Below are 123004 nucleotides of genomic sequence, written 5' to 3'. Positions count from 1 at the left end.
ATTGAACTGTTCTACTTATGTAAGTGTACTGAAGTTCTCTTCCAGGCATATTTCCTTTATTTTTTAAGTACATTTGGAGAACAAAACTGAGACTAAAACGTGCTTCAAATGTATATTATTCTATGTAATATAAAGGCATATCTTAGAAGTGCATTATAACCCTCCAGTATTGGAATGTTTACGTATACATATGTTGCTGTTTTTTTAAACTCCAGATAAACCCCAACTGTGCCAGAGTTCCCTACCTGCTGTGTTTGTTTGGTAAGATGAAAATGTTCGCCAGAATCCAGCCTGGGGGCCAAGGGTGCCTTAAAGCTCTTAGGATCCGCAGCGGTGGCATGCCAGCCTTAACTCTTAACATGGCATCTTTCATTTTTATAGTTATTTTATATTCTTTGTGTGATGATTCACAGACTGCAAATTTCCACCTTTGTCCTGCCCTGTGCGCTTCACATCCCTCTCATATGCCAGAGCTGCCTGTGGGCCATGTCCGCAGCTCCCGAGACAGTAACACAGAACATCCCAGCATTCTAAGGAAAGACACGGCAGCGAGCAGCGTGGTCTTGGCGGCGTGCATGGGTAATGCATCTGTCCGATAGGCTAAGAGCCGAGGCTTGACAACCTCAGGTTTCCAGCTTCACAGGCTTGACGGCACGGGGTGTCCACACGTCCATGCCAGATCGTTAGTTTTTCTGGTTCAATTAAATGAGCAATGGTTTTTCCTACTGAATTTGTCTGTGATAGGCAGCATCCCAATGTAATGCCATGAAGTATTGTTTGTTTTCCAGACCTTCATGTGTAAACCGAAGGTGGGGTGGTTTGTTTTGTTTTTGTTTGTTTGTTTGTTTTTGACTAATTGAAGCTGTGTGGAGCCAGTAGCAACCTTGCCTTACACAGGCTTACTCAACTCCACTGAATTCTCTTGCCACCTACTTCCCTGCTGGTTCATTTTTAAAGTGTATCTATGTCTGCACACAGACACACACACACACACACACACACACACACACACAATCATGTATTAGTCTCGTGACAAAAGTGAGTGCCTTCAACTAAACATCAGTTATATACTAAGCTGGGTGTGGTCTACACAGAGAACTCTAGGACAACCAGGACTACACAGAGACCCTGCCTCAAAAAACAAAACTTATGGACTAGTAAAAACCTTTTTATTAATGAGGGTACTAACTGCAAATTCCATTAAGATCAAATAATGTGCTATGCCTTAATAAGTAATTCATACAATTATGTGTTTTGATGCTAGAATCCCTCTTGCCCAGCAATGAAAACATTCACTTTACCTATGGAAATATAAAATCTTGTTCTCACTAGCACAGCAACAGAAGTTATATAAAGCTGTAACGATCATATCAGATAATACAGCTGTGAATTGATTGCCAAGTAACAAAGGTATGTTTTTCCCATTTTTGTTAAACATTTAATTTGTATCTTGTATATGCTTTGATAGATTTTATTTATATACTCACACATATATAAATAATATCCAAAACATGTAATTTAGGTGTGAACAATTCATTCTAGTTAGGTCAGTATGCTTATAGAGAAATCAAAATATAAGATACTTCCTCCCAAGATTCCATTTTCCCATTGGGGGAATAAATGTGCATGCTTTAGCTTGCTCAGATGTGCATGCTTTTGCCTGCTCAAATGTGCATGCATTTGCTTGCTCAGATGTGCATGCTTTTGCTTGCTCAGATGTGCATGCTTTTGCTTGCTCATGCATATTCACTGTGCTTGTGCCTCTGGGGGCCAGAGAAGGAAGTTGATGACTTTCCTCATAATTTTTTTTCCTCCTCATAATTTTTTGGAAAAGGGTTTCTCACTGAACCTAGTCACTATTTAGACTAAGCTGGCGAGCCAGAAAGACCCCAAGAGCACCGGTTTCTGCCTGCCACCGCAGTGCTGAGGTTATAGTCTCCGCCACCACACCTATCTTTTTTTGTGGGTGCTGAGGACCTGAACTCAGATTCTCATGCTTAAGAAGCAAGCACTTTACCCCCGAGCATCTCCCCAGTCTGACTTTCTTAGCACATATAAAATGGGTTTTTGTTTTGTTTTGTTTTGTTTTTCAAGACAGGGTTTCTCAGTATAGCCCTGGCTGTCCTGGAACTTGCTCTGTACACCTGGCTGACCTCGAACTCAGAGATCCATCTGCCTCCCTACCTGGGATTAAAGGCATGCACCACTACCTCTCAGCTTATATAAAACAAGATTTTTATTGTTCATTATATTCTTATATTTTCCACATGCAACAGAATATTTAAAGGGCAAATGTTTTTTCCTTCCCTAACTGGAGTGTTACTAGAAGTTGGTAAGGCTAGGTTGGATCTTAGTAATGACCACAGTGATGCACCCAGACTCCTGTGCCAGCCAGGGTCAGCGCAGGGCTGTGGGCACGCTAGGCAGTGCTCTGCTGAGTTCACCTGCACTTCATACTGCTTCAGTTTGCTTTCTCTTCTGATGTCATTTTTTGGTCCCTCAATCCTTATGAGCTTGGAGTTTCAAGAGTCAGGAGAAATAGGATTTTCAGTGATACAGACTTTCTTTTCGTTAGTGCTTACTCTGTTTGTAACAACCTACAGCAATAAAGTTCTACTCGTTTAAGAAAAGGTGCCTCCTATGACTGCTTACAATGGAATCGAATCACCAGTAAGGGCAGGTCTGTGCTCAGTACAGGTGTCCCAGACGTTAGATGCGGGATGATCCACAGGGGCCCAAGCAGGTCATTCACTGTGGCACTTCTTGCCTTTGAATTTTAAAAATATGTGTATTTTACATTGAAAACTGTATCAAGCTATAGGCTGTCTTAATCTTGATATTCCAAACTTACAGAATGTGAGAGTGAGAGCCTCTGCAGCAACGTCTCTAGCACGCTGAGCATGTACTGGGCCTATCTGGGTTGTAACGTACCTAGTTTACCAGGAGAGCTCATCTACCCAGCAGACAGTGTTGCTGCTCCCAGGGCCTTACCCATTTCAGTTCTTACAGAAATGCATGCCTGACCTGTGTCCAGTGGCAGGGTCACCACTTTGTTCCTCTTAGAGTGAGCTGCTCACAGGCACAGATACTGAAAACGGTGTTCGTGGTCATGACATCCTTTGAGCTGACCCCAGCATGGGAGTATCAGAACAAGGGGAATTATAAAGTGGAAAACTGTTAAGTCTTGAATGTTTCCACTAGTTTTCTTTTGTCCTCACTTCAGTTTTATTAGACTTTAATAAAAGTCTAATAGACTTGCCCCACGGCAGGCAAGCTGTATTTGTCTCTTTTAATGTTTTAATATTTTTTATGTGAAGGTCCTTGTAATGGGGCCCCAGACCTTAGCACAACTGATGGAAGTGCCATTCAGACGGTAAAACTCAGCATGTAGATAGCACCTGTAAAATCTTTTCAAAGGCCTAACCCATCGGAGCCCACAGTTGTGGGAAATCTCTAAATGTACTAACCGTGCTTTTTGGCGTCTGTAGTTAGTTCTTTTGGCTAACTGTTCTTGTTAACTGAAGTATGACAACCCAGGGTATGGTTATTGTGCTGAAGAGCACACCCTAAGAAAGGCTCAGGATTGCATGGGGATCCCAGATAGCCAGTGTACCCGCCAGTCGGCTAATAGACTTTCTGTGGACTTAAGCCCATGTCTGAGCCGTCTTCTCTGGTGGATCCCCCGCAACAGTCTTCAGCCACAGAACCGCCTTTATTCGGAGTGGTAGCAAGGTAATTAGAACCCGAAGACACTAAATTCGACTTAGGTGCTCTATTCTACTGGCTAGTTTCGATACAGCGCTCCCTACTGGGTTATTGCAGCGTTGCTTGAGAGACAGCCACTTCATAGGCTTCATTCTAATGTGTAGGTGCCTTGGTGCTAAAGGAACAGAGCCACTCAGAAAACAGTAAAGTTTTAAAAGCTTTTAAAAATACTTATGTCATTTTGTAGAACAAAGGAAATCACTTCAAAATTATTTCTGTTTTATGTTTCAAGCTTGTTACAGTATATACAAAACAAAATACAACTTTTCAAGTCCAGATAGGTAAATACTGTTCATTTGACTTGATTTGAGGTATCTGTTTTTCACAGTGCTGGGGCTCAAACCCAAAGCCTTGCGTGTGCTACATAAGCACTCAACTTAAGAAAAGTGTCTTTTCTTTAAAACGATTTTAAAATGTTATATGTGGTGTAAGAGAGAGAATACGCACATATTGCAGGGTGCCCAAGTCGTCCAGAGGGCGCTGCAGTTACACGTGGCTGTAAGCTGCGTGGTCAGGATGGTCAGGATGTTGGGGACTGACCGCTGATTGTCTGAAAAAGTCTGAAGCCTTTTAACAGCTGAACCATCTCTGCAGCCCCAGAAGGACTCATGCATTCTCCCTCGCTGTCCCTCCTCGCCTCTCTCCTCTCCTACCCTATCCTATTCTCTACCCCGCCCTCATCCCTTCTTCTTTTTGGCAAGGTTTTGTCTCCAGCTCTTAACTCACTATCCAGGCCCTCTGGAGTGATGGGATTGCAGGCAGTCGCCAATGCCCCAGCCTAAGAAGCAGCTTCTGCATTGTTTGAAAAGAATCACTACTTGGCCCTGTGTCCCCAATTATCAGCAGTAAATTATAGGCATGTAGTGCTTTACCCTGGATCTCTACTGGGATCCAGGTGACAGCTGAGGACACATGACTAGGGACAGGAATGGAGGGAACAGTACAGAAGGGATCTCAGAAACCAACAAAGAATTTGTTTTAAGAATTTGGAGGAGGATTTGTTTTATTTTTCTGGCAAAATAACTGAAACTTAATGTCAACATCCAGGTGTCTCTGAGACCACAGAAGATTCCTGCAGAGCCCCTCCTGCAGCAGACACCCACACTGGAGGTGAACACTGAACTTGCCATTTGAAAATATACAGCCAAATTTTACGCTGGTATGTTTTCCTGTGGTTACCATTTACTGAAGATTATATAAAAAGCCAACTAAGGCAGACTTGGGGGAAACAGGAAGCCATTCAACTGACACACAAGAAACAGCTGGTCTATAAACGAATGGAATTAATCGAACCTAAAGTGACTTAACAGTGAGGAACCAGAAAGGGTCGAGCAAACATCTAACAGACAAGCTAAGGATTCATTGCTACTGAACAGTACCATCTCAATTATTTTGCTTAGCTTTTCCTTCATTAAAATATCCATGTGGAGAAAATGTTTTCACTGAGACCTGACTAAAACCAGCAGCTATTTGTCTGCCTTGAGAGGCTTTGTGTCCACTTTTGTTTGGGGCTTGCAGTGACATTTCCCAACATTTTAGGACTGAGGACTTAGCAGAATTTATTAACTGCTAGTCCTAATAATTTGCCAGTTTTAAACTTGTTGGTTTTGTTATTTTTAGCATGCCTGCATCCTCTAATTGGGAAGAATGGGAAGTTAGGATACCTTTATGCCAAGGCCAGCCTTGTATTGATGGTGCCATCATCTCAAGGCTGGGGCAGCATCTGAATTTTCAGTTCGAGGCCTCTGCATGCATGCATCTCCTCCCACCGCACATTTCCCAGGTGGCTCTGGTGTTACCAGCGACCACGACCCCAGTTAAAATCTTAGAGTGCATTCGCGTTTCCTAAACCATCAGTAAACCTCTTTAAAAATAAGAAAACCACTTATCATTCCTTTACTCTTAAATATTTCAAATGCAACATTTAACCACTTTGAGAAGTGCTCATTTAAGTCATTTATGGCAAAGAGTCTGTTGCTTTACCAGAGAAATCTACAACAGCACTTCCATAAGCACACATTGTGTGTCCAGGATGAGATTATCCATCGATTCCCAGAGTGGGGCTATGTACGTAAAATACCTTCCAGCAGACATGGAGCAAAGCATTTCCTAAATGATCCCAAGTTTAGTCTATCTCAGCAACAGAGGCCACCATATTCTCTGCCATTTTCCTGTGACTTGTGTCAGCAAAGTATTTTAAGAACTTATTGAATCCATTTTTATAGGAATAAGTAATACTTTGTGACTGCCCTTAATTTATGAATGAAAACTACATTTTTACTGGGATTTTGACTAGTGTTTTTGGCTATTTGTTATTTCTTCCTTTAGCAATAGTTACTTCAGAGCAACTGAACTACATAGCTGGAAAAATGACATTTCTTGTAGCTGAAGAAACCCGCTTCACACAGCAGCTCATGTTATGGATAGGTAGTGAGACTGGCAGTTGGCCTTCATGTGGCGTGTCCTGATCTACGCTACAGATACAGAAGTAGGCAGATCAACTCTCACGTTACCGTGTCAGTCTGTCCCGCGTGGGTTTCCGGAGGAGCACCTTCCCACGAGTTTATGCATAGCTAGAACGTTAAGAAATGTTTCGTCTCTAGATAGCAGTATCTGAGACCTGATCAGGCAAACAGGGAGTACAGGACTTGAGGGAGTAGAACCTACAGTCTGAAGAGTTCTGTGGGATTGTGAACCAATAAGAGGGAGGGACTATAGCTCAGTGCCAAGAGGAAAACAAACTCCAAGTGGAGTGTCTTTGATGCTCAACATTCTCTTGGGAATAGATCGGTGCTGCCAGAAGCAATCGTGTCTCACAGCAACTTTACCCTGAGTTATTTAAATGCCATATTCTATAGTTCTTTGAAGTGGCTGAAGATTACCTATCTATGCAGAATATAATATCTATGTATCTAAAGAACCTGATTAGTCTAAGTATGACAAACATGAATGAATATTGACCTGTAATACTTAATACCCATATAACTTAAAGACTAAGACTTAATATTAGAATATTAAACAATCTTTAAACAACTGCGCAACAATTGAGGACAGTGACCTCAAAATTTAAACAATGTATAAGTATCTTGATCAGAGGTAGAAATGTATAATGCAGTATAAGTATATTCTAACATCGTATCAAGATACAAAATATCTTAAACAGAGGTAGAAACATGCATGCATACAATCTGACAAAATAACTTTATGTAAGTACAAATATTGTAAACAGCAATAACAAATATATTTGAACCTGTATCACTGTACAAGAATCTATCCAAATGTAAATTGCTGATGAATAATAGCTCACAAGTATTCACTCTATTACTCACTATTATTATTAGTATGAGTAAGCTCACACTAATTATCCTATTATCCCATCTGATTTTCCTTTTTTTTTTTCAAAGAGATCCTTGATCCTACATAATTTCCACCCCAACCCCCAACCCTATACCAGTTATAATCAACCCCTAACTGATGTCCCTAACTCTGAGGACAAACTTTGTAGGGAGAGGGGACGTCATCTTCCAGAATTGCTTCCAGCTGTCATGGGGGCAATATTCTTTCTATGGGAAACTGTGAAAGTAAAATAATAGTTAAGATTCAGAGATTACTGTCTGGTATAATTGCAAATAGTCTCTGAGTAGTCAATAGGGTTTTTCTGAGGTTCCTATTTGGAGTTCTTGCCAGAACGTTATAAGAAGGTGCACCATTTCAGCTTACAAAATTGGAACCATCTTGAGCAGCTGGTACCCAAAACCAGTCTTAAAGTAGCACTATTAGCATCATGTCGTATCAACCACATGGAGTCGTTGTGGGGCCCTATCTTCTTCCTGAAAACTTCAATGATTACTGCAGGAAAATCTATTGTTCATCATGGAAAAACTTAAACATTATTCATATAGACATATGTTCAATGAAAGATACAATACAGATAAAATAGGTATGGAGAAAAGTAAAATTTTTTATAAGATCTTCTTTCTGTCCCATATCAGATGGCTCCTGACATGAGACAGAAACTCTAAACTTTTCTTAACAACATGCTTAGATTTAAAGAAGGATAGCCATTGTCCAACTCCAAAGCCAGCTTTGATATTTAAGTGAGTTTATATTTCTACTGGGTATTATACACACACACACACACACAGAAGATACATATGAAATTTTACCCTGCAGATGACCTGTCCTCATAAGTCATATTCCTCTGTTTGGTGATCCTTTGTGGATAGTTATCTTTTCCTCTTTAGGCATCCAAACATCCAGCTTCTCTTGACTTTCTGAAGATGAGTATTTTCCTGCAAAAACAAGAGCAGAACCCTACCCCAACCCTTATGAGGTTTTCTTACCACCTGTACGATTGTCACCTCTGTGGATGAGCTGTCATTTCTCTGTCTCAAGAGGGTTCTGGTTCTCTTTTTCAAATAGAATCTTTATTAATCTTGATGGTATCCATAGCTTTTCTTCTCCTGTGGAAATAAGAGTAAAGTGCCTTCCCCAAAGTAGCACATCTCCTGGTTTCCATTCTGAGGTCAACACATCCTTGAAATACACTGGCTGATTTAATTCAGAAGTCTTTTCTATTATCCAGTGTCTCTCTGCTGCTGTTGTTCCTTTCTCATTATCATTAAGGAAGCTATGAGGAGCAAGCCACTAAGCAACCCTCCTCCATAGCCTCTGCTTCAGCGTCTGCCTCCAGGTCCCTGCCCTGTTTCAGTTCCTGGCCTGGGCTCTAGTGATATGGAAGAGTAAGTCAAGTAACCCTTCCTCCCCAAGTTGTCTTGGTTATGGTGTTTCATCCCAGCAGCAGCAGCATCACTAGGCCAGTGCCCTACCCGGGGACCAGGCTTCAATCCCAGCACCACAAAGTGGCTCACAGTCACCTCTAACTTCAGTTCCTGGGAACCCAGTGCACTCTTCTGGGCTCTGCGGGCACAGCATGCATACAGTGTGCAGATATAGATGCAAGCAAAACACCTATATCCATGAAACTTTTTGTTTCTTAATTTAAATTTTTTTTTAATTTTTTTTAAAAAACCTGATACTTTTTATGCTCTGTGCACTGTTTTTTTTTTGTTTTGTTTTGTTTTGTTTTGTTTTGGAAGCAGGGTTTCTCTGTGTAGCTTTGGCTTTCCTAGAGCTTGTTCTGTAAACTATGCTGGCCTCAAACACAGATCGCCTCTGCTTCTTGAGTACTAAGGTTAAAGGCATGCAGCACCACTGCCCCACCTATGCACTGGTTTCTTACCCCCCCCACACACACACATCTTAGTCTTTTAACATTTTTTTTTTTTGGTTTTCATTTAGGCTGCTCTTGCATGCAAGGGGCTTCTTCAAATACATGCATATCTTAAAGTACTTACCTACATTTGAGAGTCAGTGATAGAAATCTCTGAGAGTGTAGATAGCTTCACTGTAAAAAAATTTTTTTTAAAAAAAGTCACAAACTTCCTATTTAGAGATCTCTTCACTTGGAATAGCTGGGTCCCAAACCAAACAGTCAGCTTTGCATTATGGTGGCAAGGACCTAACCAGACAACTTACAAAGGGAAGACTCATTCTGGCTCAGTTTTGGAGGGCCCTGGCTATGACTGACTGGCCCCATTGCATTTGGACAGGAGCACTTCGCAAGTAAAACTACTCATTTCATTACCGGGGATTAAATAAGGGAAGGTGTGGGGTTCTACCACCCTCTTCAGGAGCTGCCCCCACTGATCTTCCAGCGGGCCCCACCTCTTTAAGTTTCAAACACCTGCCAGTAGCACTGCCTTGGCAACCAAACCTTTAACATGGGCCTTTGGGGGAACAAAGAGGAGCTCTTTCATACAGACACATACGGATGGATGGGAGAGTCTCCTATTGTGTAACGACAGGGATGTGTTCTGAGAGCATATGGTGAGGTGATTTAGTCATTGTAAAGCACAGAGGACCACTTTCAGAGACCAACACAGATGTCATTAGGCAACATTACTTTAGTTGGTTGTTTGATTTGCTTTTATTTCTTTGAGATAGTGTTTTGCTTGCCTTGAACTCTCCTTGTAGCTTTGGCTGGAGCTCACATCTTCCTGCCTCCACCTCCCAAGTACTGGAATTGCAGCTCTGCAGCATCATGCACTTCAATCTCATGAGACCACTGCTATGTGTGGTGTGCTGTTAGCCAAGGCAACACATGACTACATATGAGCAATAAAACATGTGGATAGCCAAGGCAACGCATGACTACATATGAACAATAAAGCATGGATATTTGTTGTGGAATATTCCTTTACACTGTGTGAAGATGTGTCACTGTGATTGGTTTAGTAAGGAGCTGAATAGCCATTAGCTAGGCAGGAGGTATAGGCGGGACTTCTGGATAGAGAGAGAACAAAGAAAAAAGGAGGAGGCCCCAGCCAGGTGGAGAGAATGCAAGACATGCAGGAGGAGAGGTAAAAGCCATGAACCATGTGGCAACACATAGATGAGTAGAAATGGGCTAATTTAAGCTATGAGCTAGTTAGGAACAAACCTAAGCTATAAGCCAAGCTTTCATAATTAATATGTATCTGTGTCTTGACTTGGGGGCTGATGGTTAAAGAAAACCCTGCTACCAACTACACAACTTTCAAAACTCTCACCGTGTCTTGACTCTCGGACCCTTTCTTCAAAGGACCTTGGACCCTCTGGCCCTTCACTGTTAATCAGCTATTATGATAAAATACCTAATAACTTTTAAAGAGAAAAGATTAATGCTAGCTCACAGTTTTGTGTGCTCTAGTGCATGACTGATTGTTGCTTCAGAGTTTGTGGTAAGCATCACAGCAGGGAGCAAGTCCCTAAACTGCTTACTTCACAATCAGGAAGGAAAAAGAGACTGAAGTGGGGCCAGAGTTCACTGTATCATTTGAAAAATACTCCTCAGAGATTCTGGGCACCATGCCTTGATCAGGTAGCCCTTTGGGGAGCCCCCTAGGATCAGAAGTAGAACACTTGGTTACTTCTCACGCCCATCCCCTGCACCCTGATATTTACTAATAACTACGGTTCTGTTGCAGAATGTTTGTTTACACTGCAAAGATGTGTTTCTACTGAAGGTGCCATCTGATTGGTTTAATAAAGAGCTGAATAACCAATAACTAGACAGGAGAGAATAGGTGGGACTCCAGGGAGATAAAAGACTCTGGGAAGAAAAGAGGTAGGGAAACACCAGCGAGACTCAGACCAAGTCAGACATACAGAATGGAGAGTGGTAAGGAAAAAAAGTCAAGTATAAAAAGTAGATTAATAAACACAGGTTAATTTAAGTTGTAAGAGTTATTTAGGGACAAACCTAAGCTAAAGGCCAAGTTGTCACAATTAAGAAGAAATATCCATGCCATTATTCAGGAGATGGCAGCACAAAGATTCAGTACACAGATGCTCTTTTTACTTTAATTCATAGATTCTACTCAATTGTGTTGTTTTAAGGCCACTCCCCATAGGACCCAAATGTAGGCAGGGTTTTTCATCGGAACCACAATGGATTCTGTTCTGCTAGCCACTTCCCAAATAACCAGAGACTTATTATTAATTATAAATGCTCAGCCGATAGCTGAAGCTTATTACTAACTAGCTCTGACAACCTAAATTAACCTATTTCTATCTATGTGCTGCCCTGAGGCTCATGGCTTTTTCCTTTCTTGCATGTCCTGCTTTCTTTCTGTCTGTCTGGTGACTCCTCCGACTCTGCCCTCCTTCCCAGCGTTCTGCCCCAAAATCCTGCCTAGCCATCAGCCAATCAGATTTTTAATATTAACAATGAGAGCAATACATATTTATAGTGTACAAAGATTGTTTCATAGCATTTCCTCATTTTTGTCTAATTAAAAGGGAAGGTTTTAACTTTAACAACAAAAACAGCTATCAAGTACAGTTACAGTTCCAATATCCAGTCCATTTGTATTTGGCATAGAGAAAATAAATACTCCTTTATCTTAACTTGTGAGTCTAGTTTTATACCTAATTCTCATTTTATCATAACTAAGAAAAACTTTAACTATGACTATCTAGTCTTCAATTCTATCAAAGATCCCAGAAGGGTGAAATCTTACCTAACCACAGGGACATCTGGCTGCTGGACAGTCACCCAAGGTTCCTCCATAATGCTGGGGCATCCATCTTTAGCCTATAGGCCTCGTATATCTGACAGAGTTTTTTTAGAAGCAGGAAATTTTGAAGGACTGTCCTCCCATGTCTTGGCAAAGTTTGGCAGTCACTTTTTTCCATCTTGCTGGTCCAGTTTAAACAGCATACTTTTAGCAATTGGGGCAAGGGCAATTCTTTCCCCAAATGGCTAGCTTTTGCCATAAAGAAAGCAAATTCAGCTGGGTGGTGGTGGCACATGCCTTTAATTCCAGCACTTGGGAGGCAGAGACAGGCAGATCTCTGTGAGTTTGAGGCCAGCCTGGTCTGCAAAAGCTAGTTCTAGGACAGGCTCTAATGCTACAGAGAAACCCTGTCTCGAAAACAAAAAAAAAAAAAAAAAAAAAAAAAGAAAGGAAGGAAGAAAGAGAGAAAGAAAGAAAGAGAAGAAAGCAAACTCTATACAAAGGTTCTTCAATGTCCATCATCTTCTCTGAAGCAAATTGGTTCTGCCAGGAGCAGATATATTTCACTGTCAAGAAAAGACTTATGTCATTAAAACGTTTTTTGTTTTTGTTTTTGAGACAGGGTTTCTTTGTGTAACAGTTCTGTATTAGAACTATTTCTTGTAGATCAGGCTGGCCTTGGTCATTAAAACATTTTAAATGCCATATTCTTTATGTTTTTGAAGTGTCTGAAGACTATCTATCTATCTATCTATCTATCTATCTATCTAAATATATCTGTTTAGCCTTGAAAACATTCCTAATATGACTACAAGTTTGATTATTATAGATGACTACTAACCTGTATTTCTTAATTATACATTATATTTTAAATGAGCTGTATGAGCACAATAAGAGTAGAAAATATATAAGTATAAAAAATAACTAAATTTATATCAATAAAAATCCATACCAATGTAAAATATTTTTGCTATTAAGAGGTTTTGTGGATTAAAGAATGTCAGTAATCTATGCTTTTTCCTATCATTCCTATATCACATGCCCTTTTTTCCTTTAGAAAGTGATCTTTGAATTTAACTCTTTTGTTTAGTCTTGTTTTCCTTTTTACTAAAACTGATAACAATTTGTAACCAACCCCCCTTAAATGATGACAAACATCAATAAACCATCTTTTGGGAATGTGGGTGTCATTCTCCAGACTGCTTCCTGTTGTTTGTGGGCACAGGCATTTTGGGAAACCCCGAGAAAATTCAGGATAATTGTTAAGTCTTGACTGGAGTAGTTTGTTAAGCTGAACCATCTCAACCAGCATCCTTGAAGCTGTTCTGGATGCAGAACTCCGAGAAACTGCAACAGAGGTACTCTGAGATGTTGGATTACCTGGGTCATCCATTTTCATTGGTGTCTGGTCCCTTTGTTCTGAAAATACATAAACTTTTTAAAAAAAATATTTAGTTATTATGCAGGCATACATTCTGTCTACATGTATGCCTGCAGGCCAGAAGAGGGCCCCAAATCTTATTACTGATGGTTGTGAGCTATCATGTGGTTGCTGGGAATTGAACTTAGGACCTCTAGAAGAGAAGCCAGTGCTCTTAACGGCTAAGCCATCTCTCCAGTCCCATAAACTTTTAAAGAAAACATACATGTCTGTATTATTACAAGTATAGACTGTGTGTTTTACATAAGTTAAACAAAAATAATTTGTTTTCTGTTTTAGCAGGTTAAATATATGTTATGTTTTGTCGTTTTTTTAGGTTTATTTCTTTATATCCTTTCAGGTGGTCTTCCTTAATCAAACCTGATCATCTTTAACCTGGAATGAATCCACAGCCTCTAATTTCCTATGAAAATAAAAGCATAACCTCTCTCCCAGTGCAACATACTTTTTGACTTCCATTTTGAAATCATATTTTAAAAATATATAGGTTGGTCTAATCTAGCAGTTTCCATAATCCAGTGTTTCTTAGCAGTTATCACTCATTCATTGGCAGTCAAAAAATTGAAAAACAATACAATAACATTCAGGATCCAGACCCTTTGTGCACGTCCCAACTTTATCTGGATTTACTTCTTTTATATTACTTTACTCCATTTTAAAGGCTTTATTAATAATATAAATTTATAAATAATAGTATATATTATTTTCTATTATGGTCTATATTCGTTTTCTTTTTTCTCCCAAGCCTTTGTGCATTTTTTAACACACTGTACCCTGTTTAGGTTTTTTTCTGTCTAGATCTGTCTTTACTGAGCAGCTATAACCTTTTCAGACTGAATAAGCAAAACCCCTAACCCACCATGCACTACACTGGCAGAGCTCATGCTGGTACCTCAACCCATGGGCAGCAGATGGGAGACACCTCTCTGTACTATAGCCCATGTGAGACTGCTCATGGCATGCTGGCAGGGCAGCTGAGAGGAGATGTGCCTATGTACTGTGGCCGGCATCAGAGACATGAGACTAGGGAGGCAATGTTTGACATGTTTTTTTTGTGTGTGTTTAGAACCTTTTTAAAACAACTCTCAGATCTTATGTGGATGTAGGTGCCGGACATTTGAGTGCCATTTGTAGGATGAGTTTTTTGGCAGGACCAAAATCAGCTCTGTTCTACCAGCCACTTCCAAAATAACCACTCAGAGACTTATTATAAATGTGCAGCCAATAGCTCAGGCTTATTACCAATTAGCTCTTACAACCTAAATTAACCTATTTCTATCTATGGGCTGCTATGAGGCTCATGGCTTTTACCTCTCCTGCATGTCCTGCTTCCTTTCTGTCTGTCTGGAGACTCCTTCCACTCTGCCCTCCTTCCCAGCATTCTCTCTGCCCCAAAAATCCTACCTAGCCATTGACCAATCAACTTTTTAGTAACAATGAAAGAAATAAATATTTACAGTATACAAAGATTGTTCCATAGCACCTAAATCCTAAAAATTATTTAACCTGGTCAAATGTACCAATTTAGAAACCTTACCATATTTTATTTTTAAAAATGTTTTCAGATGTTTGCTTGCATGTATATTTGCGCACCACATTCATGCCTGGCACCTGTGGAGGCAGGCCAGATCATCTCCTGGGATTGGAGTTACAGATGTTTGTGAGCCACCATGTGGGTGCTGGGAATCAGACCCACCTAGGTTCTTTGAGAGAATAACAAATCTAGTGATGTTTTGTTTGAATCTAACAAATAAAGCTTGCCTGAAGATCAGAATTCTGAGCTAAGTCACTAGTTAGCCATAGAAGCCAAACAGCTGTGACACACACTTTTAATTCCAGCATTTGGGAGAGAGAGGCAGACAGATCTCTCTTAGTTCAAGGCCACCCTGGACTACATGAGATTGATTCAGTCTTAAAGAGGAAAAGAGCTCACACACAGTGATCCCAGCACTTGGGATCCCACACCTTTAATCCCAGCACTAGGGAGGTGGAGGCAGGAGTGATATGGCTGGGAGGAGAGAGGAATATAAAGTGGGAGGAGACAGGAGCTCATTGTAGTCTGAGGGTTCAGTCTGAGGATTCGTGGAGACAGGATCACCCCTTCAGTCCGAGCACAGCTAGAGGTAAGAACTCTTGTGGCTGCTCTGCTTCTCTGATCCTTCAGTTTTCACCCCGATAGCTGACTTCGAATTTTTATTTTTAAACCAATTAGAATTCGCTCCAGCCCCAACCTTACTGTATTTCTAGTGACTCCTTACCCTCTTAACTTCCCTCCTACCCCGCCTGTCATAACAATGCTTCCTTTGTTTCTACCTTCAAGTACCTTGTCCTTTATTATACTTCCTGTCCTGCTCAGTGCCCAAGCTGCCGCCCCAGTGCCTGCACATGGCTGGAGAAGCATGTGTGACTGGCTGACTAGGTTCACAACAGATTCTTGGTCCTGCCCTGGAGGGTTTAGCGGTGTCTGGGAAGCTCACTCTCAACGCTTGTCTTCACTCAGATGACATGCTGAGTTCTAGCCTTCATGAGTCTTAGTTAATACCATGTTAATTAGAGGAGGCCCAATGGCTACAGCAAATGGGCCCCAAAGTCTTGAGGCTCTAAATCAACCCAAATCCACACCCATTCACACATTTGGGTATTCTGGATCAGGAGTTGGAAGCCCTTCTTCATCCAGGCACTTTCTTGTGGCTCTGCGAGTTCTGGGTGCTTGTAGACGGCTAGATAACTGAGGCCGAGCTGCTGTGTCCAGGGTCCAGTTGGCAGAAAGAAGAAACACCTGGAGAAAGTACAGCACTCAAGGCTCTGACCTGACTGTGGCAGACACAGTCCTGCTCTAGGCATACTGAGAGAGGCTGAGAAAAGCGGCCTGTAGCAGGCACATGAACTGTGACAGACAAAAGATGACCTTGCTCCTCACTCTGCGGAGAAAGCAGAAGCAACCATAGAGACGTTCTCTTCTCCATCTCTCGGTCCCAAGTGTGCACACATGGCAAGGGCTGACTCTCGGAATCCCTAGTCAGAAAGTGAGAGTCTCTTAACTTCTATCGTGGTGCTCATAGATCTCAAACCATAAACACCGTCGTCCCTCGTCCTCCTCACTTGTACAGTTTATGACACTGACCCACACTCTTCTGTGCCCAGCTTTGAGATTGAAGTCTCCCCGCTTTGATGCTCTGATCCTACTCAGCTGCTCCTCTTCCTATTCTGCTGACTTCTCTCTTCTGTGTCCGAGCTTCCCACACACTGGTGTGGATCAACTCCTGCGGTTTCTTTCAAGCTGAGGATGTTAGTTGGCAGGTCTGCTTTGGGGCTGAGATCCCCATATCTCTAACAGACTTGCTGGTGAAAGAGATGTGGCCATACTTGGGGTAGCAAGACCCTAACAATGTATTTAAAGACTGAGTTTACCCCTTCTCTCTGAGCAATATACAGGTAGGCTGGGGAGTTTCCAACCAATTTCTTATGTGTCTGTGTGTGTCTGTGTGTGTGTGTGTGTGTGCTTATGTACATCCAGGTGGCTTGTGTGTACACGTGTATGGGGGTTGTTTATACGCATGCAGGTGGCTTGTGTGTACATGTGTATGGGGGTTGTTTATGTGCATGCAGGTGGCTTGTGTGTACATGTGTATGGGGGTTGTTTATGCGCATGCAGGTGGATTGTGTGTACATGTGTATGGGGGTTGTTTATGTGCATGCAGGTGGATTGTGTGTACATGTGTATGGGGGTTGTTTATGCGCATGCAGGTGGATTGTGTGTACATGTGTGGGGGTTGTTTATGCACATGCAGGTGGCTTGTGTGTACATGTGTATGGGGGAGGCTAGAAGGACAACTTTGTTATAATCCTCAAGTGCTGTCCACCTTGGTTTTTTGTTATTTATTTATTTATTTAGAGACAGGTTGCCTAGCAAGACCCAGAGATCCACCTGTCTCTGCCTGCTAATCACTGGGACAAGAACATGCTACCATGCTGGGAGATGTTGCATTCATTCAGAGGATAGAATTCAAACTATCCATTGAACTATTTCCCCAGCCCCCGGTGTACTTTCCAGTTAGGTTATTTTGCCTATTTCAGAACTTTCCTTTCCAACTTCTTAGTGACCACATCTATTTGGCCGCCTTCAGCCCCTCCAAAGGTCCAAATCTAAACTGTTCACCTTTTCTTTAAAAGCAGCTATCTGGGAGCTGGGGAGGTGGCTCAGCAGCTGAGAGTATTGTCTGCTCTTCCAGGGTCCCTGGGTTCAACTCCCAGCATCCACATGGCAGCTCACACCTGTCTGTTCCAGTTCCAGGGCTTCTGACACCCTCACACAGACACATGCAGGCAAAACACCAGTGCACATTTTTAAAAAGTAGCTGAAAAAAAAAAAAGAAAGAAAAGATTGGATATTGGTGGTGCACGACTTTAATTACAGCACTCAGGAGGCAGAGACAGATGAAATCTCTGTGAGTTCAAAGCCAGCCTGGTTTACAAAGCAAGTTCCAGGACAGCCAGGACTATACAGAGGAACCCTGTCTCTGAAAACGAACAAACAAAATACACAAAACAAAACCAAGTAGCTGACTGCAGGGGTTGTCTCTGACTTTTTTACTGGCTTTTTGGGCCCTACTTTGAATAGTGGGTCACCTTGCCCAGCCTTAATACATGGGGTATTCATCATTTTTCCTTGGTATATTAATAAATAAAGCTTGCCTGAAGATCAGAATGCAAAACAGCCACAATTAGTCAGCCATACAGGCCAGGCAGTGGTGGCACACACCTTTAATCCTAGCACTAGAGAGGAATATAAGATGGGAGGAGACAGAAACTAGCTTTATTATAAAATACTCAGCTTTAATAAAAAGAGGAAATATGGGTTAAAACAAGATGTAAAAATTAGACAATAAGAGGCCGAAATTAATGGGCCAGGCAATGTTTAAAAGAATACAATTTCCATATAATTATTTTGGATAAAGCTAGCCTGGTGGCGGGACAGAGCCCGCCGTTCCATCTACACTAGCTCTCTTTCAGTCTGAAGAGTTCATAGAGGTAAGAGCTTCAGGGTGAACTTCAATATCGATCTCTGGGTTTTTATTATTCGTGCTACACATGGGAAAGTGCATAGTCTTAGGGCAACTTGAAGCAATGTTTTGTTGATATTCATGGGGATATCATACCCTTTTCTGAACAGAAACAGAGGAGTGCATTGAGGGATGGAACAGAGGAGGTGGGGGGAGGGACTGGGAGGAGAGGAGGGAGGAGAAACTTCAGCCTGGAAGATAAATAATAAATAAATAAATAAATATTTTTAAATAGTAGCTATCTCCTTTCTAAGTATTATTTTCAAGCCCCTATTTTTCCTCTCTCTCTAACCCTAACTAATCAAGCTGCAACCTCTACATCATTTCTCAGTCATTTAAAGTTCTTCCTTGTCATCCCCCCTTTGGGTCCCTGATGTAGGATTTCCCTCTGTACGCTGGTGATTACCATTGACAAATAAAGGAACTGCTTTGGGCCTATAGCAGAGCCATAGGGGAACTGAGCTAGGTGGGGAAAACTAAGCTGAATGCTAGGAGAGAGAAGGCAGACTCAGAGAGAAGCCATGTAGCTCCACCAGAAACGATTGCCGGAAATTTAGCTAGTAAGCCACAGCCACGTGACGATACACAAATTAATAGAAATGGGTTAAATTAATATATAAAAGTTAACCAATAAGAAGCTAGAGCTAATAGTCCAAACAGTGATTTAATTAATACAGTTTCTGTGTGATTATTTCGGGTCTAGGCAGCGGGAACCAACAAGTGGCTCTCTCCTACAAATTGGTGCCCAATGTGGGGCAACTACACCCATATAAAAAACTAAAGATTTTCGGGTCTAACTGATGAGCAGCCCGGAACCAACAAGCAGTCTCCCTGCAACAGGTCCCCACATCAATCTTTCTGTGAGTCTGGCCTCAGACTCACTTTTTGGATCAGCTTCTCAAGTGCTGGGCTCACACCTCGACAGCTGTCACAGCCCGGTACTCCCTTCTACCTGGTCTACACAGGGCTGTCCATTTTCCACCTCTGACATTTGCTTCACTTAGAAAGCAACAGCCTTCTTTTCTTCCTCCAAACTTCTAAGCCTAAAAAAAATTAAATAAATAAATAACCAAAATAGTGCCTTAAATACCAACCCTTTCCCTTGTCAACATGCCTCAACCTCTGGCATCTTCGGTGTCCAAAGGCCCTCTACTTAAGGCCCCCATGTCTCCCTGCAAAACTCCACCTCTTCCCAGGCAAACTGCGAATGCCTCCTCCCCCCCATCACTGATGATGCTGCCCCACAGGTGCACGCACTCTCCGGATCCCGCGTAGTTCTCTGTGTTTTTCCACAAGGCCCCTCTCGTGGCTTGGCATTTTCTCTGATTTTTTTTTATCTCTGAGGGCGAGGGTAACTCCAACTCCTCTCTTTGCCTGCAGCATCCTCCCGAAGGAAGCGACTCGTGCGGGACGGCGTCAGGCAGGACCGCTGCAGCTCCGCCCTTAGCTGCGGGCTTTGGGTGAGCCGCTTAACTTTGCTTGCAAAACTAAACCGAGACCCGGTAGGTGCTCGGGGCGGCAGGACTGTGCGCTCCTCTTTCCCCTAGGGAATCCCAGGCCGCCCGGCACCGCCCTCCTCCACCGCCTGGAGGTCCTCCTCCGCCCCCGGGCCTCCCGAGAGCCCAGGGATCCCGCCGCGCAGCGCGAGCGGCGGCCTAAGCCTCGGTCCCGGAAGGCCTCCCACCTCGGCGGCCGCTCCGCGACCCCGACGACCGCGGAGCCGCAGCCAGACGCGAGCCGTTTGGACCCTGCGCGGCCCCCGTAGCGCGGCTCCTCCAGCAGGTGGTTCTGGTCCTCCGCGGTCCGTCACCCGCGGACCTCTCCTCAGCGCCGGCGTCCGCGTCCGCCGCGCAGCACCGCGACCCTCAGGAAAGAAGTCCCGCGCGCCGCTGAGGGCGCCAGGCCTGCCGGTCCGCTCGGCTCCGCCCGCCCGGCTGCCCGCCCGCCCACCGCGCGCTCGCCCGGCCGGCCGCGGGCCCGTTACTGCAGACGCCCCGCGCCCCGCGCCCAACGCCCGGGGCTGCGCGGGAGAGGCGGGAAGAGGAGAGCGGCCGCGCCGCGGCGAGGCCCGGTGAGTCCGTCCGCGGAGCCCCCGCCGCTCGCGGCTGAGGCGCCGCGGCCGAGTGCGGCCTGGGGCGGGGGACCGGGCCGGCCGGGGCGAGCGGGGCGAGCGGGCCGCGGAGGCTGCGGGAGAGTGCGGGCCGCAGGCCTCGTCCGCCGCGGGGCCGCGGGAGTGACAGGTGCGGCCGGCCGGGCGCCCACCTGACTCGGTGTCGCTTTGCAGGCTCGGACGCCGCGTCTCGGCTGCAGCTGCTGCGGCTCGCCCAGCCCGGCGCTCGCTCGGTCTCCGGGGACTTGGCGGAGAAGTTTTGGAGCAGCCGGAACCCGCTCGTGCGTGAGATTGGGCGTCGGTGCCCGAAGGAGGGAGAGCGAGGACGCGGACGGACGGCACACCGCCCTCCTCCCGGCGGCCAGAGGTAGACGCGCCCTCCCCGTCGACGCTTTCGGTCGCTAACGCCCCGCGCTGGGGTCGCCAGCTCCGGGCTGCTCGGACCTACCGCCGAACAGTTGGGACAAAAGTTTATTCCATTGTCTGCCCCGCCCCCTCTCGTTGCCATATTTCTCCATCGACGTCGGCGGAGAGTTCTAGCGAGAGCCGGGCTCTCCTAACGCCGAAAACGCAGTCTTCCGCACCCTGGTCCGTTTCTAAGAAAGTGCTGGCACCTGTAACCAGGATGAAGTTAAGCTGTAGCTCCCAAAATATTCTAGAAGCTCTCGGAAAATCGTAATGCTATATTGAAAATCTTTCTAGAAAGCTGAGGTTTCTCTACACTAGTTTATCCCACTAAAACTGTGTGAAAGCCTGTTTTGTGAGGTTATCATCAAAACACACTAACTTGCACTGACCCAAAGACTTCTAGGAGGGCTGCTGTGGAAATTACTTTCCTTCATGGCAGAATCCCTTAGTACATTGTTTGGATTTTTTTTTTTTTAAGAGTTTTCACCCCACAGAAATTGAGAGGTGCAGATCAGAGAAGGAAGGCTGTGCTTAACCATTAGTGGGGGGCGTGGAATTTGGGGGAGACCTTTAAGTTGATGTCATTTGCAATAAATGTGTTGGAAGCAAAGGTTCAGAATGCACTTGGCCCTTGATGCCCGTGAACCTTAAGTTTTAAGACGTCAAAATGACAGGCCCAAGGATTAGTGATGCTTAATGCTATTTCATTGTGTGCTCGTTTTTAATTTTGGGGCGAGGCGGTGCTTGGCATCAGGACCCTTCATAGTCTAATTCATCCGTGTGTTGTTTCTAACCTATGAGAGGTCACCGAGGCCTCTCTAGTGGATGTGGTGGTGGACACCCGTATTCCCAGGACTCGGGGCTGGAACAGGAGGGTGAGAGTCTAGATAACACTGATCCTCTGGCAAAGCATGCAGCCACGTTCACTGATGGTGTTTACAGTGTGAGTTTTCTTCTATCTGGATAATACTGGATGACAGTATTGATAGAGGGTAACTGCTGTTCGTTTTTCAGAGGGAGAAAATTGTTTGTTCTTCAGTGAAAATTATGTCACCGAGTTGCCCCAGACAAGTTCTTTTCTGACTCTAGTGAGATCAGAGAGGAAGGAGGTCAGGATGGCTGCAGCCCTTCCTAGAGACCAAGAAGGTAGATCCTGTATACTTCTTGTTGGTTGCAGCTCCACCCACTCTACTCCCTCACCCTTTAAAAACCAGCACTTGACACAAAATCAAAAGCTTCCTGCGACAAGAGTCCTAGAAAAAATTAGTTGTAGGAATAATTAGTTGTGATGGTACTTTTTTTTGGGGGGGGGGGGGGTGTTTCAAGACAGGGCTTCCCTGTGTAGCCCTGGCTATTCTGGGACTCACGCTGTAGACCAGGCTGGCCTTGAACTCACAGAGATTTGCCTGCCTCTGCCTCCTGAGTGCTGGGATTAAAGGCGTGCGCCACCATCACCTGTTGTGATGGTGCCTCTAGTGAAACAGTTTTGAATTGATGATTGTGCATTTACATGCATTTTGCGCCCTCATTTTTCTAGCTCAGAAGCACGCATTTCAGTACACACTTAGGTGTAGCACTTTGTACCTGGAAAATGTAACCAGGCCCCGCCAGTAAGTTTGATACCGTTATTAGTTTATTTGATGTTATTTCTTCTTATTTTTGCTGAGACAGTTTCCTAATGTGTAGCCCAGACTAGCCTTGAACATATTTATGTCCTTCCTGCCTTAGCCCTGCAGATATGCACATTACAACTGACTGATAAATCTGTTAATGTGTGTGCCAAGTCCTTTATGTTTTGGGGGACACAGGGAAGAGATCCATGTTCATTCTGAAATCGGGACATCAGGGAGCTAGATGGAGTGACAGCTACTTTAAGGAATCCATTGGCCAACGGGTAAATACAAGTGTGGGAGTATCAAAGACAGCAAACGGTTAGCTTGAGGGCAGCTCAGAGTTGACTGCAACAGCTAAATCTAGACCTCAGGGGCGGTGGAGGTAAAGACAGGAACAAGTAAACAAGTCGTTCGTCCATTTTCTTCAAGAACATGGACCATCTGAGGAGTCTAAGGAAATCTGACATAAACCGTAATGTGTAAGCAGCGTCTGGTCGGTTTTAGGGTACAGGTGAGGGGAGTTGGTCACTCTGTAGCTTCAGTGAAGAGGACAGTGAGACGGTTTGCATATGATAAATTACCTGCATGCTTTTTGTTTGTTTTGTTTTTTCTTTTTTTTTCTCTCTATAAATAATACCATTCACAATTTCCTCTTCCTCCCCTCCTCCCATTCCCTTCCCCCAACTTCCCCTCCCCCTCCCCCTCCAGTCCTAAGAGAGGACAGGGTACCCTGCCCTGTGGGAAGTTCAAGGCCCTCCCCATTCCCTCCAGGCTTAGGAAGGTGTGCATCCAAATAGACTAGGATCCCCAAAAGCCAGTACATGCAGTAGAGACAAATCCCAGTGCCATTATCATTGGCCCCTCAGTCTGTCCCAATTGTCAGCCACATTCAGAGGGTCCAGTTTGATCTCAGCTCCTTCAGTCCCATTCCAGCTGGCTTTGGTGAGCTTCCATTAGATTAGGCACAAACTGTCTCAGTGGGTGGACCAACCCCTCAAGGTCCTGACTTCCTTGGTCATATTCTCCCTCCTTCCGCTCTTCAGCTGGACCTTGGGAGCTCAGTTCAGTGCTCCGATGTGGGTCTCTGTCTCTATCTGTTGCTGGATGAAGGTTTTATGGTGATATTCAAGATAGTCATCAGTCTGACTACAGGACAAAGCCAGTTCAGGCACCCTCTCCTCCACTGCCCAGGGTTCTAGCTGGGGACATCCCCGTGGACACCTGGGAACCCCTCTAGAGCCAAGCCTCTTGCCAACCCCAAAATGGCTCCCTTGATGAAGTTATCTTCTTTTCTGCTCCCATGTCTTTCCTTCCTCCATCTCAACCGTCCCACTCCTCCAAGCTCTCCCCAACCCTCCCCTTCTTCCTTCTCTCTCCCTGTCTCCCCTTCCCCCACCCCACTCCACCCCACCCCACCCCTTACCTGCATGCTTTTATTGTACATATTCCTGCAACATTGGTTTTTTAAGTTACCTCATGAGCTCCTCTTGTCTTTCAATTTTATCTCACAGAGGAGACTTTACCTACCTTTGTCTTCAGTAGTGCTGGACAGTAGTGGTCCTAATTAAGCTATAAATGTCTATAAAACACCTTTTATAGACTGCCTTAGAGAAGGCCATTATTCTTCTTTGTAAATTGTGTGCCTTAATTATGTAAGTATGTGTAGATGAGTTGTAAGTATCTGGATTTAAAGAGGACGGGAGAGGAAGTGATGGCTGTATTACTCTAAGATGTGACTGGATGTGAGGATGCTGAAGCTGAGGATTCGAGAACAAAGGAGCACTAACCCCAGCCACATCCTACAGGAAGGACTTGAAAACCTGGGGTGTCTGTGTGAGCTGCAGGGACCTGGGGTGTCTGTGTGAGCTGCAGAGCTGTTGTTTTCTAAAGCTGCAAAGGAGATGGTGATTGTATGAAATAACCGTGGATGTCTTACAAGCTGATTGGTGAAGCTGATGGGCTCTTAGGACCATGCTTTCCTCTTTTGCTATCCTTAGGCATCACTGACATGAAAGAAAGCAGTCTGACTGCTGATGCTAACTTTCTTCATTCTTCTTTTTGATACATGGTAGCAAAAGCCATACTGTATTGGTTCAACTCTGCTTTTTCAGTTGAGGGTGGATAGTAATTTTCATGGTGTTTTGTTTTTTATAGGAGTCATTAGAAAACATGATGTAATCTCAAGCATTTTTCTTATTTTTTTCTTTTTTGTAAGTTCAAGGACCATTTTATTGGACCTTAAGATTAAAAATGGCAGGAAAGTTACACATTTTGGCAGGTGCTTGAAAGAAGGAGATAGTGTTGTGTCTTCTGAGATCAGGTCCAAGAAGTCAGGCTTGGAGTGGGATTCTGAGAGAGTGTCTTGGGATCTGAGGAGCATCTTGAGAGAAGTGTGGGAATGAGAGCACCCTGGGTGTTAGGACAGGACTGTCTAGGGATTTGCCAGCATCTGAAGAAAAGATGGAAATGGAGACAGAACATGCTACAGCTCGGAGAAGTGGAATGCCTGCTGTCATTTAATGTTTACATCTGTCACTTCAGAAGTACTGGTTACTCTGCCTTTGACATGGCTGCCGAGTGAGAGGATGTAGGGTCAGGGTTACGGTGCACACTACCCTCCCAGTGCCTGGAGGCCAGCCTGGGCCTCACAGTGACCTCTGAACGCTGCAGTTAGCTTGAGAATTCTGGTTGTAGACAAGAACAGGGAGCAAATGAATTCTGAAGTTTTAGCTTTAGAAGACTAAGTAGAACGTTATTTTTGTCTTGAATATATTTACTATATTAATATTTAGCATACTTAATAATTTATTATATTACTGTTCAGGTGACTGCCACTGCCCTATCCTTTTTTGCAGCCTTAAACCTGAGCGAACAGGGAATCACCATTGCCCATAAGCATTTCTCCTTTGCACTGAACCCTTACATTTGAGCTGTTGCAGGGGTGCAGCCTTCTTAGCAGAGTGCTTTGTCTTATGACGTTGCTGTTGTCATTGCCCATTTATTCTAATGTTCCCTTTGTGCTTTGCCTGTTATCCATTCACTCAGAACACGTCTGTGTGTAATGTTTAAGACATAGTCCCGCTGGGCAGCAGGGACGCACACCTTGAACCCCAGCAGTGGTTGCTGGTCTTAGGTAGAACCTTGCTCATCTTTTGTAGTGTACCGAGTGCACTTGTTAGGTCTTGGATGCAGTTTTGCTGATTGCCTAATTTCTACTTCATGCCCACAAACTTTTTTCTTTCATTTCAAAGGTTACAGCCTTAGTTTCTAGATGGGGCAAATGTTGGTTTGAATTTCAGAACGTATTTTGTAGTGGAGACATCGTGTTTAGTCACATTTTAGTTGTGCCAGGTCCTAACCCCTTTTCAAGAGGTGTTTTAGAGAAGATAATTTATGTGGGTTTGAGACCAGCCTGGTTTACAAGAGCTAGTTCCAGGACGGGCTCCAAAGCTACAGAGAAACCCTGTCTCGAAAAACCAAAATAATAATAATAATAATAATAATAATAATAATAATAATAATTTATGAGCATTTAACTCATACAAGACATTACAGTCGAATAATACCAGTAAGTGCTGACATTTAAGTGCTGTGGTGCATCTTCACATAGTTCACACACTGACCGACTGCATGTGAAGCCCTCCGGGAATCAGTGCTGCTCTCCTCACGTCACAGGGAGGGAGGTCATGGGTTGCTAGGGGTTCACACTAAGGAGCAGATTGGGCTTGGCCAGACTCCCTGACTCCTGCTGAGCTCTTGGCTTAGGACCCTCTGCCCTTTGACATGACATTTCTAGCATAAAGGAAAAGGGCATCTTACTGTCTCAAACAAGACCACCTGTAAGTGTATAGAGCTAATGGGAGAAATATAGCCACATTTTAAAAATAATGTTATCAGGAGAAATAAAACAGTAAGTTACCAGGCCAGGCACTAAATACTGAATTTGTATAAATTCAGTAATTCAAATTTTAAACTGATAGCAAAGCTCTGGCTAGCAGAATATGTCTGCATTGTCTAAGCATGACCTTGTAGACAGATTTTTGTGTTGTTAAAAGAGCATGTTATGAGTTAGCAAAGGAGGGAAAATGTCAGTGTAGAGGTTTAAGGCCATTGCTTAGAATCTGCTCATAGGGGCTGGAGAGATGACTTAGAAGTTAAGAATACTGACTGACCTTCCAGAGGTCCTGAGTTCAATTCCCACCAACCACACCATGGCTCACAACCATCTATAATGAGATCTGATGCCCTTTTCTGGTGTGCAGGCATACATGCCGGCAGAATACTGTATGTATAATAAATAAATAATTTTTTAAAAAATCTCCTCATAGAAGATGGGGCTTCCACTCCTGAGCTGCTCTCCCCTGCTGTTGCTTTGCTCCTTGGGCACCTGCAGCATAGTGGCAGCAACTCTCTAGTGCTACAAGCTCAACTATAGCCAGCAGTGATGGCAGCTGTCAGCTCAGGTGCAGTCCCAAGGGCAGGATACTTGTCCTGTCACAATGACAGGGCAGCATGTACAGGAGCAACCACCAGCAGATGCCAGGTGAGGCTCCTTGCATCTGATGGCGACTGTCCCGGAGGTGGTGACTCCCCAGGGGTTTCTTAGTCACTCAAAAATCTGAAAGAAACTTTATCTATAGATAAACTGGAAACTGCTTTATGCCACAGAAAGAAAATTCTCTGAACTTTGGAGAAATGTTTTAGAATAAATATTTATAAACACTAATACAGAACAATCCAAGCACAAAATTTGTGATTTTGACATCTATTCTAGAATGGAAAGGAAATGTCTTTAAAATACGTCATTTGAAGCCAGGCTATACCACAATAACAGTCTGAAAATCCCAGGAGCTTAAAGTGGCCAACCATTTGGTCCAAGCCCCATGCCTGGCACAGGTTATTAAGGGTTTAATTATTTAGTCTGGCTAATAGAGCCAGCCCCAGCCCCATGTGGCATGTGCTTCCAGGAATTTAGATGAAGGGGAAAGAGAACACGGTGTCATTTAAAGCTGGTATTTCGGGCTAAAGAAGTGACTCAGTGGGTAAGAGCACTTCCTGCTCTTGCAGAGGACCCAGTGGGCCACAACCATCTGTATGGCAGTTCCAGGGGTGCAGTGCCCTTTTCTGGCCTCTGTGGGCCCCTGAGTGTCTTGAGCACACAAGTCACTTATCCTCAGCACTTTGGTCATTATTTTAACTGCACTCCGTTCTAAAGCTAAGAGCAGCACTGATCAAAGTTGTTTGGCATACCTTTTCAACAAGACGGCAATAGAAAATACCACCCTGGGCCTATGACCTCATCAGCCATAGGCTTTGGCATGAATTCCATGGTAGAGCAGATGTAAGCTCTTAATTTTTTTAAACTAGTTATAGGCCTCAGTCTCTATGATCAAACTTCAGCATCTTGATTGTAAGAGCGCTCTTTCCTGTTCTTTTGTTTCCTTGGCAGTCTGGGATAAAGTGTAGCTGCAGGAAGGGTCTGTGTGCATACAGAAAAGTGTTCCTCCTCCTCTGCTGCCAGCCCTCGTCATTCAGGGTCTCTCCCATAAGTGCGTACACACCACAGGAACATTCAAGGAAAAGAAAAGTCAAGGATGTAAAAATCAGATGTGGGACTGAGCATCATGCATGACTGAGCATCATGTATGACTGAGCATCATGTATGACTGAGCATCATGCATGATTTTAGTCTTGCATTGTTGCTTGTGAGAAGGAGCAGCAGGCCGCTTCCCGCCACCCGGCTGGCTTTACCCAGAATAATTACACGGAAACTGTATTCATTTAAACACTGCCTGGCCCATTAGTTTCAGCCTCTTATTGGCTAATTCTCACATCTTGCTTTAACCCATATTTAGTAATCTGTGTAGCACCACGAGGGGTGGCTTACCAGGAGAGATCTTAACCTGCGTCTGTCTCGGAGAGGAGAGGCATGGCGACTGCCTGAGGTGTCTGTCTCACTGCCTTCTTCCCAGCATTCTGTTCTGTCTACTCCACCTACCTAATTTTCTGTCCTATCAAAGGGCCAAGGCAGTTTCTTTATTAACCAATAAAAGTAACACATAGACAGATGATCCTCCTCTATCACCCACATTTTCTTAATTTTGTGTCAAGTTAAAAATATGCTAATACTAATGAAATTGTGGGTACAAATCCAAATACTACCAAATCTGTTGTCAGGAGCAATGTCTTTCACATGTCTGGCTGGTCCAGACACTAGAATAGTTTTTCTTCACTGTGTTTCTCACCTGCCTTCTCTTTTCCCTGCCCACAGGAGTTACTGTTAACGTAAGAGTTTTCCAGAACAGTTTGAGCCATGGCTTCAGCGGTCCTCAGCTCTGTTCTCACTACCGCCTCTCGGTTCGCCCTGTTGCAAGTTGATAGCGGCAGTGGTTCTGACTCTGAGCCTGGAAAAGGCAAAGGCCGGAATAATGGGAAGCCTCAAGCCTTGGGGAACAAACCAACTACAAATGAAAAAAAGAGAGAGAAACGAAGAAAAAAGAAGGAGCAGCAGCAGAGTGAAGCAAATGAGGTAGCTGTCAGAGTGTGTTTCCCTGGGACTGTGAGTGGAAGCTGCACTGGCGTGGCCATTGCGCCCCGTCCTGGAGCAGCTCAGCTTGGTGAACAGAAACCTACCTGCAGTCAAGTGTAGTGAGCACTTAGGAGGCACGTTTCCTGGTGTGTGCACACTCTTAAATTAAACAGAGATGTCTTCAAAGGAGCCGGCCTGTGCCTAGAGCCCTAGCCTCTCAGGAGACTTAGCTAGCCTGGACCTGGACAGCATAGTGAGACTTTGTGTGGTAAACAGTGAATAAGTTCATAAGTAAAGGTAAATAAAATCCACACGTGACTTTTGAGTTTTATAAGTTTTATAATATGTATTGTGACTAGAAATATTTTAAAATTAAAATCATTAACTGAATTTAATATATTTTGTGTTTATTTTATAGCTTAGGAATCTTGCTTTTAAGAAAATTCCCCAGAAATCCTCCCATGCCATTTCCAATGTTCAACATGAGCTTTCATTGCCAAACCCAGCACAAAAGGAGTCTCGGGAAGAAAACTGGCAGGAGTGGAGACAGAGAGATGAGCAGGTAAGGCCAAGTAAACAAAGCTGCCTGCTTGCTTCCCGAGCTGATGGGATTTCAGGTGGCGGCCCCTGAGTCCATGTCACCGTTGTTTGCAGAGCCGCTAGTGTTGGAGGACTCCTGTGTTCAGCCTGGATGAGAGGTTGTGGCTAGTGTGTACATCGTGTGGGTTGGATTTGTCTGTGCAAAGAAGTTGAGTGTTTTCTCTGGTTTTTGTGGGTTTTGTTTTGTTTTTTAATTCATCTCCTGTGTACAAATGAAAAGAGTGTTAGGAACATAGAGAGATATAATTAATTTTGGAGGGCTGGAGAGGTATCTCAGTGGTTAAAAGGCACTTGTTCAAATTTTTTTAAAAACCACCTTTGTAAGGACACATATCTGTTAAAAATATCTAATGACAGCTTTGATTAAACCTAAGGACTGAGGTGAGAGTTCCTTTTAACGTCAGTGTAGAACTGTTGAGGACATGTTTGTTTTGTGATCTATTTACATGGTGCTTTATTCTGTATCTCTAAGTGCTTATTCTGAGGGCACACGTGAGTGAGGGGAGTGTGTGTGTGTGTGTGTGTGTGTGTGCATGCTTGCTTCATGCATAGGAAATGAACAGTGTTTACTTGCATATTCATTAAGCTATAGTTTGATCTGTAGGAAAGTAGGCCTTATTTTCAAATAGATACCTGGTCCATTTAGTGGATTTTCCTACCATTCTTGTGTTACCAGTTTTAAAGGAAGTAGACAAAACTGGGTGTGATAGTGCATATATGTAATCCAAGCATCCATCCACTTGGGAAACTGAGTCAGGGAGCTCTTGAATTCCAGCCCAGCCTGTTTGGACAAGATCCTGTCTGAGAAGCTAGCCAACCTGGCACCGGCAGTGCTCCAGTGTGCTTTCTCACAGACTGTGTTCAGTGTTTCCTTTAGGGCTTGCGTTGTCCATGACTCAGCTTGTGAGCACCAGCTGTTGCTCTGGAGCCGTGCATTGGTGCCGTTGACATTTCCAGATAGCGAGGTGCTGTTGGGCATTGGTAGAGTTTACATGGTTTTCACCAGAGAGAACTTCTCCTGATTGTCCAAAGGTTACTGGACGCTGATACAGGAAACAACTCAGCCACACCGAAATGAGCGCAGTCTCGGTTTTTCCCCTTTCTGCTGCCACAGTGATCAGGGAGTTCTGAAGAGAACATAGATCTCATAGTTCTATGTAAGTGTTTCGTCTGTGGCTCAGGGGTTTGTGAGGGATTTGTACTGAGTGTGTTGCTGGCTCACACAGAAAGACCTAGATTTTTGTTAGGACTTCTGCTTAGAAGCAAATCATCAAGACCATTCCCTGTGTCAGGATGGTCTTCAGGATTCCATAAGATAGCTGTATATGTAAGCAATGCTATTCCACAATTAATCTATTCCTTTGTCTACCTATCAAAATTATTTCTGTCTTTTAAGTATCAAAATAAAATTCATTTCCAGAAAATTCCCAGTTAAGGTTCTTGTATATTTTTTAGAATTTTAAATTTCATTCATTTTTGTTTATTTGTATACTAGTTTATGTTAATAAATAAGTAAATTTAAGGGATAGGTCAGGGTTTTGCTTGATGCTATCTTATACTTTATCATTGCTTCTTGTCATGCTCTAGGCCAGTTGCCAACAGCACAGGAAAGTCAGGAGACCTCAGGCTGTTACAGTCAGAGTCCAGGGAGAATGTGGTTTGTGTTCTTTGTTTGTTCATTTCTATGCCAAGACCAACCTGGTCTATGTAGTGAGTTCTGGGACAGCTAAGGATACATAGTGTAGTCCAGCTTTTCTTTGGGCCGTCAACACACAGAAAAACAACACAGAGACTTAATATTAATTATGAAAGCTCAGCCTTTGGCTTAGGAATTGTCCCACTAGCTCTTGTAACTTAAATTAACCCTTATTTTTAAATCTATGTTCTACGTGGCTCAGTTACCTTTACTCTGTTTTGCCTATCCTGCTTCCTCTCTGTCTGGCTGGCAACTCTCCTTTCTTCTTCCCAGAGCTCTCTGTACAGAACTCCCTGCTATACCTCCTGCCTAGCTATTGAACATTTAGCTTTTTATTAAACCAGTCACAGTGACAAATCTTTATATAGTATAAAGGAATATTCCACAACAATGTAGTGAAACCATCTCAAAAGAAAAAAAAAGTTTGATTTCATTCATTTTTTGTTATTGTTTTATCAGAATGCTCTACATTAACACTTAAATTCAGTGAGTTAATGTGGAAAAATCACAATATCTTCCAAGACATCCAGCTTCCTAACCTGTTTTGCTGTCTGGCATGCTGGGATATCATTACAAATATATGATTTGTTAGAAATAACTACAATTTTTTTCCATAATTAGATGTTAGAAATAGGATTTTAATGGCAAATTAATCAGCTTTGTTCAGAATAAACTAAAATTTTGTTACTTTTTTGTTAAATCATCATATTTTTAATTTATGAACAAACATTTTGTACTTAGCTTAGATGTATAAATTGATTTATACTTTTTAAATGTGGCTAATATATGTAAATTCTATTTTTACTTTATTATTATTTTTCATTGTCTATATAGGTTTTTTTATGTTTATGGGAGTCTTGCCTGCATGTATATATGTGCACCACATGTGTATCTAGTGCTTGCAGAAGCCAGAAGAGGGCATTGGATCCCTGGACCTGGAGTTACAGATGGTTGTGAAGCTTGGAATGGGTCCTCTGCAGGAGCAGCCAGTGCTTGGAACCACTGTTAATCGGAATTGAGCTAATCTCAGCCCTGTTAGATTGTTATGTGTTTTCCATGGGCTTACTTGGATTTTTCGTGTACTCTTGTTTATCATTCTAATTCTTACTGTTTTTCTGTTAGGTTAGTGCTTTTCTGTGTAAAGCTAACTTGTTTTGCTGTTTTTGTTTTCATCATAGGATGAGATACTTTCAAAGGGGTGATTCCAGTTGGAAAGAAAGGTTTAATTGTAGATTTCAATATTAACAGTTTTCTAGCTTTCAAGATACCTTTTACCCTGTTGACAGCGGTTTCTACAGAGTTTAGTCTATATATTTTTTTAAACATTAAGTAACAAAAATATTTCTTAATAGCTTGGGCAAAAAGATTTGAGGAGTGATTAAAACCTGAAAACTTAGGCCGTAGGAAAGATGGGAACTAAGAAGTTCTGGGACACCAGAGGCTAGAGCCAGCAGACCCCACTTGCCAGGGGTGACGTCAGGTGGTTAGACCTTTCTTGAGCCATCTGAAGGCCATACCTAGGAGAGCAGAAAAGAGCTGGCTCATTTTCCTACCTGAGTTGCTGGTGATTCAGCTTCGGTGTCAGTGTGGTGTTAGAACGGTGGGGTTGCTCACCTGTCCTGTTGAATCAAGGAAGCACAGGAGAGAAGAAATAGGAGATGTCAGTAGCACATGTAGACTCAGATATGAACTTGGACTAACAATGAAAGAGTAGATAGGGATTTTAGAAATAGGGGTTATGCTTTCATACAGTACAGGGCTCCCAAAAACATGGCTGAATAACTTCAGAGAACTGAGAACTTTTTCCTTTTGATTTTTTGAGACAGGATTCTCTGTGTAGCTTTGGGGCCTATCCTAGAACTCGTTCTGTAGACCAGGCTGGCCTCAAACTCACAGAGATCCGCCTGCCTCTGCCTCCCAAGTCCTGGAATTAAAGGCGTGTGCCACCACCACCCCATGAGAAGTGATAAGTTTTTATTTAAAGTGCACTCTTTTTCTATTCCTGTATATATCATCATATGCCATGGTTATTTCTTTTTTGCATGTGTATGTTATCATATGTCATGGTTGTTCTGAGAGTATGGTATAAAGCTGTGTTTACTCTGAACCTTCTTTCTAGCTGACATCTGAAATGTTTGCAGCTGACCTGGAAAAGGCCTTGTTGCTGAGTAAACTGGAATATGAAGAGCACAAGCAGGTACGGAGATGTTTACCAATGTAAACATTTAGACATTTTTGAGTGGTCAAAGCTCAGGTCAGTCCTTCTTGATGTCTATAGAATTTCGTCTTTAGGGCTGGGATGTAACTTAGTGTTATCCCCTGTTCCTTGGAACTACACAAAAATAAAGTTTGCCTTAAAAACCCATGATAGGGCCAGGCGGTGGTGGTGCACGCCTTTAATCCCAGCACTCGGGAGGCAGAGGCAGGCGGATCTCTGTGAGTTCGAGACCAGCCTGGTCTACAAGAGCTAGCTCCAAGACAGGCTCTAAAGCTGCAGAGAAACCCTGTCTCGGAAAAAAAAAAAAAAAAAAACCAAACCCATGATAGGATTCCTGCCTCAGATCCTGAGGGACAGAAACAAATGAGCCGTGCTTTGTCTAATGGCTTAGAATGTCAAGTTTCTTCATCCAAGATGAAAAAAACAAAAGAAATAAAATTAATGCCACATGATTTATTTTCATTTTAAATGAACATAGAATATAAATACATTTAGGAACCTGTGAGTATACTTGATGGTCAGGTGTGTGCTTAGCACACGTGAGACCCTTGTTCAGTCATGAGTGCTGCAGTGCACAGGAACTCACTCACGGCCTCCCTGCCAGAGAGACATGCAGTTCAGCACGCAGAGCTCTCCTCCCAGACTGTGTTCCTGAGCTCAGCGTGTGTCCCGAGCACTGGTCATTGTGCAGCTCTGATGAGAAGAGTACTAACTGGAAAGTAATGCTGGCTTCCCGTTCTCACATGTAAACTGCGTGAAATCTGATCTGTGTGACATGATTCCCAACATGTGCCAGGGTCTGTTCTTCATGGACTCCCACGATGTAACTTGGTGGTTGATCAGAAATGCCCCTCCCAAAGTACACTTGAACGCGTTGTCACAAGAGACCACTTCCTAAATATAACCCAGCAGCACAGACACTGAGAGAAAACACTTAATAAATGGGACCTCTTGAAACTGAAAAGCTTCTGTAAAGCAAAAGACACGGTCAACAGGGCAAAACAGCAGCCTACGGAATGGGAAAAGATTTTCACCAACCCCACATCAGAGGGCTGATCTCCAAAATATACAGAGAACTAAGAAATTAGTCATCAAAAGAATAAATAATCCAATAAAAAAATGGAGTACAAACCTAAACAGAGAACTCTCAACAGAGGAATCTAAAATGGCTGAAAGACACTTAAGGAAATGCTCAACATCCTTGGTCACTAGAGAAATGCAAATCAAAACAACTCTGAGATTCCATCTTACACCTGTAAGAATGGCCAAGATCAACAACACTGATGACAATTAATGCTGGAGAGGTTGTGGGGGAAAGGGAACTCTCCTGCATGCTGATGGGAGTGCAAGCTGATACAGCCTCTTCGGATGTCAGTGTGGTGATTTATCAGAAAATTAGAAAACAACCTTCCTCAAGACCCAGCAATACCACTTTTGGGTATATATCCAAAGAATGCTCAATCGTGCCACAAGGACATGTGCTCAACTATGTTCATAGCAGCATCGTTTGTCATAGCCAGAACCTGGAAACAACCTAAATGCCCCTCGACCAAAGAATGGATAAGGAAAATGTGATAAATTTACACAATGGAGTGAGTACTACACAGAAGAAAAACAATAATGACATCCTGAAATTTGCAAACAAATGGATGGAGCTAGAAAACATCATTTTGAGTTGAGGTAACCCAGACCCAGAAAGACAAATATTTTATGAACTCACTCATAAGTGTTTTTTAAACATAAAGAAAACCAGCCTACAAATCACAATACCAGAGAACCTAGACAACAATGAGAACCCTAAGAGAGACATACATGGATCTAATCTACATGGGATGTAGAATAAGACGAGGTCTCCTGAGTAAACTGGGAGCATGGGGAACATGGGAGAAAGTAGAAGGTGAAGGAGAAGGAAGAAGGGGAGCAGAGAAAAATGTATAGCTCAATAAAATCAATTTTAAAAAGGAAAAAAAAATTTTCTGGCACCCATGTACATAGTGTGATGAGAAAGTGGGTAAGATAGTAGGCCCAGGGTTTTCTTAAACACCTAGCATAACCTAATGACATCAAAAATTACTTAAGTATTGCTAAAGTTCATTTGACAAATGAAATAAATCATCAGGCTGTATTTCCAGCAACTGATCACAGCACAGCGCAATCAATAAGTTATGCAAGAAGGAATTTCACATTTCACCCAGCTTAAAAATCTGGATAAATAAATTGCTTTGTTTTCACAGGTCTTGTTTTTTCAGTAATATTATGTAGATGTATTTAAGAAATAAATATCATACAAGATTAAATATGATAGCGTATACACTTGTCTACAGTAAAGAGGTCATCATTGCACTACAATCACAAGAAAGTTTCCTAAATAAAAATCAAACATATTAAAAATGGTACCAGTCATACTGGTTTGACTCAGGATATCCATGTTTGTCTCGGCCTTACTACTCTCCGTGGTTAGCTGTAATTTATTTAAGGGATGATGGGAGGCTCCTGTCTACACTAGCAAATAGTAGAATGTTAGTCCATAGTCTCATAACTAACAATCTTTTGTGAATAATAAAATATGTAAATACGTGAAAAAAAGAAATGCCCCTCTCATGATTAAAACCTTTTTGGCCTTGCTGGAGTCCACTGTTGTCTCTGTCCAAGGAGAAAGGAAGAAAGAATTAAAGCCCACAGCAGATGATTTTGCTATTAAAAAAATAAAATAAAACTTGCCAGCCAGGTGACCTGTGTATCCTGTGTGCTTTATCTCCATGCCTTTATTTCCTATATGCTAAATGATTGAAAACCATTATGACTAAAGTCAGGGCTGAGGAGCCGGCTCAGTGCTTAAGAGCACTGACTGCTTACCCCTTAGAGGACTCAGGTTTCAATTCTTAGTACACACATGGCTGCTTCCCTGCAGCTTCAGGCCCAGGGGATCTGACATCCTCTTCTGGTCTCTGGAGGTACTGTATACACATAATGGGTGGACACACTTGCAGCCAAAATACTCATACACATAAAAATAAATAGTGTAAGAGGAAAAAAAAGAATGATTATAACCTTAATAGTTAGATGTCCACTTAGGTAAAAATCAAGCTAGTATAAAAAGAAATACAACATACTTTACTGTGGTTTAGCCATTTAAATGGACTTGAAGGTTATGCTTGGCAAGGTCCTCTTTTATTTCTGAATTAATGCATAAGATTTTAATGTATAGAATATTACCATACAGTAATTACATACAGCTGTTGTTGGATGTATATTTTTCTGAAGCTAAAATGATTAGCTATTCAGGAGTAGAGCAGACGGTGTTGATAAAATGTTGTGATCCCATCCAGTTTTCTTGCTAAATTCATAGACCTAGCACCCCAAAGTATTGACTTTTGTCAGACAACAATGACTCTAAGAGAACGGAAGTGCACTTTGTATGTAAAGGCTAGTTTTATGTCATTGTGTTAGTGTGTTCATATTATACCAGCCAGTGTTTCGGTCAGATAACCATAATTGTGTGTGTGTGTGTGTGTGTGTGTGTGTGTGTGTGTGTGTGTGTTGGTGCCCATATACAAGTTTGTGAGGAGGGCAGAAATCAGCATTGGGTATCTTTTTTGTGTCTCTCCATCTTATTTTTGAGATAAGGTCTCTGCTAAAGCTAGAGCTCACAGACTCAGCTAGATCAGCTGGCCAGCAAGCTCCAGGGATTCCCCCTCTATGCCCTTCCCCAACCCTGATCTGGGGTCACAGGTGTGATTATTTGACATGACCGGGGACTGAATGTCAATCCTCACGCTTGCACATCAAATGCCACTGATCCTTCTCCACTTCCCACCCATGATTAGTCCTTCCTGTGAATTTGTATAACAAATAATGGAAGTTTGTCCTTCCTTTGGCTCACATCTATAATCCCAGCACTGATAAGGCAAAGATGGGAGGATTTCCATAGCATCAGGCCATCTTGGGCTATCTAAGGGAAACAAGGCTATCTGTATCCCAGAAGGGAAACAGAATGTACTCATGTCTCAAAAAGAGAAGAAAAGAAAGAAAATGAGGGATGCTGTTTTCTGTCCTCTTCTACCACTCGCTCACCAGGTGCTTATGAAATAACCAGAGCATGTGACCCAGGATGGGAAGATGAAGACAGCTCAGCCTCGAGCTCAGTGCAGGGGACGTGTTAGTCTTTAGCATCATCAGCATCTCAGCACCTCCCAAAAAAGATTTCTTGAAGTCTTACTAGATATATTAGCTGTGTGCAGAGCAGCCCACAGAGAAGTAGGCCCTCAGGGAAGACAGACAAAAAGACATAGGTAATGTGTGAGAGAACGTGCTGTATGTGAACTGTGGTTGGGTGACTAGGAAAGCTTCGCTATGGAGAGGAAGGCACAGTGTCAGAACACACGTGGACTTGCCTTCTAAGATACTGCTATTTTTATCTTCTAGATTGAGTTCAGATTTTTATTTTAGAAACTCATAAGTATTACAGAAGGTGAAATTACAGACCGTCAGTGTCCACACAAGAGAGGAAGAAGGAAATGACAGAAATACAAAGGACAAAGAGATCCTTAGGAAATAAACTCGCTAAGACCTAGTAACTAACTGAAGGACTCATTTGCATGGAAGATGTGGCATATAACTGATAGCACTGTAGAGGATGGCTTGACAAGCTCGTAGTAGGGGATCAAGTGGGAAGTCAGGGTTGTTGGTGGAAACACAGTGTGGCAGAGTCTGATGAGCACTGCAGCCGATATCTGTACATAGAGAAATCATTGGTGTAAAAGTGGGAATGTGGGTGTTGAAGAGTGTGTGAGTGAAGTGAGTGTGCTGGATAACAGCTCTGTTCTTAGGAGGAAGGCTGGGAAAAGAAGGCAGCAGTGAAGACCCAAGTCATTACAAATGCATGGAGAAAACCATTTTTGAAAAATGTATGGAGCTAGGGGCTGGCTCGGTGGTTAAGAGTACTGGCTGCTCTTCCAGAGGACCAGTGTTCCATTCCCAGAACCCACATGGTAGTCACAACCCCCTGTAACTCCAGTTCCAAGGGATCTAATGCCCTCTTCTTTAACCAACTCATGTTTTTTTAAAAAATATTTTATTTTTCATGTATAGGTGTTTTGCCTACATGTATGTCTGGTGTCCAAGGACGTTGTATTAGATCTCCTGAGTAAATTGGGAGCCTGGGGATGGAGAGGGTAGAAGGAGAGGGGAAAGGAAGGGACAGGAGCAGAAAAAAATGTAAAGCTCAATAAAATCAATTTAAAAAGGGAAAAAAAGAATTTACTGAAATCTCAAAAAAACTGTCTTTTAGATTTGGTAATTAAGAGAAAGCTGGTGGCGGTGTTAGTGTCAGAGAATAGCACAATCCCCATTTCAGGTTATGAGGTCGGAACTTGTAGATCATTGTCTTAAATTTAGTTCTAAAGGAAAGAATAAGAGGTTGGCAGTGGGGGGGGGGTTATAAACCACTGTGATATTTTTACTGCAGTGTTTGCAGTTGAGAAGATGAACAATGACTAATTAGGAATTTTTCATACAATTCTGCTGGCCTAAATTTTCAGGGTTTTTTTTTTTTTGCCTTTAATCTTTAAAAGTAAAACATTAGGAAACATACTGAGGAATTGATGTTATTTTTTGTAAACCAAACTTAATTACTCTTGGTAATTCTTTTTAGGATTATGAAAATGTTGAAAATGCTTCAACTCAGTCCAAAGGTGTAAATAAAAAAGATAAGAGGAAGACCCAGCAGGGGAAGGACAGACCTCTCACAGTGTCCCTGAAGGATTTCCAATGTGAAGGTAAGGTCTGCCTGCCTGCTTCCTCAGAGCCGCGCTGACCTGCCTCTGCCTCAGTCTAGTTGATGTGGTGCTGGGGGTCAGGCCCAGAAGCTGGCTCATGCTGGACAGGATCTACCAATTGAGCCTTTTTATAGTCAGGAGTGCTTTTCCAACTTTGGTTAGGTTAGATTTACCATGTAGAGTATAAAAATGTAAGCCTGTGTTAGTTCATTTTGTATTCCTGTGATAGGCAAACAGAAATACGCTGGCTCACAGGTCATTGTCGAGGGGCCAGAGTCTGTCAGAGTCGCGCCTGCTGCTGAAGTGGTAGGAGGCAAAAGAGCCAGAGAGAAAGTGCTGAGTGGCTTCCTGAGGAGATGAGGACAGTGTTTGTTCACTCAGAAGAGGGCATCAATTGCAGACCAAAATGACATCATTGGGTTTTCTTACAGAAGCTCAGGTGAGAGGTCACCTACAGGAACACTGGTGACTTTTTGATAGCTGCATCACCAGAAGCCACCTCAGCTTGGGTGACAGCTCATAAACACCGCACCCTGAATATCACTGTCCCAACGACAGGCAACTCTATCTAAGGCAACTCTGTTGCTTATTTAGCCTCAAGGACAGGCCTTGTGAGACTTCCAGAACCATAGGAATCTCCTCTTTCTCTAGGGAATTTCCCTCTAAGTTACTGATTATTTCATCCACTTTGTAACTTTCTTGTCTAGCTATTGAATATATTAAATAATTTTCTTGTTTAGGTCTTAAAGTCCTTATTTTTTGTACCACGAATTCTAGTTAGTCTAGATAATAAAAACCCAGAGTCAGATACTGAGTTCCTGTCTCTCCCCCTTTATTCCTCTCTCTGCCCAGCCATATTGTTCCTGTCTCCGTTTCCCTAGTGCTGGGATTAAAGGCATGTGATCCTAAGTGTTGGGATCACTTTTGTGTGAGCTGTTTCTCTTCTAGACAGATTCAATTGTGTGTAGTCTAGGATGGCCTTGAACTAACAGAGATCCCTCTGCTGGGATTAAAGGTGTGTACCACTACTCCCTGGCCTCTATGGCTGCCTAGTATGGTTACTTTAACCCTGGGAGATCAGAGACGCACAGTAGCCAGCCACTAGCCCTTACCTCTACCTCAGACAGAAAGGGGCAATCCTGTCCCTACAAATTCTCTAACTGAATGCTGTCTCTACAAAACCTCGAACTGAATCCAAGCTCCTGTCTCCTCCCACTTTATATTCCTCTCTGCCCAGCCATATCACTCCAGTCTCCATCTTCCTGGTGCTGGGATTAAAGCTGTGGAATCCCAAGTGCTGGGATCACCTTTGTGTGAGCTCTGCTTCTCTTCTAGAGAGATTCAGTCTCCTGTAGCCCAGGGTAACCTTGAACTCACAGAGATCCGTACAAGTGTCACAGCTGCCTGGCCTCCAGTGACTTAGCTCTGCACTCTGATCTTCAGGCAAGCTTTCTTTGTTAGAGCATAAACACATTTCCACCACATTTCCCCTTTTTATCTCCACCACATTTCCCCTTTTTGTCTAAAATAAAAGATTATAACTAATATAAGAAAAACTGTACAATAAGTACAATAGCTATATACAATATATATAGTCTATGAATACATCAACAATGTCTAGTCCATTTGCAATTGACAAATTCAGGAAAAGTACTCCATTTTCTGTCCTAACTTGATGAATCCAAAGTCTTGTACCTAATTAGCTTTCTATCCTAACTTGCATTACCATTCAAAACTATCTTGATATCTTTCAGTCTTACACTTTACACCTCTTTAGTGAGTTTCTTTTCTGCATCTAGTAAACAAGGAAAACTTTAACTGTCCAGTCTTCAACTCCCTCAGAGACCTGAAAAGGAAATAATATTAACTGAGTAAGCAGGAAGTGCAAACAAATGACTTCCAAAAAATGTGAGCAATGACAAAAAGAGCTGGCTGCCTTGACAGTCACACAAGGTTGGGGCACACATATTCCACTTACAGGCCTAGCATATCTGATAGACTTTTCTATGAAGCACAGTTTTTGAAGGACCGTCCTGCCTTGTCTTGACAAGGTTTGGCAGTCACTCTCTTCTGTGTCCTGCTTGTCCAATTTGGCCAGCATACCATCAGTAGTTGATAGAAGAGCACTTTCTTGCCCAGTGGCCTACTATTGCCACAAAGAAAGTAAATTCCATGTGGAGTTTCTTCAATGCCCATCATCTTCTTGGAAGTAGATTGGTGCTGCCAGGAATAGACATGTCTCATTGTCATAAAAAAGAACCTATGTTATTAAAAACATCTTAAATGCCATATTCTGTAGGTCTCTGAAGTGTTTGAAGGTGACTTATATAAAATATATCTCTGACCTAATATGATTGTAATAGATGACTAATTACTAACCTGCATTTCTTTATTATCCTAAATAGATGGCAATAATAACTATGAAAAAATCGAAATACATCTTCAAAAACCAGCTTATCTGTAGAACTAAGAGTAAACTTAGAGTTTTGCTTTCACTTGAGGATTAAGAAAGTTCTTCTGAGGCTGGAGAGATGGTTTAGAAGTTGAGTTCTTGCTTCTCTTACAGAGGAGCTAAGTTCCAGTCCCAGCACCCATGTCAGGCAGCTCACCAGTAACTTAGTGCCAGGAGATCTAACTCCCTCTTCTGGTCTCTGTTGGCATTGCACACATGTGGACACAACGCACACATGCACACGGAAATTCTAAAAAGAAGGAAGTTTTCTATAGTCCGTGGTCCTCTTTAATTGTTGCTGCCCTTTAAGCTATGACTACCCTAGTCAGCAGCTGCAACTCCGTTGCTACCAACAGCCTGAGGAAATTCTGTTCCCTCAGGCACCCACTCTTTCAAAGCTACTAAGGGAACTTATCTATATCTCTGTTCCTCTAAAGAACTCAAGATCCAAAGGTTAAGGTAGAGTTTTGCTCCTCAGACAGGCTGAATAGCAAGCAGCTCACCTAGCTTGCTGCCTTCCTTATAGACCCTTCTCCACCTGGCTCCTCCCTACAACTTCTATCATCCAGTTGCTGACGCAGCCTTCTGACTGCAGGTGAATTTTATTGAATCAAACACGTCTTTGCATCATTAAACAAATGTTCCAGAGCATAAACAAAACAAAAACATACCTTAAAATAATATTCTACAACAGTAGTATAAGTAAGTTACTTGGTTTAGGGATGAACCATGCATGTTAAAGTAAAATGTCCAGATTTACCCAGAAGAATCTTTTATATAGTAAATTTTGGGTTTATGGAAATAGCTCAGTAGTTAACGGCAGTTAAGGCAGTAACTGTCTACAGCTACTATAGTTCCAGGGAAACCAATGCCCTCTTCTGCCCTCCTTGAGCACCACTCAGACATGGTACACAGACATACATGCCGGCAAAACACCCATGTAATTAGAGTAAGATAATACATTTTTTATTCTTATTTTTATTGTAAGAATAGTTTGTCTATATGTGTATCTGTTCGCCACATATCTGCCTGGTCCCTGTGAGGTCAGAAACAGGCATCAATCCCCAGGCACAGGAGTTACAGGCGACTGTAGATGCTAGGAATCCAACCCAGGTCCCCTGAAAGAACAGCCAGTACTCTTAATCACTGTGTCATATCTCCAGCCCAAACTTTTTGAAAAAGAAATTTTATTAAAATTTAGGCAGAAGTGTACTTGCTAGGGGTTGGGGATGCTTCTCACTTGGTAGTAGGCTTGCCTGCCATACAGGAAACTCTAAATTTGATTCCTAGCACCATGTACAGTGAGTTCCACAGGATGTTCCTGTGGTACTAGCGTTGGAGAGATGGAGGCAGGAAGGTAAGTTCAGTTTCATCCTCAACTGCATAATGCATTGGAAGTCAGCCTGGAATACATAAGACAAAATACATGTTCAAAATACTCTTCTGAAACTCCTGTTTTCTGTGTGTTTGATTTCTCAAGTTGTAGGCAAACTTATTAACTCATTGAGAGTATAGAAAGGTAAGCTACATACGTTTACAAGTGTGATGGCCACAGTTCTGCTTTCCCTGGGTGATGGCATCATACTACTGAGAAGAGCACACCAGAAGAAAGATCATTTGGTAGTTTGATGTAAATCAATGACTTTGATATTGAACATGTTTTACACTGTTCTGACAAACAAATGATGTAGAAAATGAGACCAACTTTCAAATTGTTGGTCATAAGAAAAGCTAGTATAGAGCTGTGGTGGCGCACACCTTTAATCCCAGCCCTCAGGAGTCAGAGGTAGGCAGATCTTTATGTTCAGGGCCAGCCTTGTCTACAAAGTGACTTCCAGAACAGCCAGGGTCACACAGAGAAATTCTGACTCGAAAAACAAAAACAACAACAACAACAAAAAAGAATTCTGTCAGGTTGTTCTTTGAGAGGGGATGTTTGTATACAAGAACATTGTATACAACGTTAGCCTCATTACCCTGACTCATGCAAGTACTTACTGTTCCAATCACCCTTACATCACAGTATTTGGTCCTGCTTGTGCTTCAGATTAAGCTGTTCCTCCCTCACCCTGTTCTCCATCACTCCTACCTAGAAGGGCTGTGTGGGGGTTTCTTGTCCATGGTTTGTTTTATGTGTAATTTGCTACTGTTTCATTGTTAAATCCTATAAATGTACATCTGTGCATATGTACTATAAATCCTATAAATGCAAATCTGTACACATGTACTATAAATTCTGTAAATGCACACCTGTACATATGTATTACAAATTCTATGAATGCACATCTGTACATATGTATTACAAATTCTGTAAATGCACTTCTGTACACATGTACTATAAATCCTATAAATGCATATCTGTACATATGGACTATAAGTCTTAGAAATGCACATATGTACATATGTACTATAAATTCTATAAATGCACATATACTATAAATCCTATAAATGTGTGTCTGTACACATGTATTATAAATTCTATAAATGCACATCTGTATATATGTATTATAAATTTGCTAAGGATTTCATTACAGTGCAAGCAAATAACCATGTGTATCTTTAAAATAATATAGCCAATAGCTTTTAAGGACATCAAATGTTTCTTATTTTATTCAACAAAGACAGTCATCTGAACATTTTAAGTTAATAGTTCTCTGTGATTTGATTTTTGACATAGATGTATCTATATGACATAGAACTGAGTTATGTATAAAACTCATATGCTTAAAATCTAGTACCATCCCTCCATGTGGTAGCATCTCCTAGGACATAAGGTGTAGTCCTGGAGCTGAACAAACCAGCCGGTCTGTGCTGGAGTTAACATTCTGAAAGTAAATCAGATGTGAGTCTTAGAAAATTCTGTTCATACCTCTTTATAGTTTTAACATTCTTTTGGATACTTTGGGTTTTTTTCTACATGTTAAAATACTGAATTCTTCCCAGTAAAACTTTTCTTTTTTCATTTGCAGATCATAATAGCAAAAAGACAGAGGTAAGTTTCACTATGATTGTCCTGTAATCTAGAACATACTGAAGAGTAGTACTGTAGTAATTAGCAGTAAATCTTTTCTGGAGACAAAGGTTTGTCTCATTATGTTTCTGGATTTATAAGGATATAAATACAAGAGAATAAAAATGATTATTTGCATACACTAGTTTCATTTGGCATTACTGTCCTAATCTGTGTCAAATATATAAACTTAAAATTCAAAGAAGTGATTTAGTCTCCAAATCTATATTTTATTTTTTTGTATTAGTATTATTAGTTTTTGAGACATGGCTTTTCTGTGTAGCTCTGGCTGTTCTGGAATTCACTCTGTAGACCAGATTGGCCTCAAATGCAGAGATCCACCTCCTTCTGCCTCCTGAGTGCTGGGATTAAAAGTGTGCCACTACCTGGTGCTAATTTTTGTGTTTGTATTGTGTTTATTCTTTTGTTTGGGGGAAGGCATGTGTGTTCACAAGTGTGTGTGCATAGGTGTTTGTGTGTGTTCATGCATGTGTGTGCATGGTTGTGTATGGAGGTCAGGAAACAAGATGTTGTTCCTTAGTTGCTGTCCACCTCTGTGGACCCACATGGTGAAGAGAACTGACACTTACAGCTTGTCACCTGACCTCTGCATGTATCATGGTACACATGGCACCCTACATGTGTCAGAGAAAGGCTTATCCTTCTAAATATGGTGACACAAATTTGTAGATCTCACACTGGGAGGCAAAGGCAGGGGAGTTCGGTTTTAGGCAAGCCTGAGCTGTATAGCAAGACCCTGTGACTCAAAACAAAAACAACAGAAAAATCCAAAAAATGTTGGCAAGGGGTCTCAACACATGAAGGTGCTTGTTGCCAAGCCTGACAACTGAATCTGATCCTCGAGACCAGGTGGTGGAAGGACGGCAATGACGAGTGCCATCTGTGGTCGCTCATGAGGAACACCATTAGGTGGCTGCTGCTTGGAATATGTTACAAATGCTTGACTAGTGGGGGAGCAGCATGTATAAATGGATCATTGTGAAGATTGTTTATTGTAGTGCATTAAGAAATCTTTAAGTTATAGAGCTGAATGTTAAGGGGTTACATGGAACCCTTAGAAATCAGAAAATGTTAGGCTGAAGAGATGTTCGGTGGTGGAGTGTCACAGTGCAGTCCTGAAGGCCTGCATTCAGTTTGACTGAGATGAAACAAGCTCCGGGGTCAGAGATCCTGCTGTAGGGAATAGGCAGGAAATGACAGAGAAGGATGCCTGGTGACCAGTTGTGCAGACGCACTCAAACATACAGAGATAATTGTAGATGAGAAACTTACATATGTGACCACCTGGGAATCATGTACCTAAGTGTTGATATTTGTGTGTGATAACAGGCTTACCCTTTATCTTACCCAAGAAAAGGCTAGAATAAATCCAGATGTTTATCTTTGGTAGAATACTTATTTTAGGATAATTACACAGAGGTTTATGAAATAATGATACAACTTAAGGATATACCAAACTAAGTATGCTCAAAATAATGTTTAACCTAAATATAAGTCAAGCGTTAAGAGGGGGCGTCTGTGCTACACGAGATCCAGGCTCAGATGCATAAGTGAAGCGATGCCTAAGGAAACACTGGAGCAGCTGGAGATGCTGCTGATGGCGGAGCACTTGCCTGCTGCGAATAAGGCCCTGTGTTGATTCCCAGCAAATCTGGGGAATGGGCTTTTTGTCCAAAAACTCACCTGGTCTCTCCAACAAGACCATGTGAAGAAAAAGTGGGTTGTGTTCTAGATTAGAAGAGACTTGAGAAATCACCAGCTGTAATGTGCAGGCCGCATTCAGATTATGCCATGGTGTCCCTAATGCAGAATACCTAAGCCAAGAAGTGTACAGGTGAGATAAAACACAGAAGGAAGTTACATTGTTTAGTGCTGTTGCTTAATAACCAAGATAGAGGTTGATAAACACTCAATTCAGGGTCATGGCTACTTTGTGGAGGCGAGGAGATGCGTGTGGGAGATTGCGAAGGGCACAGGCGCAGGTGTGTCCTGCTCCAGTTTTCAAGAGGATGAGGTCATGGGTGGCTTTTTTGCAAGCAGTTTTACCGACTGGTAGTGTAGCTCATAGGAAAGCAATTGCTGCCAAGCCTGAAGATTCCAGTTCAATCCCTGGGCCCACATAACAAGAGTACTAACTCTTGCAGAAAACCAGTTATCTGGCTTCTACTCCCATCAGTAAACAAAATATAATTTAAAATGACAGCTTTATTGAGTTATAGAATTCATATCAAATTTACCATTACATGTATATAACTAAGTCACGAACAAAGACAGATAGACAGAGAGTCAACAGAGATCTCAGATATATTAAGCAGTTGCTTTACCATTGAGCTAAACTCCCAGCCCCATTTGTAGTGTATTTAAGGAGTTATATGGCCATACTCACAGTGTAGATTTAAAATTTTTTATAATCCCCCAGAGGTTCCTTATACTTTCCTCTTAAGTCCCTGGCAATAAATATTCTGTTTTTTATTTCTACAGATTTACATTTTCTCTGTGTGGTCTTTTATGATTGGCTTTTTCAATTGGAATAGTGTTTTTAGGTTGATTTGTGTTGTAGTTATCAGTAGTTCATTCAGCTAGACATAGTTGCACACTGTATCCCAACACTGAGGAGACAAGGCCATCCTGGTCTACATAATTCCACGCCAGCATGCACTACAGAGTGAGACCCTGTCTCAAACAAGCAAATAACAGTTGATTTAGTTTTATTGCTGAACATTGTGGAAATATTTTGTGTTCAGTTACAGACTAGCGATAATATTTATGTGGTTCCGTGTTTTTATTTCTCTCTAGGGATGAAATTGCTAGACTATGTAATTTATTTTTTCTTTTTTGCAGATAGGCATTAAAAATATTTACCTCTTTGTAATGTCCGGTCTCGAGACCAGGGCCTTGTGCAGCTAGGCAAGCATTCACTACTAAGTTACATTCGAAGACTTCTTAGCTTTTCAAGCATGATCTTACTAAGTTACCTAGGCTGACTTTGAACTCTCTGTATCTCAGGCAAGTCTTGACCTGATATCGTGCTTTAGCCTTGTACTATCTGGGATAGTAGGCCTGCATCAAGGAGTCCTGGTTGAAACTGTTCAGAGCCTGTTAGGTTGTTTTAAAGAAAGATGTGTGAGAAGTTCTGGTTTCTACACATCCTTGCCAGCACCTAGTACTGTCTCTAAGTGGGAAGGTAACATAATCCACTGATTTTCACTAATATTGTCTCTAGTGGAAAGGTAACGTGTCCACTGAATTTCACTGTCTCTAGTGGAAAGGTAATGTGTCCACTGAATTTCATTTGCATCTTCATGATGCCTAATGGGTATGTTTTCATGTGCTTGTCAGAATTCTGGTATCATTGAACAGTCTTCTTAACTCGTTTTGCCAGTTTTAAGTGTGTTTTATGTGTGTGTCATTCTGAAATACTAAGGGGCTAAATTTGTTTTGGGGGATGGGAACACTGGCGAGAGGAACCGCAATCAGAAGACGGTAGGCATAGTGAGCATGCCTTGATCCCAGCTCAGGGGGCAGGTCTGCATCCAAAGCCTGCACAGCTGCAGAGTGAGTTGTGAGATCTGTCTCAAACAGGGCCACTGATCACTAGTGTAAATCCAGAGCTGGGCTAGTTGTCATATGCCTTCTGATCCTTCCATGGAAGCTCAGCACTGTTTTATGCTGTAAATGAGATCTTACCAGAACATAGTGGAAGTGCTTTATGAAGCAAACTTGGAATTATGTCTGTGCCACTTGGTGGTGGCTCCAGGGCATTCCAGGCCTTGATCACTCTGTCGGCCTCTCCTGGTGTTTATGAAACTCAGATAAAGCAGAGTTTTAGTGCTCTGTAGAACATTAAGTTCTCTTCAGGTAGCTAGAAGCTATCTCATTTGTACTGATGTACAAGTAAATTTTCATTTAAACATTTTACTTTCTTAGGTGTTATGGAGTAAAACAGTGAGCAGCCATTTAAATGTGTATCACTGTTTATAAATACAGTCGAACCTCGTAAACTCAGTACTGTAGCCTAAGAGTGTGGTGAAGGCGTAAATCATAAACAATCCCACACCAGTTTGGAGTTATGATTAATAGAATGGTTATTTATTTAAAGGGGAAAAACTGACAGATCAACGTCCCAGACAACAGCCCTCTGCGCAATCAGGAAGGGAGCCTAGTCTCAGGAAGCAGAGCCGGAAGCCAGAGAGCGAGTGGAGGGCAGTGGCTGCTTTTTTAAAGGAGAGACCACGCCTCAATGGGCTGGTATCTCAGCAGCTATTGGCTGAAGGAGCGGAAGGAGCTCCTGCAACAGTGTGGGATTGAGGGGAGACCTGTGGGGACAGGAGAATTTCCTTTAGTCTCTGTGCTTGATAGCAAGAGGGAAAATCCTATTTCTATTAGAGCATGTGTAAACTCTCCAAGTCTAAGTAATTTGATAGTTGGTTTTAAAATCACATCTCTTTAATATATTTATTTATATGCACAGTTTATGTCAAAATGACTTTTTGTTTTGTTTTGTTTTGGTTTGGTTTTGGTTTTTCAAGAAAAAGTTTCCCTTTGTGGCCCTAGCTGCTCAAGAACTTGCTTTGTAGACCAGGCTGGCCTCAAACTCACAGAGATCTGCCCGCCTCTGCCTCCTAATGCTGCAGTTAAAGTGTGCACCACCACCACCTAGTGTCAAAATGACTTTTAAATGTAGCACAAAACAACGCGAACACATCGCTGCAGTAATCAAGTCAATTTGACACTGAGAATTGAGTCTTGAGAATGGACGTAGAGGCTGATGGAATTAAGAGTCCAGAAATAAGCCTTGATCTCTGTGTTTTCTTGATTTTTTTTTTTTTTGAGTATGAGTGCCAAGACAATTCAGTATGGAAAAATTTGGGTGTCTTCTGCACATCATACACAGAAACTAACTCAAAGTGGATCACAGAAGTATGTAAAACCTAAAACCTCCGGTGGTTGTGGCACACGCCTTTAATCCCAGCACTCGGGAGGCAGAGGAAGATGGATCTCTGTGAGTTTGAGGCCAGCCCAGGCTACAAGAGCTAGTTCCAGGACAGGCTCCAAAGCCACAGAGAAACCCTGTCTCAAAAAAACTAAGAAATAAAAAGCAAGCCGGGCGGTGGTGGCGCACGCCTTTAATCCCAGCACTCGGGAGGCAGAGGCAGGCGGATCTCTGTGAGTTCGAGGCCAGCCTGGTCTACAAGAGCTAGTTCTAGGACAGGCTCCAAAGCTACAGAGAAACCCTGTCTCGAAAAACCAAAAAAAAAAAAAAAAAAGAAAAAAAAAGAAATAAAAAGCAACTAAAACTTTTGTGTTATATAGAGGACATAAAAAACTTGGTAAGGCAACCCTTAATGAGGGAAAATATTGAGAAAAAATATTTGATGAGATGTTTATTTAAAATACATAAGTTTTTGTATGCATACATGTTCATGTATGTGTGCATGTGTGTGTTTCTGGGGACCAAAAGTCAATGTCCAGTGTCTTCCTCAGTTGCTCTTTATCTGATTACTGTATTAACGAGGATGTCAAACCCATTTATTACTGTATTGAGGGGGTATCAAACCCTTTTATTCATAGACTTGAGAATGGGAAAGGACAGAGAGGTTCACAAAATCAGATGTCCTTCGGAAGACAGGTCTTTTTGGCCCTCTGTCACTAACCGGGTTTGTATGCACTTGTCACCATGATCAGCTTCTTAGACTACTTAAATTATTTCTTTTAGTTCTTTATTTATATAAATATGCATATATGTCTTGGGACATGTCTGAGGGATAGATATGTGCACATAAGTGCAGAGACCAGAAGATGGTGTCAGATCCCCTGGAGCGGGAGTTATAGGCTATATGAGTCACCCAGAGTGGGTGCTGGGAACTGAGCTCAAGCCCTCTGCAAGAGCAGTACACACTCTCAACCTTGGAACTCTCTCTCGCGCGCGCCAGAAGACAGACATTCTTATAACACAAAAGTGAGTAGGCAAATAACTCAGTTAAAAATGAGCAAAGGTTCGAAGTAAACGTTTCTTATACAGACTGTGCAGTGTCTTGAAAGCACTTGAAAGCAGCCTGCTTTAACAGCCATAGTGAAAACACAGCTCAAAACCTGGAGAAATAGTTCACTTCCAGGAAGGTGTCTGCAGTAAAAACACAATAACATAGGTGAGAATACAGAAATCAGAACTGCCTCATGTTGTTGATAGGATTGTAAAATAGTAAGCTGCTTGGAGCACTGGCTTTTAAGATTTCAGATGGTTAAACATAGGCTCTGCACACCGCCCAATAACCTTACTCCTAAGTGTATGCCAAGCAGAGTTGGAAACAGGTCCATCATAGCATCATTATTCATAAGACCAAAGAGATATCTATCCACCAGTGGCAAGAAAAAACGTAAAATGGGATATTACTTGGTAATAAAAATGAAGTACTAATCCATGTTATCACGTGGAAGAACCTTGTAAACATATTGGTAGATCAAAGAAGTTTGAGACAAATAGCACAATTCTTCTGTTTATATGAAATGTCCAAAATAAATAGGTTTATAGAGACAGAAAGTGAGTGTTGCCTAGGGTGGAGAAGAAAGTCAGGTGTCTGTGGTGACAGGTGCACAGCTCTTGAGAGGACATTAAACCTGGGTCTTTCACATACTAGCAGGCTGAACTGTGTGGTATGTGTAATAAAATCTTTAAAGGTCAAGTAGCCTGGACATGATGTTACAGAGCTGTGGTTTCAGCATGCGAGAAGTTGAGGCAGGAGGATCACAAGTTCCAGACCAGTCTGTGCTCTGTAGTAAGACCTTGCTTCTAAAACCTGTCAATCATGACACTCCAAAATATGAAGGACTAAGAAAAAAACAGGTGCAAGTGTCCATCTGCTGCTTCCCTTCCGGAGACGGGTGGAGCGGTGACCTGACTCCTGCCGGGCAGTCCCTTTCACTGCCCTCCGAGAGACTTGGGGCTGAGTGTGTGCATTGGTGTGGAATGGTGGTAATTCGTGGTTTATTTCGACAGGAATCGAATTCTTCTCAGACTTTGTCACATGATGGGGGATTCTTCAATAGACTGGAAGATGATGTTCATAAAATTCTTATTAGAGAAAAGAGAAGAGAACAGCTTACAGAACATAGTGGAACAGAGAATTGTCCAGCTCCTGAGCACAACCAGGCATGTAAAATAAATTCTCTCCCTCCCTCCCTCCCCCTCCCTCCCTCCCTCCCTCCCTCCCTCCCTCTCTCTCTCTCTCTCTCTCTCTCTCTCTCTCTCTCTCTCTCTCTCTTCCTCTCTCTTTTTAATTAAAGCACTGCTTGGCCCATTAGCTCTAGCTTCTTAAAAATTCTCTTAAAATCACAGAGAAGTTATCTTTTAAAAAAAGAAAGAAAGTAAATGGAAGATTTCAACTCTAATTGTACAAAGTAACAGTTTTAGGATATTATCTTAGTCGTTGTTCTGCAGAGAATAATGTGTGTGCAGTTACGTCACTAACGACTATGGAGCATTGCTGCACTTGTGTAGTTAGGAGCTGGTGCTGGAGAGGGCAGCCCCTTCCTCTCTGGCAGTAGAACTGAGCTGAGTATGGAAATGGGATTAGATGACCAGGCGGCATTGTGCTGTAGAAAGCCTGAATGACAGTGGGATGTGATGGAAAGAGAACAGGTGTTGAGACCAAATATTATATATAAAAATATTAGCGTTGCAGCTCATCTGCTATACTTTACTGAAACATAATTGTTTTTTCTTATTAGGAATTAGAAATTACAATTTTAAATACTTAATATAAGAGTATGTATACATAATATATATTTAATAGATAATTGTTTTGTATAGATAAAAGAGTCATGAGTACAAAAATAGTAGGTGCATGAGTGTAATAGGAATGGGTTTCTGGACAGAAGTTAACATTTGAGTTGGAAGATAACAGGCCAGAAGGATCTGAACGTGCAAAGATGAGGATAAAGAAGCTAAAATGTCTTCAGTAAAAAATACAGACACAGTGAAATAGAAACCAGCTCAGTTAAAAGGGAGTGTTGAGTAAGTTTGATAAGGTAGATTGGAAAGGACTGTGGAACACTCAAAGCCAAGTTTGTAATTTAGTTTGTAGACAGGAAAGAATTTAGGAAATATTTGAGCAGAATAAACTTCTATATAGAACTAGTAATTTTATTGCAGAGCCTAAGAACAACTAAAGGAATATGAAGAGTGCGTGGGGCTGGACGACATCTCGAGGAGACGGGCTAGCAGAGCGCACTAGGCAGAGTGAAAATTGGTGCAGCCATTTGGAAAACAGTGTGACAGTATCTGTTAAATCCGAGGCCAGCTGATGGACATGATTTATGCTGTCGTCATTCTTTCCATTTATTATTTTTTTTCTGAGACAGGGTTTCTCTGTGTAACAGCCCTGGCTGTCCTGGAACTAGCTCTTGTAGACCAGGCTGGCCTTGAACTCACAGAGATCCACCTGCCTCTGCCTCCCGAGTGCTGGGATTAAAGGTGTGCGCCTCCATGCCTGTGTGCTATAGTAATTTTATACACAATTTTATATAAAAGTCAGTTGTTTATAAAAGCAAAGTCAGTCAGACTGAATGGACTATACTTATAGATAACAACATGGGCTATTACAGTGACTTTTAAAAATACACTGTATAATGAGAAAAGTCACTAGATAATAGTTCAGTGACATTAGTATATATATTAAAAATAAGCCAGATGTGGTGTCTCAGGTGTGTAACCCCAATGCTTAAGAGATCAAGAGGTGTCTTCTGACCTCCTTCCATATGTGCCTGTATGCATAGGCATGTATGAACACACACACATAATAAATAATACCAGATTTACACACATGATACCAGATTGAGAATATCTCTGTGCAAGCCACTGAAGCTTTTAAGAAAAGCAGAATAAGGAAAAAATAGATTCGATTCCAAAGAGAGAGAGAAACAGCCTTGGAAACCCACAAAAGAAATCAAAGGAGCCTGGAAAGCGCTGGACACAGACAGGCAGCGCAGAGAGCCGGACAGCTTCCCACTTAGCCTATCAGGGAGGAGAGAAGGCTGAGCAAAAAAATCCCCCCCAAGATAGGAAGATAGCCACACTAACAGGTGGGAAATCACAGAAACTCAAGACCCTTCAGTGAGATGGGTACAAAGCCAAACAACTATTTCAAATGTTTTCAGAAAAACAAAGAGTGACCTTTGTCTCGCTTGGGCTTAACTCATGAGCTCATGGGTGTGACAACTAGAACCTCAGCGTGTCACACCCAACACTAAGTCATCTGTGCCCTCTCCCGCATGACACTGCACAACAGCTTCTGCCTTGGCTTCCGTGTGTCATGTGCACTTTATGTGAAGTTCCCATGCTATGCTAGACATTTTTCATAGGAACAAAAAGGGTTTCAGTCCCTTTTCCTGGCACCTAGAAAGTACTCATGAGCACCTGTGTACATCACTCTTTAGGAAAATACAGCCAGTTACATTCCTCAGAGCAGAACCAGGCCTGATGACACACACCTTAATCCCAGTGCTCAGGAGGCAGAGGCAGGCGAGTCTCCCAAGCTCAATGCCAGCCTGATCTACACAGTTCCAAGACAGCCAGGGCTGTGTAGAACTTGTCAGGGTGCCTCTGCATGTGTTTATTCTAGGATGGAATTGTCGATTCTAGGGCTGGATATTGTTCTAGCATATACTTACAGCTCGTCATAGAAATCTCACCTGCTATTACTGTATGAAACTAGATCATGTACTTGAGCAAAGGTAAAAATGTAGTAATTCAAAATTGCCTAAGAAATAAAGTCTATTTTTCCTCTTAATCTTTTCACAAAGGACTGTTGTAAACAATGATAGGTGGAACAATACCTGTCAAAAGCAGTATTTTCTTTTTTTCAGGAAGTGGGTCTGAAAGATGGAAGAATTGAGAGACTGAAATTAGAACTTGAGAGGAAAGACGCTGAAATTCAGAAACTCAAAGCCGTGATCACCCAGTGGGAGGTGTGTCCACTCACTTCTGGAAAGAATTATGTATTTGCATTCTGTGGGTTCTGTATGTATTTTATTATTCAGTTACTGTGCTATTCAGTCTTTTAAACTGACTATCCACTTAAATTCTGAATAATGATATAACTTTTGTTATAAAGTATATATTATAAAATATGTTGTATGTTATATGCAGGCAGCTTTGTAAATGATTTTAAGCACGAGGTTCAGTAGCATTAAGTTTATTTAGCTACTTGTTCTTTGTTTTTTGAGACAGGGTTTCTCAATATAACCCTGACTGTCCTCACTTTGTAGACTGGGCTGGCCTCAAACTCAGAGGTCAGCCTGCCTCTGCCTCCTAAGTGCTAGAATTAAAGGCTCAATAGCACTAAGAACCTTTCCACGGTGGGGTAACCATTCCTGCTGTTCCCTTCCAGAAACTCTCCATTAAATCGCTCACTATTCCCACCCTTCACCCCCGACAACAATTTATCTCTAGGAATTACCTGTTCCTGATCCCTCGTTCTGGCAGGATCACACAGTTTTTGTCCATTTCTGTCTTCCTTATTTCTTTTAACATAGAAGTTTTCTGAGCTTCCTCTGTGTTGTAGTGTTTATCAGAACTCCATTCCTTGTCCTGCCTTATTACATCCTCTGAAGTGTACGTGCTACTTTTTGTGTGTGGGTGCACAAGTAAGTGTCCAGGATCCTGCTTTGAGTTCTTTGAGTATTTTGAAAATCTGAAAGTAGAATTGCTGGTTATATGATAATTCTGTCTTAGCTTTTATGTGACTTCCAAGCGTTCTCAGAGCAACTGTTTGTTGTCCTTTTGACCAGAAGTGCACAGGGATTCCAACTTCTCCACACCCTTGCTAATGCTATGTATGCAATTGTTTTCTCCTAAAGATTAATTTTAAATTTTCATTTGTATATATGTGTGCTTGTATACATGCACATGTGTGTTCAAGTACCAGTGGAATGCAGAGGAAGATTTCAGATGCCCTGGAGCTGGAGTTAGAGGTTGTGAGCCACCTGATATGCTGGGAACCAAACCTGGGTCCTCTGCAAGAGCAGCAAGGACTTCTGCCCCTGAAGTAGCTCTCCAGCCCTTACAATTGTTTTTAATCACAAACTTGTGAAGCACTCTCTTGCTACTGCCCTTTAGACTTCAACAAAGATGCTCTAGTTCCTCAAGCATTTGAGGAAATTTGTCTTCAGATCATTTGTCCACGGATTACTTATCGAGAGCCTGTGGGCATGCCAGGGCTCTGGCGCTGGTGTGTGCCGCATCTCTCATTCATCTCAAATTCTTACTTTTTTTGTTTTTGTTTTTTCGAGAAAAGGTTTCTCTGAAACAGCTGTCCTAGAACTAGTTCCATAGAACAGGCTGACCTCAAACTCACAGAGATCCGCCTGCCTCTCTCTGCCTCCCGAGTGCTGGGATTAAAGGCGTGGCCACCTCTGCCCGATTCACCTCAATTTCTCAAGCGTTTTTACTCTTTGTATTTACTATAGCAGACGCTTCAATTCCCTGTGTGGACTACAGTATTACTCAGTAAATAATTATTATCAGCACTTTAATTGGATAGAGTTCTATTTAGTAAAAAACACTTTTTATAGAATTTAAAACATATTTAAAGCCAGGCAGTGGTGGCCCAAGCTTTTAATCCCAACACTAGAGAGGCAGAGGCAAGTGGATCTCTGTGACTTTGAAGCCAACTGAGTATACAGGACAGCCAGGGCTGTTGCACAGAGAAACCTTGTCTAACCCCCCCCCAATAATAAATAAAAATATATTTAAATCCACTGGGTTCTGGCATCATTCAGTGGTAGCTCCTTGCTTTGTGTTGGACTCCAGCACTATAGAAATAAAAAATAAAACTGGTAAATCTTCCACATACTTGTTCCGTGCTGAGAGAAAAAAAAAGAGAGAGAGAGGTTTTTAACACTGATATTTTTAGGTATTTATTTTTTATAACATTTTATATTGTTTTCAATAATTGGTTATTAGTGTTTGAAAGTATTTCAGAATACTAAAAGAAATGTTCCAGTCAGGCTGTGGTGGTACATGCCTTTAATCCCAGCACTTGGGAGGCAGAGGCAGGTGGATCTTTGTGAGTTCGAGGCCAGCCTGGAGGAAGAAAGAAAGAAAGGAAGGAGGAGGTGGGAGGGAGGGAGGGAGGGAGGGAGGGAGGGAGGGAGGGTCCAATGAAGACTGTTTGGGGAGATAATTATCAAAAATTCAAGTGGTTCATGTGGGAGCCCAGCTCCTCTTACTCATGAATTACGGTGTATTGTTCGTTAGGAGGAGAAGAGCCAGCCATTGGAAAAGGAGCTAAAAGTCGAGTAGTGCCACTAGTTCTGTGCCTGACAGTGGCGGTGTAGAACTGCAGGGCAGTCCAGTAAAAAGATGGAGTCATTTTCTTTTGATTTTTATTGAAATTAGTTGGATTTATTTAAAGTTTTTATTTGGGAAGAAAGAAAAAAAACCCTTCAAAAATGTTAATATTTTCCTGACTTCACTTTTCCCCCCCCTTTTGAAATTTTTATTTATTTATTTATTTATTTATTTATTTATTTATTTATTATGTATACAATATTCTGTCTGTGTGGATGCCTGCAGGCCAGAAGAGGGCACCAGACTCCGTTACAGATGGTTGTGAGCCACCACGTGGTTGCTGGGAATTGAACTCAGGACCTTTGGAAGAGCAGGCAATGCTCTTAACCTCTGAGCCATCTCTCCAGCCCCCCCCTTTGAAATTTTTTAAGTTTATTATTTGTGTCTGTGTCTGTGTGTGCACGTGTGTGTGTGTCTGTGTGTGTGTGTGTTAGTGTGTGCACAAATGCCACAACACGTGAAGATTTCAGCTCTCTGGAGTCACTTTTGTCTGTTTACCCTTCTGTGGGTTTCAGGGATTAGACTCACATCATCACGCTTTACCCTCTAAACCATCGAATTGGCCTTTTTAAGTTTTCTGATGTTTAATTAAGTAGTTCTGATTACATCTTCCTCCATTCGGTTTATTTCCTAAATGATTTATGTTTTTAAATACACAGCCTGTAAATTAAAAATAGACCATAATCTACCATTTACTTTTAAAAAGTTAAAATCTCTTTTCTTTGATTTTTAGGCAAAGTATAAAGAAGTAAAAGCAAGAAATGGACAATTATTAAAAATGCTTCAGGAAGGAGAAAGTGAGTCACATGTTTTTAGCAGGGGGGGTTGTTTGTTTAATTATTTTATGTGTATTGGTGTTTTGCCTACATATATGTATATGTATTGTATGCATTGTAAGCATATCTGGTGCCCAAAGACACAAGAAAAGGAGCATGGATTCCCTAGAATTGCAGTCACAACAGTTGTGAACCTTCATGTGGGTGCTGGAAGTTGAACCGGGGTTCTCCATAGGAGCAGCTGGTGCTCCCTTGTTTTGTTTGCTTCTTTGAGATGGTGTCTTGCTGTGCAGCTCTGGCTGATCTGAAGCTATGTAGACCAGACTGCATAGATCCCCAGTCCTCTGCCTCTCTGGTGCCTGGGTTAGAGGCACGTGCACTGCACTCAGCCTGGGTTAGAGGCGCATGCACTGCACTCAGCCTTTGTGCAGTGTTTAGATTTAAAGGTAATCTTAATATCTGAAAACAAATCACGATGTTCCATGTTTTATTGGGGCGCGTGCGCGCACACACACACACACACACACACAGTTCCCCAGAGGGATACAAATTGGATAGTTTATTTTAATATTTCCACCATAAGGCCTCTTAAAGCACCTGGCCACTATTCAGGAAAGAGTGCTGAGTTTCTAGTTCTTAGACATTATTGCACCAAGCCGGGCATGGTGGAGCACACCTTTAATCCAGCACTCTGGAGGCAGGGGTGGGCCGATCTCTGACTTGTAGGCCAGCCAAGGCTACACAGTAATGAGACCCCTCCCCCCAAAAAAGAAATAAAATAAAATCTTGTTTTAAGATTAGCCAAGAAGCCAAGTCTGAGTCTGTAAGCTCAGCACCTTGGAGACTGGGGCAAGAGCAGCTGAAGCCCAAAGGCCAGCCTGGGCTACAAAATAGAATGATGGCTGAACAGGTAAAGCCGAGCTGCCAAACACCATAAACCTGAGTTGGATCCCTGAAACTTGTATGCTGTGATGAAAGGACTGTGACAAGTTATCCTGACACGTGGACGTGACGAGTGCATGCACACACACACACACACACACACACACACACAAGAACATGACCTAATAAATAGATAAATGCTCAAGATATTTCACTTTTCCTTGTAATTTTTCAGTTTTCTTATATACCTGTCCTAGTTATTATAAATTGAAAAATTAATCATCATATCTATGCAGCTGATATTTCAGAAAAATATAAATTACTTAAAAAGAAAACACTGTTGCTGTAATAATGACCAGAATTTACTAGTGAGAAATAAGACCAATCAGGCTCCAGAAGAACATCCATGGAACAAAGAGGAGAAACCGGTGTTCTGACTGCTCTGTCCTGAAGTTCGTCTCTCCGCACTGAGTGGCTGGGATGGTGACGATGCTGTTTTCCTTTCCCCCAGTGAAAGATAAGGCAGAAATACTCCTGCAAGTCGATGAATCTCAAAGTATCAAGAATGAGCTGACGGTCCAGGTGAGCGGCTTTGGGAGATGTTGACTGCGTTTTATGCTATTCTAAGGTCTTGTTATGCCCCACAAAATAGAAATACTGCCTGTTAAGCAGGTGAGAAAGCAATGGAAAGTATTCGTTATTATTGTATACTAGCAAAGAAAGTTCCTGCTTATTGTTTTAAAGATGGTAGGCGTGTCCTGGAGAGTTTGGAAGGTGAAGGTTGTGAGTTAGTGGACAGAATACCAGCAGCAGGCAAAGCTTACCCTGTTCCTGGAGTGGGTTTCTCTTCACGGCAAGCAGGCCCTCCTGTCTGTGCTCACTACAGTGTCTCTGGGAACCATGAGAAGGGAGGGCATCTCTGATACTGACAGCTGTCAGATTTTATCACACTGAATATGTTCAGAATTAATGTACTTTCCAAAAAAGGCAAAAAGAGTTTTCTTACTGATTATTTGGTTCTAGGTGACCTCACTTCACGCCGCATTGGAACAAGAAAGATCTAAAGTGAAAGTATTACAGGCAGAACTAGCCAAATACCAGGTATGTTTTTATAATTTGAAAGTTTTCTTTATAGTTACATTTGGAGTAGATACAATGTAAGAATAAATGTGCTATATTATTCTTAAGCAAAAATTTATTCACCAGATATATTAATGATTTTGTATTAAAAAATATTTATCTTTGTTTATATGTTTGAGTTTGTGGTGGGCGGGGCTGTGGATGCCAGAGAGTATGCTGGGTTCTCTGAAGCTGGAGTTAGAAACACTGTGAGCCTCCTGACCTGGGCTGGAACTGAACCCAGTCCTCAGAAGAGCAGCAAGCACTCTTGGCCACTGAGCCATCTCTCCAGCCCTTTGTTAATGCGTCCATTATGGCCAAATAATGAACATTTTCAAAACTATAAAAGTAATTCTAGGTATTGTGTACACGACAATCACTCGAGTGATTCAGCCGCTGCATCAGAGCAGTGCAGACAGTCTGCACCGTTAAGTAGGTGACAGGAAGGCACAGGCAGCAGACATCACAGCATCACACATTTGATGGCTTGGATGTAGATTCTGCTCTTTTAACTGAAAAGTGTATGTAGTGATGTGATGAGCAGGCCTGCTTTTCATCCTGCCCGGCTCCCGCATAGCTAGCTTAGCCCCAGAAATAACAACACACAAACTGTATTCATTTAAACACTGCCTGGCCCATTAGTTTCAGCCTCTTATTAGCTAATTCTCACATCTTGCTTTAACCCATACTTAGTAATGTGTGTAGCACCACAAGGTGGTGTCTTACCGGGAAAGATTCAGCATGTCTGACCTGGCAGCTGGCTCCATGGCATCTGTCTCAGAGAGGAGAGGCATGGCGTCTTTCTAACTTCCCTTCTTCCCAGCATTCTGTTCTGTCTACTCCACCTGTCTAAATCCTGCCCTATCAAAAAGCCAAGGCAGTTTCTTTATTAACCAATGAGAGTCCTCCATCAAGTGTACAGATGGATTCTTTAACATTGTGTGACCTTTCACCCAGGGATTTTATATCCATTGATGTTATATGCATTCATTATTATTTTGATGGCATTTTAGTTTCTCAGCTTAAGAAGATAATTGAGCTCTTTTTTCCTGTGTGAAACAGTAGAGAGTAATGATCAGTACTTGCCTTTAATCACTGTGTCAGGTGTGTTCTTACACACTACTGGGGAATATTAGTTTAAGCTGTCTTACTTTTATTTATGTTGCATTTGTTTAACTCTGTGAAGCTGTGTTACTGTGCCTACCTAAAACACCTGGTACATAAAGAGCTGAGCAGCCAATAGCAAGGCAGGAGAGAGAAACAGGCGAGGCTGGCAGGCAGAGAGGATAAATATGAGGAGAAATCTGGGATAAAGAGATGTGAGGATCTGGGAATGAGAGAGGAAGGAGGAGGATTTCAGGGCCCAGCCACGCAGCCAGATACAGAGTAAGAAGAAAAGGAAAGGTATATGGGAATAAGGAAAGATAAGAACCCTGAGGCAAAAGATAGATGGGATAATTTAAGAAAAGATGGCAAAAAACAAGCCAAGATGATAAGGCCAGGCATTCATTAGTGAGAATAAACTTTTGTGTGAGATTTATTTGGGAGCTGGGTGGTGGGCCCCCAAAAGAGAAAAGAGTAAAAAAAAAAAATGAACAACTACAATGTACTTACACATATACCTGTAAATCATCAATGTGAAAACATGGTAAAAAATAAAAAAGGTTTGAAAGTCACTGGTGACATAGAGAATATAAAAATTACCTAATCTAGCCTGGCATGGTGACATACACCTTTAATCCCAGCACTTGGGAGGCAGAGAGAGGTGTTTCTCTATAACTTCAAGGACAGCCTGATCATAATGAGATGTTGAAAGCAGTCCTTGCATGTCTATTATGTGGGGTTTTGGGTTTTTGAGACAGGGTTTTTCTGTGTAGCTTGGCTGTCCTGGAACTCACTCTGTAGACCAGGCTGGCCTTGAACTCACAGAGATCCACTTGTGTCTGCCCTCTGAGTGCTAAAATTAAAGGTGTGCACCACCACTGCCTAGCTAATTTATTTATTTTTTTGTTTTTGTTTGATATCATTGAAATTTTCACACTGGCAGTATCACATACCCAATGGTGCTTATCCCAGCTGTGTTATTGAGAGACATTGATATGTAGCATAAACTCTAATTGGTGTTAAAATAAAAACCCAGAGTCAAATATACGGGTTAATGCTGAAGATCGGAGAAGCAGAGAGGCCAGCCACTAGAGAGTTCTTTTACCTCTACCAGTGCTCAGATTAAAGGGCTGGTCCTGTCCTCAGATTGCATCTGTCTCCATCAAATCTGAGATTGCAGTGAGTTTTTGTCTCCTCCCACCTTATATTCCTCTTTCCACCCAAACATATCATTCCTGTCTCCACATCCCTAGTGCTGAGATTAAAGGTGTGGAAATGCAAGTACTGGAATCACCTTTGTGTGAGCTCTGTTTCTCTTTTAGACAGATTCAATCTCGTGTACTCACAGAGATCCATCTGTCTCTGCCTTCCGAGTCCTGGGATTACAGGTGTAAACCACCACCACCTGGCCTCTAGTGGCTCAGCTTTGCACTCTGATCTTCAGGCAAGCTTTCTTTGTTAAAACACAAACAAAATATCACTACATTTCTCCTTTTTTGTCAAAAATAAAAGAAGGCTATAATAAAAGAAAAACTACATACAATAAGTACAATAACTATATACAATATATATAGTCTATGAATACATCAACAATGTCTAGTCCATTTGCAATTGACAAATTCAGGGAAAGTACTCCATTTTCTGTCCTAACTTGATGAATCCAAAGTCTTGTACCTAATTAGCTTTCTATCCTGACTTGCATTACTATTCAAAACTATTTTTGATATCTTTCAGTCTTACACTTTACACCTCTTTAGTGAGTTTCTTTTCTGCATCTAGTAAACAAGGAAAACTTTAACTGTCCAGTCTTCAACTCCCTCAGAGACCTGAAAAGGAAATAATATTAACTGAGTAAGCAGGAAGTGCAAACAAATGACTTCCAAAAAATGTGAGCAATGACAAAAAGAGCTGGCTGCCTTGACAGTCACACAAGGTTGGGGCACACATATTCCACTTACAGGCCTAGCATATCTGATAGACTTTTCTATGAAGCACAGTTTTTGAAGGACCGTCCTGCCTTGTCTTGACAAGGTTTGGCAGTCACTCTCTTCTGTGTCCTGCTTGTCCAATTTGGCCAGCATACCATCAGTAGTTGATAGAAGAGCACTTTCTTGCCCAGTGGCCTACTATTGCCACAAAGAAAGTAAATTCCATGTGGAGTTTCTTCAATGCCCATCATCTTCTTGGAAGTAGATTGGTGCTGCCAGGAATAGACATGTCTCATTGTCATAAAAAAGAACCTATGTTATTAAAAACATCTTAAATGCCATATTCTGTGTTTGAAAATGATTTGTCTACCTAAAATATATCTCTGACCTTGAAAACATATCTAATATGACTACAAGTTTAATTATAATAGATGACAAATTACTAACCTGCATTTCCTTATTATGCTAAATAGTTGGTAATAATAACTTTCAAGAGCTAAAAATTTGCATTACATTATTAAATGAGCTGTAGAGGTACAATGCTTTGAACAAGAGTAGAAATAAATATAGAGTGTTCTAACAAAATTTAAAATTTGCATCAATATACAGTTTTTATATAATATACAAAAATCCAATCAAATGTAAAATATTTAAAGCTAATAGTTGCTTTTTTAGAAGTAAATTCAATAATCTACCTTTTTTATCTATATCCTCCCTTTTTTCTTTTTAGAATGGATTCAATAATCTTCCCTTTTATCCTATCATCTCTTTATCCCTGTTCTTCTTTTCAAAACAAGAACCCTGAATCTAATCTCCTTTGTTTAGCTTTTTTCCTGACCATTACCAATAACAGCTTGTAACCAATCCCCCTGAACAATAACAGATACCTGTAAGCCAATGAAAGACCAAAAACCACCCATGCCTTCCTCTTGGGAATGTGGGCATCATGTTCTTTTTTTTTTTTTTTTTTTTTTGGTTTTTCGAGACAGGGTTTCTCTGTGGCTTTGGAGCCTGTCCTGGAACTAGCTCTTGTAGACCAGGCTGGTCTCGAACTCACAGAGATCCGCCTGCCTCTGCCTCCCGAGTGCTGGGATTAAAGGCGTGCGCCACCACCGCCCGGCCATCATGTTCTTAAATTTACTTCCTGCTGTCTGGGGGCGATGGTATCCTGAAAAGAAAAATGTGGGTTAAATTGTCAAGTCCTAGAAGAGCTAGACCTGTCATTTGTTGTCCAGGCTTTGCGCACTGGGAGAGTGCAGGTCTTGTCTCCAGTCCTGGCTAGAGTAGTCCGTGAGGTTGGATCACCTCAGCCACCTTGAAATTGTTCTGAGCAGTTTGTAGTCCAAAGCCAGCCCATATTTAGGTGGTGTTTTTCAGCTTAGTGGTGTTACTGTAGTCCAGGTGAATCGTCATTGTGGGGCCCCTTTTCTTTTTGAGACTTCAAAAGTTTCTGTTAGGTGTGCTCATGGTTCACTGCAGAAAACTGATAAGAGACTCATACTCAAAATAATGTACAAAAGGTAGATGAATGCTTTTTCTAGAATTAGTATTCCATATGACCATTATTAGTTGACAAAAACTTTAATATATATATTAATCTTATAAAATTTTAGATAATATTTATACCTTAAGAAAAGCTGTTAAAGAGTTAAAATAAAACCGAAAGATTGTGAGATTAGTGGCAATATAATAGTCCCTAAATTTTGGTTTTCTGTCCTATATCAGGTGGCTCTTCTGACATGAGACAGAGATTTGGGGTTTTACTTTAATAAGCTTGCTTGGTTTATAGAAGGAGAGAGCCACCCTCCAACTCTAAAGTTAGCTTTAATTTTTAACTGGACTGGGACTACAAAAGACCATTTGCATTACATGTCTGTATAGAACAGCAGAAACAAACATTTGGGAAGATTTATGAAATTTTATCCTGTTGGAAATGTGACATATCAATAAGCCAATTTACTCTTTTTCTTGGGACATCATTTTTTTCTGGATGATTTGTTCTTTTTCTTTGGATGTCTCATTTGTCCAGTGGTCTTTGGATTCCTTAGCTGGATACCTTTATTCTCCTGAAAAGACAGAAACAAAACCCTTCCCCGACCCTAACTTTGGGGAGGTTCACTTTTGGCAAGTTATATCTGATCAAATGAGAAGCACTTGTTAGTCGTATAAGTTACTTTGGATTGAATGACCATGCTGCTTGATGAACTATCATCTCTTCTCATTAAGAAGTATCTCTTGTTGAAATTGAATCTTTATCAATTTTGACATATCCAGACCTTTTCTTCTCCTGTGGAAACAAAAGCAAACTCCTTCCCCACTAACAAATGTCCTGGTTTCCATTCTGAGGTCAACACATATTTAAAGTGTACAGTCTGATTTAATTCTGTAGGTGTTTTTTTTCTACTATCCAGTGTCTCTTGGCAGCTGTCATTCCTTTCTCATTAGCATTTAGAAAATTACAAGTTAGTAAAGCATTATGCAATCTATTTCTGGGAGTCTTTATTATCACTTTCTATTTATTTAACATATCCTTTAGAGTTCAATTTGATCATTCTATAACTGCCTGACCTGTAGGATTATGTGGTATACTTATAATATGCTTTATATTATAATAAAAAAAACTGTTTCCTTTTCTTAGAGACATATGCTAGAACATTGTCTTTATTTGTAGTATACCCATGATGGCCATAACTTCTAGCAAATGTGTGATTACGGAATCAGACTTTTCCAAACTCAAAGCAATTGCCCATTGAAAACTTGAATAAGTACTAATGGTGTGGTATACATATTTTAATTTTTCAGATTCTATAAAATGGAACACATTCATCTGCCAGATTTCATTCCTTCCTTTGAATGCCATTTGGGTTACTTTTGCAAGTAGTGGTGTTTGGTTGTATAAAGAACAAGTAGGACATCTCCTTATAGTCTCTTTGGCTTGTTGCCACATGATACCAAAGTCATTTTTTAAACCTTTGCTATTGACTTTGTCTTTATGAAATTCTGAGGCCTCTACCAGATTTTCAATCAGTAATTAATCTATTTCTGCATTACCTTGTGCTAGAAGACCTAGTAGACCTAGATTCCTAGTCCTAATTATTTCTTGTAACTGAATAAATTGTATCCTCTGGTATAAATTCAGCAGTTTCAATATGCAAATAAACTCTTTCTACATATTGCAAATCAGTAACTTGAGAGGTTCCTTAAAATCATTTAATACTGGGCTGGAGAGATGGCTCAGTGATTAAGAGCTTTGCCTGCTCTTCCAAAGGTCCTGAGTTCAATTTCCAGCAACCACATGGTGGCTCACAGCCATCTGTAATGAGACTTGGTGCCCTCTTCTGGCCTGCACTATATACATAATGAATGAATAAATCTAAAAAAAAAAAAAATACCATGAAAATAGCATATAATTCTTACTTTTAGATAGAATCATAAGGGCTTTGTTCCACTTTATTTGAATTTTCTGATTTTTAACCTGCTTTGCATGATTTATTTGCATCAGTATAGAAAATAAGGGTTCCAGTTATTGGTGTGCTCCATACAATGTGAAGAAGGATCCAGCTAGTTCACTTTATAAGTCGAATTCTCCTGCTTTTGAGATAGTTGTTAATCTCTCCAAAAATATTACTGCAAGCTCTTTTGCCAGGGTTCACTTTCTGCCCATAATTTGTCAATTTCTTCTTCATTAAAAGGTACTATAATTTCTGCTAATTGATGAAGTCTTAATTTTCCTTTTATAATTAACTCAGAGAACTTTTACACATAAGTTTTTAATTTTTTACTTGGTTTATGTGGTAAAAAGATTCATTCTAAGATGATATCTTCCCTCTGCATTAAAATTCCTGTAGGGGAATGCTTGGCAGGTCCTATGACCAGAATGCAGTTAGGCTTTGGATCCATATGATCCCCATGTGCCTTCTGTAATTTCTCTTCCATCAAAGCCATTTCTCACTCAACTTAGCTGATAATCCCCAGGACTGTTTAAGTCCATGTCACCCTCTAAGGTTTTGACCAAATTACTCAGTTCATCAGGACCTGTCCCAGTAGTGGGCCATAGATAGGAAATGTCTCCTAGCAATCTTTGAAAGTCATTAAGAATCTGCAATTGGTCTCTCCTAATTTGCACCTTTTGGGGTCTAATTTTTTGTAAACTTATTTAACCTAAATAATTAATAGACTCTCCTCTTAATTTTTCTTTCCCCCTAGGAGCAATGTATAATCCCCAACAAGGCAAAATCTTCTTTATTTCTTCAAACATTCTTTCTAAAGTATCTACATTTGAATCAGATGGTAAAATGCCATCCATGTAATGGTAAACTATAGATTGAGGAAATAGTTTATGTTTCATTTCCAATGGCTGACTTAAAAAATATTGACCCAGGGTAGGGCTTTTTAACATTCCCTGTGGGAGAATCTTCCATTGATACCTCTCAGCAGGCTGAGAATTATTATAAGTAGGCACTGTGAAGGCAAATTTTTCTCTTTTTCCTGTAAAAGTATTGTGAAGAAACAATCTTTTAAATCAGTAGCTGTGAGAGGCCATCCTTTAGGCAAAGGAATGCCAGATTGCAGAGGGCCACTGGTTGAATCACCTTATTAACAGCTCTTAGATCTGTCATTGTTCTCCATCTTCTAGATTTCTTTTTTAATAGCAAATATAGGAGAATGTCAAGGGCTGGTTAATTCTTCAGTATGCTGAGCATTTAACTGCCCTCTACCAGCTGCTCTGAGACCTGCGGTTTCTCTACTGTTAAAGGTCATTGTGCAACCCACGCAGGTTTGTCTGTCAACCATTTCATAGGTAGGGCTGTTGGTGCCTTTGAAAGATCAGAAGCTGCTGTTCCCTCTTCTTTTACAACCTGAATGGTTAATGACTGTTCTTAATAATACCTTGTAATATTTCTCCCAGAAACATATGTTAATTTATGGTTTGTTTCTAAGATTGGGGGAATGTTAATTTGAGAATTCCATTGCTGTAACAAATCACATCTTCTTATGGCTTTAATATTCTTCTCTGTCCTTCTGTCCTTATATATTCAACCCATCTCATTCTATTTTACCTAAGATATCTAATCCCTAGAGGCTGAAAATTTACCTCCTGAAGAGGCCAATTTGGATGCCAATATTCTGGTGCAATTATTGTTACAACTGTACCTTCAATGATGTCATTTTTTCATATTTTTAATTTTTGTCTTTGTTCATTTACAGAAGTTTGCTAAAATACTCACTTTACGCTTCTTCCTGAATGTTTTGTTCTCTCTTCTATAGCTATTCTATTTTCCAGAGTAGTGTGGTTTCTTACTATAAGCATTAGGTTCTTTAATTGCTCTGGGGAGGAGTTTCCTCTATGATGGCAGGAAACAACTGAACTGGATTTGGCACAGGGGCCTGTGGGAGGCCCCACAAGGAGTTCTCCCCACAGCATAGGCTTACCTTGAATGTCCCTTTTTGATCTACATTCATTAGTCCAATGCCTGCCTTTGTCACACCTGCATAATCCAGATGGTTTTTGTGTTTGAATTATGCTTAGAAAAAACATTGTTTCTAGGAACACCCTGTTTACAGTCCCCTTTAAGGTGATCTTATTTGCCACAATTGAAACACTTAACATTTTGATTTTTCTTCAAACCTCTGGAAATCACTTCCCCCGTCTAAGCATCATCATCGGTCATGAGTTTTAATATTAATTGTATCTCAGATCCATCCTCCGAAGGTGCTGACTTTGCCTTTAATAGCCTTATTACCCTTTAGCATTGTGCAGTACCATTTTCAAAAGCTATAGATTCAACTATTATTTGTCTAGCTTCTGAATCTGGTATCATTCTATTTACTGCTAATGTCAGCCTTTGTAAGAAATCAGTGAAGGTTTTTTTGCGGGGGGGGAGGGGCACTGTATGACTTTAGTAAATGACTCAATTTTTTTTCTACTTTTTCAATTCTGTCCCAAGCATTCAAAGCTGCTGCATGACATAAAACCAGAGTGTGGCTATCATATAGAGACTGCCTTTATATATTAGCATAATCTCCTTCTCCAAGAAGTTGATCTTGGGAGATTTCCATACTTCCAGCTCTGCTCCATTCATTGTTCAGTGTAAGAGCCTCTTCTTTCCACCAAGTCTTGTAATTTTGGACAGGCTCCAAGACTTCTGTAACCAAATCTCTCCAGTCTTGAGGGATAATTTTATTAGAAAATGACCACAAGTTTAACATTTGCTTCACAAAACGTGAATGCATACCATATGAGACTCTCACTTCCTTGAATCTCCTTAAATCTAACATTGGTTGGCATAGGAGTGCATTCAGCTCTTACAGAGCCTCTATCATTTGGCAACTCCTGTAAGGTTACTGGATATATTAAGCTTGGTTGTTTGAAAACCTTAGGCTGTTCCTCTCTAATCTTATAATGCAATGCTGAGATTGGTTCTCCTTTAAATTCCTCTGTCTGAATCTGAATATCTCTAGGATCTGTTCTAGGTTTTTCTATGGCTTATATCTTTGCATTCATACCAAACAACTTTTTAAGAGATAAGCCAAAAAATTATCAAAACAACAAGGATTATCAAAAATGATAATTAACAGTATGTTAATCCCAGTTAAGTTGATTATCCCTTTATTTAATTGTTCTACTTTTAAATCATGCATTACATAATCATACAGAGACCTAACTTTTTCTGTCATGATTGTGTGCTCCATTTTTTAACATGGGGAAAAAACTCTTTTAACTAATCCCCTCTTTAGGAATTCCCAACTGTCTCACCAAGTCTGCCAGCAATGACGAAGAAAAGTGAGCCTGATTGCTGCTGCGCAGATCAGTGAAGCCTGAGCAGGTGTCAAGGCAGCTACCTAGCTTGGAAGCAGCCTGAAAGGGGGTTCCAGGGAAAGGCCACCAGGAGAGAAAAAAGGAAAACCTAGTAGGAACGATGGTGACTCTGGCCTCATGTAGCTCCAGCTGTGCCAGGGCTATTTACCTTAAAGGAATGTTTCCTAAATTTATTTTTATTTTCCAACTAACAGGAAATAAATCTTTTTTAATTTTTATTTTTGATTTTTTTTTTGAGACAGGATTTTTCTGTGTTGCTTTGGAGCCTGTCCTGGAACTCACTCTGTAGACCAGGCTGGCCTCAAACTCACAGAGATCCACCTGCCTCTGCCTCCCAAGAGCTGGGATTAAAGGTGTGAGCCACCACTGTCCAGCTAAATATTTTTAAATGTTATAACACATTTCATTTCCCACAAAATCAGTACATATTTTCCCCTAAATGAGTAAACCTTTTTGGCCCTTGTATGTGATCAGGAATGAAGAGCAACATAAAAGAGTTTTTGGTTTTTAATTTAGAAGATCGATGTATTTGACTCCAAAGGGAAGCTGAGGGCCCAGAGGGTGAAAGAAATGAAGAGAAGCTGCTGCCCTTCCAGATGAGCCTGGCCTGACGTGCCCCTAATATGGCTGCAAAATATACTTTTAGTATATTTTTAAACTTTTAAGTATTTTTATTTTATGTGTATGGGTGTTTTGCCTTTAGTCCCAGCCTGAAAATCAAATTTCTAATGCTGGGGCTGAAGAGTTGGCTAAGCAGTTAAGAGCACTGATTGTTCTTCCAGAAGATCTGGGTGCAGTTCCCAGCACCCACATGGCATCTCACAACCTTCTGTAACTTTAGCTCCAGGAGATCTGATGCTCTCTTCTGCCCTCTCTGGGCACCAGGCATATTAAAGTAGTACAGTGACATATATGCAGGCAAAAGACCCATATGAAGAAAATAACATAAATTTTAAAATTGTTAAATTCTAATACTATTTAATAAGAATACAACTATACATAAATTATAAATTAAATTACCAAAATGTAATTAACTGAATTACTAAACTTTCTGATTATATGAAATGAATAAACTTTGTACTTTTTACAGTATTTAGGATAAAGTGAACTCTGAAAAATGAGATATTTGTGATCTTATTTATGAACCTAAATAGGTCTGCATAGAAATACTATTACTTTATGTAGCATTTGTAAAAGTAACTGTGAAAGCAGCCGGGTAGAATACCTAACTATGTTTTTGATTTTGTGTACTCATGCACTAAAGATGGCCAGAGCTGGTGTGTCTAAATAATGTGCTGTTTTTCCTTCCAGGGTGGCAGAAAAGGGAAAAGGAACCCTGAGTCCGACCAGTGTAGGTGATCACGGCAGCCTTTGCGGTCACCACACAGCACCGTCAGAGCTCTGTGGAAGTGTGTGTGTGTGTGTGTGTGTGTGTGTGTGTGTGTGTGTGTGTGTGTGTGTGACACTGTGCAGCTGGCTCACTCCTAGTCTACAACTCGATGTTCTTTTGGCTTAAACTTAAAAGGAAATATAGAATACCAGCAGAACTTGATTATTGTTGTCTGTCCAAACCTATGATTTTTGTTTTTCATCAGTCAATAAAATTAATTTACTCTTCCACTAACCCGCCTGACCTTTAAAGTCTCCTGAGCAGTGTGGATTGTTATTGTTCAGTTGCCAACACCATTGTGTGCTAAACCTCACAGGACAGCAACGTGAGTAGAAAGGATGTGGCTGATGTACTCAGGTGGTGGTGAGCAAAAATAATGACCACGTATTCCCAAGAATAATCACAAGTGTATCGCATTTTCCTCATTGAAAATTGATAAAAATTGAAAAATTTCTTGTAAGAAAGCTTACAAGAGATGATGTGTAGAGAGAACTTCTGTGTGTTTGTTGAGAAGCATGACAGAAGGAATAAAATCTGGGCTAGAAAGATTTGCTGAAATAGCAGCCTGGCCCAGCAGAGTGAGAATTAGACACAGCAGCACTGAGGAGTCTTGGTGAGGGGAGACCAACAAATGACTTCATTGCTGTGAAATTGCTAGAACAATTAGCAGCAAATGGGGACTTTGTTTTCTTTAGTATATTCAGTAATACACAATTATGATTCATTAAAAGATTGTCTTTGCCTTTGAAATAGATGGCTGAGTGGCAGAAACCGTGTTTAGTATTAGAAGTGAATACATGAACACTAATCTTGGCCTCTTGAGCCAATATTACTGAAATATTCCATATGTGCATGTTTGTGTGCATGTGTGTGTGTGTGTTTGTTTTATATGTATAACCTTTTTGCCTGAATATATGTGTGTTTATTTTGTGTGTGCTTGGCATCCACAAAGATCAGAAGAGGGTATCAGATCCCCTGAAACTGGAGTTAGGGATGGCTGTAAGCCACCGTGTGAGTTCTGGGAACAGAATTCACCCTCTGCAAGTGCTGTTAACCACTGAGCCATCTCCCTAGTCCCAAAGACTCCCTTTCTTGACAGTCTTTTTTTATTTCTTTAACTTACTGATGTGGTGCGTGCTCTCGCACGTGTGAAGAAGCCAGAGAACCTGGAGGGACCCTTCTCTCCTTCCACCATTTGGGCTCTGGCTCCCAGACTCAGAGTGTGAAGCTTAAGGGAAAGTGCCCTGCGCACTCAACCATCTCAGTAACGCTGTTTGCTGACATTTTTTGAGAAACAAACAACCACCACCAACTTTAAAGAAATGAGATGAGTTGTCAGTATTGCTTATTTCTCTGACTTTACCATTAGGGTCACATGAGCCTTGCAAAGAGCGTGATCTAACACTCCCTGTATTCCCAGATGCCAAAGCAGGGTTTAGTTAATAAAGGGGATATTCAAGGGAAAAGGAAAATAAAAATAAGGATAAAAGCATGGTGAAAGAGTAGAAGCCTTAAAAGTTATTTTATGCTAGAGGTCTAGCCCAGGTCTAAATGAGCAGGAAATACTACTGAGTTACTCTTGCTGCCCAGATGGCCTTTATTTTGACTAAAACATGAACATTTACACAGGAGACATAATTAGAAAGACAGAAAGAAAGTGTGTGAATAGCTGGCATGTTGGAGGGAGGCCACTTGTTGCTTCCCAGCTGCTCATCAGCTTAGTCCTGAAATAATCACACAGAAACTATATTATTTAAATCACTGCTGGACCCATTAGCTCTAGCTTCTTATTGGCTAGCTCTTATATTTTAATTTGATCCATCTCCATTAATCTGTGCATCACCATGAGGTCTTGGCCTACCAGTCAAGTTTCAGCACGTCTGCCTACGCCAGTGGCTCCATGGCTTCTCCCTGACTCTGCCTCCTTTCTCCCAGCATTCAGTTTAGTTTTTCCCCGCCTACCTAAGTTCTGCCCTGCTATAGGTCCAAAGCAGTTTTTTTATTCATTATTGGTAATCACAGCATACAGAGGGAAATCCTAAATCACTGGCAATCCATATTGAGCTTCAAATTAAATCCACATATTTGATAAGTGAAGGGAAAACATAAATTTACATGGGTGTCCTGTAATAGGTATCCTTTAAGGAAATTGAGTTTAGGCCAGGTGTGGTGGTTCCCACCTTTAATCCCAAAAGTTGGAGGGCAGAGTCAGGTGGATCTCTGTGAGTTCAAGGCCAGCCTGGTCTACATAGTGAGTTCTTGGACGGCCAAGGGTACATGGTAGAGGGATCCTGTCTCAAGGGAAGGAGAGATGAATAGTGAGAAAGGAAAGAAAGAAAGAGAAAGAAAGAAAGAGAGAAAGAAAGAGAGAAAGAAAGAACAACGTTTCAGAGACAACAACAAGGTCTCAAGCGTGAGTGAGAATGAGCTGACCCTTCATTAAACACTTGTTAGCAGGGTGAAAGGAAACGGTGTGAGCAGTGGGGTAGCAGCAGGCACAGGTACTTGCTTTCAAGCCTGCTGGCCTGAATTCAATCCCCAGAATGCACATAGAAGAAAGAGGACACGGCCTTCCTATACACCAATAACAACCATGCTGAGAAAATCGGGGAAGGGATCACTTCACAACTGAAAGAAACAACAAACACAGACGTAAACCATGAATATGACAGACTTGAAGAAAGACTAACCTGCCAAAGGCACTGCAGATCCAGTGGGATCCCATGGAAATTGCAATACCATCCTCACAAAGCAAAGGAATCATCTTCAAATTCACGTGGATGCACAAAAGACTCTGTGACAGCCAAGGCAGGCTGGGTTCTGCAGGTATTAGCTTACTTCTTTCCTTGTACTGTGTAGCTGCAGTAGCGAAAGAGCATTATACTAGCAAGACAGACAGATCTGTGGAGTAAAACAGGGCACCCAGACATCAGCCCACACAGCCACAGCCACCTGATTTTAAGAAAGATGCTAAAATATACATTAGAAAAAAAGACAGCCATTTCAACAAACATTGCTCAGAAAACTGGATACTCACAGAGGGGACAAAACTAGAACCCTACCTCTTACTCTGTCTAAAAAATCAACTCCAAATGCTTCAGAAACCTTAATTTAAGTCTTTTTAAGCTAAAATTGTTACAGGAAAAAATAAAAGCTTCCAGAATCTTAGGCAAGGACTTTCTGAACAATATTTCAGTTGTTCAGGAAATCAGACCAACTCCTAGCAAATAGGACCTCAAGCATTAAAATCTGCACAGAAAAGGAGACCAATATGTGAAGAGACAGTCCTGAATGAGAATATATTTGCTTGTCTGACAGGATTTCTATCTAGATATTTACAGAAATCAAAAATCTAAAGAAATACAGCCACTCGAAATGGACTAGTGAACAGTTCTTCAAGGAAATTCAAATGGCCAGATACAAACACACAAATGCACATAATTAAAAATAAGAAAGTTAAAAAATACTTTAAATTAAGCTCCATTGAATTTTCACTTCACCTTAGCCATCATGGCATTCATTAAGAAAACAGAAACAGAATAACAAAAGGCTTTGTCCAATTCAGTGGTCCTTGTGTCTAGGCATCACCACGTCCTGGCAGCTCTTGGCAGCTTCATCACATTCGATAACAGGTCAAAAGGCAAATCTTTGTGAAGACCTTGACTGGCAAGACCATCACCCTAGAGGCAGAACCCAGTGACACCGTCACGTGGAAGACAAGATCCAGGATAAAGAGGGCATATGCCCCACACACAACGCAGCAGTGACTCACTTTTGCAGGCAAGCAGCTGGAAGATGACCAAACTCTTTCTGATTACAACAGAAAATGCAGAAAGAGTCCACCCTGCCCCTGGTCCTCCATCTGAGAGGTAGCTACTAATTCTTCAGTCTGTACTTCCAGGGGCCATGATGACATTACTCTGCACAATAGCCATTTGCCCCAATTTGTTTAGAAATTAACAAGTGTCAGTAATAGCTGAACCGTTGTTAAAAATGTTAATAAAAGTTTTGTTGCGGAGCTGCGCAGGAGACAATGGCAGGCTCGGCGTTGGCTATTCGGGCTCGGCTCGGCGCCTGGGGTGTGAGGGTCCTGCAATCCCGAGGCTTCGGCTCTGACTCGTCGGAGAGCATGGACACTGGCGCTGGCTCCATCCGAGAAGCCGGTGGGGCCTTCGGAAAGAGAGAGAAGGCTGAAGAGGATCGGTACTTCCGAGAGAAGACCAGAGAACAACTGGCTGCCCTGAAGAAACACCATGAGGACGAGATCGAGCACCACGAGCAGGAGATTGAGCGTCTGCAGAAACAAATTGAGCGCCATAAGAAGAAGATGAAAAGCCTGAAGCATAACCATCACTAAATGCATGCAGTCCCCCACAGAATGGCCCCGTATCGTTCCTCACGCCTATAGAGACATAGTTCTGAGTGATTCATATTTGCTCTGTGTGCTACTAACAGATAATAAACTATCACCAGTAAAAAAAAAAAAAAAAAAAAAAAAAAAAGTTTTGTTGCATGGTTGAAAAAGAAAGAAGAGGGCAGAACTCGGAGGAGGAGGGGTGTAAATGATGTTAATGTAATACTCATTCTCCAAAAGTCAAAACAAAACAGAAAACTAAGTGCTGGTGGCGATGTGGAAAGGGAGCACTTCCAGATGCTGGTGGGAATGTGAACAAGTGCAGCCACCGTGGCGATGATGGTGGAGGTTTTCCTGAAAACAGTCGTCTACTATGTGACCCAGCTAACGGCACCCTGGGGCCCAAGGCAGCATCTCGCAGAGCAGCTTGAGAATCAGTGCTCATTGCAGTGGCAGTCATAGTGTCTAATGACAGAACCAACCCAGGTGTCCAGCAGCAGAGGAATGTGAGGTGCATATGTGTATTCAGCCACAAAGAAGAATGAAGCTACGACTTCAGCAAAATGGATGTAACCCAAAATAATCATATAAATGAAGCCAGTCTCAGAATGGCAAATATTGTATGTTTCCCTTATCTGTTGTTCCTAGATTTTCAATAGATGTATAAAACCATGTGTGTATGGCATGAATGTAGAGTGAAAAATATCTAGAGCAAAAGGGGCTTCCAGGAAGACCGGAGAGAAATGAGAAGACAAAAACTAAGGTGTACATTATATAAATGTAGTGTTATTTCATTTGTATTTTAATAAATAAAGCTTGCCTGAAGATCAGAGAGTAAGATAGCCCCCACGTTGGGCACCAAATCTAACACGCTTAATAAAAACCCAGAGACAGATACTAGGGTTCAACCTGAAGTCAGTAAAGCAAAATAGCCAATCACTGGCTTTTACCATCCCAGTCATAGAGCAGAATATAAGACAGGAGGAGACAGCTGCCCACCTGTACTTCCCAACTGATGCAGGTCACAATTTTGGCCTCTAGTAATTACTAACATTTTATTTCCAAGGGTACCACATACATCACCAGTACTGTATTATACAAAAATCAGCAGTAACATCCCACTCTGGAAAACACCGTGACTTAGGGCTCGTCATAAGAGTCTCAGAGTTCAACAGATCTCTGATAACTGAGAAAACCACCTAAAGCTGAGACTGGTTGGGGCCACTTCCGGAAGTTCTCCGAGGAATGACTGTTTATGTGACTGTTGTATATGTTATTCCTACACTAGGAGTATCCAATCGGAAAAAAAAATGGAACAAAATTTGGCCTTATTTTAGCAAGAATGATCAATGAAGTCACATTAGCCTGGGAGAGTATTCAAGTTGACTGCAACACATTGTTGTTGTGACCAATAGGATTTCCTCCTTGCAGGCCACAACAAAGGATGTGAAAATTCTGATACATCCAGTACCTGGACTGGAAAAGTGGTCAAGTGGAAAAATTAACACAGATACAGTAATTAAGAAGTACCAAAGTAGAGCCTGGTGGTATCTGTTCAGATAGCCTGGGACTGGAGCGCTAGAGAAAATGGTGGTTAATTCTGCAGGCTGTTCTTGTCTTGCTAACAGTCTTGTGAACAGTAAGTAGTCTTATCAATGCAGAATAAAACAAATTGAGGTGGTTTGGCCCAGAATCTGGAGTTCAGATTGATCAGTGACCAGAGGACTGTCACACTCATAGAAAGTTTACCAGCAGTCAAGACTGCAGCAGTCGAGACTGCGGATATTTGAAATACAATTCTTTGGGGATCCTTCTGCTTGCATGTTGTTGTGTGACAAAACTTTTCCTGGGGGACACAGCACGAACCTCTACTCCACCCAATGGGATCCCAGGACACACCAAAGTAGGGATACCACCAAAGTCCAGTTCAGTAAGTCAGTGAGTTTTATTGGGATTACTTACAGGACTGTGTGTGAGGGGTTACTTATAGCAGCAGCAATGACTCAAAGACAGCAGCATCAGCAAAGCCCACTCCAGCGTGGGTGAAGCTCACTGCACAGAATACAGGCAAGTCATCAGGTTGGAGTGTTCTTTCTTGGTGCCTCGGTTGGTGTAACCGTCTTCCAGGCAGCTTGGCTTGTCCGAGCGTCTTCATTCCAGCTCTTTTCCTATTGCTTACTCTGGCAGGGCGGGGACCAAGAGAATCTGGTCTGAAGCTATTTTAAGTTGTTTATCTTCCTAATTAAGTTTCCCTGCAGGATAGAATGTTTCAGTCTCAGAGGAAACTGTTCCGCAACACCTGTCTGTCTAGAAGACAGAATTCTTGGCTACATTGTTGCACGCAAAGGGGCCTGCTTATCTGGGTGGGCCAAATGTCCTCATGAAGAGAAAAGGCAAACACAGAGCAGAAAGTGACCACTGAAGTAGAGATTAAATGATGTAGTAGCAAGTCACAGGACGTGGGTATACTCTAGAAAATGGAAAAGCAAGGAAGGGATGGATTCTTCCGACAGCTGCAGAGCTAAATGCCTTTCCCTACAGACCTGATTTCAGTCCTGAAGACCTGTTTTTCCTAAAATACCTTATTATCCTAGATTTACTTCATGAAACAGTTTGAAAATTTGTTACTGCAGAACATCTACCATTTCCATACAGCTTATTTGCTTGTGGTATCCATAATACATAGCAGCAAAATCTTTACATTAGAGGAGCTCAGGAAACACATTTTAAATCCAACCGTTTGGGCTAAAACTGTCATCTGCAAAGACATTATTAGGCTTGCAATTTTGAGAACCAATAGGACTGTAGCCAGAGCCTACCTGCCAGAGCAGTTACACTGTGTTCCATTTCCCCGAGAACCAGTCCAGCCACTTCTGTGAGATGGGCAGCACTGGGAGGTGTGTTCCCATAATCAGTAGCACTGTGCTTAACAGACGGTGCCACAGGAAGGTGCACTGGGATATCCTTAGGCCTGTTCCCAAATCCCAAGTAAATCCCAGCTAGAAAAAAAAAAGAAAAAAAAGATCATGAAATACAACTGAAATTAAATGTAAGTTTGTAAGGGTCTTGGCAACACTACAGACTGGGGCGAGCACAGCAAGATTCATTCTGAGTATCACACAGATGTGGAACCAAACAGACTTTCATAAAGTGGCATTTCTTTCCCCCTCCCCCTTAGGTAGGCCTCAAACTGGAGCTGAAGATGATCTGTAACTTTAGATCCTCCTGCCTCTATTAAAGTTCTTGGGATTTATTTTATGCAGATTGTACTATAAGGAAATGTCCTAGTTAGTGTTTCTATTTCTATGATGAAACACTATGACCAAAAGGACGTTGGGGCAGAAAGGGCTTATCCGACTTACATATCACTGTTCATCATCAAAGGAAGTCAGGACAGGAACTCAGAGGCAGAAGCTAATGCAGAGGCCATGAAGGGGTGCAGCTCACTGGTTTGTTCCTCATGGCTTACTCAGCCTGCTTTCTTTTTGTTTATTTGAGAAAGGGTTTCTCTGTAGCTTTAGAGGCTCTCCTGGAACTAGCTCTTGTAGACCAGGCTGGCCTCAAACTCACAGAGATCCGCCTGCCTCTATCTTCTGAGTACTAGGATTAAAGGCGAGCTCTACCACTGACTGCCTGCTTTCTTATAGAACCCAGACCCACCCTCTCGGGGGTAGCCCCACCCACAATGGGCTGGGCCTTCCCACATCAATCACTAATTAAGAACCTGTAAATAAAGTCCCAGGGGCTGTAGGCTTGCCTACAGCTAGATCTCATGGAAGCATTTTCTCAGGTGAGGCTCTTTCCTCTCTGATGACTCTAGTTTGTGTCAAGTTGAGGTAAAACTGGCACAGGGAGTAACAGACAGTGTGTGTTACTTTTACCTTCTTATTCGACAAATGTATGACATTGCATTCAAACTATATTAATTCTTACACACAGGCTTAGAATAAACTTCCTAAATGGTACTCTAAATTCTTGTTGGTTAACTCATGGTGTCAAGGAATTCCCCCCAACACAAGGTTTTTCAGTGTAGCCCTAGCTCTCCTAGAACTCCCTCTGTAGACCAGACTGCCCTTGAAATCAGAGATCTGCTTGCCTCTGCCTCCCACGTGCTGGGACTAAAGCCATGAGTCACTATATAGCTGGAGCTGCTTAAACTAGCTTGTGAGAGGTGAATGGTCTAATTCCAGGTGTTTTATGACCAAATGACCTCAAGCTGGCAATTTAAGTTGGCCGTTTGCAAGGAAACTGGGAAATGCTATCTATCGATCCTTGATTCAGTATTTTGGAATTAATTATACTCAAGTAAATGTAGAACAATTGGAATATATTCTTTTTTAATTTTTATTTAACTTTATTTTATATGCATTGACATCAGATCCCCTGGAACTGGAGTTACAGACAGTTGTGAGCTGCCATGTGGGTGCTGGGAATTGAACCCTGGGTCCTCTAGAAGAGCAGTCAGAGCACTTAGCTGCTGGGCCAACTCACCAACCCTGGAATATATTCTTATAATTACCTCCAGATCAACCACTTAATAAAAGCTGCCCCCCAAGAAAGTCAAATAGGCATCTAGATCAGCAATGTATCTCCCGCTGAATATTTTAGACTGTATGGCCCATTGGACCCCTATTCTTGGAGGAAGTTTACAGATCCCTGTCCATACTGACAACAGTCCTTTGTAACTTATGATTCTGCCACTTTAACATCATGGTGGTGGGCAATTAATGACACCCTATCTTGACTGTGGTGGTCATTTTGATTGTCGACCTGATTATATACACCTAAGCCATCAGTGAGGCTCATGTTTGGCTGTACTTATCTTTTGATTAAAGGAATGAAGAATACACTAAATACTTCATAAATTATGCCATGTTGCTAAAATTCCTTCCCAGGGGACAACATAAGCAATGGTTACTCCTTCCAAGGTCTCAACAACAATGAATTGATTCCACCAAAAATCACTTGGGAGAAGCCGTGAGTTTACGGAACTTCCTGACAGAACAGAGGTGAGGGCTCCTTATGTGGATGCAGGTGCTCCTGGAAAGCCTTTATGCAGCAGTGGTGAGCGCCTTCACTTAGGCACAGAGATGGAGTACCCTCCTCTAAGTTTCTTCAGGGCCTATTTATCTTCCTTGGGGCCATGTGCAATTAGGGCAGCATTGCAAAAAAGTATGTGGTTGGAAAAGGCTAGATACCACTCCATGATGGGGTGTGACAGTCAAGGCCAGATAGGATCAACCTTTTCCAAAAGAATGCAGCTGAACTCCTCAAGGTGGCAGTTGCTTGCTTGGCTGGGAGGACAGTCATTAACAACATGCTATATTAGAAATTTTTAGGAATCAATATCGGCTGGGTGGTGGTGGCACTTGCCTTTGATCACAGCACTCGGAAGGCAGAGGCAGGTGGATGGATCTCTGTGAGTTCGAGGCCAGTCTGGTCTACAGAGTGAGTTCAAGGATAGTCAGGGCAACACAGAGAAACCGCCTCGAAACACACACGATTACAGGGCTATTCCATATGTACACCGTTAGGGGTTATCTACAGTGGATTTGTTAGAGCACAAGAATTCAAGTTCCTAACGGGCAAGGGAGTGAAAGAAGACTTCCAGGGGATATGAGAATAAAGAAAGGGGAAGTGAGGGCATTGTAGGCATGAGAGGCAACCTAGGGAGAATACAACATGAAGGAAAACCAGACGGGAACAGGGAACTAGGGAGGTTGGGAAGAGATCTGGCTTAAATATACAGGAGAGAATTCCAAAATGCTTGCTTGCCCAACGGTGGAACTTTCTACCCCGAGAAGTAATAATCTTCTCACACCTAGACATAAGCCTTGTAACTTCTTCCTGTTACCGAACAATGCTGACAGACGTTTAAGTGATATCAAGTGATACCTGTATTGCAATGTATACCTTCGAAACTCTGACCCAGATTTCAAAGGGCTCTGCTAAGAGGTGTTTATGCAACAGTAGTTAATCATAGAACAGGGTTCGATGGCCCAATAGCAAAACTATGGAATGTCTTTGCATATTTGGGTCACAGTATGCTGTCAGAGTTCCCATTTGTGCAATGTTGATTCATATAAATGCCGTGGGACTCACACTCATTTGAACCTACACTACACTGAAAATCCTTTTTCAAACTGAAGGCACCTCATGCCTGAGAGGTACTGTAACGTAATTGGATGGACTACTAAAGGCACATTATCAGCTAGGCTAAATCCTGCCCACAGGGTGGACAGTCCTGGGCATCCTGTTTCTGCCCCACACAGCTCGGAAGACAGACAAGGGCGGCTCTACCTTCCGACCAAACCGGTTTGACTGCAGGACGGGAAGCTCTGGCCCCGCTGAAACAATGAGCGCCGGCGATGGCGCTGGCGGTCCCCAGTTAACCTGAAGCCCCTTTCCCTGCAGGGTCTTAGGACAAGCCCAGCCCCTCCCACCCGGGCAAACGCATCGCTGCTTTGCAGGTCTTTGCAGGCCTCTGTCCCCGGGGCTCCGGTCTGGAGGATCCCGGGACAGTGAGCGCCAGGGCCAGGCCGTTTCTAGCAAGTTCGCTGGCCGTGACGTCATCTCCGTGCACCCTCACGATCCCTTCCAGAAACCCGGGTTAATCTCTTCTAACGAAAAGCCGAAAAGCCGGAGAAGCGAGCTGAGTTGCGCTCTCCCGCCGCGCCGCAGCGCTCCTTCCGCACAGGAGGAGGCCGCGCTTCGCCCACCAGCCTAGAAAGCCACGCCGACCCCGGTGACGATGACTCGGCTCCTTCGCCAAGGCGCTTCCCGACGTGCCTCGCGCCCCGGCCGCCTGGAGTCGGCGCGGCGGCCAGCGCGTTACCCAGCGTGCCCCGCGCGGCGCCGGCGACGGGCGTGGGGGAGGTGCGGGAGGAGGAAGCGGCGGTGGTGGCGGCGGCGGCGACGCGGAGTGTCCGCGTCCACACGGCAGCCGATCGCCCGACTCGGGGCCTGCACTCGCAGCGCGCGTCTCCACGCCCTCAGCGACCCCCGCAACCTGTCGCGCCCCGCCGACGCGGCCGCAGCCCCTCAGTGTCCCGGTCGCCTGAGTCACCGCCATGGCCGAGAGCGCGGAGAGCGGCGGCCCCCCGGGCGCGCAGGACAGCGCGGCCGACGGCGGCCCCGCAGAGCCCAAGATCATGAAGGTCACGGTGAAGACGCCGAAAGAGAAGGAGGAGTTCGCTGTGCCCGAGAACAGCTCGGTCCAGCAGGTGAGGAGGCCCCGGGCCCGGCGGCCGCCTTGTCGCCGGCGGGGTGGGAAGGGCGGCCGGGCCGGGTCGGGCGGCGGCCCCGCCGGCTTCGGCTGCGTGAGCTCTGCGGGGTCGGAGGGGGGCGCGCAGCCTGCGATGGGCTGCGCCGCGGCCGCCGAGCCCCGGGCCTCGGGACCCCACTTCTCACAAAGGAGCCGGGCGCTGCGGGGAGGCTGGGCGCGGGCGGCGCTCGGCCTTTGGCCAGGCTGGGTAGGGGGCGGGGGTCATTGTTTCACCTGCTTGCCAATCGGAGAGATTTGGGGGTGAGAAGCACGTGGAGGTTTAGTTCTGGGTTTTGAGTGCTGAAGTCTTTTTCCACCTTTCAGCCTTTTATATAAAAATTGTGACGTGGGAATTGTTTTCAATCACATTGTAATAGCTCACGCCTGAAGGAGAAAAGCAAATGACTTTGATTCATAGGCGACTTACCGTTTCTGTTTCAATCCGTTCGTCATCACTTAGCTGCCAGCCATTGGAGAGGTTTTTGTTTGATTTTAGGGGACGGGAGCGTTACCTGGCTGGGTATCAGTAGTTGCAACCGAACGCAAAAAAACAAAATTGGTGTTGATGGGAAAGCTTACAAAACAGATAATTGCTTTAAACTCTGTCCAGGAAAACAAAATTTGCACCGAATTAAGAGCCTTGGTAGAATTCGTCAAGTTTATCTTTTCAACATCTTCTAGAGCCCTTGAATTGTTGACAGTCTCCAACACTGTGAGCAGTTTTGTGCGAAGACGCAATTTACAACCACGGGCATGTACCTTTAAGTTCTCAGAACGGTTATCTAGTTCCAAAGGTGAAGTCGTGTTTTGTGAAGCGGGAGGACGTGTGGCATCAGCTGAGAGAAACTCTTGTTGACTGAATCATCGTTTCTTGTTTGTCAACGCAGCTAAAAGTTGGCCATCTTTGTGTTTCCCTGCATGTGTGTGCCTCACCCACATTCACTGTGCTGTGCTGTGCTGTGCGTCTTAGTACTAAAATGCACTTTCAAGTTGTAAAGATCGCTGTTGCCTTAGGAGGCACATAAGCAGTGTGTGTTAGTAACTCCAGAACAAGCTGAAAATCTTATTCCACTTAATTTGGAGGTCGGTGAGATGCACACGGTTGCCTTTGCCAGTTTTCACGACCCATCTACACCTGTGTCAGCCAGACGCTCAGCTAGGGGTAGCCTGTTCGAGCTGACGAGAAGCTGTTGCCTCACCTTTTATTTCCAAGTCACTTTTTGTCACGCCTGTGGGAATTCCTTTCCCCCAGAGATTGAGTTTCCTGTCCAGAAGTTCACATAAGCAGAGCTGTATATAATGCAGTCTTTTGGGTAGGGCTTTTTTCTTCTCTTTTCCTCAGCATATTTTTGAGAGTCATCCTTGTTGAATGTGTGCAGTCCTCCCACCCCTGAGATTTACGTCTAGGCACAGGCTCCGGTCTGCCCCTGACCCATGTCCCCAACTCAGTTCTTACCTGCTCTGTGGTTGTCCACACCATGAATGTGCCACAGTCTGCCACGGTCTGTCTGCAGCTGGCTGCCATGCTGTGAACAGTCTCCTATAAGTCATTTTGAGTCTATGCTTTTATCTGCATTGGGATAGTTCTGTTTAGTTTTTGGCTTTTGTTTTGTTCTAAGTTTTATTTGTTTGTTTGGTTGGTTTTTCGAGACAGTTTCTCTGTGTAACAGCCCTGGCTGTCCTGCACCTCTGTAGATGAGGCTGGCCTCGAGCTCACAGAGATCTGCCCGCCTCTTCCTCACTAGTGCTGGGATTAAAGTGCCCTGCTTGTGGTTGTTGTGTTTTGTTTTTAAAGTCGGGATTTCATCATGTAGCCCCAGATGTCCTGGAAACCAATTTGGCACTCCACTTTGTAGACCAGGCTGGCTTCGAACTCACAGATTCATCTGCCTCTTCCTCTGCCTCCCAAGTGCTGGGGTTAAAAAGGCCTGCACCACCACACCTGGCCAGTTCTATTTAGTTTTGTAAACAATCAATAGCATATGGGTGTGTGTTTCTGTTTCCCTGTATCCTTGCTAATAATTGCTATAAGCAGTTTTTTGTTTTTTTAATGACTGTAGCAATATTAAATTATGAAGCTTTCGAGTCTTTCTGAGACTCCCAGTTTAGATTTCCATCATCCTAACAGCTTCCGCTTTTTATTTCAGGATATAAGAAATAATATTTTATAAATAGAAAAAATTATTTATGTCAACATCTAAGATTTTTTTGTAATGTGACACTAAAATTTTAAATTCCGTAGAAGTTTATATTTTACTATGCTGTAACTAAAAATGACTTTAATGAGTAAAAGTAAAACTTTCCTAAAGTAAGTTATTCTGATATTGCTTAATGTTTAAAGTCTTGTCTGTTTTCTGTAGAAACAGAAAATATGATAAAAGTTGAAAGCTTGCTTGCCCCTTGCACCACAAACTGAAACACATTGAACTGCTGAGTGAGGAGAGTACACTTAGAAACATATACAAGAAAAAGATAAAGCAGATTTCAGAGACTATTTGTACAATTCTGTTTGAAGCCCAAGAAAAGATCTACCTTTGGAACTAGGTTTGATGATTGCTATAGACTAAAGCTTGTCTATGAGTGATATTTGGTGGCAGTAGGGTTTCCTTTAAAAATGCTTAGTAGTAATTGTGAATGGGGCTAGAGTTAATAGTTCAGTGTTTTAGCATGTGGTTCAGATACAGGAGGCCCTGGTTGAATCCCCAGTGCACCCCCACATCCTCTCAAATGGCAGGCTGATGCTGGGAAATATTTGATTCTGAAAATTCTTAACCTGTGAGGAGGAAGAAGGAAAAGATAATATTAAAAGCTTATGCTGTCAGGCAGATCACATTTTTTGTTTGGGTTTGTTTGCTTGTTTGCTTTTGTGTCAGGGCAGGGTTTCTCTTTATAGACCAGACTGGCCTCGGAACTCATAGAGATCTGCCTGCCTCTGCTCTGGAGTGCCGGGATTAAAAGTGTGTGCCACCACTGCCTCCTGCCTGGCAAACCACATTTTTAAAAAAATGTGTTAGCATACAGAGTAATGGGTTTCATTATGCAAAGGAGTCTCTCCTAAAAATCTGTGTGTGCTGTGTGTGTGAAAGCGAGGGAGAGGACTATCCAGAGCCTCATGAGTGTGGAGGATAGAGGACAACACAGGGATCCATCCTTGCCTTCCCCCTTGCTTTGTGATAGGGTTGTTGTTTCATAATCAAGGCTAGCTGTGAGCCCTCTCCTGGGGATTTCTTGTCTGTGGTAGCTCACTGTATGAGCACTTTGATGCAGTCCTGGCATTACTTGGTTCTCAGGGTTTGTTTGAAGTGCTTAACCCACTGAGCCATCTCCCGGCTTCCATCCCCCATTTACTATTTAAGATCTCAGTGTATCTGTGTAGTGTAGGTGATTTAACACATTATACTAAAATAGTATTTATATAAATAAGATTAATTAGATGAGTTATCATAAACCTTCTTGGTAATTTGTAAATTAAGTTGTAATTTAAACCCCCCCCCACCCACTATTCTGAAACTCTTTTTGTAGACCAAGCTGGCCTAAACTCACATAGTTTTACCTGCCTCTGCCTCCCGAGTGCTGGGATTAAAGGCATGCGCCACCAGACCCAGTTTAACTCTTGATTTCTTTTTGTGTGTAACTGACAAGTAGAGACAAGATTTTTATGCAGTGTTATGTACAGTTGGCATTTAATGAATATTATTTGTTTATATATATTAATAAAGCCTGAAATTAACCCAAGTTAGTGCAAAACTTTTTTTTTTTAGGGAGTAGCTAGAATGAATTGTGTATTGTATAATTTGCTATTTACAAGTAACTGGAACAATTTCTGTTCCATAGTGGTTTCATTAATAAGGGGTCTTTATCACATATAGTTTTGAAAAAGGCAAATGTGTCCTGACTTTTATGAATGAGACTTTTTCTACTTATGAGCTCTTACAGGCAGCTTTGATAATTCCAGGATTCTTTGTCGAAAGGTAAGATAGAGAAGGGGGGTGGAGGTGTAGAGAATGGAGCATAACTTTTGAATGTGGGCCCTTCTTTGATGAGGGAGATGACAGTACTTCTCGGTCCTCACAGGTAACACTGACATTAAGCCACCCATGCCTGTAGAACCCCATGCTCATCTTGATGCTGAGAGCCACATGTGGTGTTGAGCTTGTAGAAGAGAAGCTGCTCTGAGTTGAGGTGTACTGTAGCTAGAAAAGATCACCCAGGTAGATCTTAGAGGTAGTATGGGTTAAAATAATATTTTGCACATACTACACTAAATAATATGTCAGTGTGGGTCTGACTTCTTTTTGGTGCTGGGGATTGAACCCAGAGCCCCTTGTGCTGTGTGCTGTACCGCTGTGCTGTTCTCAGTCTCTACTTCCCGCTGTGCTTGAATGTTTGAAATCATTTCTGTGGCTTCTGTTGTATTTTCTAGACAGCATCTTATCCAGAAGGCTGGGCTGAACCAGTATCACAGGATCCCTAATTGTGATCCCTAATGAATTGTGAAGAACTGATGTAATGATTCTATTTAGCAAAGATGGCTTAACTTTAACAGTATAGTTTAAGATTTCAGAGACCGGTTCAGTTGACGTCCTTTTGTTTTGCTTTGTTTTGTTTTTGAGACAGGGTTTCTCTGTGTAACCACCCTGGCTGTTCTGGAACTCGCTTTGTAGACCAGGCCAGCTCGAACTCACTAAGATTAACTTGTCTCTCTCTGCCTCCCAAGTGCTGGGATAAAGGCGCGTGCCACCACCACCTGGCTAATTGACATTTTTCTTTTGTTGTTGTTTTTTAAAGAACAGTCATGGGCTTATGTTGCCCACACCCCACACCTCAGACAAACCCTATGCTCTTCATTGTTTTAGTTTTTAAAGCAAGTTCTCCCTGTAGAGCACAGGTTGGCCTTCAATTTGCTGTCTTCTGCCTCAGCCTTCCTAGTACTGGGATTATGGTTTTGTGCTGTATCTACCTTAGAATGTTTTCATAGATCATCCAAATTGTAGTCTAGCAGTGCTTTTTTAAAAAGCATTTATTATTCATGTGTGTATTTGTGAGGTGATCAGAAAGTAATTTGTGGCTCATATGGACTGAAGTCATGGTGCCAGTGCCAGATATACTGGCAAATACCTTTACCTTCTGAACTTTCTCAGAACTGCTCAGGTATTTCCTATGTGCAGCTCATATGGATGTGTACCACATTTTATTTCTTCATCGCCTATTGAACATGGAAGTTTCTGTAAACACTTAACGATTCCTGTGGGTTTTTTCGTATACATATGGTTTCATTTTTCTTGAGTGTAGACCTAGAAGTAGAATTGCTGGATCACATTGTTTAACTCTCTGGGTAATTGCCAAAGTATTTTCTAAACTGGCTGTTTCAATTACTAGTTTCTCATTGACACTTGCTATTGTCTGTCTTTGATAATAACTGATCTAGTGGTTGTTGAGTGTCACTAAGATATTGTTTATTATTACTAATACCTTTTTAGGATGGCCTCTCATAACCATTTTGAGATGTTGTGGGTTTTTTATTTTTGTTTGGTTTCGTTTTTTTGTTTTGTTTTTTGCTTTTTGAGGCAGAGTCTCTCTGTGTAGCCCTGACTGTCCTGAAATTCACTCTTGGAGGTGGCCTGGAACTCTTTGAGATCCGCCTGCCTTTGCCCCCAAGTGCTGGGATTAAAGGTGTGTGCCATCACCGATTGGCTAGAGATGTTGTGATTTTTTTTTTTTTAAGTATCACAAATTATTTTGGGCAGATTTTGAGATAATAGGATATTTGCAACACAGAGAAACACCCAGCTGTCATCTGTTAAAATGATTTTGCAAATTGGCTAGATAGCTCAGTGTGTAGAAGGGCGAGTTGTCATGTGATTCCCAGCTTCTCATGGTGGATGGAGAGAACAGCTCTCGGAAGTTGTCCTCTGACCTCTACTTGTGCGTCTTGTTCTGTGTGTCCTCCTCCCCACAACAGTGTGAATATAAAAACAATTTAAAACAGTGCAAAAACAAAGCTTTGTTAAAAAATGGATGGATGGGTGTTTTGCCTGCATGTATGTTGATGGCCTGTGGAGGTCATAAAAGGGTGCTAGATCCTCTGAAACTGGAGTTACAGATGGTTGTGAGCCACTATTTGGGTGCTAAGAACCCAGGTCCACTGTAAAACAACCCTTATTCTCGACACCGAGCCATCTCTCACCCCCTGGTGCAACTTTCTCTACTAGGAAATAACAGCTGTGTTTCTGAAGACTGTTGTAATATGGAAAGAAGGTTTGGTTTGGTTTTGAGTTTGGTTTTCGAGACAGGTTTTCTCTCTGTAACAGTCCTAGCTGTCCTGAAACTAGCTCTGTAGACCAGGCTGGCCTTGAACTCACAGAGATTCACCTTCCTCTGCCTCCTGAGTGCTGGGATTAAAGGCGTGGACCACCACTGCCCAGCAGAAAGAGGTTTTGAATTAACATTTTAGATTTTTAAGTTTTAATTTCCAGTATAGTGACAATAATTGAGATTTGCATAAACAGCTCTTGGGTGAAATGGTGTCTTGGTAACACATTGCTGTAGTGGTGTGAGTGAGTGACAGGTAATATCTGGAAACATTTGAGGACTGGTCCCCTAAGTTGCCCTTCTTGTCTGGAAATTACATTGTAGTTTACTGGTAGTTTCTTACTTTTCCTTATTTCTGCCCTCCCACTTACTCCCAGAGTAAAATCTGAAAATTGTTCATCAGTTGGTATCCTTCTGCATAGAAATAAAGGTTCATTTACCCTAAAATCTGAGTTAATGACAGGACTCCTTAATCCCTGCCTTAGTACTTTTGTACAGCTTGCTCTTGCCTGCTTCCTACTCTTTAGCTGTCATCAATCCCTTGAATTGCAGAACAGAGGTCAGTTTCTCTGATTGCCCAGGCGAGATTGGGGTCACCTGTTGCATTTTCTCACAATGCCATTAGCACATGTATGTGTGTGTCATAATTTGTTACAGTTCAAAATTATATAGTTATGATTATTTAATGCTTCTTTGCTAGGAAAGGTGTGTAATTGTTACTGTTTTGTTCCTAGAACCTGATGCATAGTATAGACTCCATAAACATTGTGTTTGTGGATGGATCTGGAGAGTTGCACAGTAATATGTATCTAATAATAAATACTCATTGTGGAGCATTTACTGAGTGAAGCATATACAAATGGCAGCCATCCCCTGGAAACCTCAACTTAACCTTCTCTCCCTTAATTAACCAATTCTTCTAGCTCAGAACTCTTTTTTTCTTTGAAATGGGGTCTCTCTACGTACCCCTGATGTCCTTTAATTCTCTCCGTAAACCAGGCTGACCTTTAACTCACAAAAGATTCTTCTGCCACTGCCTCTCAAGTTCTGGGATTTTAAGGCGTGAATACCCGGCCCAGCTCAACTCTTTAAAAAAAATTTTTTTAACTTATTTTATTTGTGAGCTAGATATGGTGGTGCCTTTAATCCCAGGCAGAGGCAAGCAAATCTCTGTGAATTGGGAGCCAGCCTGGGTCCACAAAGCCAGTTCCAGGATAGCTAGGGCTATTACACAGAGAAACCCTGTCTTGAAAAAACCAAAACAATAACAAAATAAAAACAAAAATCTTATTTTGCATGTGTGTGTGCGTATCCTAGTGTGTGCTAATCAGGACAACTCTGAAGAGTTGGGTCTTTGGCTGTGGAATCGCTCCTAGTATAGATAGTGATGTTTGCCACCTCTAAGCTGTCTCCCTGCTCTTCAGTCTTCAGTGGGAGAGATCCTCAGGCTCATAGAAATGATTGTAGTATTCACTGGTTTTGATCAAATATGGGTTGTAACTGGTAATAGCTGTTTTATTACATTTGTCTTTTGTATGTTTGGGCATGTGCACCAGGACAGGGCATGTAATATGGAAGTCAGAGGACAACCCTTGGGAACGGCTTCTGTCCTTTATCCGCCATGTCAGACCTGTTGATGGGGCTCAGGCCATCCTGCCTGACTGCAAGCACTTGCTGAGTCATCTCACTGACCACTGATAAATTCTCAGATGAAGGGGCTTTACCCGTGAAGAACTCTTATCCGCTGCTCTTGCAGAGGATTGGGATTAGATCCCTAGCAACCACATGGTGACAAGTCTCAAAGGATCCACCCTCTTCTGGCCTCTACAGGCACCGGGTACATATGTGATACACAGACATACATGTAGGTGAAACACCATACACATAAGATAGAAATAAATAGTTCTTTAAAAGAACAGTGTAAGGAACAAATGTAATTTTGTTAGGAAGCAATAAAGCTGAACTTTTTTAATTTATTAAAGTTTAAAAGATTTTAGATTTTTAAAAATTTTAAATTGTGCAGATGTTTGTGCACATGCATGCATGTGGGTAGGTATGTAGCGTGTGCACATGAGTGAGGGGGCCAGAGGAGTTGGAGTCTCTAGAGTCAGAGTTACAGGTAGTTGTGAGCACCTAATAGGGGTTCTTTACCATAGTACTACACTCTCAGCCATTTAGCATCTCTGAGCCCATTTTTACTATCTTTCTTGTCTGTCAAGTGAATAATTGAGTGACAGTAAATTCAGCTGTTGTGCAGCTATCAGCACTGTCCTTTTTCAGGACCCATTCTCTTTTGAAGCTTGTAGCCATTGAGCACAACAGCTGGCAGCCACCCTTCACTGGCTCTCTCCTCCCCAACACCAGCTTTTTACAAATGTTGCTAGTAACAGGTCCTCCTTGATTTTTGCAGGCAGTCCAAACATAATGCATTCTTCTCAAGACTTTCCAACATAATGTTGATGCTATTAACTGCCTTTTTACTTTTTTTTTTTTTTTTTTTTTTTTTTGCCACCACCGCCTGGCCAACCTTGTGACTTTTTTGATTACCAGAGTTTATCTTCATTTGTAATTGATTTCTATTGAGATATCCATGATAACACAAGGCTGTTCATTTGTTCTTGAATACCATATTCTGCTGAATAAATGTGCAGTTGAGGCATATTTTAGTTGTTTTCACTGTTAATGCATGTGATAGTGTGTGGGGATATTTTGTTTGTGATCTAGAGTATGGAGCTAAGCCACTAGTTAGCCATAGAGGCCAGGCACACACCTTTAATCCCAGATCTCAGGCGACAGAGGCAGAAGGCTCTCTGTGAGTTCAAGGCCACCCTGGGCTACAAGAGAGTGAATCAGTCTAGAAGAGAAATAGGGCTCACACAAAGGTGATCGATCCCAGCGCTTAGGATCCATGTCTTTAATCCCAGTACTAGGTAGGGAGAGAAAGGAGTGATAGTGGGCTGGGCCGAGAGAGCACTCAGTACAAGGCAGGAGGAGACAGGAGCTCAGGGCAGTCTGAAGATTCAGTCTGAGGACAGGATCAGGATCATCTTTTGGGTCTGAGCATTGCTAGAGGTAAGAACTCTAGTGGCTGACCGCTCTGCTTCTCTGATCTTCAGCTTTCACCCCGATTGCTGACTCCTCCAAGTTTTTATAATGAAGACCAATTAGAATTCATGCTTCAATAGTGTTTGGGACTTCCTTGAATGTTAAAAACCGTGAATAGTGGAACTGTAAGGTCTTGGTAATCAAATCCAGTATCTACAATGAATGTGGTTATGAAACCGACTCACTATACTTTTATACTTCAGCCTGAAGTTTATGTGGTGTCCAGTTACAGCACGTACTCTGCGAGCCCTGTGTCATTTAGTGATAGTCTCTGGCTGCAGTTTATAGTTCCCTGGTTGTGGACAAGGGGTCCCTTTCATCTTTCTTCATTTGGCTTGTGTTTCTTGCTAATTTGTAGGACACTTTTATGGAATCTGAGTTTGTGCTAAAGATTTATTGTTATTTTATGTGTGTGAATGTTTTGCCTGCACATGTGCTTGTACACCATGTACATGCTGATGATGATGGAAGCCAGGACAGAGTGTGATATCCTCTAGAACTAGAGTTACAGATGGTTGGTCATGAGGAACCAAATTCAGGTCCTCTACCAGAGAGAGTTGGGTGATCCTCATAGCCAAGCCGTCTCTCCGGCCCCCTCTGCTGGTTATCGGTGTGGAGATTGTTTTATCTATGACTTTTTTTTCCACTCTTTATGATAGTCTAGTTTATCTCCTGGTGTGTGTGTGTGTGTGTGTGTGTGTGTGTGTGTGTGTGTGAGTGAACTGGTTAAATCTTTTGTTCCATTCAGGAGGCATTATCTTCTTGTAGTGTTTAATTGAATGTCATGGAAGTATCTATGTCATATGATTTCAGTTCTTGCAATGTGTCAATAAGATGTGACCTGGTGTCAGGCCTATTTTGTTAAATGTGCTTCTTCAAAAGATGCTTATTGTGGAAGTGGGTAGGTCACTTGATTTGTTTTTGAGACAGGGTCTTCCTGTGTAGGCCAGGCAAGCCACCATCTTAGAGAGATCTGTTCACCTCTACCTCCCAAGTGCTGAGCATAAAGGGTGTGTCCCACATCTGCTGAACATGTCCATGTTACCATCCCCTTCCCTCCAAACCCCACCGGGTGATGCTGAGATCCATCCAGGACCACCTGTGTGCTAAGCCAGTGCTCTGCCAACCAATGAGATGTATCCTCAACCCTAAAAGTCTCTTTTTGGCAGTATGAAGAAGCTGGATTTTAAAATGCAGTCTGGTGGTCAGTCTTCATACACAGTCCACTGTGTGGTCCCAGGCACATTTGGTTTTCATTTATCCTGCCTGTTCTGTGCACTTCTTTTTTTCTTTTTTTTTTTCCTCTTTCCCTTTTCGGATCAAGTATTTCGAAGTATTCCATTTGCCTCCTCCATTAGGTTGATAAATGTACACTGTTTTTATGTCCTTTGGAGATGAATTTTATAAATTGTTCAAATCAGGAAGTACTTGCTACTTCTAGAGTAATGCATAGATCCTAGAACTCTTGAATTCTATGTACCCTGGATTTCCTGTTCCTTCTCTTGGTCCTTGATAAATGACCCAAAGTTTATAAGGGCTTTGTAAATTTGACTTGCTGAGAGTTGTCTGTATAGTTTTGCATGTTTATTCCTTCACCCAGGGTCCTTTTCTTGTGCTTGAAGGAGCTGGTTGCATTTCCTGCTAAATGTCACATTCTTTGTTTCTGGGAGTGTGACAAAGATCCTGTGGGCTGTTCTGTTTTCTTTTACATTTCAGTTTAATTTTGAGGAATTTTTAGTGAATATAAAGCTCTAGGTCACTAGTTCTCTGTTCTTTGAGAAAACAGTTTATAATTGAGTTCAAGTAGGTGGAGACTAGGTGACGGATGGGTCCTGGGCTTGGTCAGGGAGCCAGAATCAGATAGTAGGCGCCTTTGCTGGCTTTTGCTTTGTAACATACATTTGAAGATTCTCCGTATGCTTTCATGACCCAAGAACTCTTTTAGTGCTGATTATCTCATCATCTGAGTACACCACAGTTTATCTACTGAAGAGCCATCTTGGTTCCAAATTTGGGCATTTATAAATGAAGAGTTTGTAGATTTACATGAAGATTTTAATGTAAATAGCTTTCTGTTCTTTGCGGTAAATAGAAAGGACTGGTTGCTGACTTTCATACTGTGTGTTTGGTTTCCTGAGAAACAGCTAGGCTGTCTTCTGCAGTGGCTCTTCTCTCTACGCTCCCACCTTGGCAAGGCCTTTCTGCTGCTCCCTATCCTTGCCAGCACTTGGTAGTGTTGGTATTCTGAATTTTGACTGTTTTAGTGCATATCTGTTGCTTTATCTCTTTAGTTTTAGATCATCCAGGTGTGGTGGGGAGCATCTTTCATGCTGACTTGTCATCTGTAGATCTCTGAAGTTCTTGCTTTGACAAACCATTTTAAAAGTAGGTTGTTATTGTCAAGTTTTATGAGCTCTTTGTATATTTAGGCAATAAATAATTTTATCAAAATATGCCTTTTACAAATATTTTTACCTTGTCTGTTGTTCATCTTCTATTTTCTTCTCTTTCTTCACCCCCCACCAACTTCTCTGTCTGTCCTGGAACTTGCTCTATAAAGCAGGCTGGCCTCAAATTCACAACTCAAGAGATCCACGTGCCTCTGCCTCCTGAGTGCTAGGACTAAAGGCTTGTGCCACTACTGCCTGGCGCATCTTCTGATTTCTTGAAAGATATGTTTGAATTGCATCCATTTGTGCTTTTAAATGGCTGGGGACTGATAAGAGCTCGCTGCTCTTTTCCTTCTTTCCCTCCTTCCACCTCTTACTCCAGCAGGGACTCTGACGACCGGTGCCCCCAGTTGGCACACTCCACTTTGTTGCTGCCTTTAGAGGGAACCATCCATTGGTTCATAGTTAAGTATGTGCTTGCCATTATTTTGTAGGTCTCCTGTCTGGTCTAAGATTTATTTATTTTTTTAATTCTTTGTTTGCTGAGTTTTGCTGTGAAGTAATGCTGTTAAAATGCCTTTCCAGCATTGACTATAGAAATGACTGAAGTACAGACATACATGCTCCATGAATAAATTGTTGGTGCAAAGCACACATGTCACTTCAAAAGGAGTGAGTTTATTCTTGAACTAGATGTGAGTTGACAATGACCCAGGGACGTGTGCTGAGGTAGGTTGAAAGGTGTGTTCTACTGTGAAGGTGGTTACAAGAGGTTTCATCTCTGATAACAGTATTTCTGTCAGATGCATTGGTGGAGATCACAGGTAGGTGGATACAGCAAAGAGGAAATTGCTATAGGTTTCAGATGCTGTATAATGGTTTCTTAGGTTTTGGATTGGATGAGCTAGTGGCTTATTAATACATTTTAAAGATTTTTGATTCGATGGTATTAGGTCAGAAACAAAAATGGGCAGTGAATAGCTTTCAAAGAGTCTAAAGCCTCAAAATAATTAGTTATTATCTGCAATAGTCTCAATGTCTATAATTAGTAAGTATAGTTGTGCTTTTCTTTCTGGGAGCCTCGGTGTGCAATACCTTTAAAATACAATATCAAGTGTAAGATGTCAGTACCAAGGACCACCTACTGTGTGGTTGAGTAGGTTATGTGTGGGATTGAATGATCACAAATAGACAAGCATATAAAGAGTAAAATGGACAGAAAGTAAATTAGGGCTTTTTGGGAAATGGCCTTGGAACTGATGAGTTTATGGGGAAGTGATAGCTTGAAGGGTCCAGATTTCTTCTGGACTTAATGAGGGTGTTCTGAAATTGACTCTTGTCATCATTGCAGTCTGTTTCTTAATATACTAAAAATATATTAATATACTAAAAATACTTACGTAGTCAAATTACATGGTATGTGAGATATATATGCTTGGAGACAGAGTCTACCTATGTAGCATTAATTGTCCTGGAATTCCCTTTGTAGACAGGCTGGCTTCAAATTCACAGAGATCTGCCTGCCCCTGCTTTCCAAGTGCTGGGATTAAAGGCATACGCCACCTGACGCCTGGTGAGTTATAACTCAGTAAAGCTTAAAACATCCCACTTACATAATGATAGTGGGAATTTGGAAGAAAAGTATGAGCATGCTTTAGATCTAGCATCTTACCTTCAAATTTTCAAACACTATAAAATGCTATATAATTGTATTAATTGTGTGTGTATTACTCACTGAGCCATCTTGCCAGCACAATGATTGTATTTTATTTATTTAGATTATTTACTTCAGAATGTGAGGGAAATCAAACTAAAAGAACTTTCTGAGTTTAATGTTAAAACAGTTGGAGGCTGCAGAGATGGCTCAGTGGTTAAGAGCGCTGGCTGCTCTTCCAGAGGTCCTGAGTTCAATTCCCAGCAACCACATCTTACTACCATCTGTAATGAGATCTGTCGCCCTCTTTTGGCCTGCAGGCATACATGCAGGCAGAATGTTGTATGCATAATAAAGAAATAAATCTTTTTTAAAAAAGATTAAAACAGTTGATTTAAATGAGCTTTCTCATTTTATGTATGAAATGCATTTTATCTATTATAATAAATCTATAATAAAAGTTAAAAATCTAATTTTGTGTGTAGTCTGTATAGGTTTGTCCTTGAAATGGGATCTATGTTGGGAACCCAGTGCAGCAATTTACTATCACTGACACCATTGAGGGACATGTCTTTAACCCCTTTTCTCTGTGGTTAAAAAAAGATAGACCCTCTTCACAGAGTTCTTATGGGTTAAGAGAGCTAGCAGAAGAGTAGCCGCCACTTTTTGTTTGATGCTTGTATTTTATGCATTGAGCCTTATAAAATTCTGATAACTATCAAAGGGAGGAAGTGCCTAATGGGTGATTAAGTTGTGCTCTTTCCATATAGAGTGGTGCAGAATATAGAATGATGTTTAGTTTGTAGGGTTTTGTTGTTGTTTTGGGTTTTGTTTTGGGTTTTTGAGACAGGCTTTCTCTGTGTAGGGGCTGGAGAGATGGCTCAGCGGTTAATGGCACTACCTGTTCTTCCAAAGGTCCTGAGTTCAATTTCCAGCAAGCACATGGTGGCTCACAACCATCTGTAATGAGGATCTGGTGTCCTCTTGAGGAAGAGACCTGGTCAGTCTTAGTCCATGAAACCCAATATGGACAAGTTTAACAGAACCACCATATACAGGCTACCCATGCATGCTTCAGCACTGCCAGGGCATAAATTTCATTTTTTCCCCCTCTATGTAGCCCTGGTTGTCCTGGAACTCACAAAAATCCCCCTGCCTCTGCCTCCCAGTGCTGGACCAGAGGCTGCGCCACCGCCGGCTTTGTTGTTGTCGTTTCTGTTTCTTTGTTTTGCTTTTTACGTCAGTTGGAAATTGCTTAGTTGAAAAGATATCGCGTAGCCAGGTACGGTGGCGCACACCTTTAATTGCCTGCAGAGGCTGTCAGGTTAATGTGAGATCAAGGCTAGCCTGATCTACCTACATAATGAGTTCCAGAGCAGCTTGAACTATGTAGAGAGACCTTATCTCAAAAAAACTGACAATGACAAAAAAGATTACATATCATTTAGTTTCACATGGTGGGCTCAGATGAGGGAGTTCCTCAGTATTTACTGTAGTACAATTTGTGCGTCTTTATGATTTCTTGGCCTTTTACGGAAGTTTGGTTGTGTGCATGAGTTGAGAAGGTAGGTTGTAAAATCCAGGTTGTTGGGTGAAGTCCTGAAGCCTTAATGCCAGGACTTGGGAGGCTGGGCTGGGAGGGTGGCTGGTGGTTTGAGGTCGCCTTCTCTCCAGAGCAACACGTCCTGTCTCAGAACCAAACCAACCTAACAGAGCACTGCAGTCGCATACAGGGTTAGCACGTGGGTTGAGGAGTGTCAGCTATACAGAAAGGTATAGAGTACTATGAATTTTTATGCTTCTCTGGTTGATAGCATGTGGCTGTGTGATTTGTCTGTAGCCCTGATTTACATTCCCTGATCCTGGCTGGAGCTTCTTCTAAGCCTCAGGTCACAGGTGGTTGAGCTTTCCTGTCTGAAATCAGAGACCTTTTAGTGACAATGGGGCACTCAGAATCTCAGGTTATTTTGGAACAGTTTTAAAGATTTGGAATATTTAGGAGTAGGTCCTTACTGATAATTAGAGATGACCTTGCTGCTTCCAGAAGCCTTTCAGATACAGGATGCTCAGCCCTTCTCAGTGGATTTGTGGACTTGTGGCAAATTGTCCTCTCTGTAGTAGTGCTAGATCGAAACCTACCACCATGTAGTTGGAGTTTGGAGCAGTATTTATCTTCTGTAGACTCAAACTGTGCTGCTCTAGGTCGTCTGTTAGTGGATTCCCAGCCTCTGCGGCTTTCTGGTGTGAAGAAAGCTTGTGTACTCTGGTTATCTTACTAGAGACTGTGGTGTGGGTAAGCGTTTCTCTGTGGCGCCTTCTTGACCTGCGTCTGCAGACTCTCCTCTCGCCGCAGTTCTCTGCTCTTCTGATTTCTTTCTAATCCTTTTTTTGCTTTTCAGTTCTAGAAAACATTTGTCAACTGTTCTTTGTGCTTTCTCTGTTTATAGTTTGATTCTCTCCCAAAAAAAGATTTTACTATTTAGTCTTTGCCTTTCTGTGGAACTGCTTGTTAATAAGTGTGAATGGAAGATGTGGTTAGGATAGTCAGTAAAAGTGGCTGAGAGTATGAGCTGGGCGCTGTGTGTATTGGAACTAAAAAGAAAGGGGACTGGAGATGGAGGTCCAGGAAACAGGATAAGTTTAGCAAGAACTAATTTGTGATCCCTAGCTAAATTTGGTCCTGTTAGCCTATGAAGAAAACAAACCATGCCTCCATCTTAGGGTGCAGTGACCATGTCTCTAACACACTTGGAGTAAGTCCTTTGTGTTAGAGACGGGAGTTGGATACTAAGATGGAGATGGGGTGCTTGTGATTTCAGAGTACTGGGGCCTCTGCAGTCTGGACGGCGCTGTACAAACACTGGTGTTAGAAATGTGTACGTTATTTTATTCCACTCAGTTCAAAGAAGAAATCTCTAAACGCTTCAAATCTCATACGGACCAACTTGTGTTGATATTTGCTGGAAAAATTTTAAAAGATCAAGATACCTTGAGCCAGCATGGAATTCACGATGGACTTACTGTTCACCTTGTCATCAAAACACAGAACAGGTATGTCTTCTTAAATAGCCAGTGTCAGCTTTAAGGGGTTTTCCTTATCATAGTGTTTAAATGGTTAAAGTATTTTTCTTTGTTTCTGTTGATAACAGAATGTTTAGGTGAAAACAGCAGTGTGACTCCATGCAGTACTACTTCTGGGTTGTTCGTTAGAGAAACTTGTTTTTCGAGACAGGGTTTCTCTGTAGCTTTGCAGCCTGTCCTGGAACTAGCTCTTGTAGACCAGGCTGGTCTCGAACTCACAGAGATCCGCCTGCCTCTGCCTCCCGAGTGCTGGGATTAAAGTCTGTGCCACCACTGCCTGGCTGATAATAAACGTTTTTATGGAGAGGGTTGGGGTACAAATTCAGGGCAGCCCCTCATTTATTACTTTAGAAAATTCAGCTGGCATTATGTGGAAATTTTTTGAGTTAGGTAACAACTTGTTGCTTAGCTGTTCTCTTTGCTTTAAGGAAAGTTTTAGACATGATCTTGGTGACAGCAGACTATAGACCACTTGTAATTTATTTATTGTGTGTCAATTTTTGAGAGAAGCTATTATCTTTATATCATCGTCACTCTGAATATCTTGTAAATTTTTGTTTCATCATTTGCTTCATCAGACTTAATTGAATATGGAGTTTTATTACATAAAAATTTGTATTCTGCTATACAAATACCCAAGATAATGTTGTTGAGTAAATGTATAAAACCTCCTAAGACATTTTTCACATTTATTAACTTTGAGGCTAGCCATGACTTGCTGTGCTGCATAGCTCAGGTAACTTGAGTCTATTGTCGTGTGGCCTTGGCATCCTGAGTCCTGAAAGCGCACACACTAGCTTTCCTCCTGAAAGAGGCATCAGTCAGTCCAGGCTGACCATGAGCTCACTCCTGGATGCTGGGACTGTAGGTGTGCCTCACTGTCTTCTGACTCTCCCGTTGCTACAGACTGCAGTTTAAAGCACTATAGTGAAGCATGTCTTTCAAGAGCTTACACTGCTCTAGGAACTTGTTAGGCAGGCTTTTGTGCTGCTTTTCCCCAGAGAACTGATAAGGAAATAGTTCTTGCTGTGCTTTTCTGTGTCCTTGATTACTTCTCGCATGACCATGATGCAGCTTTATTGAGGACACATGCTGATAACTGTGGTACACAGAGCACACAAAGGCATACATAGTGATGGATGCCGGGTTGCCGAGGAAGTGTAAGGCAGAGTATGATTTCTGAGATGGTGAAGTGGAAATAGACCTTTGAATCAACAAATGAAGTGGTAAGACCCAGTCTTACCTGGTGTCAGTGGGAGTCTTCTCTAGTAGTCCTGCTCTTCTTGGAAGTGCTAAGCAATGATGACAGCTGGATTGTTATCATCAGACGCTGAGCCTGGCCTCTCAACAAGCAGGCTCCATCTCTGGTCCTTAGTAGTCCAGTTATACAGACAAGTAGTGCTGACAATGAGAGGGAATCCACTGACGGCCTCCTCACCCACTTCTTCTCAGAGTCCTCATGAAAGGTTAGGATTAAACAGAGGATAAGAGGTAGACATACCTAAACGGTCCGGGTAAAAGTGAGGTCCCCTTGTCTTGGTTTCGGTCTCTCCTACAAGATATTCTATCCAGTTATCAAACTCTGATAAAATTACATTCCAGGAGCCAGGTCCTCCCTGTAGTTGACACCAGGTCTCCAGCCTTTCCTTCTTCCTTCTCCTGGGAAAACTCCAGCTCCTGACAGCCAAAGGGAGACATGGGACAGGATCTCAACTCTTGCTGGATGATGTCAGAACTAGCCCTTCACAGACTCTCGCCCTTGTCACTTGGCCATCCTAAGCACCATCTTCTTGAGATTTTATTTTTACAATTGTGTGCTTGTCTGTGCACGCACATGAGTGCCTGCCTTTGGACTCATCAGACCCTCTGGAGCAACCTGACATCAGTGCTGGGAACTGAACTCTGTCCTCTGGAAGAGCAGCAAATGCTCCACCCCTTAAAGTGGCTTAAGTTTTGTTTTTTTGTTTTTTTTTTATTTTTAACAGTGTCGTGGGCTGAAATTAAAGTGCCCCTAGCCCAGTGGACTAGAAAATGGGTTAAGTATTGAGCTTGTGGATGTTAGTGATTGTGATTGTCTTCCATGAGGTGACTTGTTGGCTCTTTCTCATATAGTCACTGATTGAGAGAGGAGAGACAATAGTAATTTTATAAAGTTTACTGTTTCGTATATTTGTTCCTAATGCTCAGTCATTTCAGGCAGGGTGTTGATGACAGTTCTGTTTATGAGAACTTGCCCTTTGTTTCTGGCTATTGGAATTTTTGAATTTCTTTTAAAAATAATGAGTTCTGCATTCTATGTTTTGATTTAATTATTTTCACTAGGCCACAAGATCCTTCAGCTCAGCAAACAAACACCACTGGAAGCAATGCTACCAACTCATCATCTCCTAACAATAATCCCACATCTGGTCCTGCTGCTAACAACCCTTTTGGCTTAGGTAAGTGTTGTTTTGGTGGTGTTTTTTTGTTTGTTTGCTTTTTGTTTTTTAAGTAGGGGTGGGAGGTAAAAAGTTCTCTTCCAAGGGTAGCTTTAGATAAAATGACAGGATAAAACATAAGTCACTTACAAAACAATTTTTAAAAATGTTCATAGTAAGTTCTGTAATTGTGTTAAGAAAGTAGCTTGGGGTACAAATATGTTTGATTAGCTTGCATTTATATTAGTAAATGACACACCTATTTTATAATGAAAGTGATGTAGCCTTGGTGTACCTAGAAATTTGACTACCACACCATTGTATATGAGGATATAGTTAAGGATGATAAACTATGATCAAGTGAATAATAATGTTTTCATTTGTACAGGAAAGGTATTGGGTGGATTACACTAGTTATATGTTATCTTTTTCTCTTGTGTTTTGCTTGGGAAGGTTTTGTAAATGTAGTTGAGTTAGCCTTGAACTCTGGTCTTTGTCTGTGGGCTTTCCTGGGTTGGAGATTATAGGCATACAAAGTCACTCTGTAACTGCATTAGTTACTTTGAAACTGTCCTGGGGCTGGAGAGATAGCTCAGTAGTTTAAGAGAGAGCTCACTGTTTGCTCTTGGCCGAGGACCCAGGTTCAGTTCTTAGAGCCCACACTGTGGCTCACACCCATCCTTAACTCCAGTTCTAAAGGATCTGATACCCTCTCTTGACCCCTGTGGACACTAGGCATGCATGTGGTGCACAAACATACACACATAAAATAAAAAATAATAATTTAATACTTCAGCCCAAACCATATTCCTTTCCTTATGCCTCCCTTCCCTGTCACCTCCCCCGTTTGTCTTCCTCCCTGCCTTTGTCCCTGCCTGCTATGCAAGCACTTCACACTGAGCTTCTCCAGCTCCACACTGCTATTCTTTATTCAGTGGCACATGTTGAGATTTTGTTGAGGAAAAAATGTTCTGAAAGTAATAAAAGTTGGGCTAAATAGAAGAATTGCTTAAATGTCAGTATCCGCCCCAAAGGCTATAGCTAGTATAGTGCTTTGAAGTTTTCCTTAGGTACCATTTTCATATATTAGGATATTAGGGATCATACACCTTTTGCCCTTTTCTTGAGAATTTTCAGTAATTCAATTATAGTGGTGCCATATATGATACACAAGTTTTAGAACATGGCATAGATTGCTGCTACAACAAATGCACAATACTAATAACCCATAAGTAGAAACTTGTTAAGGTTTACATAGAGAGGAATCTCCCATATGCCTTTTCTTCTCCTTTCTGTGTCTGGTTGGTAGGGCTGAAAGACTTTTCAGATGACCGCTCATCATCCTGGGGCTATCTAGAGCGTCTCTTCAGCGATATCCCCCATCAGTGGAGCAATTACAGGGGCTGCTATAATAACAAAAGGCAACTCAAAATGCTTAGCTTTTAGGAACCCATGTGAGGGATCAAAGAAGGGAAAATCGATAGGTTTAAAAAATATGCCTACTTAGCTTCTGTTAAATACCAAAGTTGAAAATCCAGCTAATTCTTTGATTGTAGGATTATTTGGGGTGGGGGACTAGGGGCCCACTGTGATAACAACCGGAAAGAAGCATTTTAGCTGAGGGAAAAACATTCTGCACATAGTTTCAGCTCATGGGCTGCTGCTTGCTGCTATTAAGGCCTGTGGTGTGGCAGGGGTGCAGCAGGAGTAAGTACTGCTTCCCTCGCAGTGTAGCCACAGCCCCAAGTTGCTGCCTGACACCGCAAAGGTGAATGAAAAGAGGCAGATTGAGTCTACAAGCTGTGCTTTATTTCAGAGCTGGTAATCTGAGGAGGCCACAGCCTATCTTCACTAGCAGATGATATGGGGTGGGAGAGAAACGAGATGGTTGATCACTTCAGAGCTCAGGCTTGCCTCTCTGGTCAGATGGTCAGCCGTGAGGCTGGGAGTGTCTGTGTCTCCTGGGTTCAGACAGTTCCTGAAATTCTGAGAATAATTAGTGTCTGCTTGGTGTCGGTGCTGTATTACTAGGGTGTCTGGTCTGCAGTGGGTAAGGTTAGCTCGGGACAAACTGTTAGCAGTGTGTGCGTGTGTTGTTACCGAGTGTTCTGCAGATTGCTCTCTCCAATGTGGAGTACAAGTATGTTTTTATAACACAGATATAGAAGTCCTCTATCCGTAGCAGCAGGAAGTCCCTTCAAATGTACTGCACCGCACAGTCCATTGCGCTACGAACTCATTAGCACCACAGTCACCTTCATCAGTGTCACCAGCTGAGGACCAAGGCTTTGGGGCAACACTTCATATCTAAGCCATAGCATAGGAATTAAAGCTGAATAGTATAATAGTAAGTATAACCCAATATCATAAAAATGAGTGAGAGAAGTTATTTTAAAAGGTTTTCTTATACATAATGAGTTAATAATTCTTCATGTTTTAGCACAAGCTTCTGATTTTCATTTTGTTTTCCCCTCTTTTCCTCTAAGGTGGACTTGGAGGACTTGCAGGTCTGAGTAGCTTGGGTTTAAATACCACCAACTTCTCTGAACTACAGAGCCAAATGCAACGCCAGCTTTTGTCCAACCCTGAAATGATGGTCCAGATCATGGAAAATCCTTTCGTCCAGAGCATGCTCTCAAACCCTGACCTGATGCGGCAGTTGATTATGGCCAATCCACAGATGCAGCAGTTGATACAGAGAAATCCAGAGATTAGTCATATGCTTAATAATCCGGATATAATGAGACAAGTATGTAGAGAAGTATTTCTCTCCCTTAACTAAAAAAAATAAATCTGTGTGTGTGTGTGTGTTTATATGTTACTTTCTGAGGTTCTAGAGATTGATATATTACAAAGTTAAAGAGAATTCCAACCATTGTTTTAAGGAAAGTCAGCATTTATAACTGGAGATTGTGCTTTCATTCTTGGCCGCCCAGTCCCAAGTAATCACACAGAAACTTACATTAATTACAAACACTGTTTGGCCAATGGCTCAGGGCATATTCCTAGCTAGCTCTTACATCTTAAATTAACGTATCTCTATTAGCTTGGGCTTGTGGCTTGTAACTCACATCTTTCTTCCCCTGGCGCCTGGTGGGATCCTCCTTGACTCTGCTTTTCTTTTCTCTGATTTTTGCTTGGATTTCCCACCTCCTGCTATTCTGCCTGTGGCCATTGGCTAAATCAGCCCTCTTTATTAACAATGGTAATAAAACATATTCATAGCATACAGAGGGGCATCTCACATCATCTCCCCTTTTCTGTCTAATAAAAAGGAAAGTTTTAACTCTAATACAGTAACATTACATATAGCAACCGGTATCAAGCAAGAAATTATAAGTTATAATACTAAGTCTGTTTGTATTTTGCAAAATTAAAGAAAATATCATCTATCCTATCTTTGTGAGTCTAAAGTTTTATATCTAATTTATATTTTCTCATAACTAAGGAAAACTATAATTATGACTATTTAGTCTTCACAACTCCATCAAAGACCCTAGAAGGATATTAATATTAATTTAGTCTGTTTGAAATCTGAATTTTCTGCCGTGCTTGAGAATTCTTTTAAAAACCACTCATTAGAGGACAAACCTTCCGTGCCTGTTTCTCCTCTGGGGGTGCTGGGGGTCTAAGAGAAGTGTCTTAGATTACAGGATGGAAAAATGATGTCAATGTCCTGCTCTTCCCTCACACATTAAAAACAAAACAAGCACAAAAAGAAGACAGTTTTGGGGGGAGGGGGAGACACCATCAAAATGTATTCTATGAAAGAAAATCTTCAGATTGGGCGTGGTGGTGCACAGCTTTAATCCCAACTCTTGGGAGGCGAAGACAAGAGGCTCTCTTGTGAGTTTGAGGCCAACATGGACTACATAGAGAAACCCTGTCTCAAAAAATGGGGGAGGGGCATGTTGACAGTTTAGACAGGCAGATCTCCATGAGTTTGAGGCCCGCCCTTTGGTCTATAAGAGCTAGTTCCAGGACAGTCTCCAAAGCAACACAGAGAAAACCTGTCCAGGGGGTGGGGAGGCTAGTTTTGTAAATGCACCATTCACTCAAACTGCTTTGTAATAGCCCATGAATGTATATTGGTTTTGTTGTTGTTTTTTGAGACAGGGTTTCTCTGTGTAACAGCCTTGGCTGTTCTGGAACTCACTTCATAGGCCAGGCTGACCTCGAATTCACAGAGATCCGCCTGCCTCTAGCTCCCGAGTGCTGGGATTAAAGGTGTGCACTGCCACCACCCACCATGTATATTGTTTTTAGAGATGAAATCCAGCAGGAAGTTTAAGAAGTACTTTCCTAATTTAAATATTATAGCCGGACGCTTTAATCCCAGCACTCGGGAGGCAGAGGCAGGTGGATCTCTGAGTTCGAGGCCAGCCTGGTCTACAAGAGCTAGTTCCAGGACAGGCTCTAAAAACTACAGGGAAACCCTGTCTCGAAAAACCAAATATATATATATAACAAATTTGGTTTAAAACTCTTAATTGAATTTTATGATTCCAGAATTGGATGGCATCTCATCCTGTAAAACAGAATTAGGTTTCCATGAACTGAGCAAATGATTTGGGCTTTCTAGCAGGCAGAAAAGAGATGAGGGAAGCAAGGGCAGCTGCGTGTGGCAGTCGCTTTCCTAACAGTGCTATGATGCTGACTACTGGGGCTTGAGCTAGTCAGAGTCAGTGGCTTCTTTAAACTCTAGCTAGTTTTAAATACTGAAGGAATTCCTTGCTATTTCAGTGCCTTTTTTAAAATAGAGATTTCTTTCTTAGACGTTGGAACTTGCCAGAAATCCAGCAATGATGCAGGAAATGATGAGAAACCAGGACCGAGCCTTGAGCAACCTAGAAAGTATTCCTGGGGGCTACAATGCTTTACGACGCATGTATACAGATATTCAGGAGCCCATGCTGAATGCCGCGCAAGAGCAGGTAATCCATTTCTTCCAAGGCTCAGGCCTAAGAGTTGTTCCTGTCTAGCACAAATAGTCTGTGATTGAGGGTGCTACTTTCTAGAGAATGCTTTGTTGAAAAATAGCTCCATGGTTGTTACTGTTCTTTCTTTTCTTTCAGTTTGGTGGTAATCCATTTGCTTCCTTAGTGAGCAGTAATTCCTCAGGTGAAGGGAGTCAGCCTTCTCGAACCGAAAATAGGGATCCTCTACCCAACCCATGGGCTCCACAGACTTCCCAGAGTTCACCAGCCTCTGGTAGCACCACTAGTGCTGTGAGTGGCTCTGGTGGGGGTGCCACCAGTACCCCTACTGGGCAGAGCACCTCAGGGCCAGGTGTGGTACCTGGAGCAGGAGGTATGTATGCCTTACATTGATAATGTAACTATTGGTGGTACTATCTACCTTCATGTGCATCCCTTTGTGGGGACTCTGGGTTGCAAGCTTTGGGATTATTTGAGGGATAGAATTTTTACATTGTAGATATCTGTGGGGTATAACATTTGTCTTAAATAATTATCTGTGTAGAGTGTGTACAGGAGCCCATGGACATCAGAAAAGGGTGTTGGGTCCTCTAGAGCTGGAGTTACAGATGGTTGCAAGCCATCGTGTGGGTGCTGGAACTTAAACCTAGGTTCTCTACAGGAGCAGTGAGCTTCCTCTCTTAATCGCTGCTCTGTCTCTAGCCCCTACAAAATGTTCTGACCTGTGTGTTTATTGTGAAATGATTAATATGTGTGGTCACCCAGGAGATCTCCAGATCTTGTTCCTGGGAAAATTTTAAATAGAGGACTAAGATTTTAGGTTGATAATGAAATTATCCTGGCTACTATTTAAAGAACATATATTGGGTATTATAGTTTGGAATGAAATGCCCCCTCACAGATCCATGTGTTAAAGCCTCAACTGCTGACAACTATTTGGGAAGGTATTTAGAGACTTAGGAGAATGAGGGTAGATTACTAGAAGTGGTCCTAGGATCCCCTCCCTGCTTCTTGGACTTGCCCATGAGTGTGCACTGTGTCATGCTTTTGCCACAGTTTCCACACTCTTGTGGACTGGTGTCTTCAAAACCGTGAGCCATACTCAGTTCCTCTTTTGAATTGTCTTGTGTCAGTTAGGTGTATGAATGAAAGTACTAATGTAGTGGGAGGATTAATGAGAGGAACTTGATTCTGAAGTCATTTGAGTAACCCAGGACATGAAATGATGGCTGAGTGGAATAACAAAATAGGAAAATAAAAGCCAATATCCACTTACTGATGAAGAAGTTAAAACAAATTGCTCATCATTATTACGTTATTGTTAGATATAAGATTATAGCATGAAAAATGCAGATGTAGATGTCTAACCCCTCAGTTGTTTGCCGCGCTAAACTCCAAACATTTCCATCTCTTGCTTCATCCATCCTTCCTCTGAGGCTGTCAGCAGGCAATCTTCAGCTCTAGGAGTTCATAGAAATAGACTGCCACATGATGTGTGGTTCTTTTGTGTCAGTTTGCACTCAGTTTGAAATCCATTTGTACTGTGTGTGTCTCTGATTTGTTTTTGCTGGAAAGTATTTTTTTTAGAGGTATATGACTTCATTACCACATGGTCCTTTTTTTTTTTTTTTTAACCTAGTTTTTCTATTCTTTGTAGAGATGTAGAGCTATAAGAATTAGCCATGGAACTTGGAAAACAAAGTTGAGATTCCCAGATAAGGTGAAAGCGCTATGTGTAGGTTCTTAGCAGAAACTGGAATGGACTTTTGAACACTGGGATGTCTGCTGAGAAATGAGTGTGTGGATGATGTGTGTGAACCAAGGCTCCAGTGTTGACATAGTAAGGTTATGTCCATATTACTCTGAAAAGATTGGTCTTTACTTTTATACCCTTAGGTAATTGCTCTTGGTGGGATCCTTTTGCTCTGTGCTTTTTGAACCGAATTTTCAGTACGGTTGGTGTGTGTGTCTGGTTTTCAGGCCAGTCATGTTTTGTGAAGGCCGGGAATCTGGGGATTGAGGTGTTCAGGTCTCTGTTTTGTTTGTGAGTCTTTTTTTGTTTTTCTCTGTGTAACAATCCTGGCTGTCTTCAATCTCATAGAGATCCGCCTGTCTTTGCCTCCTGAATGTTGGGTGTGTGTGCCTGACATTTGTGAATCTTTTAAGTAGATGCTTCCTTCCTGGGTCATTCCCATTGTTAAGTCAAAGATTTTGGGTTTTTTTTCTTAAGGAAACTTTAAACATAGAATAGGTTAATTGTTCATTGTCAGTAGGAGTGTTACTGAAAATTATCTAAAGCAGTTTTGTATCACACATCCTAATGAGATAGTGTCAAGAGAAATTTTTTTAGTTGGTCTTGTGATCTGTACCTATGGATTCTCAATTATCTGTCCAAAGGCCAGGTTCAACGCACTGAAAGTAAGAGCACACTGCCAGATGGATTAACTAGCAGGGTTTTGCAGCCAGGCTCAGGGCAATACTTGGGAGACTGCTTGAAGTGGGAGTACAGATCAGGCTAGGTAACAGTGACCCCCCCCCCCCCCCAAAAAAAAAAAGCCACGTTTCTGGATCTTACTGTCAGACCTCATGAACCAGAATCTTTTCATGGCGAGGTATGAGCTATGGGTTGGGGGTTATTTAAAGAAAAACCCTGGGTTGCCAGGCATGGTGGTACACACCTTTAATCCAGCAATTGGGAGGCAGAGGCAGGCGGATCTCTATTAGTTCCAGGCCAGCCCAGTCTACAGAGTGAGTTCCAGACAGCCAAGGCTACACGAGAAATCCTTGTCTCGAAAAACCAGAAAAAGTACTGGAGAGATGGCTCCATGGTTAAGAACACTGACTGATCTTTCAGAGGACCTGGGTTCATATTCCTAGCACCCACATGGCAGCTAATAATTGCCTCTAACTCCAAGATCTGACATTCTCACACAAACATATTTGCAGGCAAAATGCAAATAAAATAAAAGTAAATAAAAAGCATTGGGACCCACAGTGACAGCTTTGTGCATATGAGTTATTATACGAGTTGTTACTGTTCCCTTCTGTCCTCCCCATGTCCATCTTCCCAGTTAATCCCAACTTCTGCCTTTTTTATTGCATGTATTCACTACTTCCCACCTCTGTTAGGATCTCCTTTCTAGTCCCATGGTTTAGACAGCCATATGTCCAGTTCTCTGTGTGAGAGAAAACATATTTGTGTCCGCCTCATTTCACTTAGCTAGGGTGTCTAGTGGCTCCATACACACTCCTGAAGGTTGTAGTTTTCTTTACAGTTGCATAAACTTGCATTGCATATATATTTAGCATATTCTGTGTCTCCTTGTCTGTTGGTAGACATTTAGGCTTAAGAAACACAGTATGTTTCTTAAGAGTCCTTCAGATCTATACCAAAAAAAAATGTTTAGCTGGGTCATGTGGTGGTCCTGTTTTCAGTTTTTTAGGATCCTCCACTCTGATTTCCACAGTGGCTGCACAAGTTTATCCCATGTGCAATGGCTGAGGTCTCCTCTTCTCCTCCCTACCCTTCCTCGCCAGTGTTTTTAAGCATTCTAGCTAGAGGGGGATGGGCTCCCAACGCAGTTTCCATTTGCATTTCCCTGATGCCAGAGGATGATGAACTTTTTCGACTGTCTACTTGACTTATTTTTGGGTGGACCTACCAAATGATTTGAGTTTTTTTTGTTGGAGGCCAGCCTGTCCTCCAGAGCTAGTTTAGGACAGTCAGGGATACATACACAGAGAAACCCTGTCTCAAAACAACAGATTAGTTCGTTACAGTGAGAGTGAGTTGAGTTAGCACGCTGAGTCCATAGAGAAACTGCAGTTTCTGGAGAAAGCTGATTTCTAAAATTATTGAGGGTTTCATGACACTGACTTTGTCATTTAGAAAAAGATGAATCTCATCTATGAGCTAATAAAATATTGCTGTACTTCTGCCAAGATACCATGCTTTGGCACATGAGGATACTGAGCTGTTTCTGACAAGGTAGATAGACCTGGGCTGACAAGGTTTGTAGGAGTGAGTGATGGTCATTATTGATGTCTGCTGTTCAGCAGCAGGAATCAAACCTAAGACAGGGCACTATAAAGTAATGATCTTGACACTTTAGAACCAAGAAATATTACTCAGAACTCATTACCACTGTATGTTAACTTAATATTGGTGTTGGGTCTACTGTACTGTTCTTAATTCTGGGGAAAACAGATGTTTTCCCCAAAAGGTTGTGTTTACTTTCTCCGAACACTATGCCTGTATAATTTAGATATAATTAAACTGTGAATTAGTTGCCTGCTGGTACATGACTGTCCTTTCCTGACATGCCCCTGAAAATGTAACTGGTTACAGCATATTTGAAGAACTGTCAGTTCTGCTGAGGTACTTCATGTTCACTTTGTATTTTTCTGGTCTCTATTCTGTGAATACGGATGCTGATTTGAGGTTAGGTTGTTATGTGTATGGGTGTTTTGCCTGCGTGTGCATGCAATGTCTGAGGGCCAGAGAGGGCTTTGCATCTAGCACTGAAATTATGGATGGTTGTGAGCTGTCATATGGGTTCTGGGACTTGAAGCCCTGGAGTCCTCTGTAATAGGGTCCAATTCCTAACTGCTGAGCCATCTTCTCAGTCCTGCTGTTGGATTTTTTTTTTTTAATTTTTTTTAAGATTTATTTCTTATGTATACCAACATTCTGCCTCGATGTATGCCTGCACACCAGAGGAGGGCACCAGATCTCAGTACAGAGAGTGTGAGCCACCATGTGGTTGCTGGGAATTGAACTCAGGACCTCCGGAAGAAACAGCCATGCTCTTAAACCTCTTGAGCCATCTCTCCAGCCTCTGCCTGTTGGATTTTTGTTGGGACTGGGTCTCATTATGTATCACAGACCAGGTTAGAACTTTCAGTCTTCCTCGGCCTCAGTGTTCTCGTGCTGACTGGAATATTGTGAGTGTTTGTCTGATAATGTCTATGTATGTTGTATTCTTTGATATGGAACAGCTATTTCACTTGGTAAAGTAATCTATACTCTACTGTGCCTTAAACCCCATGATATTAAACAGATTATTTTACTTCTGGTATGATAATTCTCATTTGTAATTAGAAAAGTGGGATGCTAGAGAGGTTTCTTGTCGCACATTGCAAGCCATAAGAAGCAGCTGTGACACAGTCCGTTAGGTGTCCTCTGCCTTTCTAGTGTCATAGCCCCCAGCAGTAGAGTCAGGGTAAGGTAACTAGTGTTCCTGCAGAATGATAACTGAAAAGCCAAACATGAAACTTGTATTTAATACAGGTGCATTCACAAACACAAGACTAGGCAGATTAGGAAGATAGGGGAAACAGTAAAATGTTTTAAGCCAGGTAAAGGGACAGTAGTTCAAAAAACAGAGTGGAAGTGAAGAACTAAATAGTTCATTTAGCATTGTGCCGGCCATTTCTTTCCTTCACTATATCTTCACTCTGGTGCCTCCAAAGTGACCCTGCCAGGAATCCTTGGGCCTGGGAGTCGTCAAGTAAAATAAGGGTGGATCTGAAAGACAACGTGACTATCAGCTTACAGCCCCTTGCTAGGCATGGTCTACTGGAGGACGGGATGGAAGTAGGGGAACTGCATTCTTCTCATGCTTCTGAAAACTTAACTGTTACTTGTAAACGTTATCATTTCATATTTTGTGGCTGTGGTTGACCATGGGCAACCAAATTGTATAAAGTGAACCTGTTGCTAAGGAAATGGCCATATACCTCTTTAAGTAGCTAAATTTTAAGTACAATATATACTGTTTTAAAATATTAATATGTCTTAATCCGGTTTTTGTTTGTTTTTAAATAAAATTTTAGCTAGTATGTTCAACACACCAGGAATGCAAAGCTTGTTGCAGCAAATAACTGAAAACCCACAGCTTATGCAGAACATGCTGTCTGCCCCATACATGAGAAGCATGATGCAGTCACTAAGCCAGAACCCTGACCTTGCTGCACAGGTGAGCGTTGTTGTATTGTAATTGTGTTTAGAGTCCTGGGAACTGAGTAGTCTGCACTTGGCACGTTTGTTTTTGTTGCTCTCCCAGCACCACTAGAGATGGAGACCTGCATCACCAGCTTTGGGAACTTTTGTTTCATATATACTTGGAACAACCTCACTTCTGCTATTTGTTGATGAGATGTGCTTAGGGGAAAAAAAAGCACTGAAGCTTTTAGAGAATTTTCTCCTCCTGTCCTGTCTGTCTGCGTGTCACCTCTCGTGATGTGTCCTGTACCACCTAGAGCAGCACCGACCTCTGGACCTAAGCAGCTGTGGAGGCGTGAAGTAGTCTGGTCGTCCACAGAGGTTTACTGCTGTGTTAGAATTTAGGATGCTTTCCTTTACAGTCCTCTCGTTAACGTCTCTATGCTAGATGAAATGGTTTTTATTTTCAAAATTCTGAAACCACATTGGCACAAGGATATATAGCAGGTATCCTTGAGGTAGGATCCTTAATGATGACTTACATATCAACAAATAATTAAAGAATAATGCTTTTAGATAACTTTTGTCTTAAAATATGGGTTTAGGGGCTGGAGAGATGGCTCAGTGGTTAAGAGCATTGCCTGCTCTTCCAAAGGTCCTGAGTTCAATTCCCAGCAAACCCACCATGGTGGCTCACAACCATCTGCCATGAGATCTGGTGGCCCTCTTCTGGCCTTCAGGCATACACACCAGACAGAATATTGTATACATAATAAATAAATAAATATTTAAAAAATATATGGGTTTATTTTTATGCAAAGCTGGTCTGTGACTTATTTAATTAAATGTTTTTGATGCTAATATATCCTCAGCCACTTTTGTCACTTAGGTAGCTAAGAGTGGAAATGTGTGGTGAAGTGACCCTTTTCCTGTGTTTTCAAGTATGTGTTTAGTTATAACATGGAGTGTGTATCTTATCCTTAAAATTCATCTTAAGTAAGCACATTCCAGTAAGTTTGTTTATAAGGACTTGGCCGGCTTTACACACTGTTTTCTAACTTAGCGACTGCTCTAAAACCTTGACAGTTGCGCTCTGGCATCAGACGCGTTAAAGTTTATAGTTGGTCTCTTTGAAAACTTAAATATTTAAATATTTTAAATGTAAAAACTTAATTGTTGTATGTATGAAGGTTCAGGTAAGTTAGTTGAAGTAATAAATAAGGATGATTTTTTTGTCACAAGCTTTTTCTAGACTAGTTGAATAATTTATATGAAAGGGGAATATGATAACTGGATAATAGCCCCAGTAAAGCAGTGTTTGTGTGGAAGAATAAAGAGGAGCAACTCCCGCTCCGTGTGCTGCTCACTCTGAAACTCTGTCCATAAAACAGTAACTGTTTTCTGCTTGGATGATGTTGAAATTAAATAACCCACTTTGAAGGAGGGAGGAGAGAACACTTTTATTTATATATATATGATTTTTCATACAGTTGTTCTTCAGGATGGTTATACCTAATTGAGGGCAAAGTTCATTTTCTCCCTAGACTTTGGACAGGTAAACAGGCTATCAGACAATCATTGGAAAGTGATACACAATCTGTCTCCTTTGAACTTAGCAGTCTCTGGTTTGCCGACTGTGTGATGATCTTACCTTCAGGCAGTCACGTCATGTCAATTGGTCATACTTTGACGGTTCGGATGAACCCCACTTTTCTACCTGTGCTGCTAGTGAGGTGGAATTCAGACATTAGTCTCGGTGTTCTCATTTACATCCTTGGGTCTTAGGTGTTTAACACTTCCCAGAGGACTGATGGTGCTAGTGTGGGCTGGTTTTCATCTAGCAGCTCCATTTCTCTGGCAGTTGGTTGCTGTTTCATGGTTATTCAGGACCTAATATCAACTGTTAGTAGTGGCTCCAGATCTGATTTCTCTGTGCTTGCTGTTTGTGTGTTGAGGTTTCTGAGCAAGCCATATTTAAGTTTTTACATATTAATGTTCTTTTATTCTGTAGTGTAGCCAAAACATTGTCTTCCTGAGAACCCAGCACTCCCAGATTTTCCCCCAAAGGCAGAAGTTTACCTTTGTTCAAGGAAAAGGCTACAAAACAATTGCTTTTATTTTTTAGGGCCCAACATGACATCCATCATCCACCATCCACCATTGTTGGTGAAAGAGAAGCTGCCTTCCTTCCTTCCTACCTGCCTTCCTCCTTTCTCTCCACCCCACCCCCAGCTCCTTATGGATAGAACTTCTTGCTCCTTTTTTATTTATGTTCTCCCTTCCTCCCTTTTCAGTGCCAATTTAGGCATTTGGAGGAAGGTAGAATATTAAACCAGGTACATTACTTGTTTCAGATATTTCCAGTTAAAATTGTTTGAACACTTGCCCCATAGATGATGCTGAATAATCCCCTATTTGCTGGAAATCCTCAGCTTCAAGAACAAATGAGACAACAGCTCCCAACTTTCCTCCAACAAGTGAGTAAGAAAAGACGCTGCTGTCTTTGTAATGATCTGCTTGAGAGGTTTGATGATGAACGTGTCCTCCTTCCTGCTGATGGCGCAGTGCAGAGGCCTGTGGTGCTGCACACATGCAGACACTGAGCCTGTGTCGCTCTCGACTGTGCTTAGACCGTGAGGTTTTAGGATGCAGATTGCTTCCTTAATATGGGCCATTTCCTCCCCTTTCCTACCCTTGAAGTGCCTCCGTGTGGTACATCCACTAGAGTTTGGACTAGTTCTGAGTGAGCTGCCCTCTCTGACGTCACAGGTTGGGTTTTGTTGTAGTGTCTCAGTCTCTTCTGAATTAGTAGAATGCTTGTTCTCCAAGGAGTAGACCTCAGAAATAGGAAGGCTAAAATGTCAGTGTTGTCACAGCAAGGAGATTTAAAAAAAAGGTAGTGCCCAAGATTGTCACAGTATTATTTCAAGATATAAAAGTGGTGTTGGTGCTTTTGAAGCTGGTAGTTGTCAGGGTTGCTATCTGGCTGAAATGGTGGTTAGTCCAGCCAGTCGTTCTCCACGGTCAGTGTTGTCCTTGGTCTGCTGCAGTGGCTCAGTGCCCTCTCGTCAATCAGGCGTGGGTCTCTGAAAGTGAGGAAGTTACACACAGGACACTGTTGGATCAACTTTGGAGCAATTGTCTGAGGTGGCAGACTGGCAGCATTGTTAGATTGCCAGCAGACAGCGCGTGGTCGAAGATGCACACAGCTTCCACCATATTGCCGCCATCCAATACATTGTACATTTGGAGTTGCTAAGAAATAGTTGGTTTTTTTTTTTTTTTTTTTTTTTTTTTTTTTTTTTTTTTTTTTTTTTTTTTTTTTCTCTTTTCTGTTGGAAAAGGGGGAAATGTGACTTCTGGGATTGCTCTTAAATGTCTTCATTCTGAAAACGTCCTTTATGGTAGGCTTGCAACTGAGTCAAGTAATGACCTATGTGTGGAATTTGCTGTCAAAAGAGGAGAGTTTGTGTGTTTTGGGGAAAGAAATATGGAGTACTGCTATCTGGGAGTAAGGTTTTAGGTTTTCTTCAAAAATATAGCCAAGTTGGAAAAATGTACCTACCTTGCTTTTAATGCTTTGGTAACCACTGCTTTTCCTTCTTCCTTAGATGCAGAACCCTGACACACTGTCAGCGATGTCAAACCCTAGAGCCATGCAGGCGTTGTTGCAGATCCAGCAGGGCTTGCAGACATTGGCAACAGAAGCCCCCGGCCTCATCCCAGGGTAGGCTTGGGAGAGATTTGAAAGCACATGATGGTTCATTTGTGTGAGAATTATAGAATTAATATCATTTGGCATTTTATTTTGGCTGTTGAGTTATTTCTTAGTCAGTTTTCAAAGTTATATATCTGCTTACTTTTAAGAAAATAACTTATCCTGTATCATGTTCAGATGTAACTGACTCCACCCCCTTTGTGTGTGCTGTCCCTAGGTTTGCTCCTAGCTTGGGGGCAGCAGGCAATTCTGGAGGCTCATCAGGAAACAACGCACCTAGCTCTGCACCTAATGAAAACACGAGCCCCACAGGGGGCGCTACCGAGCCAGGCCACCAGCAGTTTATCCAGCAAATGCTGCAAGCTCTTGCTGGGGTGAATCCTCAGGTGACAATGCTTTTCTTTACAGATTCTGCATTCCTAACCTAAGTATAGAATTTTCAAAAAAGGCAAAAAGAAAGCAGCAGCCATTTAGTGTTCAGATAATGAGAAGTACTATTTAAGGATATTACATCTAAAGACATGCATTTACAGATATTGTTACTTTTGCTGCTATATCAGACACCAAAGAAAAGAATGCTTCAATCTAATGCCATAGTATTTAGAAATAGACTTATAAAATGTAAGTTTTGAAGTACTTTCTTCAAAGTCATTTGAAATAGGTTTTATAAGGATTTATCATAGAAAACCTAAAAATAGTGTCGGTATTTCAGAACAACTGTATCTAGGCTTCCTATTCTAGCCTGTCCCCTACCCCAGCACTTCCTGTAGTAAGTAACTTAATGTGTGTAGACTCCTTAGTCTTACATCTATGAACATATATTGTCTTCACTAAGAATTTACTAGTAAGGGGGCCTGGAGAAATGACTTGCTCAGTGGTTAAGAGCACTGGCTGTTCTTCTAGAGGACCCAGATCCAATCCCCAGCACCCACATGGTAGGTCACAGCCATCTGCAACTTCAGTCTCAGGGCTCTTCTAACTTGTGTGAGCATCGGGCATGCACATGATTACAACCAGGCTAGTTAGTGGTATATTATAATTGAAGCACGTTCAGTGTCAATACAGAGAAAGCATCAGCTGTCTGGGCATGGGCTTTAAGAAGAATTCTTGCTTGTTCACAAGCCTCTACAGTGGTGGGATTTATTAAGCCAGAGGATTTATTAAGCCAGTTTTACTCTTTGTGGGAGATAGGGAGAAAGAGGGCCTAGGGAATCAAATCCAAGGCCCCAAGCACTCACCTCCAGTCTCCAAGTTATTTTTTTAAAGGCAGAATTATATAGTCTATTTGTCATGATTGTTTAGGAATACACTATTCTAAAATAAAACGCTAAACAACTTTTAAATATGATGGATATTTAAAATTATAGCTAAATTATTTAAATCATATTTTGCTCATTTGAAGTAAATATGCATATATATGTAAGGATAAATTATAGACTAACACTTGGAAATGTCCACTTTCTTTATAAAATAATTGTAGATGGTCTTGTATATTTTAGTTAAGTAAGTTCATTCTCTTTAATAACCAGATATGGTGTATGTATCTCAGGGCACAGGTAACAGTTTAAAGAGCAGTGGCTCGGGTTAGCATAGCCTGCCTCTCCTTAGAATGTGCTTCTCTGCTCTCCTCAACAGCTGCAGAGTCCAGAAGTCAGATTCCAGCAACAACTGGAACAGCTCAGTGCCATGGGATTTTTGAACCGTGAAGCAAACTTGCAAGCACTGATAGCAACAGGGGGCGATATCAATGCAGCCATTGAAAGGTTACTGGGCTCCCAGCCATCATAGCAGCATTTCTGTATCCTGAAAAAAATGTAATTTATTTTTGATAACGGCTCTTAAATCTTTAAAATAACCTGCTTTATTTCATTGGAATTCTGTGCTGTTATAAAGGAAACCAATAGGACGCATCTGAGGTGGAATGCGGTAGGATATGCGGGTGTCTGTATCTTTGGAACAGTGGGAATCAATGTTTTCAGTTAAGGCTGCTGCATGCATCAAACACTTGGCATTCATTGTAATTTTTAAAAATATCACCTTTTCTAATTGGGTGAACAAATTTTTGTCCTGCATCTGTCCAACTAACTTGCTTTTTAAACATAACCCCATGGTAGTAATTTATGTAGAATAAAGGCATTACAAAGCAGATCATTGCGCTCTATGATTTGTGGTACAGTATTGCTAATTGTGACTTTGGCATGTACTTTTGCTAACAACGCTGTAAGGTTTATACTACTGACAGTTTGCTTATGTGTGTGCAGTACAAACTAGTGCACATTTTTAGGTCGTCTAAGCAAAATCCCTGTAACCAGAAACGTAAAATAAGGGTTCTCAATTGTGTAGACTCTTACAGCATCTTTGATAAACATCTCTCAGCAGAAGTGCCATTTAGTCAGGTGTGTGGACAATAAAGAAAACTGATTCTGGTTATCACTTTAGGGACATTTAATTGTACAGACAATATAATGTAACAATATTTCAACATTTACATAATGGCTGTAAATTACCTTTATTTTGTGCAGACTGAAGGAGCACTGTAACGTACTCCAGTGCATTTGCCGGGCTTCTTCCCGTGGGCGTCTAAGCAGCATTGTGTTTGATTGAAATGCTGCTTTCACTGAAAGTGCTGATGTTTCCGTTTTAATTGCCATATAGAAGTAGAGCTATCTTTTGGGTTTTTCAGCTTTCTCATTCATAGGCAGTACCTGGATTTAAAATGATTAGTGAGCCACTTGTTTCTGAAGTGTTTGCCTAGTTCTATTATGAAATAGTTGAATGTCGTGCTGTTCAGGGCCTCAGAGAAGGGGGTGGGGGAGGGGCGAGACAGAATCTGTTCTGGATTGGGCCAGTCTGAACTAAGTAATACTGGCAACCAAGATTCTGTGAAGATTCTATGCATATAGTAGTGTCAGTCTGGTGGAAAACAAAGAGCCGTTTTAACAGTTTTGAGTAAGTTTGGCTATCCTATAGCCTCTTTCTTCCTCCCCAAAGAAGTTCTGTTTGCCTAGCTCTCACACTGTTGAGGTGATACATTCCTTTGGGACCAATTAAAATACAGCTTTAGGGTCAGTGATATATGCGGCTGGCTCTGGTTCAGTATTCTCTTAGGTCATTGTATTCTCTTGTACAGTTATCCAAAATTATAATGTTCAAATAATCTCAGATGAGTTCAGATGAATAAAATCAAGGGAAAGAGAAGATGAATTTCATAACTTGTATAAGTTGCTTGCTATTAAAAGGTTGAGAGACCAGGTTGCCCCAGACTGCGCACTGTTCTGACACTTTCCCCAAGCAGAAAGCATGTACAGGGGGGCAGGGTGGAGGCGGGACTGGGGGAGGCTGGCAAGGATAGTGTCGTGTCTCTGCTCTCTGCCTTATGCCTCGGTCTGTCTGGTTTAAAGACTTCTGTACTGGTGAATGGCCACACGAGGGGCAGTGTCATACCAGCTTGATTTATTAATCACAAAATAACAATAAATTTCCAGCTTTTACACTGGTTTGTCTTGCCTCTTTTGTAGAAAGATGTCTTTGTTTTTTCTCAACACATCTTAATGAAAAGCCTATTTGGCGTGATGTATCCTGAATTTTATGAAAAGTTGGTTATTTCTTAGGGGGGCATAACAGCAGTTTGTACAGGAGGGTCTTACTCTGTAGACTGGCTGTTCTGAAATCCAGTATGTATGTGTCCCCAGACTGAATGAACCTGGTCCTCCTCCTGAATAAGACTCCTGAGTATTACCACAATAGGCATGGGCCACCCTCTCCTGGAAGTACAGTATTGGACAGTGAGCCAACCAGCAGGTTAGATGCTTTCAGCTCTGAGCAGGTTTGACCCCTGTGAGAGGAGCAGGGTAGAAGTGCTAGGAAAGCACTGGGTGCAGGCAGAGGTTGTTCTTACACCAAGTTCTGTAGAACAGTTTGAGTAAGGGGGGGTGTGAAACTTAAAGTTACCAGTAGTCAGGCAGATGAAGGCTGGGTCTGTCTGTGTTCAGGGTTTCTAATCTCAAGCCAGGTGGGGTTGTGCATGTCTGTAAATGGGGGAGATCCAAAGTTTGAGGCCAGTCTGGATATATAGTGAGATCCTGTGTGTGAAAAAACTAAAGAGGAAAAAATACCCAAATCTTGGGTTTCAAGTTTGGTTTAACCATAGTAATGAAAGGGATTATTATTATCCAGGGCCTTACCATGTATCCCTGGCTATCCTAAACTCACAGTGATCACCAGCCTCTGGGGATAGATTGACGTTGTTACAGGGTGATGGGACAAGATAGCAGAAACATCCCAGAACACAGTTCATCTGTCTGCGTTTTGTGTTATAAGGGTGCTAAGAACTTACCCTGCTCCTGAAGTCCACAGGTAATGTGTGCGTGTGTGGGAGCATTCGCTACAGCCAGTCGAAGTCACATTATGTTGAAATCACCTGTCTGAAATGCTCTGAGCCAAAAGTTTCCGTTGTTTGGGGTTTAGAGTAGATGTGCTAATGAGATATCTAAGGAGTATGCCCCAAGTCTAGATATAAAATCCATTCATGTTTTATGCACACCTTATACACGGTATTTTAAATCACCTTGTGGATAGAACAAAGTTTGTATCCACTGGCTCACCAGAAAGCAAGTGTGTCACTATCTCTTCCCCCCTATGTGGACAATCTGGCTGTTTGACATCACCATAACTGGCTGAATATATATAATTTGCCACCAATGAACAGCCACTTCCTTAGACCCAGTCACACATAAGTAGTGAAAATATGACCCCCCCCCCCCAGGCCAGAATCCCCAGATCAACAGCAAACTTTCCGCTTTCAGCTGCAGTACTGCTTCTGATTAAACTCTTAAAGTTCCTTGTATTGTTATTCAGGTGAGAAACATCAAAGGCAGCCCAGGAACTGGGAAGCAGGTCTTCTGAAGATGTGTGGGAATATGTGACTGACTGGTGTTTTCAAATGTTTCTTCCAGAGTCCTCTGCCTCATTAACAACTTTTTTTTTTTCCCCCTTTTGTGTTTTGGTCCCAGAAGTCTCTGTTTGATAAACTGACTTGACTTCTGGTATGAATGCACACAGCCTCGCCCTTCAGTCAGCCCATCGGGGGTTGCTGGTGCTGTCTAGAGGCAGTTTTGCAGTATTGTGCATATTGTCTTCGTCACAGTTAGAGCCATCTTTTACCGCAGCGCTGAATGGAAGGAATGACCACCTGGAGCCTCGCTCATTGCTATTGTCTGAAACATCTTCAGTATTCACATTTTCCACGAATCTCTCCGCCGTAGATGTTGTTTTGCTTTGCCCCACATCTTTAAAACATTAGTGCCATTTCTATTTTAAAGTGTCTTCAGTCGGCCTTTGAGCAGTCAGAGTTCCTTTCAGTTTGGAGCTGTGATCCGTCATTAGCTGTTTCACAAGCAGCATACTGCCCAGCAGCCTGTGTTCCCGAACACTGATGGGTCCACTCTCTCGGTACTTCATCAGGATGCTACACTTTTAGCTTTATGCCTTGTTTTTCTATTCTTTGTGACTTTTAGCTCACTTTCAGCAGAGACCTTAAACTGTTTCTGATTCTTCAGATCGTATCCGGTAGTCAGTCTAGCGCCGTGCTCCCTAAGAAAGGGTTTACACTGACCCCCCTGTCCAGTTTGTCCAGCAGGCTGACCCTCTGCAATAGAGGAACATAAATACTCCCTCTTTTTCTTATCCTATTCTCTGGTCTTTTGGCATTTTAAACAAAAGCCTTATACCACAGAGCAGAAAACAAAAGACAGAAATGACTAGTGATTAGCGGGAGACTGTTAATAGGCAAAACAATTAGCAAAGTATAACACAAGTGACAAAAGTTTCATGGTTAAAAATGTGGTCATAAGACAGGGAAAAATAACTGCATATTGTATATTCTTTTATAGAGTGATATTAAATTTGGTAAGCCCAGTACTAAGACTGTTGCTTAACAGCCTTTTCTAATTTTGTTAGACATCCCTTTACTGGTGTTAGGCACCCCTCTGCTTGGCCATTTTTAATGCTTTGCCTGGTGAACATGCTGTGGGAAGCTGTTCTAGCAGCTCGCTCGCATCCTGGGTTCTCTGCATGCTCTCCCGCCCCTGTCCTGCCTGGTCTCAGTTTGTGCTACCTCAGTGGTTGCTTGACCTTTTTATAATCAATTAGCCTTTCCCGTCAACTACTGCATTCTTTTCCTCTGGATTACAGCACTTTGTTTTATATTTCTTCTTCCTTCTCTGACATTATCTGGGTAGGTACGGAAGTGACGTCATATGCTGCTCTTTATTGTCTTTTCCTCGAGCAGTGGTTCTCAGCCTTCCTAATACTGCAACCTTTAACACAGTTCCTCATGCTGTGGTGACCTCAACCATACAGTTATTTTCAGTGCTACTTCATAACTGTAATTTTGCCACTGTTAAGAATCTGAATGTAAATGTCTGATATGCAGTAACCCTAACCCTAACCACCTGTGAAAGTGGTTGACTCCCAAAGGTCTCGCTCGCCCCGCAGGCTGAGCACCAGTGTCCTAGAGGAGCCTGCACTCAGTCAGACGCTCTCTGCTCGCTGTCCCTCAACTATAGCAGTAAAATGCAAGTCTGTCTTACACTGACAGAAGTGGAGCCAGGCTGTGTCGGAGGACAGTGCACAAAACATCCTGCCTGCCAGTGCGAGGAGGTTCAGCCAGGAGTACAGCCCTGTGATAGTCTAGGCC

General features: G+C 42.0%; 3 protein-coding genes and 1 long non-coding RNA gene across 5 annotated transcripts; 3 read left to right on the top strand and 1 right to left on the bottom strand.

Annotated features, from left to right (window-relative positions):
* Window positions 1-18242: 18242 nt before the first annotated feature.
* LOC119817837 lies at window positions 18243-20167 on the bottom strand. The gene is made up of 3 exons (XR_005285952.1): window positions 19587-20167; window positions 19212-19372; window positions 18243-18520 (listed from the first exon to the last, which is right to left on the bottom strand). It is a non-coding gene; the product is annotated as an uncharacterized LOC119817837 (long non-coding RNA).
* Window positions 20168-20290: 123 nt separating this feature from the next.
* Gkap1 (G kinase anchoring protein 1) lies at window positions 20291-71365 on the top strand. Its single transcript, XM_038334669.1, has 13 exons — window positions 20291-20400; window positions 20614-20806; window positions 28732-28989; window positions 29408-29551; window positions 33405-33482; window positions 39157-39280; window positions 44702-44724; window positions 51761-51913; window positions 54628-54729; window positions 57846-57909; window positions 59282-59352; window positions 59794-59871; window positions 71053-71365. Exons 3-13 carry the CDS (start codon window positions 28774-28776, stop codon window positions 71098-71100), a joined length of 1101 nt encoding a protein of 366 aa, XP_038190597.1. The 5' UTR covers window positions 20291-20400; window positions 20614-20806; window positions 28732-28773; the 3' UTR covers window positions 71101-71365.
* Window positions 71366-75164: 3799 nt separating this feature from the next.
* On the top strand, window positions 75165-75610 carry LOC119817440 (ATPase inhibitor, mitochondrial). The gene has a single exon (XM_038334670.1). It carries the CDS (start codon window positions 75165-75167, stop codon window positions 75486-75488), a length of 324 nt encoding a protein of 107 aa, XP_038190598.1. The 3' UTR covers window positions 75489-75610.
* A 6754-nt stretch (window positions 75611-82364) lies between these two features.
* On the top strand, window positions 82365-119798 carry Ubqln1 (ubiquilin 1). 2 transcript variants are annotated; one of them, XM_038334667.2, is made up of 11 exons: window positions 82365-82708; window positions 99110-99261; window positions 101614-101729; window positions 104195-104457; window positions 106484-106642; window positions 106784-107018; window positions 112481-112623; window positions 114983-115066; window positions 116201-116316; window positions 116525-116693; window positions 117943-119798. In XM_038334667.2, exons 1-11 carry the CDS (start codon window positions 82556-82558, stop codon window positions 118093-118095), a joined length of 1743 nt encoding a protein of 580 aa, XP_038190595.1. In that variant the 5' UTR covers window positions 82365-82555; the 3' UTR covers window positions 118096-119798. The 2 variants fall into 2 exon arrangements, with proteins under 2 accessions (XP_038190595.1, XP_038190596.1); XM_038334668.2 differs by lacking the exon at window positions 114983-115066 and having other exon boundaries at window positions 82366-82708.
* Window positions 119799-123004: the final 3206 nt, after the last annotated feature.

The sequence above is a fragment of the Arvicola amphibius genome, chromosome 6, assembly GCF_903992535.2.
Source record: "Arvicola amphibius chromosome 6, mArvAmp1.2, whole genome shotgun sequence".
Classification (NCBI taxonomy): Eukaryota; Metazoa; Chordata; class Mammalia; order Rodentia; family Cricetidae; genus Arvicola; species Arvicola amphibius.
This window is presented reverse-complemented; position numbering and strand designations above follow the sequence as displayed.

Bases quoted from the DNA above. Each gene is read 5' to 3' on its own strand.
- Gkap1 (XM_038334669.1), top strand. From the start codon at position 28,774: ATGGCTTCAGCGGTCCTCAGCTCTGTTCTCACTACCGCCTCTCGGTTC. The intron at 28,990-29,407 runs GTAGCTGTCAGA...TTTATTTTATAG, and splicing joins AGCAGAGTGAAGCAAATGAG to CTTAGGAATCTTGCTTTTAA. The intron at 39,281-44,701 runs GTAAGGTCTGCC...TTTCATTTGCAG, and splicing joins GAAGGATTTCCAATGTGAAG to ATCATAATAGCAAAAAGACA.
- LOC119817440 (XM_038334670.1), top strand. From the start codon at position 75,165: ATGGCAGGCTCGGCGTTGGCTATTCGGGCTCGGCTCGGCGCCTGGGGT.
- Ubqln1 (XM_038334667.2), top strand. From the start codon at position 82,556: ATGGCCGAGAGCGCGGAGAGCGGCGGCCCCCCGGGCGCGCAGGACAGC. The intron at 112,624-114,982 runs GTGAGCGTTGTT...CTTGCCCCATAG, and splicing joins ACCCTGACCTTGCTGCACAG to ATGATGCTGAATAATCCCCT. The intron at 115,067-116,200 runs GTGAGTAAGAAA...CTTCTTCCTTAG, and splicing joins TCCCAACTTTCCTCCAACAA to ATGCAGAACCCTGACACACT.